This window comes from Aquarana catesbeiana, linkage group LG03, assembly GCF_042186555.1.
Source record: "Aquarana catesbeiana isolate 2022-GZ linkage group LG03, ASM4218655v1, whole genome shotgun sequence".
NCBI classification, from domain to species: domain Eukaryota; kingdom Metazoa; phylum Chordata; class Amphibia; order Anura; family Ranidae; genus Aquarana; species Aquarana catesbeiana.
Window position 1 is genome coordinate 677,517,351 of NC_133326.1, and position 144,179 is coordinate 677,661,529.

Sequence of the window (144,179 nt, forward strand, 5' to 3'; positions counted from 1 at the left end):
TGGGTGTTTAAGAGTGCCCAGCTTAATGACCCTGTACAAGAGTACAGCCAGCTGCTTCCTCTGGCAGCATACCTGGAGTAAAAATGGCATCTGCATATGCGCCGTCGCTTCCAGAATGGTTGCCACGCCTGCACAAACAAGGGAAAAATGGCACCAGCACATGCCGTAAGCCCTTGAGGAGAACCAAGATGATGCCTGCTCATGCTCCCAGGTACTGTGGGTGGCAAGATGGCAAGATAGCACCGGAGCAATGGCAGCTATGCTCTGTGAGGACAGCACAGTGAGGCCTTCCTTTAGAAATATGTGTCAGGCATTCTTAGTGACAAGGCATGATGTGGGAAAGGAAACCAAGGTCCCGAACCACCCACTCTGGTGCCTGTTCCATGTGTGAAAAAGAGGGAGCCAGCAAGTAATTTCAAGTCAGATGTTTCCACTATCCTGGCACTCCAAAAATGTCATGGATAGTCCAGAAATTAGATGTTAAATTGAAAGCCCGTACTGTAGGTCAGCCCTCAAATCTTCCACTCGCCTACTCTCATTTTGCGAGTGGAAAATGAGGGCTGGCGAGCGTGGGCTGTGTAAGATAAACCGGATCTCCACCACTAAAAGGCCAGTGCGGATACATGCTCATGCTCGTGCACATTGCACATGTGCTAATATTTATAAGTGAAAGACCAATGTAGTTTCTGCAGTGCCAGTTCATCGCGCACAGATTTGTGCGCATGCACGAATCCATGCGCGCACGTGCACATACCAATTAGCACTTGGCGCCCAGTGGCCTATTTTAACTCTATCACTGTGAACAGTCGCTGGATGTTCTTCAGCTTGTTCCTGACTTCCCAAGACCTGATCTGCTGTTCCTGTTTGCTTTTGTATGACCTGGCTTGCCTTTGGACTTTGCCTCTGCTTGTGCTCTAGCTCTGTTACCCGGTATCCCGACCTTGGCTTGTTTACTATATCTGATCTACCTGCTGACTTGGTACCGCATTGGTGGGTGGTGCAAAAGAGGCCTTCACCACATTCCAGTCTTCACCAGGTATGTGATAGGCTGCCTGGGAGCGGGGGGGGGGGGCGAGCACTGCCGGCAGGAGGGGTTGAATGGAAGCCGTTCTCCCAGCGATCGCCCCGGGGGAAGAGAGCATGGAGGAAGCATCCCAGCATTGAATGCTGGTCCAATGCTGGGATGTGTTCTGTCTGTCAAAGGCGTCAGGTCAGGAGGCAGGACTGTGTGTGACGTGAGCGGACGGCAATTCTAATGTAAGCTGTTACAGCGGGCTATCCCCGCTCTGTGATCTGGCCAGCTCTTCTCTTCCTCCACGCTCTCTTCCCCTGTGATGATCCGGCAGCCCTCTCTCTTCCTCTGCACAGGTCACCCTGCAATGGTGGGCACAGGTCACCCTGCAATGGTGGGCACAGGTGAGGCTGCAATGGTGGGCACAGGTCATGCTGCAATGATGGACACAGGTGAGGCTGCAATGGTGGGCACAGGTCACGCTTCAATAATGGGCACAGGTCACGCTGCAATGGTGGGCACAGGTCACGCTGCAATGGTGGGCACAGGTGAGGCTGCAATGGTGGGCACAGGTGAGGCTGCAATGGTGGGCACAGGTCACGCTGCAATGGTGGGCACAGGTCACGCTGCAATGGTGGGCACAGGTCACGCTTCAATAATGGGCACAGGTCACGCTTCAATAATGGGCACAGGTCACCTTGCAATGGTGGGCACAGGTGAGGCTGCAATGGTGAGCACAGGTCACGCTGCAATGATGGACACAGGTGAGGCTGCAATGGTGGGCACAGGTCACGCTTCAATAATGGGCACAGGTCATGCTGCAAAGGTGGGCACAGGTCACGCTTCAATAATGGGCACAGGTCATGCTGCAATGGTGGGCACAGGTCACGCTGCAATGGTGGGCACAGGTCACGCTTCAATAATGGGCACAGGTCACGCTGCAATGGTGAGCACAGGTCACGCTGCAATGGTGGGCACGGGTCACGCTGCAATGATGGGCACAGGTCACACTGCAATGATGGGCACAGGCCACGCTGCAATGGTGGGCACAGGTGAGTCTGCAGTGGTGGGCACAGGTCACTCTGCAATGATAGGCACAGGTGAGGATGCATTGGTGGGCACAGGTCAGGCTGCAATGATGGGGACAGGTCAGGCTGCAATGATGGGGACAGGTCACGCTGCATTGATGGGCACTGGCGAGGCTGCACTGATAGGCACTGGTGAGGCTGCACTGATAAAGTTGTTGTTAAAGCGGAAATCCACCCTAAAGTGGAACTTCCACTCATCGGATTCCTCCCCCCCTCCGGTGCCACAATTGGCACCTTTCAGTGGGGAGGGGGGTGCATATACCTGTCTAATAAAGGTATCTGCAGCCAATTCCGGGCTTAGATAGCTGCAGAATATCCGCAGATGCCCGCCCCCCCGTTGTGTTCTGGGAAACACACAGTTCCCAAAACACAACCGGGACCAGTGCAGAGGCGCAGCGTGACTCGCGCATGAGCAATAGGGAACCGGACAGTGAAGCCGCAACGCTTCACTTCCCGATTCCCTGACCGAGGATGGTGGCAGGGGGCAGCCGAGAGCCGAGCGATTGACCCTGGGACAGGTAAGTGTCCATTTATTAAAAGTCAGCAGCTGCAGTATTTGTAGCTGCTGGCTTTTAATATTTTTTTATTAAGGTGGAGCTCCGCTTTAATATTTATTTTTGTAACTTAATTCTGCATAAAACATTTAAGTCTCAGACAAGAGGTATCCCTATACTCAGGAGAATGTGTTTTGGAGTGTAATTTTAAATATGTCTATACTGTGTGCTAGAAGTTTCAAATATAATTAACACGTTTCTGTAAAGAATACATTTTATGTGATCTTGTGAATAACTTTCTCATTTCTGTGGTTTGTAAATCAGTGGTCTTATACACTATGTCTTCCTCTTAATAATTCATGGTAAAATAAGCAGGAAATGAGTCAGAAATTTTAGATAGTGGAGGGGAATGCAACACACTGATAATCTTAAATAAAAAATATATAAAATATGTGCAACCTCTGATGATAATGACGTCTGACAAACCCCAGACTGTGTGGGTAGAATGAGGAAGTGAGGCTGAACACAATGCTACCCTATTTACAACAGACAAAGAAATTGGATTTTAATATTTTTATTTGATAATAATAGTTAAAATTGGGCATACAGTTGCCCCAAAAAAGAGTTATTATTTAAAAAATACCACATTTACACATGCATATACATATTTTGTGTTGTTGACAATGCTTGTTGCTCGACATGTTTCACTTATCTGCTTCTTCAGGAGATGTAAAACCTGTACAGTATCTCACAAAAGTGAGTACACCCGTTACATTTTTGTAAGTATTTTATTCTATCTTTTCATGTGACAACACTGAAGAAATGACACTTTGCTACAATGTAAAGTAGTGAGTGTACAGCTTGTATAACAGTGTAAATTTGCTGTCCACTCAAAATAACTCAACACACAGCCATTAATGTCTAAACTGCTGGCAACAAAAGTGAGTACACCCCTAAGTGAAAATGTTAAAATTGGTCCCAATTAGCCATTTTCCCTCCCCGGTGTCATGTGACTTGTTAGTGTTACAAGGTCTCAGGTGTGAATGGGGAGCAGGTGTGTTAAATTTGGTGTTATCGCTCTCACTCTCTCATACTGGTCACTGGAAGTTCAACATGGCACCTCATGGCAAAGAACTCTCTGAGGATCTGAAAAAAAAGAATTGTTGCTCTACATAAAGATGGCCTAGGCTATAAGAAGATTGCCAAGACCTTGAAAATGAGCTGCAGCACGGTGGCCAAGACCATACAGCGGTTTACCAGGACAGGTTCCACTCAGAACAGGCCTCGCCATGGTCCACCAAAGAAGTTGAGTGCACATGCTCAGCGTCATATCCAGAGGTTGTCTTTGGGAAATAGATGTATGAGTGCTGCCAGCATTGCTGCAGAGGTTGAAGGGGTGGGGGGTCAGCCTGTCAGTGCTCAGACCATACGCCGCACACTGCACCAAATTGGTCTGCATGGCTGTTGTCCCAGAAGGCATGGATTACTGGAACCATGTCCTGTGGTTTGCTAAGACCAAAATAAACTTATTTGGTTCAGATGGTGTCAAGCATGTGTGGCAGCAACCAGGTGAGGAGTACAAAGACAAGTGTGTCATGCCTTTGAGTGGACAGAAAATTTACACAGTTATACAAGCTGTACACTCACTACTTTACATTGTAGAAAAGTGTCATTTCTTCAGTGTTGTCACATGAAAAGATGTAATAATAATATAATATAATAATATATAATAATAATATAATAATATTTAAAAAAAGGCGAGGGGTGTACTCACTTTTGTGAGATACTGTATATATTGCATAACATCTTTATTCACAAAATTCACTCAGAGCACAGCTGAGAGCCAATAAAATTAGCCTAGGGAAGGAGCCAACTCCATTGGTGATTGTAGACCGAAGGGGGAGCAAGTCAGAACCAATTGTTCACTTGAATTGGTGTCCAAAAGTATCCAAGCTAAACAAAAGCATTTAATAGATGGATGGGCCAAAGGAATCCCTCAAGGTTTAAGTGGACTCAGATGTCCTCATACTTTGCGGCGATTTGGTTGCTCTTTTGAATGAGGCCTTATTGGTATACCTATTCTGGTATACTGTACCTATTAAAAATATATTTTTTTTGTCATCTTTTTTTGTTTATAGCGGAAAAAATAAAAAATGCAGAGGTGATCAAATGCCACCAAAAGAAAGCTCTATTTGACTGCGCAATTGTCAGTTAAGGTAATGCAGTGCTGTATCGCAAAAAATGACCTGGTCATGGGGGGGGGGGGGGTTCTTCTAGAGGTTGAGTGGTAAAAAACAAAAAAAAACATTTTAGGCCTGAAGGTTGCACAAACCCCCAAAAAGATTGTATATTTTTTGCAATCGCGCACACTAGAGAATAAAATAGTGGTAGTTCCAATTTCTTATGTCACGCAATATTACCGCAAAGGGGAAAGAAACACTGAAGTGAATTTTATGGCACACAAGATCTGGTGCTAGAAATATTACTCTCACACCAGTGTGCACAGCGATATGTGAAATGTGTGATGCAATCAATGCTTTCATGCACCCCTGACGAGTGCGTTAACGTTTGTAGGTGTGTATATGTGTGGGTGGGGGAGGCCTCAGAAATCTTGGGGGGGTGTTATGTGCTTGGGTGTAACTTTAATTTTTTACTATTTAACCACTTCCCGCCTGCCCTATAGCGGATTGACGTCCAGGAAGTGGTTCCGTTATCCTGACTGAGCGTCATATGACGTCCAGCAGGATAACATGCCGCCGCGCGGCACGCATCGCGGCGATCGGTGGATCGGTGTTTCAGCCTGACACACCGCTACACCGATCTTGGTAAAGAGCCTCCGTGCGGAGGCTCTTTACCACGTGATCAGCCGTGTCCAATCACGGCTGATCACGAAGTCAATAGGAAGAGCTGTTGATCGGCTTTTCCTCACTCGCGTCTGACAGACGCGAGTAAAGGAGAGCCGATCGGCGGCTCTGCTGACAGGGGGGTCTGCGCTGATTGTTTATCAGCGCAGCCCCCCCTCAGATCACCACACTGGACCACCAGGGATCGCCACTAGGACCACCAGGGAAGGGGCAACATGTGGATGGCCAGGTATGTACCCCATGGCCATCCACATGTACCCAATGTGCCCAATCTGTGCCAATCATTGCCCACAAATGGGCACTGATTGGCACCATTATGTTTTAGTTATGCCCAGCAATGCCACCAATAAATTTTATCAGTGCCACCAATCAGTCTCATCAGTGCCACCTGTCATTGCCCATTGGTGCCACCTGTCAGTGCCCATCTGTGCCCATCTGTGCCCACCTATCAGTGCCCATCAGTGGCACTTATCAGTGCCACCCATAAGTACCCATCAGTGCCACCCATATGTACCAATCAATGCCACCTACGAGTGCCCATCAGTACCGCCTATGAGTGCCCATCGGTGCCACCTATGAGTGCCCATCAGTGCCGCATACCAGTGCCACCTATCAGTGCCCATCAGTCCCACCTATCAGTGCCGCCTATCAGTGCCCATCATCAGTGCCCATCAGTGCTACCTCATCAGTGCTACCTCATTGGTGCCACCTCATCGGTGCCCATCAGTGCCGCCGTATCAGTGCCCATCAGTGCCGCCATATCAGTTCCCCGTCAGTGTAGCCATATCAGTGCCCGTCATTGAAGAAGAAAACGTACTTATTTACAAAAAATTTTTAACAGAAACAAAGAAAAACTTGTTTTTTTTTTTTTAAATTCGGTTTTTTTTATTTGTTGCGCAAAAAATAAAAACTGCAGAGGTGATCAAATACCACCAAAAGAAAGCTCTATTTGTGGGAACAAAATGATAAAAAATTTGTTTGGATACAGTGTAGCATGACCGCGCAATTGTCATTCAAATTGCGACAGCGCTGAAAGCTTAAAATTGGTCTGGGCGGGAAGGTGTCTAAGTGCCTAGTATTGAAGTGGCATCCTTTTTTTTTTTTACTTAACTTTTTTTATCACATAGGGGACAAAAGTCCCCTATGTGATGATTTTTTGGTGACAGGTTCTCTTTAATGAGTCATCCTGGTTCTAAAAGACAAAGGATGTCTCCCTTGTGCTCCAATGAATCGAATGCAGTACAGATCGCATTGCATTACATTCTATCCCAGCCATGCTGGCTGGGGAAACTGACAGGGAATCCCAGAAGTGACATCATACAGGTTGCATCTGTGTTAGCAACAGGAAGGGAAGAAGAGTGGATGCATTATATCCGCTCAGCTCCCTCCCCTCTACCCAGCGGCACCTGCCATGTCGGTTCTTGGCCTGAAGATAGGCAAGTGGAATCCGGGATACATGGTGGAGGACGGTGTGTGCAAGGGGGCCGTTACCAAGCAGGGGGTAAGAGGCGACTTGTCAGATACAAAGTATCTCACAAAAGTGAGTACACCCCTCACATTTTTAAAAATATTTTATTCTATCTTTTCATGTGACAACACTGAAGAAATGACACTTTGCTACAATGTAAAGTAGTGAGTGTACAGCTTGTATAACAGTGTAAATTTGCTGTCCCCTCAAAATAACTCAACACACAGCCATTAATGTCTAAACTGCTGGCAACAAATGTGAGTACACCCCTAAGTGAAAATGTTAAAATTGGTCCCAATTAGCCATTTTTCCCTCAACAAAAGTGAGTACACCCTTAGGAGAAAATGTCCAAATTGGGCCCAAAGTGTCAATATTTTGTGTGGCCACCATTATTTTCCAGCACTGCCTTAACCCTCTTGGGCATGGAGTTCATCAGAGCTTCACAGGTTGCCACTGGAGTCCTCTTCCACTCCTCCATGATGACATCACAGAGCTGGTGGATGTTAGAGACCTTGCGCTCCTCCACCATCCATTTGAGGATGCCCCACAGATGTTCAATAGGGTTTAGGTCTGGAGACATGCTTGGCCAGTCCATCATCTTTTCCCTCAGCTTCTTTAGCAAGGCAGTGGTCATCTTGGAGGTGTGTTTGGGGTCGTTATCATGTTGGAATACTGCCCTGCGGCCGAGTCTCCGAAGGTAGGGGATCATGCTCTGCTTCAGTATGTCACAGGTTTAGACATTAATGGCTGTGTGTTGAGTTATTTTGAGGGGACAGCAAATTTACACTGTTATACAAGCTGTACACTCACTACTTTACATTGTAGCAAAGTGTCATTTCTTCAGTGTTGTCACATAAAAAGATATAATAAAATATTTACAAAAATGTGAGGGGTGTACTCACTTCTGTGAGATACTGTGCACACACTGCTGGTGGCTTGTGTAAAACCCCCTGCTGCCAGGTCTGTACTACGTATGAACCTGGCAGCGAAAGGGTTAATGGTGTGTTTAAATCCAGGACCATTTCACACTTGTATGACCTGAAAGTCGTGTGACTTTGCCGTGACTTTGACGCGCCTTGAAGCAATGCCTGCGTAATCTTGAGGTCTATGGACCAAAGTAGTGCAGGGGCTAATTTTTAAGTTGCCGTGACTTGAAGTTACACAGATATGAACGGTACTCATTGGAAATCACGGGTACGACTTGTCATGCAACTTTGCAGTCCCAAGTCACAGGACAAGTCGCACAAGTGTGAAAGGGGCCTCATTCTTGTTTGTAAGGCACACAAACAACACAGGGGATATAACTACACCAATAACTAGTTAAAACAACAAAAACTTTTTAAAGTTTATAATGCCTTTAAAGTGTATGTTAACCTAAATATTTATCTGTTTTCTCTGTTTGTGTTCACATATGTGTATTTTTGAAATCTCAGTCGCTATCATTTTCATGTACAGTGGGCAAAGAAAAGAACCTCTGTGTGGTCATCGTTGCTGTGTGCTTTGGGTCATTGTCATGTTGGAAGGTAAACCTTCTTCCCACTGACAACGTTCTGGCAGAGGGCTGCAGATTTTCCTCAAGAATTTGATGCTATTTTGCTCCATCTTTTCCATCTATCCTGACAAGCGCTCCAGTCCCTGCTGCAGAGAAACACCCCCATAACTGAATATTACTACCTCCATGCTTTACTGTAGGAATGGTGTTATTTGTATGGTGAGCTGTATTGGATTTTCACCAGACATTTTGTTTGGTGTTGAGGCCAAATTCAATTTTAGTCTTATCTGACCATCTTAAAAGCACCTTGAAGATTCAGAGGCCAGAAGGAAAAAAGGTGTTATGGTCAGATGAGACTAAAATTAAATGATTTGGCCTCAACACCAAATGATTTGTCTGGCGAAAGTCATTCATACAGCCTCAGCCCGTCAACCCGGAAGGAAGACCAGGTGGAGAAGGAAGAGCTGGAAGCCTTGACAGTGTGTAGTTAAGTCCATTGTAATATGCTAGTATATGGTGGAATGCTCCTTAAGGAAATGTTATATTCTATTAAGATTTATATCCTATTTATGAACCATGAAAACAACCGAGTGCGCCAGTGTGATCAATGAAAACCACAAGTTGGATCCAGAAATGTATTAGATCTGATAAAGGCCCACCTCAGAGCTAAGAGCAATTGCTAGAGATGGTTGCTAGATGGCCTAGAGCAGTAGTTTCCAAACTGTGGCCCTGGGGTCACCAGTGGTCTCCAAACTGTGACCCTTTGCTTGCCTTTCTCTGGCCCTTGAGGCACTATTCCTCCCAATGACACCAACAATGGGGCATAATTCCTTCCATGGACAACAAAAATGGGGCACTATTCCCCCAGCAACCAGCAACACCAACTATTTCTCCCCCTAATACCAAAGATCAAGCATTGCTTACTCCCACTGGGAACAGCCCCCCCCCCCCCTAAAGTCTGAAGAACAGTAAACTGGCCCTTTCTTTAGAAAGTCTGGAGACCCCTGGCCTAGAGCAAGGCATAGTGACCAGCATGTAATAGGGCATGTACCTATAAACAGATCTATATGGATATTCACAGGGGGAAGAGGATATTATGTCTGGTCTGAAATCTAGAATTGATAAAGGTCATGCCCAGGTAGATACGGCATTCTACCCGTATCTCCGCTATATGGCAAGCAAATAGTCACAATTTCCAAAGGTTTTCACATACCGTACGTGCGCTCTGACCAGTAAATGACTTGCCTTATAGGCTGCCACACCCAACCCATCATCAGGACTGTTGTAGCACTCTACTACATTTATTATTATATTTATTATTTATTATATAATTTTATATATATATATATATATATATATATATATATATATATATATATATATATATATATATAGTATACATGTCAAATCAAATAAAGGAAAAGAGTATTAGGCAAAGTAAAAGATCCTCTTATAAGTTTGCATAATAGTCCACCATGTTCATTGTAAGGATGTTTATTTGTTTTTTGTTTTTCTTGTTTTTTTGTGTTTTTTGTTTTTGTCAATGTGAACAGCTTTGAAGCATTATTCACTATGAAACACCAAACATCTATAAAATGAAATAGGACATAACAAGGAATAACTGGGTTTCAATGAGTTCTTCAGATTATCTGGTTTTGGATAAAGTATTTGGTTTTGGATAAAATGGGAAAGAAGGGGACCTCCGTCAATATTGTATTGCTTTAAAAAGGGGCTAAAGTTTTTGCTTTACAGATGCCTTATATTTGAAAAAAAGAAAATACGTAATATCCAAATAAAAAAAAAATAACCTGACTTTGCTTATGTCTTCAACGTTGTATATGTTTCTTTGGATTACACGGTATTGCTGATACTTCATAATACAAGGGGTGAAGATTTTCGCTATGCCAATACATAAAATGCTGGTTTAATATTTAATTTTGAGCCTACCTGACCCGCACTGGTCTTGAGATTCATAAGGTTTTCCAAGGGAGGCTACTGATTGCATACTAACCTTTCTATGACTGTCCAGGGACATCCTTATGATAATGACCTTGCAGATAATATTTGTTTTCATAGGATTTTTTTTCCAAAACACTTTCTATATTTAAGTGTTTATACACTTTTTAGGGTACTCGTAGAAAATATTTTGTATTTAATAATAAAGAATTGGTATCTTTCATTCAAAATGTATGACTGAGTTACCTTAAAACCACTTCAATAAATGGCTCTTTCCCACCTTCCTGCCCAGGCCAATTTTCAGCTTTCAGCGCTGTCGCTTTTTAAATGACAATTGCGCGATCATGCAACACTGTACCCAAAAACTTTTTTATCATTTTGTTCCCACAAATAGAGCTTTCTTTTGGTGGTATTTGATCACCTCTGGGATTTTTATTTTCTGCTAAACAAATAAAAAAAAGACTGAAATATTTTTTTTAATACTTTTTTTTTTTCGTTTCTGTTACAAAGTTTTGTAAATAAGTAAGTTTTCTCCTTCACTGATGGGCACTGATGAGGCTGCACTGACAAGCACTGATAAGGCGGCACTGATGAGGTGGCACCAATGAGGTGGCACTGATGATGAGCACTAATGGGCACTAATAGGTGGCACTGATATGCAGAACTGATGGGCATTGATAGGCGGCACTAAAGGACATTCATAGGTGGTACTGATAGGCAATGAAAGACAGCACTGATGGGCACTGATAGGCGGCACTGATGGGCACTGATAGGTGGCACTGATGGACACTGATGGGTGACACTGATGTACACTGATAAATGGCACTGATGGGCATCACTGATAAGGAGGCGCTGGCAGGCATTAGCGATGGGCACTGATTAGCATCAACTTTGGGCACCGATTGGTATCCCTGGTATGCCATGGGTGGCATACCTGGTGGTCACAAGTGGTGGGCATCCCTGGTGGTCCTGATGGCGTCCCTGGTGGTCCTGGGTGGGCATCCTCGGGGGGGCTGCACTGATAATCAATCAGTGCAGACCCCCCCCCATCAGAGGAGCATCCTCTACTCGCGTCTGACAGAAGATTGGAGTTGCGGTGTGTCAGACTGACATGCCGCACCAACGATCGCTACGCTGCGCGCCCCCGCTGGCACGCGCCGGCTCGTTATCCTGATCACATGATATGACGTCCGGTCAGGATAACTAAACCACTTTGCTGACGTCATATTGCTATATGGCGGGCGACAAGTGGTTAAAGTGATTGTAGAGGATACATTTTTTTTTCAAACAATTAACATTTTATACTTACCTGCTCTGTGCAATGGTTTTGCTCAGAGCAGCCCAAATCCTTCTCTTCTTGGGTCCTTTACCAGCGATTCTGGCTCCTCCTTTTCTCAGTGTGCCTCCATAGGAAGCCACTTCCTATGATGGCACACCTGTGGGCTTGATCTGCCCGTGTCCGTACTGAGAAAAGTGTATCCATAAAGAAAAGCAGGAGAGGTGACAGGACAACCTCTGCTGCCAGGAAGACACAAAAGAGTTACACGGGGGGACCGATCAAGTCCATCTGTCAGGTTTTTAGGTGGACCTGATTGGACCATCCATTGCCCTCTAAGGAGCGGTAGGTGTCAACGGAGGAGAGTTTCCAATGAGGAAGTGACCGCTCTGGGCTTTAACAAAATACAAGCAATGCTGGTGGCAATTTACAACACTTTCTAATTTTGGTAGTGCAATTATTAATATGCAATGTTGTTAACCACTTCAGCCCCAAAAGATTTGGCTGCTGAATGACCAGGCAATTTTTTGCGATTCGGCACTGCGTCGCTTTAACTGACAATTGTGCAGTCGTGCGGCGTTGCACCCAAACAAAATTGATGTCCTTTTTTTCCCACAAATAGAGCTTTCTTTTGGTGGTATTCTATCGCCTGTGGTTTTTATTTTTTGCGCTATAAACAAAAAAAGAGCGACAATTTTGAAAAAAAAACACAATATTTTGTACTTTTTGCTATAATAAATATCCCCATTTTTTTCTTAAAAAAGCAATTTTTTTCTCAGTTTCGGCCGATATGTATTCTTCTACATATTTTTGGTAAAAAAAAAAAAAAAAAAAATCGCAATAACCGTATATTGATTGGTTTGTGCAAAAGTTATATCGTGTACAAAATAGGGGATAGATTTATAGCATTTTTATTATTATTTTTTTTTTTTTTTTTACTAGTAATGGCGGCGATCTGCGATTTTTATCGGGACTGCAATCTTATGGCGGACACATCGGACACTTTTGACACATTTTTGGGACCATTGTCATTTATACAGCGATCAGTGCTCTAAAAATGCACTGACTACTATAAAAATGTCACTGGCAGGGAAGGGGTTAACACTAGGGGGCGATCAAGGGGTTAACTGTTTTCCCTGCTACATATTTCTAACTGTAGGGGGAGGGGACTGACTAGGGGAAGTGACGGATCGTTGTTTCTCGCTATTAGGAACACACGATCTGTCTCTCTTCACAGAGCAGGACACAGATTTGTGTGTTTACACACACACACACTTCCGTGTTCTGCCTCTCGTGCCCGCGATCGCTCGTGGCCGGCAGTCATGGCGACCGTCAGCCACGAGCATCGGTACCCCCGCAGTGCAGCGGGCGTGGGCCTGCTATCCCGGTCCCACGAGCCGACGTATAGCTACGATGGCTCGCGGGATCGTGCCGACCTGCTGCAGTAAAATGACGGCGGCTGGTCAGCAAGCGGTTATAGAACATTCATTATTATCAAACTGTTATGGATAAAGTTCAGCTTTAATAACGTGTGTAATATTGTTGAATCCTTTCAATTTCACTTACCTGTACGAGTGCAGCAAAGGCCTTTCTAATCCAAGAGCCTGCATCATCCTGTTTGGAGGGGGAGTGCTGAGCCCCCTGAAACGCGTTGGCTGTTACAAAATAAAAATCTTTTTAAAAAGTCTGTACAAAGCTGGTGTGTGGCGCTCCCATCCTTTGAAAACTTTAACAAGTGCAGGAATGCGGCAGTTGCTGTCTTAACCATTTTTCATTCAGTGCGCACATGTCACAAATGGTGCACTAAGCCCCACCCCCATCCACCACCCACCGCCTAAGCTGCCTTCGTACCCCCCATATCACAAATGGAGCCCACCACTAAGATTAGGCTTTTCTTCAGCACTGGCAGGACCTGTGCAATGCATTCCTGATGACTTGAATGGGACCATAAAGTGTGTATAGTTTGGCTTAGGAGAGCTGAAAGAGAGGATTTTGCATTCATTTCTGGGCCATTCACACCATCTAAATGTGGTAACAAGCCTCCATGTACATTAACCACCACCGCAAGAATTTACCCCCTTCCTGACCAGAGCATTTTTTGCGATTTAGCACTGCGTCGCTTTAACTGACAATTGCACGGTCGTGCGACGCTGTACCCAAACAAAATTGATGTCCTTTTTTCCCCACAAATAGAGCTTTCTTTTGGTGGTATTTGATCACCTCTGCAGTTTTTAATTTTTGCGTTATAAACAAAAAAAGAGCGACAATTTTGAAAAAAAAACGCAATATTTTGTACTTTTTGCTATAATAAATATCCCCCAAAAATATATTAAAAAAACATTTGTTTTTCTCAGTTTAGGCCGATATGTATTCTTCTACATATTTTTGGTAAAAAAAAAAATCGCAATAAACTTATATTGATTGGTTTGCGCAAACGTTATAGCGTCTACAAAATAAGGGATAGTATTATGGCATTTTAATAATAATTTTTTTTTATTAGTAATGGCGGCGATCTGCGATTTTCATCGTGACTGCGACATTATGGCAGACACATCGGACACTTTTGACACTATTTTGGGACAATTGTCCTTTATACAGCGATCAGTGCTATAAAAATGCACTGATTACTGTGTAAATGACACTGGCAGGGAAGAGGTAAAACACTAGGGGGCGATCAAGGGGTTAAGTGTGTCCTAGGAAGTGATTCTAACTGTGGGGGGGATGGGCTTCCACTCACATGACAGCGATCACTGCTCCTGATGACAGGGAGCAATGATCTCTGTCATATTACTAGGACGAACGGGGAAATGCCTTGTTTACAAAGGCTTATCCCTGTTCTTCTGCTTCGTGACACCATCACAGGCACCCGGTGGACATCGAGTCCGCGGGACCCACGGACACGGAGCACGCAGCTCGCGCTCTGTCTTAAAAGGGACGTGCCTGTACGCCCTTTTGCCCACCCGTGCCATTATGCCGACGTATATTGGCATGCGGTGGTCGGGAAGGGGTTAAGTACATTGGTGCAATGCACCGCTATTTCTGTAATCGCTTTAGGTGTTTGTATGGACAGGACCAACACACTGAGGTCTAGTTTCCCAACTACTATTTCACAAACTCATGTTTTGGCAAGCTTTTTGTTTTTGCATGTTTTTTAGGTATTTTCACACTACATGCATAGGGAAGCCCATTCATTTCATTGGGCTGCCCTATGCATAACAAATGCACCAAAGTAGCTTATATACCTTTTTGGGTGTTGCGCTTCTCATGTTTTTTTTGTACACATTTTGATGCATTTGTCGCATGTTTTGACAAGCGAGAAAAAATACATCCATTTGCTGCATTTGGTGTACTATTAAAAATGACCCTTCTAAGCTCAGCTCTACACAGATGAACCTAATAGAACACACAGACCAGCACAAGCTGCCTATACATACACATTTATATGGCAATTGTGCCATCCTGTGGCAGGAAAGAGGAACTGACACTTTTGTAGATTGCCCAAAACAGATTGCAGATTTTATTATGCTTCCCTGGATGAATAGTAAATTATAGTCCTGGGCCTGCTGGAATTAAAGGGGTTGTAAAGATAAAAATTTTTTCACCTTAATGCATTCTATGCATTAAGGTGAAAAAACTTTTGACAGTACCGCCGCCCCCAGCCCCCCCGTTTTACTTACCTGACGCCTCGAATCTTCGCTGCTCGTCCTCATTGCAGCTCAGCCTGGTCGCTGATTGGCTGCAGTGGATGGATTGAAAGCAGCGCAGCCATTGGCTCGCGCTGCTGTCAATCACATCCGATGACGCGGCGCGCCGGGGGGCGGGGCCGAGTGATACAGCGAGTGGCTATAGCCGCCGGCTGTATCACGGGAGCGCGCCCGCAAGCACTCACCACCATGCGAGGGAGCTCGCATTAAGGTGGTAAATGCTTGCGGGGAGGAGCTGAAACAGCCGCCGAGGGACCCCAGAAGACCAGGTTCGGGGCCACTCTGTGCAGAACGAGCTGCACAGTGAAGGTAAGTATGATATGTTTGTTATTTTAAAAAAAAAAAAAAAATTACCTTTAGAACCCCTTTAAAGTAGGACTATGGACAAAATTAAAAATTATGTTGTGGTCTGTCAATAGTATTAACACAGCACTCTTATACCCCCCTCCTGCCCAGGCCAATTTTCAGCTTTCAGCGCTGTCACTATTTGAATGACGATTGCGCGGTCATGCAACACTGTACACATATGACATTTTTATCACACAAATTTCTTTTGGTGGTATTTAATCACTGCTGGTTTTTTTTATTTTTTGCTAAAAAAAACTAAAAAAGACAGAAAATCTTGAACAAAAAAAAAAACCTGTTTCATAGTTTGTTATAAAATTTTGAAAACGGGTCATTTTCTCCTTCATTGATGTGCGCTGATGAGGCTGCACTGATGGGCACTGATAAGGTGTCACTGGTGGGCACTGATGAGGCGGCACTGATAGGTGGCACTGATGGGCACTGATGAGGCGGCACTGATAGGTGGCACTGATGGGCACTGAGGGGTGGCACTGATGGGGGGCACTGGTGGACATTGATAGGTGGCACTGGTAGGTGGCACTGGTGGGCACTGATAGGCAGCAGTGATATGCACTGGCAGATGGCACATATGACGCACATCAGGGCATCATATGTCGTCCTTGACATTGAGTGGGGATATCTGAATGATGCTACAGGCATCATTCAAATATCATTTTTTCAAGCCGGCAATTCTGTGCACGATAAGAAGGATCATAGCGGCAATTCCACCGCTTGATCGTTCTTATAGGCGACGGGAGGGGACGCCATCCGGTACTTCTCTGGGCCCTCCCTTGCCATCGGGGGCCCAGAGAAAGAATTGTCCGGCGCCGGTTGACGACGACAGAGATTTCCGGTTACCAGATGGTCACCAGTCATCTCTATGACCGTCGGAGGCCCGGGGTTCCGGGAAGTAAACAAAGCTGCGATCGCGGCTGTCAGCATGAGATCGGTGAATTTTTTTTCTCAATCTCATGCTTTCCAGCCTGGAGGAGAGATGTGGGGTCTTATTGACCCCGCATCTCTCCATAAAGAGGACCTGTCACATAGATTCCTATTACAAGGGATGTTTACATTCCTTGTCATAGGAATAAAAGTGATCAAAAAAAAAAAAAAAAATTTAAAACGCCCCTGTCCCTGGTAGCTCGCGTTCAGAAGCGTCCGCACATGGGAGGTATTGCCGCGTGCGTTAGAGCGTGTGCAACAATTCTAGCACTAGACCTCTATAACTCTAAACTGGTAACCTGTAAAAATTTTCAAAACATCGCCTATGGAGATTTTTTAGTACCGAAGGTTGGCGCCATTCCATGATTGTGCGCAATTTTAAAGCGTGACATGTTAGGTATCTATTTACTCTGCGTAACATCATCTTTCACATTATACAAAAAAATCGGGCTAACTTTACTGTTTTGTTATTTTTTAATTCATAAAACCGTTTTTTTTTTTTTTTTAAAAAAGGAATTTGAAAAATTATTGCGCAAATACCGTGCAAGATAAAAAGTTACAATGACTGCCATTATATTCCCTAGGGTGTCTGCTAAAAAAAACATATAATGTTTGGAGGTTCTGAGTAATTTTCTAGCAAAAAAATGATGATTTTTACATGTAGGAGAGAAGTGCCAGAATAGGCCCGGTATTGAAGTGGTTAAAGTGGCAGTTAGAGTTTTGAGAAAAATAATTTAAGAATGACAGGGGGTGTCAGGAATGGGTTCACCTGCTGGTGACACTGTGGCTCCCAGACCTATAGGTTGTAGTTCTAGTGTCCACCAGCGGTGTCTTCCAGCAGCTCTTAGGAATTAGTCATCACCTGAGGCTGGCTGCTGGGATAATCCTTCTTGTGCTGCTCTCCCTTGCTTTGGTGTTCTGCCCATGGCATTGATCTGTGAACCTTGTACCCAGGGCCGGAGCTACCACTTGGTGAACTAGGCAGGTGCTGGTTTGGTTAATTAAACTGAAACATATAGAGAAAGCGCCTCTAAGTGTAGACTTCACTGTAAAATGTATTACATAAAGTAGGCAACTCACATTAGGCAAGTCATTAACAGGCTCATTGGTAAGAGATGGTGAGAGGTCCACCACTGTCTGGAGGAATAATGTGGTCATGGAGATCCAAGGTAACCAGGAAGCCGGCCAATAAGCGCTCCCGATGCAGAGATGTAGGCTGAAATGCACCGTGCAACGCAACACCAGGCGTGATGACGTCACCAGAAGTAATGCGATGCGTTTCTGAGCATGTGCGGTGTCCAGGAGGAATGCGGCACACTCCTTTCTCAAGCTAAATACATACTGAAAAAGGGGAAATTAGCATTCATGTGGGGGGTGGGAGTGCAGGTAGCTGGTCTTGCCTAGGGTGCAAAATAGTCTAGCACCGGCCCTGCCTGTACCTGTACTCTGTTCCTGATCCTTGTCTGCCCGCTTGTTCCTGTTCCCATGTACCCTCTCTCTACCCTGGCTTGCTCCCTCTGCCTGATCTCCTATGCATGAACCCAGCTCTGACCCTGACTATGCTTTCCACCCATATCCTACAGTCTGTGTATAGTTATTAAGTTGGTTTAGGTAGTTGTTCATTGTTAGCACTTTCTCTCCTTAGATTCACTAGTTTAGGTTTATGGGGTTTTAGTATATTGCAGGTGCATTTATACTACTACTTTATACTATTTATTGTATCTTTAGTCAATCACATGTTTTATACTACACGTGTGCCTGGTGTCCTCTGTGTGTGTCCACACATCTCTGGTCACGCCTGTTTCACAGGAGACCAGCTTTGGATATCTGTGACAGAGGTGCTTACAATGATCAGCTTTTATTCATTTATGTAAAACCTTGATCCCAGAAGGAACAAAATGGTTGCTTTAAATGCTTAAAAAGTGTTAGCTGGAGTTCAGCTTCCATTTGTTAGTCACCTATGTAATGATTGTCCACCTAAATCTACTAGTCTTTCCACCGCTACCATCTCCACTGATTGATGCTGCTGTCCAAGGGTGGCTTCACTGCTCCTCCATAGATACAGTAAAGGAGTGAGAGTAGCCACCCTTATATCCTGTACACACGACCGGTTTTGGCGTCGGAATAAACTCTGAAGGTTTTTCCGACGGAATTCCGCTCAAGCTGTCTTGCATACACACGGTCACACCAAATTCTGACAGTCCAGAACGTGGTGACGTACAACTCAAACGACGGGACTAGAAAAGGGAAGTTCAATAGCCAGTAGCCAATAGCTTCCGTCTTGTACTTGCTTCAGAGCATGCGTCGTTTTTGGTGCGTCGGAACAGCATACAGATGAGCGGTTTTTCTGATAGTAATTTGTTCTGTCGGAAAAATATAGAACATGTTCTCTATCTAAGTCCGTCTGAATTTTCGATGGAAAAAGTCCAATGGGGCATACACACGGTCGGAATATACGATGAAAAGCTCCCATCAGACTCTTTCTGTTGTAAATTCCGCTCGTGTGTACGCGGCATAAGACAGAAAGTGTGTTACTGATAAAGGTAAAAGTGCAGCGCTAAAACATTGAGTGAACAAAGACCATTGGATAGGTCTCACAATAATCAATTCAAACAATGTGGAACTCTAATTGAAGGAATACACAGTGATTTTGCATAAAAGAGAATGAAAGGAAAAAAAAATAAACATAAAGTCCATGAGTGAAATGAAAAACCAAATGCGTGGTGAGACCAAATGACCCTTGAAGGGACATACGCCAAGTGTTCATAACATCATTTAGACATCAACAATATGTGAAGGTGAGTAATCCGCCACCGATAGGATGAAGGCTTACCAGATGGTTTGAACTCAAAAGGACGTACGTCCTATGAGTCAAAGAAGCTTGTGTTGGCAAACGCCAAAGTTGGAAACATCAGATCTGGAGACCTTTGAAGAATAAGCCAAGTCCTCAAGCGGTCCTTAGGGTAGTAGTCTCCATGGAAGGTATTTTTTCATAAAGGAAAGTGGATAGGTTCTCCCATATGTTCACGTGTAAAGTTAAAGAGAGGAGAACAAAAAGGGCCACATAGCGTAATTCCGTATAAAAGGTATAAAATGTAATGAAGTTAAAAAACTCACATTTTGGAAAAATAAACAGCGCTATCGGTAATATGTATGGCGGCAGTGGAGCCCGTCCCGACACGTTTTGTCTACATAGACATCATCTGGGGTACCAGTCCACTGTAGCCATCGTGATTACATATAAAGTTTGACCACAATAATGAAAAACAAACCCGTGGTGTGTCATCAAACTCGGAAGTGCAAATCAGCAATCACTTCCTGTAAAACAAAATGGCGAATCGGCGTGCGTTCCTCGCCTCTCAATTCCCATGTAAACCAAAGAGAGCGTGTGCGTGAAGACGTACGCTCCACACCTCGCTCTGAGGGAAGTAAATGGAAAGACTAGATGCGTAAGACAGAAAGTATGTTACTGGCAGGATCACCAGGTGAAAAAAGGTGAAAAAACTAAAAAAAAGAAAAAAATCAGCCACCACATCTGCAATATGCAAAATATTATATTTATGTTTTTTTAGTTTTAGATACGCTTTAAGTGACCAATTATCATATCAGTGATAAAGAAATCAACAACCTCTGGTTACGATGAATAGCCTTGACAGTTTATTTAGAAGCTACAGAGTAAAAGCTAATAATAAAATAACGCTAAGTAAAGAAATAAGCCGTGGCATCTGCATTACCTGGCATCTTCACAGAAACACAAGCTTTTTAAGACAGTTGCCGTGTAAAACCTCCCTAAAACATTCACTCATAAGAAATTGCACACGCCACACACAAAACAATTATGAGAATTACAAGAGAGGTTCATTTCTGTTATTTTGGAACATCTTATCAGCTTAAAGCCTTTGCGCCTAAGGGTTGAGACCCTGGTCTCTGTGCTGGCGGGACGTCCTGCGGGAGATACACAAATACGCTTCCCCATGGATAAAAGCCCAGTCCAGTGAGGCCGCATATTTACGTACAGTCATCATAAAGGAGGTTAACCCCACATGGCCTGAAATGCCTCACTGTACAATATTAGGAGAGTGATTGTCTATTAGGGGTGCAACGGATCGTCATGGATCCGTGATCCATACGGGTCAACCTCCGTGGATCGGGACACCCGCGATCCGCGGAGCGCTCTGTGGCCTGGGTCATAGGAAAGGCCGCGGCTTCGGCCTAGCTCCGGAGCGGCGGCCATCTTGGTACACCCAGCGGCCGTTTACCACGTGATCGCTCCGTCAAATGAAGGAGCGATCACTTGTAAACAAACCGGCGTCATGTCATAATGCCGATTCCTCTCTCCCCTCTGTGTACTGACCTGTACAGTGGAGGGGAGAGATCGGATGGCAGCAGTGCCAATATTCTGCCATACCCTGCCAATACTCTGCAATACTCTGCCATACCCTGCCAATACTCTTCCATACCCTGCCAATACTCTGCCATACCCTGCCAATACTATGCTATACCCTGCCAATACTCTGCCATACCCTGCCAATACCCTGCCAATACTCTGCCAATACCCTGCCAATACTCTGCCAATACTCTGCAATACTCGCCAATACCCTGCCAATACCCTGCCATACTCTGCCAATACTCTGCCAATACCCTGCCAATACCCTGCCAATACCCTGCAATACTCTGCCATACCCTGCTAATATATTGTTACAGTGGGGGAGATTGTGGATATTACAGTGGGGGAGACTTTTTTTTGTTGACCTGAAAATGATCCGAACCGTGACTCCTGATCCGAGGAACGATCCGAACCGTGAGTTTTTTGATCCGTTGCACCCCTATTGTCTATGCTCTGATTTTAAAAGTAACAGCTGCTGTGAGGGAGAAGAACCCCCACATTGTAATCACAGTTTATAAAGGTGGAGTTACCCTTTAAAGGGTATTTCTAGACAAAATGTTTTTGGATAATTTTGGGTAGAGTAGGGAAGGTTGGAATCCCCTTTCAGTTTATTTTTTTTTTGCTGTATGTTTGTCAGTTGGAGGAGATTTCTAGAAATGAAACTGGAAGTGAGAGGAAATCTCTCCAAAGTGAGTGGAGTTGCCTTCTTATTAAGATGTCACCTGAATAAGTGTCCCTATCAGAAAATATACTACCACCTCCTCTGATGATAACTGTAAAATGTAGAAACTCCTCTCATCTCCTGAGTGAGGGTAATCTACCCAGCATAAAAAAAAAACTTTACAGGGGTTCTAACCCTTTCCTAATCTATCAAAATTAGAAGGCATTTTGGTGATACAGTATCTCACAAAAATGAGTACACCCCTCACATTTTTGTAAATATTTATTCTTTTCATGTGACAACACTGAAGAAATGACACTTTGCTACAATGTAAAGTAGTGAGTGTACAGCTTCTATAACAGTGTAAATTTGCTGTCCCCTCAAAATAACTCAACACACAGCCATTAATGTCTAAACCGCTGGCAACAAAAGTGAGTACACCCCTAAGTGAAAATGTCCAAATTGGGCCCAATTAGCCATTTTCCCTCCCTGGTGTCATGTGACTCGTTAGTGTTACAAGGTCTCAGGTGTGAATGGGGAGCAGGTGTGTTAAATCTGGTGTTATCGCTCTCACTCTCTCATACTGGTCACTGGAAGTTCAACATGGCACCTCATGGCAAAGAACTCTCTGAGGATCTGGAAAAAGAGAATTGTTGTTCTACATAAAGATGGCCTAGGCTATAAGAAGATTGCCAAGACCCTAAAACTGAGCTGCAGCAAGGTGGCTAGGACCATACAGCGGTTTAACAGGACAGGTTCCACTCAGAACAGGCCTCACCATGGTCGACCAAAGAAGATGAGTGCATGTGCTCAGCATCATATCCAGAGGTTGTCTTTGGGAAATAGACATTTGAGTGCTGCCAGAATTGCTGCAGAGGTTGAAGGGGTGGGGGGGTCAGCCTGTCAGTGCACAGACCATACGCCGCACACTGCATCAAATTGGTCTGCATGGCTGTCATCCCAGAAGGAAGCCTCTTCTAAAGATGGTGCACAAGAAAGCCCGCAAACAGTTTGCTGAAGACAAGCAGACTAAGGACATGGATTACTGGAACCATGTTCTGTGGTCTGATGAGACCAAGATAAATGTATTTGGTTCAGATGGTGTCAAGCGTGTGTGGCGGCAACCAGGTGAGGAGTACAAAGACAAGTGTGTCTTGTCTACAATCAAGCATGGTGGTGGGAGTGTCATGGTCTGGGGCTGCATGAGTGCTGCCGGCACTGGGGAGCTACAGTTCATTGAGGGAACCATGAATGCCAACATGTACTGTGACATACTGAAGCAGAGAATGATCCCCTCCCTTCGGAGACTGGGCCGCAGGGCAGTATTTCAACATGATAACGACCCCAAACACACCTCCAGGATGACCACTGACTTGCTAAAGAAGCTGAGGGTAAAGGTGATTGACTGGCCCAAGCATGTCTCCTGACCTAAACCCTATTGAGCATCTGTGGGGCATCCTCAAACGGAAGGTGGAGGAGCACAAGGTCTCTAACATCCACCAGCTCCGTGATGTCGTCATGGAGGAGTAGAAGAGGACTCCAGTGGCAACCTGTGAAGCTCTGGTGAACTCCATGCCCAAGAGGGTTAAGGCAGTGCTGGAAAATAATGGTGGCCACACAAAATATTGACACTTTGGGCCCAATTTGGACATTTTCCCTTAGGGGTGTACTCACTTTTGTTGCCAGCGGTTTAGACATTAATGACTGTGTGTTGAGTTATTTTGAGGGGACAGCAAATTTACACTGTTATACAAGCTGTACACTCACTACTTTACATTGTAGCAAACTGTCATTTCTTCAGTGTTGTCACATGAAAAGATAGAATAAAATATTTACAAACATGTGAGGGGTGTACTCACTTTTGTGAGATACTGTATATACGCTTTAAAGGTGAGCTCCAGGCATTAAAACATTCATTTAAATATAGTCCTCTGTAGCTTAAAAAGAATATAAATCCACTTTTGGTGTTATTGATGGAGGATTAACATTGTGGAACATGTAAACATGCAGACCCATGTCAATTACAATGCCCACTGACCAGCCGAACGAACCGACACGTCTGAACCATCGCAAATATGAATAAATATGGACATGACCATATTTGGTCATTGACATGTGATTGATGGAGGATTTACATTGTGGAACATTTTTTTCAATGAAATGTCTTGTCCAAACATGTGTACTGTGTGTGTTTATTTGCCATTTACTTTTTTTTTGGAACTATGCCCCCCTTACTCATTCACATAGGGGGATACTTATCCAGATTCTGATAAGCCCCCAATAATCCCCCATTTGCAGACCCCCCATAACCACCAGGGTTGAGGAGAAGACAAGGTGCTTTGCCAGAGGGTCCACCTCCATGTTGAGGACATGTGGCCTGGTATGGTTCAGGAAGGGGAGGCATATGCTTGTACCCCCCCCCCCCCCTTTTAACCTGCCCACCCAGGCTGAATGCTCAGATAAGGGTCTGGTATGGATTTTGGAGGGGGTTTCACTTTTTTGGTTTTTTTTTTGCATGAGGTTACCCTTTAAATCCATACCAGACTCAAAGGGTCCGGTATTGAATGGGGCGGGGAGGGGGGTGCCATAATGTCTTTTTTTTTTGTTTCTTTTCATGGGGCCCCCCTTAAAATCCACACCAGACCCCACACCAATTATTTTAACACTATCCCTGCTGTTTGCTTACATTCAACTGTCATTGGGGAATTCCCGTTTGACAGTTGAACGTGTCGGGCAGGGATTAGTCACAGATTGATAAGAAGCTGATTGGTCCCGGCTCCCTAACAACCAGAAAGAAGCTTTCACACTTAGCAGTGGTAATAATACAAACTGCTAAATGTTTGGCTTCGCATGCAGCTGGAGGTTCGTTTGGCCAAACACCCATTTGGTTGGCTGTTCACACAGGAATCTCCATAGACTGCACACAGCACTAATGTCTCCTTCATTTTATTTCCCCTGTTGGCCAAATGTTCTATAGTGTATGGTTATATTCTCTATTGGTGAAATTTAAAGAATATGTAAACCCAGCATTCCTGATATGTGCCTGTTGTCCCATGTACTTGTATGAGAATGTCTCCTCTTCTCTATGTATTGCTTCCTTTATGTGAAATCCCTGGTGTTCCTGCCATTCCCTCTGCTTTCCTATTAAAAACTGACCACACTAAGCAGGAGATCACACTGTGGTCTGTTCTCTAGCTGTGCTGGGAACTCAGCCTGCTCTCCTCCAATGATCAGACTTGTCCTGACATCCCCCCCCCCCCCACTGCACAGTCATTCACTAGGAAGCTCAGTGTACTGCTTTTTCCCCTCCCCTGGCTCTCCGAGCTCCTTATGCAGCTGAGAACAGAGGGAATGTGATCACTTATAAAAAAAGGGAAAAAAAGGTATTTATAATGTTTTTTTTATATCTATACACAAAGGTTTCGCCTTTCATTTCTATTATAAACTGAGTGGGTTGTTTTAGTGTTACTAAACCCAGGACTCTGCATTCACTATATCTGGTCTCCCACAGTACACAGAACACGGAAATGCAATTATTGTATTAAATATAAACTGCTAAATACCTTTTCTCATCAGCAGTATATAACAGTCTTGTGACTTCTGTCAGTGTCTGGTTAAAGCTTGTAGGAGGAGTTTTCATTCTCCTCTAACTGTCTTATAAAGCTTCAGGACCCCTGACCCTCTGTCTGGACAGTGCTGATTGGCCCCATGCTGATCACATGCACCCAGTGCCGGTAAAGTGTCACCTAGAGCCCAGGGCGAACATGCCAAATTGCACTGCCCCAAGATGTATGAGCATTATTTGTCACTGAAAATCCCCCCCCAAAAAAAAAAATAATCAAGCACTAATGTGCATGCTCATCCCCTAAACATAAATTCCCGCTTCTCCCAGTACAAATCTGCTCCCCGCTGAAATCCACCCTCCCAGCACAGATCTCTTGCCCTCCTAAAACAATTCTTACCTCCTGACGCCCCCCCAAATTCCACTTCTCAACCCAAATCCCCCCCTAATCATCATGTGGTTCCCACCCCTTGTCCCCTCCCAACATCAATCCCCCCAAATCACATCTCTCTAAACTAGCCTTCCTAAAACAATTCTTACCCCCTGACGACCCCCAAATTCCACTTCTCAACACAAATCCCCCCTAATCATCTTGTGGTTCCCACCCCTTGTCCCCTCTTAACACCAATCCCCCCAAATCACACCTCCCTAAATTTGCACTCCTTAAACAATTCTTACCCCCTGACGCCTCCCAAATTCCACTTCTCAAAATAAATCCCCCCCCCAAATCTTCTTGTGGTCCCCCCACCTCACGTGATACCACAGTGCCCAGGGCAGCTACCCCACCTCGGCCCTGCATGCACTCTCCCAAAAAAATTTTTTTCTAGCAATACACACCAAACTGAGCATGTGCAGAGTGCCTCCAAGGCTCTGTACTATCAGGAGATCGATTGGGGACAGTGGAAGAAGGGGAGGATCAGAGAAAACAGGATCAAGCAACCTTTTTACACAATGCAGAGGATTAACCCCTTAGGTTCCACAGTGAGTATAACAAGCAAATAGATCCAAACCCAGTTGCTGAAATCTCTGATAATCTTTAAAAGTTTTATATTTGTTCAGAAGTTTTCAGTCTTTTTACATTTGCAGATTTGATTTACATAATCACTGGCTGTCCTGCCATGAAGGTCCTTGTTCAGGCACTTTTTCTGTTATAGAGTGACAACTGTCTCCAAATCTTTCTCTTGCGTTGTCACCCTGTCACCAAGACACTACAAGCATCCACCCTGACACATTGCTCATGCACGGTCCATTGTCATTACTATCTGAAAGCCAGTCGAGGGCAATGATGTTGGAGGGTCTTTGTGAGTAGGAAAAAAGTAGCTGAAAGAGGCTGGAGAAGATTTACAGAACCAAGATGAAAAAAAGGTGAAAAAACATTGCAATTGTTTATAATATACAAGTCCTTAGAAAACTAACGTCATTCAGTTAGGGTTTACATTTGCTATAGGTTACTTGTCACAACAAAATGCATAGAAGTTGTAATGTCTTCTTGGTTACAAAGAGATTCAGGTCTTTATCTTCCTTTTCCAAGAAGGTTCTGACGGGTGTTAAGCTCTGACCTTAGCAGTATAATATAGCATTTTGGGAAGAAGATACAACCAACAATCCCTCCACTGGAGGACAAGATCCCAAACACTTCAACAGCCACCATAAACTTTCCCTGAGTGCTCAGATACGCAGGAATAAACGAGATCCAGACACTCAAAAAGATCAACATAGAGAAGGTGATCCACTTGGCCTCATTAAAACTGTCTGGTAATTGTCTGGCCAAAAACGCCACCAGAAAACTGATGCAAGAAAGGAGCGCCATGTAACCCAACATGCACCAGAGCAAAGTGTCTGAACATTCATTGCATTGAAAGATGATGACTCCAGTTTTGATCGTCATGTTTTTCTCAGGGAAAGGCGGACATTGAACCATCCAATAGATACAAATTAATAACTGGATGAAGGCGCTGATGGAAACCGTTGAGGCTGGAACTTTTGGCCCAAGCCATTTTCTCATGTTGCTTCCAGGCCTGGTTGCCCGAAAAGCAGTGATCACCATAATGGTCTTGGCCAAAACACATGAAACGCTAAGAACAAAGATGACGCCGAAAGCTCCCTGGCGGAATCGGCAGGTGAATTTTTGAGGTTCCCCAATAAAGAGTTGCGTGCACAGGAAGCTCAAAGACAGAGAGACAAGAAGGAGGTAGGTGAGGTTACGGTTGTTGGCTTTGACAATGGCAGTGTCTTTGAACTTGATGAAAATACATAATATGCTGATGGTAGTGAAGGAGCAGAGGATGGCGGTTGAGGTCAAAGTTATTCCTAGCGGTTCCCAATAGGACAAAAACTCAATCACCTTTGGGATACACATGGTGTTATTTTCATTTGGCCACATGTCACTGGGGCATGGAAAGCAGTTTCTGGAATCTGGAAAAGCATGTACAATACAATTATATCATCACACATGTACAGAAATGATCTTCGATAAATTAAGCAAAATGACATTTACCTCCTGCAAGACTTATTTAAAACACCTAGACATTTTCAAAAAGCATTATCAAAAAATATGGGGATTTTGGTAACACCATATATGGTGCTAAGCCCACTTACTGCGACAAAGTACCCCATGATTAGCGGGTCCTACACTATCCATAGATCGGGAGATCCTGCTTCTCTAAACCATGTGAGCAATACACTCCTCTATATGGGAGAACTGTTGTATGGTCTTATGGCTGCACCATCTTTAATGCATCTTTTAGGGTGTGCCCCCCAAATATCTTGTTTGTCTATTGTATGGATTCTGACCAAATCCTTTTGGGTGAGGAGCACCACACTCCCTCATCAAGTGCCTCTCATTAGAGTCCACTTGTGTCATGGGTGGAGACCTCAAGTTCTCCCATATAGAGGAGTGTATTGCTCTCATGGTTCAGAGAAGCAGAATCTCCCAGTCTATGGATAGTGTAGGACCCACTAACCATGGGGTACTTTGTCGCAGTAAATGGACTTAGCACCATATAGCAACATGGTGTGACCAAATCCCCATATTTTTTGATAATGCTTTTTGAAAATGTCTAGGTGTTTTAAATAAGCCTTGCAGGAGGTAAATGTCATTTTGCATGTGTGCGCTGTATTTTTTCATATAAAAAGATGATAGCAATGTGATAGGTTGTGTATCCATAAAATGTCCATCCACAAATGGCAGCCTCTACAAGGGGATTAGAAGCAAAATCCAGAGTATAAAAGAGAAGAGAGGCCCTTAAGTGTAGCAATATGGTTACATTTAATGAAGGTACAACATTTAGCAACTCACATGGTTGATGATTAAATGAGGCACATCTAAGTATGCAGGCATCTGGGGTAAAGCTGTCTACATAGACCATCCTACACACCTCTCACCGCTGTCAGTCAGCAATCGTGACAGGGAAGACTACCCTGCATTAGAGCGATCTATAAGCGAGGCCTGAAGCGCTCATGGAGTACCGTGTGGAAGGGATGACATCAATGGTGGTGGGGAGGATGATCTATGTGGACAGCTTTACTCCGGATGCCTGCATACTTAGATGTGCCTGTTTTAATCATCAACCATGTGAGTTGCATTCATTGAAATGTTGTACCTTCATTAAATGTAACCATATTGCTACACTTAGAGGCACTTCTGTTCTGTTTTATACAAAGTTCTGATTTCGAGGGACTGTCCCTGATTTGGAACAAAGTCCCTCTGTCCCTCTTTCCTCCTCATTTGTCCCTCATTTTTGGTCTGATCTATATAATTGTATATAAAATGCACTATTTATCTTTCAAAAAAATGTTCCCCAGTCCTAAACCTTTCATCCAATTTTCTACATTGCTGCATTTGTAAATTTCAATGGCCAATATAAAGTAATAGTAGTGGTAAAAACCACTTGTGAGTTTAACCTCATTTATAATTCCCCTTTAAGGGGGCATGGAAGGGGGTGTGTCCTATGCCTACATACTTTTGCTAATAGGTGTACCTTAATCCCATCTCAAAAAGTTGGGAGGTATGAGAAGGGGCGGCTGCCCCAGGCACTGCTGTGGTATCATCTAAAATGCAGGGGCACCAAAAGGAGATTGGGAGGGGGGATTTGTGTTGAGAGGGAGAATTGGGGGGGGGGGGCAGGGGGCAAGAATTGTTCTAGGAGGGGAATAATGGGGAAGTGAGCTAGGAGTGGTGATTTGGGGGGAGGATTTGTGTTGAGAGGAGGGAGGGAGGGGGGAAGAGGATTGGTGCTAGGAGCGGGGATTTGTGCTAGTAAAGGTAATATGGTGGGGGGGAGGGGATTTGTGCCAGGAGGAAAACATTTTTTTGGGGAGGGGGATTTGTGCTAGTAGGGATGTGTAGGGGGCATTTGTGCTAGGATGGGGAATCTGGGGAAGGAAGTTTGTGCTGGAAGGGGGATTTGGAGTGGGGGGAGATGATTTGTGCAAGGAGGGGGAGATTTGTGATGAGAGGGGGTATTTATGATTTGTGGGTAAGCATGCAGATTAGTGCTTGATTTTTTTTGTGGGGGGAGGGGATTTTTGCTGACACATAATGCTCATACATCTTGGGGGAGTGCAATTTGGCATGTTTGCTGTGGGCTCTAGGTGACCTTGTCCCGGTACTGCTCCAAGGTCTAAACCTGGCACTGGTGGTGGGACCACTGAGCAAGGAAAAGTCACTGATTGGTGACTAATTGCAAATTGTGCCAACCCCTAGCAGGGTGGCGTAGGCCTGCAAGTGACCAACTGGTGGAAGAAAAGGAAGATTAATTTGCTGATTTTGCCAGAAATCCAGTGTGCTTTTAATTTCCTGTTCGGTCTGACAACACCATTGTCAGCCTTGCCTGGTGGATTACAGAACTCTACCTATCTCTAAAGGCCCGTACACACGACTTTTTGACAACAAACATGCAAATTAGCTGTTTTGGAGCAACATCCGACCGTGTGTACGCTCCATCGGAAAAAATGTTTTCATCAGACTTTATTGGCTGTGCGAACGGACAAACTTTCCGGCAACAAAAGTCAGATGGAGCAAAGTCCGATCGTGTGTACACACAGCCGTCGGACTTTTGTACTAACTAAAGTACCTGCCCGCGAGAATGTTTCCAGCGCAATCCGATGGCGCTGGTTCTCAGCGACAGGGTACTGTACATCTCGCGCTGGCTGCAATAGGAAAAACACATTTTCCTACTGCGGCGAGCGCGAGAGAGAATTCCCCTCTGGGAGCATAACAGGCCCTTAGGTCTGGTATGGATTTCAAGGGAAACCCCCTACGCCAAAAAAACGGCGTGGGGGTCCCCCCCAAAATCTATACCAGACCCTTATCCGAGCACGCAGCCCAGCCGGTCAGGAAAGGGGGTGGGGATGAGTGAGGGCCCCCCCTCCTGAGCCGTACAAGGCCGCATGCCCTCAACATGGGGGGTGGGTGCTTTGGGGGAGGGGGCTCCCTGCGGCCCCCCTCCCCCAAAGCACCTTGTCCCCATGTTGATGAGGACAAGGGCCTCTTCCCGACAACCCTGGCAGTTGGTTGTCGGGGTCTGCGGGCGGGGGCTTATCGGAATCCGGGAGCCCCCTTTAATAAGGGGGCCCCCCACCCTATGTGAATGAGTATGGGGTACATCGTACCCTTACCCATTCACCTAGGTAAAAAAGTGTCAATAAAAAAACACACTACACAGGTTTTTAAAGTAATTTATTAGGCAGCTCCGGGGGTCTTCTTCCGACTCTGGGGGTCTTCTTCCGACTTCGGGGGTCTCTCCGGCGTCTTCTCCCCGTGTCCCAGTTCTTCTGCCGGCTCCTCTGCTATCTTCTGCCGCTCTTTTGCTAGCGGTGGCCCGGAATTCTGCATCGTCTTCTTCCCTCTTCTCTTCTTCTGATGTTGACACAACGCTCTCTCCCGCTGTAATGGTGTGTGATCGCTCCGCAATTACTTATATAGGCGGTGACCACGCCCCCTTATGACGTCACAGTCCCGTGTATGCTGGGACTGTGAGGTCATAAGGGGCGTAGTCATTGGATGACATCACCCGGTGACCCCGCCCCATGCCTATATAAGTCATTACGGAGCGCTTACACAGCATTACATCGAGAGAGAGCGTTGTGTCAACATCAGAAGAAAAGAAGAGGGAAGAAGATGACGCAGAAGTCCGGGCCACCACTAGCAAAAGAGCGGCAGAAGATAGCGGAGGAGCCCAGCAGAAGAACCGGACACCGGGAGAAGAGGCCAGAGAGAGCGGAGAAGAACCGGACACCGGGAGAAGACGCCAGAGAGACCCCTGAAGTCGGAAGAAGACCCCCGAAGTGGGAAGAAGACCCCCGGAGTCGGAAGAAGACCCCCTGAGCTGCCTAATAAATTACTTTAAAAACCTGTGTAGTGTGTTTTTTTATTGACACTTTTTTCCCTAGGTTAATGGGTAGGGGTACGATGTACCCCATACTCATTCACATAGGGTGAGGGGCCGGGATCTGCCTGGCATTGGCGAGGATCCAAGTCGGATCCCCGCACCAGTGTGAACCCGGCTCGCAAGGTGTCAATCTCGCTGATAAAAGTGGCGGGATAGACACAATATCAGACAACAATACAGAGGCTGACCAAAGGGTGGTGGTAAAGAGCTGAAAAACCACGTGATTTGGTGAAAGTTGGCTGGAAAAGTCCTGCCGTCTGTATGCAATACAAACTTATGGCCAACGCCCTTTGTACAAAAATCCAAGGGGAAGTTTGTACAAAGTCCTATCGTGTGTATGGGGCTTTACACTTTCTGTCCACCTCCACATGCAAACATTATTTTTTTCCCAGATAAATACTACTGCTGCCTTGAATTCAAAGGGCCTGCTCAAACACTGTGTGTAAAGAAAGGGCTCTTGGGAGGTGTAGTTCTTGGGGAAAGGGGGTGGCTACATCAATAGAATCGGATGTAGGGCATTTTGCTGTTCCCTCTTTTCACCAGTTGCCCTTGCAGGAATGTCAAAAGCCTGGTGATGGTGTCACAGAGGGCAAAATCATTTTTTTGCTGCTAGAACAGGATAACATAAATAAATGAATTCTGAAACATACGGGGGAAAGTTGAATGTAAATTTAGGTAATGCCCATACAAACCCTTTAGGTCAGGGGTTGTGGGGGGAACTGTGATATGGGGTGCTGTGAAGTGAGAGGGGGGAGCTATGAAATGGGGGGCTGTGAGGGGGAGCTATGATATAGGGGGCTGTGATGTGAGAGGGGGGAGCTGTGGTATGGGGGCTGTGATCAGGGGTGGACGGGTGCCGCCCCCCCTAATCCCTGCCCTATCCATGCGCCCGGCCCCTTTCAGGATGCCGTACGCATTACGCATGGACTCCTATGGCAGCATGGGAGGCTCTAATAGGCTTCATAAAAGGGTGAGCTTAGGGCGCAGAGAGTGTGCCCTGATCCCACCCTGTTGCATGACCATAGCGAATTGATTTTTGCTATTTTTACACCACAGTGCCTCCCCGCCAATCAGGAGGCAGGTCAGTGAGACCTGTTTCCCGATTGGCCAAAGCACCGGGCATCCTATTGGATGCCTGGAGTTTTGGCGGTAGAGACACACATGGGAGGAAGCTGGAGGATCGGACTCCTCCGCCGCCTCTGCAGCCCACACAGACACAGGAGGAGAGGACCCAACAGCCCAGTAAGCGCCGGACCTCCTCCCGCAAGGGCAGTAGTATTGCCGGTGTGCGTGCCCCGTGCCCCGCGGAATGCAGGAGGAGATGCACGGGAACCATGGAGGATGCAGGAGCCGTCGCCAGCCCATTCCACAGCTTGCTGCTGTCACCCTGATGGGGTAAGTGTCTGAGGCAGGTGCGAGGGGGGTCACAGTGGCTGCATTTTATGGGCACAGAAGCTGCATATGGTAGGCACAAAAGTTGCATATAGTGGGCACAAAAGCTGCATATGGTGGGCACAGAAGCTGCATATGGTGGGCACAGAAGCTGCACATGATGGGCACAATAGCTGCATATGATGGGCACCGAAGCTGCATATGGTGGGTACAGAGGCTGCATATGATGGGCACAATGGCTGCATATGATGGGCACAGAGGCTGCATATGATGGGCACAATGGCTGCATATAATGGGCACAGAGGCTGCATATGATGGGCACAGAGGCTGCATATGATGGGCACAGTGGCTGCATATGATGGGCACAGTGGCTGCATATGGTGGGCACAGTGGCTGCATTTTATGGGCACAGTGGCTGCAATTGATGTGAGGCTGCAGTGAGGCTGCAATTGATGTTTTTTCAGTGTTTTTCAGATTTTTTCAGTTTGTTTGCGCCCCCCCCAAAAATTTTGAGCACCAGCCGCCACTGGCTGTGATGTGATATGGGGGGGCTGCGATGTGATATGTGGGGGGTGTGATGTGAGAAGGGGAAGCTGTGATGTGAGAGGGGGCTGCGATGTGATATGTGGGGGGTGTGATGTGAGAAGGGGAAGCTGTGATGTGAGAGGGGGGCTGCGATGTGATATGTGGGGGGTGTGATGTGAGAAGGGGACGCTGTGATGTGAGAGGGGGGCTGTGATGTGATATGGGGGGCTGTGATGTGAGAAGGGGACGCTGTGATATGAGAGGGGGGCTGTGATGTGATATGGGGGGGGTGTGATGTAAGAAGGGGACGCTGTGATATGAGAGGGGGGCTGTGATGTGATATGGGGGGCTGTGATGTGAGAAGGGGAAGCAGTGATGTGATATGGGGGCTGTGATATGATATGTGGGGGGTGTGATGTGAGAAGGGGGAGCTGTGATGCGAGAGGGGGAGCTGTGATATGGGGGCTGTGATGTGAGAGGGGGCTGTGATGTGATGTGGGGGACTGTGATGCAAGAGGGGGAGCTGTGATATGGGGGCTGTGATGTGAGAGGGGGCTGTGATGTGATGTGGGGGACTGTGATGCAAGAGGGGGAGCTGTGATATGAGGGCTGTGATGTGAGAGGGGGGAGCTGTGATGTGAGAGGGGGAGCTGTGATGTGAGAGAGGGGAGCTGTGATATAGGGGGCTGTGATGTGATATAGGGGGCTGTGATGTGAGAAGGGGGAGCTGTGATGTGAGAGAGGAAGCTTTGAGATGGGCGGCTGTGATGTGAGAGGGAGGAGTTGTGATATGGGGAGCTGTGATGTGAGGGGGGAGATATAATATAGGGTGGCCGTGATGTGAGAGGGGGGAGCTGTAATATAAGGGCCTGTGATGTGAAGAAGAGGGCTGTGATTAAAAAGGGACTGTGATGTCAGGAGGGGGGAAGCTGTGATGTGGGGGGTTGTGATTGCAAGGGGGACTGTAATGTAAGTGGGGGTCTGTGATTGCAAGGGGGGCTGTGATGTAAAGAGGGCTGTAATGTTGGGGGGCTCTGATGTGATGTAAGGGTAGCTGTGATGGGAAAGGGGGGACTGAGGACTCTAATGTAAAGGGGGCTGTGATGTGAAAGACCTGAACCATAGAAGAAAAATGAGATTCGGACCTCTGCAGAAAGAAAATGTTACCCACCAGACCTCTGTGAATTTTTATTCAGTACCCCTGCTTTAGGTCATATTGCAGTTTAGATTCAAGTAGTGCTTAAAAGAGTTTGCCAAAAAAAAGTACCTTCTTGGCTGGATATTTGCCCCTCCGCACAGGGAATGCAGTCAAAGCAGCACATGGGCTGCCCTTTCTGTGGTGCTTTCCGAAATCCAGGGGAGCAACTCTCACTGCAGACAGAGTGAGGGATCTAGGGGGAGAATAAACACAATAACTTATTGATCCAACATTTTGTCTGAAGGTTAGATTATGGTGCTTCATATGTTGTTTCCATTACACCTTCATATATTTAACCCCTCCATATCACACTTTCCACCCTACTCATTCCAAAAAAAAAACATTTTTTGAAAAAAAAAAAACCCTTTTTTACTCACATGTCCCCTTATCATGTGCCTCTTGCATGAGTAGAAACTGGTGATCCAGTGCTGCAGTCCAGTTCTGCCGCTCGCTTACCAGTCTTGTTGCCCCTCCTCACTGTCATCACACCACTTAGTCTTCTACAGCCTATTGCCCCGTACACACGGTCGGACTTTCCAACGTAAATTGGCCAATCGGAGCTTGCTGTCGGAAATTCCGACCGTGTGTGGGCTCCATCGGACAGTTTCCATCGGAATTTCCGTCCAACAAAATTTGAGATCTGGTTCTCAAATTTTCCTACAACAAAATCCGTTTGCGCAAATTCCGATCATGTGTACACAATTCCGACGCACAAAGTGCCACGCATGCTCGGAATCAAGCAGAAGAGCAGCACTGGCTATTGAACTTCATTTTTCTCGGCTCGTCGTACGTGTTGTACGTCACCGCGTTCTTGACGTTTGGAATTTTTGACCAACTTTGTGTGACTGTGTGTATGCAAGACAAGTTTGAGCCAACATCCGTCGGAAAAAATCTATGGATTTTGTTGTCAGAATTCCGATCAATGTCCAATCGTGTGTACGCACCATAAGAGGATCCCACCACTGGACAGCCTATGGGAAGTGTCCAGATTATCCGGGAAGCAACGTTGGCACAAGAAGAAGGACCCTCTCATTATGCCGTCCATAAGGGAGAAGATATGGGACTTGCTGTATCATGTAGTACATGCAGGTAAATAAGAAGCTTTTTTTTTATATATTGATTAGTAGGGGAAGGTATGGGTTAGAGCTGAGGGAACAACCTATATAAAAATATGGCAACCACACAATTTATAAGTAGCCTTTGCAGTACGGTGCACACGGGAGGGCTTAGCACATCACATGCAATAGAAAATTTCCCAGCACACTTACCAGCCAGCCTGCAAAAAGACAAAAACACCGTCTAATGCCCCATACACACGATCGGACATTCCGACAACAAAATCCATGGATTTTTTCCAACGGATGTTGGTTCAAACTTATCTTGCATACACACGGTCACACAAATCTTGTCGGAAATTACGATCGCCAAGAACGCGGTGACGTACAACACGTACGACTAGCCGAGAAAAATGAAGTTCAACAGCCAGTGCGGCTATTCTGCTTGATTCCGAGCATGCGTGGAACTTTGTGCGTCGGAATTGTGTACACACGATCGGAATTTACGTTGTCGGAAAATTTGAGATCCAGATCTCAAATTTTGTGTGACGGAAATTCTAATGGAAAATGTCCGTTGGAGCCTAGACACGGTCGGAATTTCCGACAACAAGCTCCCATCGAACATTTTCCGTATGTACGGGGCATAACACTTCATGTTAAAAATGGAGGGTTTACTTGCACGCATTTGCAAATAAATGTGAAAGCCGTATTACCTCGCCAAGGTTCCCCTGTATACTGCAGTCCGAACTCAATCGTTTTGAGAGCATCCAAGTTGGAGCACCAATATCAGTGGATAAATTAAAGGCAGGTTTGTCTAGAGGGTGCCCACTCCTCCTTAAAGGCACAGGGACACATCAAACGCCCAGCAAGAGCACAATGGCAGCTGAAGGAATCCATAGTGTCCCCACATCAAATCCAGCAAACAGGCTATACAAAAAGATGGTAAGCACCCCAATTTATATCTACTGGAAGGAATAGAGGAAAGACCCCTGATGCCACACATCCACAGAGTCCTATGGTAGTATGAGAGAGATAACCTCAGCCTGGGTTTCCGTCACGCCACGCCCCCAACATGTTTCGCTCCATCCCCCGGGAGCTTAGTCATGGGGATCATTGCTGGAACTCCTGCAGTGGACACGACATAACCCACACTACTCCCCAGAGTGATCCAGCCTGAGAGGCACACTAATGCCTCCTTTCCACTGAGCGGATCGGTTCGGTACAGTACGCTATTTTGGGTATTTCCATTATGAAAGCGGCCCATACAACCAATCCGTACCGCTCCATTCAGGGTCCTGCTTCAGATGTGGGGCCATAGAAAATGGAACGGTTCGGTTAGGGCAGAGCTACGATACATTCCACTGATTGGCTGGCAGAAAACCCTCTGCTGTGCTATGCTGAGGTATTTTTTCTAAACCCTGTATGGCCCCTTGTGGTCCCACTTGCAGTGGAAACGCTCACCAGAATAGACCGGACCATTCTAGGCCATTCAAACTGTACCGACCCGAACCGATCCACTCAGTGGAAACGAGGCATAATAAGCCAATTTATATCTTGCCTTTGCAGCAAGGTGCAAATGGAAGGCAATGCATATCAAGAACAAACAAAAAGTTTCCCAGCACACTTATCAGCTAGCCTAAGCCCGAGCTCAACATGCTTAGATTTTGCCTTCCCTGGTCCCTGCTTTCCTCCCTCATTAACATGCTAAAGACATTTTTAAATAAAACTTTCAATTTTTCATACAAACCTTATTTTCATCCCAGTGATGTAATTACTGGGTCTCTCATCTCTCATAGTTGGTGGGAGGGGCCAGGAGGTGCTGTTCTGAAAGCCCCTGCTTCATTCCTCCTCTCAAGAGCCCCCAGCCTTGATGCTACCAGTGGTCTGCTTCTTGAGGTAGGATTTGTAAATGTAGCCAGGTCCTCGACTACAGAAACATGAAGGAGACATTGTCCTCTTTACAGTCAGTTTTACTTTCACTTTCTACTGCTATGCTGGATGTTGAGTTGCATTATTCCCTCCAGCCAGCAGGGGGGGGGGGGGGCTGTAGCCAGGAAACTCTATGGACTTCTATGCAGGACACTGAGGATCATGGGAATTGAAGTCTGGAACATCAACCATAAAATGGGACTCATGGACCCTGACCTAACAGTTTCCAGAGGGCCCTGAAGCAGAGGGGAAGTGGTGGAATAGCTTTTACTGTACTGCTTTCACAGACTGCTTGGCAGTGTGGGAGTCTATGTGAGCACATCAGCCAGTGTTCCCACATCTCTACGGTAGGGTAGAATGGCTGGGACCGGAGCTTGAGACCTGAGAGTGGTGACACAGGGGGCAGCGCTGCATAGACTGGGGCAATCCCATCCATCTCTTCCTTGCTGCAGGGAGACTGGAATATCTTCCTACTCTCCACTCCTTCACTTCTGATCACCAGAGCCATCTGCAAAGAGGCAAGAGGCTCCTTTCCAACAGCGGCAGTGGGACTGGTGAGAGTGCTCACCATTTAAACATTGATACCAGGGACTGAGTTACTGGAAGCAGGATGCTTATCACATAGCACCTATGCTGCATGCTAATTCATGAAGACTGCTGATAAGTGCACCAGTGCTGCGTATGGGCCCCTACTGCAGCCGGAAGAAGAACACAATAAAAGACTGCCCTTATAAAGCCATTCTACTAGCCCCAATCTATTATTCATTTAGTACCCTTGCCCAGTTAGCCTAGTCGCCATTATTGCACTTTGGCAGTATAGTCTCCTGAACACAGTAAAGTCATTCACATTACTGTCCATTGCTGCTTTACAGTGATCTTTCTACTATTTATGCTGATCTTGGTGCATAGTGTTATCCTTTACAATACATACTACTGACTACACCATATGTTGAGTAGTACTATTACTGTTGCTTCTTATATGACACCATCAATTTACGCAGTGCTTTACATCTATATTGTACATTCACATCCTTAAAGGAGCTTACAATCTAAGGTCCCTAACTCACAATTATACATACATATAATAGGGCTAATTTAGACAGGATCCACAATTAACCTACCAACATGTCTTTGGAGTGTAGGAGGAAACCCACACAGGCACAGAAAGAACATGCAAACTCCAAGCAGGTAGTGTAGCGGTTGGGATGTGAACCGATGACCCTAGTGCTTCCATGTGGAAGTGCTAATCACTTGTGTGACGATACAATATGCCTTGCTTTTACTAATTTTTTAGTGTCTGTTTCCTGACCCAGCATTATTATTGTGTACCTGTGTACCCGGTATTGCCTTCAGTGATTTCTGTATTGCAAGGTTCAGTTAACCTAGTGTGTCAGAGGGACTGAAGTCATTGATTAAGGCGAAGCACGGAGGACCCAACCTATCCAGCGGTTCCTGGGGGTTAGCACTACATAAATATCAAAACACTGTGGTGGGTAATTTCAGTCTGAAGGAATGGGGTGCATGAAGACCATCTTAGATAACACCCAAATGCCATGCTGGGCCTCCAAGATTAAAAGACCTGAAATTGAATTGTAACGCGTGGGCCAGAGACAAACAGCCTTAGAGGAAAAGAGTAAGATGATGGTGGAAGGCTCCCAGTCAGTATCTGAGATGGACTCTATTTGACTTTCTGTAGCTTCTAATGTACATTGCGAGCAGCTCACAGCATTTTCAGTGAAATCAAAGTAAGCAGTTTCATAAGAGGAGCTTCTACAACCATGCAAGCTGGAGTTCAGTTTTAAATAGTAGAGTCGGGAGGGAGTTCTCAACCAAAAGCTTTGAACAACATACCTCTGGATGTCCTGTAATCCACTTGATCGCTGTGACATTGATGCTTAGCTCCCTCAGTTGGGTCTCTCGTATACTATACTTGCCGACCTTTACAAAGTCAATGCTGCCGTCAGAGTTCCGGTGCCAGTTCAGGAGATCATAAGTAGTTGGTGAGTTTCCACTGGAATCAAAGTATATTTCTTCACCCATGGGGTTCTTGAAGTGAACTTTTTTCAAATACTGAGTAACCTGTATAGATGAAAATGTTCTATATAATTAATGCATTTGCATCTTCTGAGCTAATCCAAATAAAACAAATCTGATAAACTGAAAGTGTCTAGACAATGCCTTTTATTTTAGCTTTCAGTTGGTGAACCAGCTGAAATTGTTGTCCGCCTTCTGTCTGATATCTCTCAACTGAAAAGTCGAAAGAGCTGAGTGGAAAACCGGTGAACGAACAGTGACTGCATCCAATTAAATGCAGACACTGTTTGGGTATTTTGACAACTGGCCCATTTAGTGGGTGGCCATTCCCCCATCCATGCTGTATTTTCTGCACAGCAAGCAGGCTGAATGGAAAAAAAAATCTTAATGCGTATGGGCAGCTTTAGTGGGTTAGAACCTATGGTCAGGTTCCTTTTGTGGAAATTTCCCACAAATTTCTGTAGAAATCCTCATTGTTACTGAAATAGGTAACTCTACTGAAGAACTTGGCCTCACCTCCTGTTCTTTTGACAACTCTAAAATTTAGAATTTCACTTTCTGTCCCTGTGACAATGATCTCCAGAACAAGTAGAATCTCCCAGATGAGCGCACAGATAGAAATAAAAACTTACAGGGGATCAAATCTTTCTTTTATCTATCCAAAACAAAATCTAGAATGCTTTAGATACACAACTGGAACATTTCTGAAGCCATTTTTGGTTTCATATTCATGTATTCTGCAGCTGTCGGAATACAATGTCCCGGCGGGGGGGTTCCCTCTATCCACATCGGTTGTGTGGATGGAGGAATATGTTTTTTGTTTTTTTTTGTTTTTTTAGCCTATTGGCTAAACAGAAAAAAAAAACAATCATCTATTGCCAACTTTAGGGGCTTTGCCTTTCAAATGTGCCAAGACATGAAAGTGTAGCTTCAAAAGCTTGGACGTCCATCACTCTTGTCCAGTCTGTTGAATAAAGATTTATCAACTGACATCGAGATATCAACTGCAGATGTCTTCACATCCACAGCATTCACTCTAGGGTTTTTTAACCTATCGGAGGACACAGGTGCCTTGTACAGATCTCTGTAGGTTTCCCACTTTCATGGAGAGTACCAGTGGTGCTTCATTTTTAAACGATATGACTGTGGGCTACTAGAGGACCATTTTTTCTATAACCCTTTCTAGTCTCACAAACTACAACTACTCATTTTTTTCTGAGATCCCTTTTGATAAGGCCATATTGCACTTTAGAGCTCAGATATAAAGAGATAGTATTCAGAATTTGGTTTAGTACAGGTTAAGCCCATGCCTGGGGAGGAAAACTTGACTCGTTGATTGGAACATTCATCTTCAGTTAATCTCTTTCCAAGATGTACTTCCTCAACAGGTGACCTTAGTGGACTATGCCATTTGTTCAAAATACCTCAAGGTAAAATGTTACATACAATGCACTGTTTGATAAATAAGAAAGCCATAATTTATTATATTTAGTTCTTTAAAGGTGAACCCGTGCTTTGCCCATGTAGGGTTTACTTTAATACCCTGTTTCCTAATAGCACATGCTCACCTTTACTGCTCTATTCAGCTCCCAGAAACAAACCGTGTTTAAACTTCCAATTGTGTTACACATGTGACAGCACTGGGCCAATCACCAAGCACCCTTGCTGTCACATACCAGGAAGGGGAATGTTGACTGGATGGAGCTGTGGGGAAGGGGAAAATGAGACTTCAAGGATGGGAAGGGGGGCATTATAGTGCCTGCATGTTGTCTGGTTCTTTTTGGGTAACACATGTTTGATTGAAAGTCATAGATCATTTTGTTAGCCCTTCAGGCCAAAATCCAGTAAATTCCCAAGGGTTCACTAGCTTTTGCTCACAACTGTTTTACTTTCTAAAGTTTTGTGAACACAGCACACACAAGACCTGTTTGGTGTCCCATTCTATAGTGTGAATATCTGATTGAGGTAACAACACACAAAATTCTAATTGCTGAACACATAGGTAAACAGATTTTCTGATTGTATATTTATTTAATTTGTTTATTGGGAGAAAAGTGACCGAAGATTAGCGTCAGTCCACAAGCCAACTGGTAAATAACCAGTAAGATGAAAGCCCCCTGAAATGCTTTTAAGGCACAGGCAAACGAAATGTGCAATGGCCTTGGTCAGCAACAGTGTTGGGGAGTGTGAGCTGTTGCAGCTGTCTCTTGGGTACAATAGTTCTTGATGACCAGCCCAATTTCTGCAAGTACAACTGAGATAAACAGGCAGAGTGTCTCCTTGAGCCTAACCAAAAAGTACTATCTCGGGGTTTGCCACCAGTTATGTTGCTCCATTATTACAACAAATCTAAATAGTAGATATACTGTATAAGCTAGATAACAGGATAACCACATAACTAAAGCTCAGATAATGCAATCATAATTTATGAAAATGATTTAAACAGAAAAAGGTTTAGTGTACCTTCCAGGGCAATATGGTTTTTTGAACTTCACATTCTCCTTGTTGAGTGGCATTTTGGCCCAACATACAGTTAAAGATAATGTCATGTAGTGTGTGGGCCACAGCATACACTGCATTATACACCAAATAATGTATTTTAAAATCAAATTCATCATACACATATTGGTTGGTTCTGAAACGAGTCAGTTTCTCCTCCCCAGTACACCACACAGTTCCATTGTTCTCAATTGAACTGGAGTTCGGCCAGCGACACTCCTGAACTACTTCCCAGAAGTTCTTCACATAGATATCTTGAGGAAGGGCAGTTGAAGGACGGATATCAAGAAGGAATTCCTTAAGCCCAGGCATACTCACTTCATGCAAAGACAAACCAAGGGTCCCCATCATCATGCTGCTATACCATTTCGTTTGAAGAATTGGTGAGTTTGCCCATTCTTGAGTAGCCAACCAAATCCGCTTGACATCCTGTCTGCCTAACAGTAACTCAATCAGTGGGTGAATCACAGGGTCTCTGGAAAATATTATAACAACCTTAGCTGATGACCGAACAACAAGATCCGCAATGTTGTTTAATTTTCTTTGGGAAGTCGCTTGGCCAAAAATTTCATGGTAAGCAAGGCAAACTCCCAGTTTTTGGAGCTCCTCTTTGAGAACTTGAGACCCAAGAATACCATAGTCTTCATCATGTGAGAGTAGCCCAACCCAATTCCAACCCATGTATGAAACCAGTTTGGACAGGGCTTGCGCCTGTTTTTCATCACTAGGAATGGTGCGGAAGAATGATGGGTAGAGGAAGCGGTTACTCAAGGATCCTAAAGAAGACACGTAGCTTATCTTCAGTGGAGGATAAAAAAAAAAGTCTATTAAAATCACATTTATACAAAAGACATTAATACATTATACAAAATAATTTTTTTGTGTGTGGATATGTATAAACTAGCAGACAGTCATAAACAAGTCTATTATATCCATGTATGCACTTGGATATAAGATGCATCTTTAAGACATACATTTGTGTTTTAAAGACCTTCTGAGTAGTGAATTCAGAATCAATAACACTAACGTCTTGTAATATCTTTTGTTGTTGTATTGTGCCTCCATGCTATTCTTGGGGGAGCGAGAGGTTATATCTGAGAAGATGACAATGTATGTACTGTACACAGACCACACCAGTATCAAAAGAAGGCATTCTGTCCTGGATCCCCTAACTCTGTTCCTATAACGTCTGCTTTCCCTAACTGACTCTCACTTACAAATAGGCCCATTTGACTTTTGCCCCGTACACACGAGCGGAATTTCCGCCGGAAAAATCTTGGAAGGTTTTTCCGACGGGATTCCGTTCAAGCTTGGCTAGCATACACACGGTCACACCAAAGTTCTCTGAACTTTCGACCGTCAAGAACGCGGTGACGTACAACACTACGACGAGCCGAGGAAATGAAGTTCAATGCTTCCGAGCATGCGTCGAATTGTTTCCGAGCATGCGTGTTTTTTTGCGCGTCCGAATTGCATACAGACGAACGCATTTTCGGATAAGAACTTTTTCCGACCGAAAAATAGAGAACCTGCTCTCAATCTTTTGCTGGCTGGAATTCCGCCAGCAAAAGTCTGATGGAGCATACACACATTTCCCGACCAAAAGCTCTCATCGAAGTTTTGCTGGCGGCATTTCCGATCGTGTGCACGGGGCATTACTCTGCCCAATGCATGGTGGTTTCCTACAATGGAGAAGATTGATGGTGATGATGATGATAATAAAGATGAAGACAATGACCTTATGGCAAAGAGTGAGAGCATCCCCCCCCCCCCCACCCAGTACACAGAAACTACAACTGTGATGAAGGATGGCATGGAGATGTACAGACAGAAAATGCCCAACTCCCAGGCACACAGAAAAAGGCAACCATTTGGTTCCATTAAATCGGTTATAAAATGCAGCTTTAGCTGCTATACTCACCTCCGCCCTGGTGCTGCCCCCTGCATTCAGTCCAATTCTGGGATGAATGATGTCCAGTGTAGTACAGTCCATTTCAATGGACCCAGGGCATCATGGACATGCCCCCTGGTAGTGCATCTTCAGACCCACTGGGTTCACAGTACTGCTGCATAAAATGACACGCGTTCTTTGCAGCAGTGAGGACCACTCACCACTGACCCTGGACAAGTGCTGGCTGAAAGACACTTGAAATTATGGTATATATACCCTATACACTATATTACCAAAAGTATTGCGACGCCTACCTTTACACGCACATGAACTTTAATGGCATCCCATTCTTAGACCGTAGGGTTTAATATTGAGTTGGCCAATCCTTTGCAGCTATAACAGCTTAAACTCTTCTGGGAAGGCTGTCCACAAGGTTTAGGAGTGTGTCTATGGGAATGTTTGACCATTCTTCCAGAAGAGCATTTGTGAGGTCAGACACCAATGTTGGATGAGAAGGCCTGGCGGAGGTGGAGGAACTTGACTGGCCTCACCTCAACCTGATAGAACACCTTTGGGATGAATTAGAGCGGAGACTGTGAACCAGGCCTTCACGTCCAACATCAATGCCTGACTTCACAAATGTGCTTCTGGAAGAATGGTCAAACATTCCCATAGACACACTCCTAAACCTTGAACCATAAAACATGGAGTTGGGCTTTAAATGACCCTTTGACTCTGCTCATCATGGGCAAAGGAAAGGGTAACTTTAAAGCTGAAATCCAGGCATGGCAATTTTTACATAGATACATTGGTTGAGCTTGGATCAATGTAAGTATTTATGTGCCTTTCCTGTGGGGTCCCCCTGTAAGCTGGAAATCACTGTAGTAGGCACCACTACTACAGTGATTGCTGTTAGCTACTGGGTCCCATACCTCTGTGTTTTCTGGTCGGATGAGGTGGAGATTGTGACATCACCACCCAACCTCTCCACCTCATCCAATCAAAGTAATGGCATCCAAAACAACATTGTGAAAACAGGAGCTAACGCCCCCCTGTGTCCACTTTGCAGCCGAGCAGCAGAGCAGCCATTCAGTACAGGACCCAGAAGCTGGTGAAGATCACAGTAGCAGCTTAGTAAATGAGGTGAAGCTCTGCTGACTTCCATCATCCAATCATGTGCATTTATTTTAATTTTGTTTTTCTTTGCATGAGATTGGGTATTGCTTGCAAAGTATAAATGTTACCACATTCACTAAGATCTGGGGATAATTCTCTTGCAAAGCGCAATTTCCCGTGCAAAATTAACAGCCCATTTGCCTTCAGCAAATCAAGCCCACTGTGACTTTACCTGGGGGTACATGTATGTTCCCAACACGGTGGCCATCGCAATGGAGGACGATGACAATGCCTCGCCAATAATAGCCACAGGGATCTTCCGGTTACACTGGTAGTTGAGGATGGGGTGTTCCCTTCCAGTCAGAGTCCAGAATGTCCCCCACAAGGCCTGGGCAGTGTGCGTACATGAATCAAACATCTGGAATCCTAATTTTACGTTTGGTAAGAGTAGATCATCAGCATTTATCTCTTTTATAGTGTATATCATGGTCTGCAACCAGCTGTAATCCATAGGACTTAATCTGGTGGAATAAAAGCAAGACGGTCATTTCAAGTTATGAAAAAAAAAAAAAAAAACAAGCATTAAAGTATAACCATAAAATGAATACAAAAAAAAAGGCTTCTTGGAGAAAACAAGCAAAAGCAGAATTCTGCTTCAGCTGTTTCTTGACCACCTAAGCTTGGCCCCATCATCTCATCAGGCAGGGCTGCCTGGGACTTCCAAGACCATTTTGTACAATTTTGCAGTATTTTCGCCTTGTAATACACACTTTTTTTTTGAAGCTTAATGGCGGTTTAATAGGCGGAACTTTCAAATCCCTGGACCGCCGCACCGGCTGCAGTGGCGGCTAATGACCCACAGGGGTAAGAACATCGGGGGCCAAGGAGGTGGGGGGGAGGGTGTACAGCGTACGTTCACCTTTCCATTTTTTGTGCAAAGGTAAACATATGTAAAAGGGAGCATTAAAAGGTGTAATTAACAATCTAGTAGACATGTGCAATTTGTTTTGTTCCAAATTCGTTTTTTTAACAAATTTCAACAAATTTGTTAATTGGGAAATATCCGCATAAACGAAAAACTGTTGTAAATTAGTAAATTTGAATAATTGAAAATTTGTAAATTTGAAAAATCGTAAATTTGAAAATTTGTAAATTCAAAAATCTGAATTAATAACTAGCTAATAATAACTATTACTAACTATTAAATTATAGGTATTGGAATTTCCTTTTAAATTTGGCTGTTAGTGAATGTAACGAATACGAATTTATCAGAAGTCACGAATTATCCAAAATAACGTATGCCGTATCTAAACGAATGGAACGTAACTAATTAATAATAATAAATAAAAATAATAATAATAATAATAATAAATGTTTATTATTATTATTATTATTATTATTATTATTAATAATAATTCATTCCGTTCCATTTGTTTAGATAGGGCATTTGTTATTTTGCATATTTTGTAAAGTCAGATAAATTTGTATTCGTTACGTTTACTAACAGCCAAATTTGAAAGGAAATTCCAATACCTATAATTTTATAATTAGTTATTATTAGTTAGTTTGTTCGTTATTATTTTGAATTTTTGGATTTTCGTTCTTTAGAATTTTCGGAGTTTCTTTCTTATATTTGGATTTTCGAATTTCAGAATTTTCGAATTTCAGAATTTCCGGATTTTCAAATTTTTTAATTTTTTAATTTTCGAATTTACGAATTTACGAATTTTCGAATTTACCAATTTATGAATTTCGATCATAACGAATGACTCAAAAAACAAAAAACAAAGGGACATCGGCACTGATAATCAGGGCATTGATTATCAGTGTCCTGATTATCCGTGCAATCTTAACAGTTCCCAACAGTGCTGCCAATCAGTGCCCATCAGTGCTGCCAATCAGTGCCTATCACTGCCTACTCATCAGTGTCACCTGTCAGTGCTGCCTGTCAGTGCCTATCAGTGTCACCCATAAGTGCCACCTATCAGTGCTGCCTTTCAGTGCCGCACTATCAGAGTCCATCAGTACCACTTATCAGTGCCCATCAGTGCAACCTCATCAGTGCCCACCAGTGCCACCTATCAGTGCCGCCTCATTAGTGCCCATCAGTGCAGCCTCATCAGCAAACATCAGTGAAGGAGAAAAATTATCTGTTTGCAAAATTTTATAACAAACTATGAAATATGCTACATTTTTTTCAAAATTTTCGGTCTTTTCTCGTTTGTTTTAACAAAAATAAAAACCCAGTGTTGATTAACCGCTTAAGGACTGCCCCATGTAAATTTACTGCGGCAGGGCGGCACTTTAGCGCAAAATTACGTACCTGTAAGTGATTCTTGTCTTCGGCCCTCGGGCATGCGCGTGCGCCACCAGAGCCCCTCCCCCGCTGTGATTGGACCCAGCAGGAGCCAATCAGCGGGTCCAGCCACCACGATGGCCGCCAGGAACCCGCCGATCGTTCGTAGAGAGGCAGAAGGCTGTTCTGCTAGAAAGGAAAATGGAGGTCTCATGTTTCTGCTAAGAAGGAACAGGGATCTCTGTTTTCCTTTAGTCAAAGCAGTTCCCTCTACAGTTAGAAAGCACACATAGGGAACACATTTAGCCCTTTGCTTACCCCTGATGTTAAACCCTTCCCTGCCAGTGTTATTTATACAGTGACAGTGTATATTTTGTGTATATTTTTAGCACTGATCGCTGTATTGGTGTCACTGGTCCCCAAAAAGTGTCACTTAGTGTCAGATTTGTCCGCCGCAATGTCGCAGCCCCGCTAAAAATAGCTGCTCACCACCAATACTAGTAAAAATATAAAAAAATTTTAAAGTCCCTAAATCTATCCCATAGTTTGTGGACGGTATAACTTTTGCTCAAACCAATCAATATACGCTTATTGCGTTTTTTGTGTTTTTTACCAAAAACATGTAGCAGAATACATATTGGCCCAAATTGATGAAGAAATTAGATTTTTTAAATTTTTTTATGGAAAATGTTTTACAGCGGAAAGTAAAAAATATTGTGTTTTTTTTTTTCAAAATTGTTGGCCTTTTTTTGTTTATAGCGAAAAAATAAAAACCGCAGAGGTGATCAAATACCAACTAAAGAAAGTTCTATTTGTGGGGAAAAAAGGACGTCAATTTTATTTGGGTACAGCGTCGCACGACCGCGCAATTGTCAGTTAAAGTAACGCCGTGCCGTGTCTCAAAAAAACTGCATCCTGGTGCCATCTCTTGCCCAGGTAAGCAACGCATATGTACCCTGTCATACATATAATGTAAAAGAAAATGTGATTCATCAGACCAGGCCACCTTTGCCCTGTGCTCCAGTTCTGATGCTCATGTGCCCATTGTAGGTGCTTTTGGCTGTGGATACGGGTCAGCATGGGTACCCCGACCGGTCCGCGGCTACGCAGCCCCATACACAACAAATTGCGAAGCTCATTTTTTCTTGCAACACATGAACTTCAGTTACAACATGTTCACTTGGTCCCTAATATCCCTAATATATCCCACCAACTTTCAGATGAAATAAGATAATTAATGTTATTCACCTAACCTGTCAGTGGTCCTAATGTTATGACCGATCAGCCAGAATTTGCCTGGAAGGCTTCTCTGGAAACTCTGGGGGAGACCCGGAACACACAATGACCAAACTATATCACTCAGCTATGCAAAAAAAGTCTAATGCCCCGTACACACGGTCGGACATTGATCGGACATTCCGACAACAAAATCCGAGGATTTTTTCCGACGGATGTTGGCTCAAACTTGTCTTGCATACACACGGTGACACAAAGTTGTCGGAAAATCCGATCGTTCTGAACGCGGTGACGTAAAACACGTACGTCGGGACTATAAACGGGGCAGTGGCCAATAGCTTTCATCTCTTTATTTATTCTGAGCATGCGTGGCACTTTGTCCGTCGGATTTGTGTACACACGATCGGAATTTCCGATTTTGTTGTCGGAAAATTTTATATCCTGCTCTCCAACTTTGTGTGTCGGAAAATCCGATGGAAAATGTTCGATGGAGCCTACACACGGTCGGAATTTCCGACAACATGCTCCGATCGCACATTTTCCGTCGGAAAGTCCGACCGTGTGTACGGGGCATTAGAAGACTAATGCCGCGTACACACGAGCGGACATTACGGCGGACTTTGCCCGGCGGACTGGATTTCGTCGGACAATTCGATGTGTGTGGGCTCCAGCGGACTTTGTTTTCTCAAAAGTTGGACGGACTTAGATTTGAAACTTGTTTAAAATTTATCCGTTGAAATCGAGTCCGGTCGAAAAGTCCGCCGTCTGTATGCTAGTTCGACTGACAAAAAGCCATGCTAGGGCAGCTATTGGCTACTGGCTAGGAACTTCCTTGTTTTAGTCCGGTCGTACGTCATCACGTACGAATTCGACGGACTTTGGTGGATTGTGTGTAGGCAAGTCCGTTCATTCAGAAAGTCCGTCGGAAAGTACATAGAAAAGTCCGCCGGGCAAAGTCCGCCGTAATGTCCGCTCGTGTGTACGCGGCATAAGAGGACTCATGATGATGATGGTGATAATGACAAATAAAATGTTAAAAGATGGAACAAGAACAAAAGTTAGATTATTTTATTATTATTTATAACAGTTTATGATTTTATTCTGATTTATTTTTTTATTATTATTACTATTATTATTATTATATTTTTGTTTATTTATTTATTGGGAATTGCATGAGTGGTACTAAAAATAAAAAATAGCTAAAACATATTAAAGTATAACTAAAGGCAAAACTTTTTTGTGTTTGTTTTGGGTAGAGTGGAGAGGGATTAGAACCCCTGTCAGTTTGTAGTACTCTCTGTGCCCCCATTAGGGAAATTCCCTCTCTCTATTTGTCCTGTTTACCATTATTATTGAAAGTGAAAGTAAAAGAAAATCCCAAATTTTGGGCTATCCAGAGAAAAGTAATAGAGGGGAAATCTTCCCCTCTTGTTCTTGTTTACACTTGTTCTGGTGAGCTGAGGATCCCCAAGGAATTCCCCTAACCGCTTCAGCCCCAGAAGATTTTACCCCCTTCCTGACCAGAGCGTTTTTTGCGATTCAGCACTGCGCCACTTTAACTGAAAATTGCACGGTCGTACGACGTGGCTCCTAAACAAAAGTGACGTCCTTTTTTTCCCACAAATAGAGCTTTCTTTTGGTGGTATTTGATCGCCTCTGCGGTTTTTATTTTTTGCGCTATAAACAAAAAAAGAGCAACTATTTTGAAAAAACGCATTATTTTTTACTTTACTTTACTTATTTGCTATAATAAATATCCCCCAAAAATATATAAAAAAACAAATTTTTTCCTCAGTTTAGGCCGATATTTATTCTTCTACATATTTTTGGTAAAAAAAAAAAATCACAATAAGCGTATATTGATTGGTTTGCGCAAAAGTTATAGCGTCTACAAAATAGAGAATAGATTTATGGCATTTTTATTATTATTTTTTTTTTTTACTAGTAATGGCGGCGATCAGCGATTTTATCTGGACTGCGACATTATGGTGGACACATCGGACAATTTTGACACATTTTTGGGACCATTGGCATTTATACAGCGATCAGTGCTATAAAAATGCACTAATTACTGTAAAAATGTCACTGGCAGGGAAGGGGTTAACCACTAGGGGGCAGTGAAGGGGTTAACTGTGTTCCCTCAGTGTGTGTTCTAACTGAAGGGGGGAGGGGACTGTGCAGGGAAGATAACAGATCGCTGTTCAAACTCTGTATGAACAGACGATCTCTCACTTCTCCCCTCAGAGAACCGGAAACTGTGTGTTTACACACACACAGATCCCGGTTCTCCGTGTCTCAGCGGCAATCGCGGGAGCCCAGCGGGGATCGTGACCGCTGGGCACTCGCATCGGCTTGGGGGGCATGCGCGCCCCTAGTGGCCACAGGGCGAAGCGACGTAACATAACATCGCTTCGCCCAGCCGTGCCATTCTGCCGCAGTACAACTGCAGCGGCTGGTCGGCAAGTGGTTAAAGAGGAACTGCAGTCTGTAGTAATTTGTAATAAAAACATCTTTGCCATTCTGAAGCTTCCCTCCAACCACTTTGCATATTATTTTATATATACTGTGATTCTGTACTTGCCAAATATGCTGCAGAAATCTTCTTCGACTGAGTCTGGCTGCAGCCAATTTAACTGTGCAGCCCTGCAGCTCTCATTGGCCCTCTTATGACTCATCACCCCTCCCTTCCTGGCAAACTCTCACAAGAGGGAGAGAGAGCTGTGCATGATGTCATAAGCCTAGGCTTTTTACCAGACAAGAAACAGGAAGTGGGCTGTATAAGGTATTTACTGGTAGAAGAAAAATATTTTACTATGCAAAGTTAAAACAACAACAACAAGGCCTTAGAAGATTTAATAGATGGAAAGTTGAAAAAAACGACTGAAGTTCCGCTTTAAGGACCAAGCCTATTTTTGACACTTGTTGCTTACAAGTTAAAATCAGTATTTTTTGCTAGAAAATTACTTAGAACCCCCAAACATTATATATTTTTTTAGCAAAGACTCTGGAGAATAAAATGGCGGTTGTTTCAATATTTTATGTCGCAGTATATTTGCGCAGCAGTCTTTCAAAAACTAAATTTTTTGGGAATGAATGCACTTTGAATTCTTTTGTGTAATGTGAAAGATGATGTTACGCAGAGTAAATAGATACCTAATATGTTTTAAAATTGCGCACGCTCGTGGAATGGCGACGAATTACGGCACTTAAAAATCTCCATAAGTGACACTTTAAAAAAAAATGTAACGGTTACCAGATTAGAGTTACAGAGGAGGTCTTGTGCTAGCATTATTGCTCTCGCTCTGACGATCACGGCAATACCTCACATGTGTGCTTTGAACACCGTTTACGGGCACAACCTACGTATGCGTTTTCTTTGGAGCACGAGCACACGGGGATGGGGGCACTTTAAAAAAAAAAAAATTTTTCTTATTTATTTTATTTATTTAGTTTTACACTGTCTCTTTAAAAATAATCTGATCACTTTTATTGCTATCACAAGGAAGGTAAACATCCCCATTGACAGTAATAGGCGATGACAGGTACTCTTTATGGAGGGATCAGGGGATCTCCCCTTTGCACATAAAAGTATTCAAAACACCAAAATCGGCATTTCTGAATACTGTCGATTTTTTGAAAATCTGCGCCATTGGCAGCCGTGTAAACTGTTAGTGACGTAGTAGGGTTTTTACATCGGAGACCCGATCTAAGCCAATTCCGCCATCGTCCAGCTCTCTGGCCAGCCGGCGGACGTGCCGGCTGGTGACTCGGGTCTCCCGGGAGGACCAGCGCAAGGCGGAAGGAGGGGGGGGTGTCCTCTCCCGCTGCCTGTGATAATGGGCAAGCTGCAGCTGAGCCGCATTGGCCATTGTCACCAGATAGCCGACTGCCCGCTCTTAAGAACAGTACCAGGGTGAAGCCGCACACCCATTTCCTCAAACCAACGTCGGTTTGCGGGAAGTGGTTAATTTGCCGGGATTTCTTCTCACTTCCTGTTTGGCCATAGGACAGGAAGTGAAGGGAAATCTCTGCAATGGGACACAGATGGCAAAAAAAGAAAGCTGACAAAGGTTTTAACCCTCCTTTACTCTACCCAAATTGAAAAAAAAAGTTTTGCCTATCGTTCTACTTTAATGCTAACCTTCTACAATCCAAATTGAAAATACAGAAGAGGTATACTCACGCAGTGCAGGTTACGGGCTGGTCTTGTTCTCTGAATGAATAGTTCTGTTCTATCCATGATGTCCATATAGGGATAAAGCCCCCAATCAAGATATCTCCATCTTGGAAATATCCGATCTCAGAAGGACTTCGAAGCATGCAAGAAAGAGGCTGACCAAAGGAAATACATAAGGACAAGGTGAAGAAATAGATGAAGAACCCAATAAGCATTCTGCATGAAGAAGAACAAAGTGAAAAGACACATGAGATGGGCCGACAAATAAAGGGAAGTATAACAGATGGATGTAGAGCTATCGATCTAAAAAGGTACAAAAAGACTTTGGCGATAAACAGCTTTATTAAACAGAAGGTTGGGGCATTGTGGGATATATGGAAGTTGCTGGATTTCTTATTTATTTATTGAATTGTTTTCCCATCCCTCTTCTTAGACCAGTGATGGTGAACCTTGGCACCTCAGATGTTTTGGAAATACATTTCCCATGATGATCATGAGCTCTGCAGTGTAGTTGAGCATCATGAAAAATGTAGTTCCAAAACATCTGAGGTGCCAAGGTCCACCATCACTGTCCTAGACCACCTACATTTACATTGGCTGAACCAAAATATTATGTGATCATTTTGAAGTAAGAGTTAATGAAATAAAACGGTGTTGTATAGATATTGTTCGATGTCTGCCTCGTTCTTCTGACCTTTAGCATTTAATAAATATACTGAACTGGGGACCCACCACACCTTACATTTCTCTAGTCGTTGAGAAGAATTAGCCCTATGACATTGAGCTATTGGAAGTAGTCCATTTATGGCCCCATCATGGAAAGCAATTGAAAGGATAAGTAGAGAAAAAGTATATTGAATACTGGTATGGTGTTTGGAGGTGCCATCATCACAATATGTAAGATGTTTGGAAAAGACTCTTTTTGTGGGACTATGCGATATAGAGGATGGGCTAAAGTCCAGTAGTCTTCAAACTGTGGCCCGGGGGCCGGATGCGGCCCTTTGCTTGCTTTTATCTGGCCCTTGGGGCATTAATACCCCCACTGTTGCTGACAGTTTCTGCCACTGACACCAAAAATGGGGCATTATTCCTTGCACTCACACCAATGATGGCATACTACTATTCCTCCCATTGACACCAATGATGGGGCATTCATCCCATTGACACCAATGATGGGGGCACTAATCCTCCCATTGACACCAATGATGGGGCATTATTCTTCCCTCTGATACCAATCATGGAGCATTGTTTACTCCCACTGATGCTAGGACATTTACTTTTACTTTACTCCTACTGGCCGCAGTCCAGCCCCCCTAAACTTTGAAGGACAGTAAACTGGCACTTTGTTTAGAAAGTTTGGAGACCCCTGGGCTAAACCGCTCAATCTCAATATTTGCTGATGATACAAAGCTAAGCAGGGCAATCACTTCCCGGGAAGATGTGGAAACCTTACAACAAGACCTAAATTAAAAAAACTCATTTATTCAGGGAAGCCTATCCCACACCCACATAACTGTCCCTGAGCCACCCCCATCACATCATTCTTTGCAGCTATTACCTTTTGTACCACCACCCCCTCCCTTTAGAATGTAAGCTCTACGAGCCGGGCCCTCCTGTACCTTTTGTATTGAACTGTACTGTAATTGTGTTGTCCCCCCTTATACATTGTAAAGCGCTGCGTAAACTGTTGGCGCTATATAAATCTCGTATAATAATAATAATAGATAAAATAATGGGGTGGCCAGCTATATGGCAAATGAGGTTTAAGGTCGATAAATGTAAAGTAATGCATTTGGGTGCTAAAAACACGAACGCAAGTTACTCACAAGAGGGAGAACCTCTGGGGGAATCCAAGATGGAAAAAGATCTGGGGGTCCTAGTAGATGACAGGCTCAGCAATGGCATGCAATGTCAAGCTGCTGCAAGCAAAGCCAACAGAATATTAGAATGCATCAAAAAGGGGGTTCACTTCAGAGATAGAACGATAATTCTCCCGCTCTACAAGACTGGTCTGGCCCCATATTGAGTATGCCGTCCAGTTCTGCGGACCAGTCCTCGGGAAGGATGTGCTGGAACTGGAGAGAGTCCAGAGAAAGGCAACAAAGCTAATAAAGGGACTGAAGGACCTCAGTTATGGGGAAAGACTACAAGCATTAAACTTATTCTCTCTGGTGAAGAGACACTTGAGAGCAGATATTATAATGATATTCAACTACCTTACTGGTGGTAATCCTAGCATACGGAAAGAACTATGCAGTGGGAGGGAGTTTAAAAAGACACACAGCCATTCACTGAAATTGGAAGAGAAGCAGTTTAACCTTAAACTGTGTAGAGGGTTCTTTACTGTCAGAGCAGTAAGGATGTGGAATTCTCTTCCACATGCAGTGGTATCAGCAGGGAGCATCAATAGTTTAAAAAAACTATTAGATGGGCATCTTAACAATCATAACAGGGATTTACAATGTACTATTGGTATAACACATACACACAAACACACACATACCACAGTTTGAACTGGATGGATTGGTGTCTTTATTCAACCTTACTGACTATGTAACTGTAAATGGTATGTAAATGGGGATTTAAAGCGGAGTTCCACTCAGAAGTGGAATTTCCACTTATCTGTCTCCTCCCCCCCTCCTGTGCCACATTTGGTACCTTTCAGGGGGGAGAAGGGGGAACGGGTACCTGTTTTTGACAGGTACCGTTCCCCACTTCCAGGAGACGGGGCCGCGGCCCGGTCTCTCTGAAATTTGGCCCCCTCCCCCTTCCTCCGCTGCTGGATCAATTAAAAAAGCACAGTGGGCTTCGTGCATGCACAGTAGGGAAACGTCTGTGAAGCCGAAAGGCTTCAGCGTCAGGTTCCCCTTCAACAGGAATGGCGGCGGCTGCACCCGACATCCGATACAAAGATCGTCTGGGGTGCCGACATCGCGGGCTGCCTGGACAGGTACAGTGCCTTGAAAAAGTATTCATACCCCTTGAAATTTTCCACATTTTGTCATGTTACAACTAAAAACATAAATGTATTTTATTGGGATTTTATGTGATAGACCAACACAAAGTTGCACATGATTGTGAAGTGGAAGGAAAATGATAAATGGTTTTCAAAACTTTTACAAATAAATATGTGACAGGCTGGGCAAGGAGAGCATTCATCAGAGAAGCAGCCAAGAGGCCCATGTTAACTCTGGAGGAGCTGCAGAGATCCACAGCTCAGGTGGGAGAATCTGTCCACAGGACAACTATTAGTCGTGCACTCCACAAATCTGGACTTTATGGAAGAGTGACAAAAAGAAAGACATTGTTGAAAGAAAGCCATAAGAAGTCCTGTTTGCAGTTTGCGAGAAGCCATGTGGGGGACACAGCAAACATGTGGAAGAAGGTGCTCTGGTCAGATGAGACCAAAAATTAAACTTGTTGGCCTAAAAGCAGAACTCTATGTGTGGCAGAAAACTAACAGTGCTCAGCATAAGCTATGAGTAAGCACTCCTCGTGAGTGTGAAACGCGTCAGCTGTTTTTGTACGCTTCTAATGTAGTGTTTTGTGTTTCTTTATGATTTAGCTTTTTAAATAAAGCATTCATCATTACACCGGTGTGCGGCTTCCAGCTTTCCTCGATTTTCCTGCTAACACTGCTCATCACCCTGAATACACCATCCCCACTGTGAAACATGGTGGTGGCAGCATCATGTTGCGGGGATGCTTTTCTTCAGCAGGGACAGGGAAGCTGGTCAGAGTTGATGGGAAGATGGATGGAGCCAAATACAGGGCAACCTTAGAAGAAAACCTGTTAGAGTCTGCAAAAGACTTGAGACTGGGGAGGAGGTTCACCTTCCAGCAGGACAACAACCCTAAACATACAGCCAGAGCTACAATGGAATGGTTTAGATCAAAGCATATCCATGTGTTAGAATGGCCCAGTCAAAGTCTAGACCTGAATCCAATTGAGAGTCTGTGGCAAGACGTGAAAACTGCTGTTCACAGACATTCTCCATCCAATCTGACAGAGCTTGAGCTATTTGGCAAAGAAGAATGGGCAAAAATGTCCCTCTCTAGATGTACAAATCTGGTAGAGACATCCCCAATAAGACTTGCAGCTGTAATTGCAGTGAAAGGAGGTTCTACAAAGTATTGACTCAGGGGGGCTGAATACAAATGTACCCCACACTTTTCAGATATTTATTTGTAAAAATTAAAAAAACATTTATCATTTTCCTTCCACTTCACAATTATGTGCCACTTTGTGTTGGTCTATCTCATAAAATCCCAATAAAACACATTTACGTTTTTGGTTGTAACACGACAAAATGTGAAAAATGTCAAGGGGTATGAATACTTTTTTTAAGGCACTGTATATTGTACTGTGCACTGTGTCCATATATTAAAAGTCAGCAGCTGCAGTTTTTGTAGCTGCTGACTTTTATTTTTTAGTGGGGGGGCTGGAGCTCCTCTTTAAGGTACATCTCTTATCGATGGGCTGTTCTCAGTCAGACTTAGACTTCTCCTGAAGAAGAGAAGCAATCTTTAAAATGCGTCAGTTGTCTCCCCCATCATTTTTTGGACTTTAAATCCCCATTTGTATTTTATATCAAGATATTTAGTAATCTTACATTTTAAGCTACATTGTCTATTTATACATTCTTGTTTTTAATACTCATGTATAAATAAAATGTGTTTACTTTTTCTTTTTTAAAAACAATTATCTTAAAGCCTGTGCCTGTATAGTTCCACAAAAAGAGGGCCTTTCCAAAGATAGAGAGAAAAAGTAGAAGAAAAGAGAGGTAAAAAAAAAAGAAAGAAGGAAAAGTAGAGGGTAGGAAAGAAAAGGAGAGAGGAGGAGATGAGAGGTGAGGGTAGAAAGAAAAGAGGAGGGGAGAAGAGTGGAAGAGAAAGTGGGTGAAAGCAGAGAAAGAAAAGGAGAGCAGAGAAAAAGACATAAAGAATCGCAGAGGAGAGGAAAGAAAGAAAAGAAGAGGAGAAGAGAGGAGAAGAGAGGAGAGGAGAGAAAGAAGAGGAGAGGAGGAAGTGGAGAGAAGAAAAGAGAGGTGAGGAGAAAAGAGGCGAGGACAGGAGAGGAGAGAAGAGAAGAGTATTCCCTTAGTTTTTATTTATTTATATTTTATTTCTTACTTTTTTGAATTGGCACAGAATTTGATATGGCCAGATATGTCACATACTATGTGGCGTATAGTCCAACAATGACTCATGGGGGTTGATTTACTGAAACTGGAGAAGAGAGAAAGAAGAGCAGAGGAGAGGATTGGAGAAAAAGATAAGGAAAGGAGTAGAGAGGAAAGCAGAGAAGAGGAGAGGAATGGAGAGAAAAGCAGAGGAGAGGAGAAGAGAAGAGAGGAGAGGAGAGGAGAGAGGAGGAAGTGGAGAGAAGAGAGGAAAGGCGAGGAGAGTAAAGAGAAGAGAGGAGAGGAAAGTAGAGGAGAGGACAGGAGAGGAGAGGCGAGGAGACGAGAGAAGAGAGGAGAGGAGGAAGTGGGGAGAAGAGAGGAGAGGCGAGGAGAGTAAAGAGAAGAGAGGAAAGTAGAGGAGAGGACAGGAGAGGAGAAGAGAGGAGAGGAGAAGAGAAGAGAGGAGAGGTGAGGAGACGAGAGAAGAGAGGAGATGAGGAAGTGGAGAGAGGAGAGGCGAGGAGAGTAAAGAGAAGAGAGGAGAGGAAAGCAGAGGAGAGGAGAGGAGAGGAGAGGAGGAAGTGGAGAGAAGAGAGGAGAGTAAAGAGAAGAGAGGAGAGGAAAGCAGAGGAGAGGACAGGAGAGGAGAAGAGAAGAGAGGAGAGGTGAGGAGAGGAGAGAAGAAAGGAGAGGAGGAAGTGGAGAGAAGAGAGGGGAGGCGAGGAGAGTAAAGAGAAGACAGGAGAGGAAAGCAGAGGAGAGGACAGGAGAGGAGAAGAGAGGAGAGGAGAGGAGAGAAAGAAGAGGAAAGGAGGAAGTGGAGAGAAGAGAGGAGAGAAAGAGGAGGAGAGGAGAGGATTCCCTTATTTTTTATTTATTTACATTTTATTTCCTACTTGTTTTTAATTGGCAAAGAATTTGATATAGCCAGATATCTCACATACTATGTGGCTTATAGTCCAACAACGAGACTCATGGGGGTTGATTTACTAAAACTGGAGAGTGCACAGTCTGGTGTGGCTCTGCATAGAAACCAATCAGATTCCATTTTTTTTGTCAAAGTTTAATTGAACAAACTGAAGTTAGAGGCTGATTGGCTACCATGCACAGCTACACCAGATTTTGCACTCTCCAGTTTTAGTAATTCAGCCCCATTGTACTCTTGTTTTCAACAACCTCTTGTGGATGAAAACATCAAATCATGCACTGTTGGGCCCAATTCACTAAGCTGTGATGGCACATAACTCATAATAAAGTGGCATCTCATGCAATGTTGCTTAAATGGACACAATTACATACTTTAAGTGCTAGCAAAACTTGAATTGGACCCTTTGAATGCTATGTTATCTTTTGTTTTTGTTTAATACAGTAGATGTATTACTCATGACAGTATTTCAATTTCCTGTACTATGGGATTTTTTTTTTAAATGCAGTTAAAAAATATGCATAGCACAAGAAATAGATAATAGATGATAGACAGACATGGGCATGCATGAGAATGGAGTAGAGGTGATAGTGGAGACAATCTGAGCTACATAAATAAGATAAACTCGGAGAATGATATTGATAATACAGTATACTGTATAGTGTCCCTGCTTACCTTTCATTAACAGCCTTCTAGGTTCAGATGAGTGAGTGTTCGTCGGGTGACCTGTCACTCTTCATCTCAGGGATTGGTTTTTGGAGTAGTATATATTGAATTCCACATTCTTCTCTGATTGGTTTAAGACACCTCAATGGAATATGCCAATTTCTAATTGTCTTAATTGACTTCTGTCATTATGTTAATCAGAGATGATGGCCTAATTACATGCAAAAATAATTATTCCACAGCTGGATACACCATGTTTTTTTGTTAATTTTAAAAGTTTAGTTGTGCATCTCAGCCAAGAAAAAAAAAAAATCTGACTTAGGGTTGGGTGTTTATAGCCAAAATGGCCTACAATATACTTCTACTTCTCAACTACAGGAGACCCAGCTATGGCCAAAAATTGGCCAACAAATGTGACTAATTCTGACAGATACTGCAGATTATGTATGGGTACCAAACTAAATGTAATACAGAGTTCTACTTTACAGTCCAGCTAACTACATACATTGCTGTGAAAAAGTATTTGCCCCTTTCCTGATTTCTTATTTTTTTTGCATATTTTTCTTATTTACACTTAAATGATTTAGATCATTAAAAAAATGAATAATACACAAAGATAATCTGAGTAAATCCAAAATGCATTTTTTAAATGATGATTTCATTTTTTTAAGGGAAAAAAGTTGTCCACACCTGCTTGCCCCTATGTGAAAAAGTAATTGCCCCCTAAACCTAATAACTGGTTGTGCCACCCTTGGCGGCAACAACTACAATCAAGCATTTGCAAAAACTGGCAATGAGTCTTTCACATCACTGGGAAGGAACTCTTCTTTGCAGAATTGTTTTAATTCTGCCACATTGGAAGGTTTTCCAGCATGAACAGCCTGTTTAAGGTCATGCCACAGCATCTCAACAGGATTTACATTTGCACTTTGACTAGGCCGCTCCAAAACCTCAATTTTGTTTTGTTTTTTTGAGCCATTCAGAGGTGGACTTGCTGGCATGTTTCAGGTCGTTGTTGTCCTGCTGAATAAGTGCTCTTGAGCTTGAAGTCAGAAACTGATGGCCAGACATTCTCCTTCAGGGTTTTCTGGTAGAGTGCAGAACAGCTGCATGATTTTGGGGATTATTGCCATGCCATGTACTGACTACTGACTGAGGGTCAATCAGGAGGTGTCACTCACTTGTTATCAGTCTTCCTAGATGTGGGTGTATACAGCTGTATACATTACAATTTGTGAGTACATCTGTCCTGTGTAGTGTATACAGCTACAGTATCTCACAAAAGTGAGTACACCCCTCACATTTTTGTAAATATTTTATTCTATCTTTTCATGTGACAACACTGAAAAAATTACACTTTGCTACAATGTAAAGTAGTGAGTGTACAGCTTGTATAACAGTGTAAATTTTCTGTCCCCTCAAAATAACTCAACACACAGCCATTAATGTCTACACCGCTGGCAACAAAAGTGAGTACACCCATAAGTGAAAATGTCCAAATTGGGCCCAAAGTGTCAATATTTTGTGCGGCCACCATTATTTTCCAGCACTGCCTTAACCCTCTTGGGCATGGAGTTCACCAGAGCTTCACAGGTTACCACTGGAGTCCTCTTCTACTCCTCCATGACGATCACAGAGCTGGTGGATGTTAGAGACCTTGCGCTCCTCCACCTTCCGTTTGAGGATGCCCCACAGATGCTCAATAGCAGTGGTCATCAACCCTGTCCTCAGGGTCCACTAACAGGTCAGGTTTGCAAGATAACTGAAATACATCACAGGTGATATCATTTGCTGCTCAGTGATTGCAGTATTCTAGTCTGCATATCCCCAAGGTAATACATAAAACCTGGCCTGTTAGTTTGCCCTGAGGACAGGGTTGATGACCACTGCTCAATAGGGTTTAGGTCTGGAGACATGCTTGGCCAGTCCATCACCTTAACCTCAGCTTCTTTAGCAATGCAGTGATTGTCTTGAATGTGTGTTTAGGGTCGTTAGCATGTTGGAATACAGAGAGTCACGGAGCCAGGGGGGACCCTAAGCGCAGGGACGGCATGACAGTGCTGGACTGCACATCTGCCTGTCCCTGAAAGGGTTACACTTCTCCTTTTTGGAGAGGGGGAGGAGCTGCAGGAAGTTTTAGTTAGAAGAGTTAGGAAGGGGAAGTGACGTCAGTTTGAGAGCGGTGGTGGACGAGATTCCCACCCACCCTCCCAATGGTTGGCAGTAGTTGTTTGTTCCTGGAATAGGATAATGTTCTGTTACAAGTTGTAACATGTGTACCCATCCAAGGATGGGGGGTTGTTTGATTGTACCCATCCAGATGATGGGAGTTTTGCTGGTACCCATACATGGAAGGATGGGGATTGTAGTTGGTACCTTCAGGCCCTAAGGGTTAACCTGCAGGAGTTAATATGCTAGGTCACTGGGGTATGTGGTTATAATGCCGTGTCCGGGGTTTCCGACTGGCAGGTTTTAAATTAACGAGGTTGTACCAGTGACCTAGTTCATAGTCACAGTTCTTACTGAGTAAGTTACCTTAACAAGTTAGTTAAGGAAATACAGTTATTTATATATTTATGTTAATTTATATGTTTTAAATAAAAGGCCGCAAGGCCATTTTACTCCAAAAACTAGTCCGAGTCATCCCTGATGTTTTTGGAGGGAGGGTATGTATGGGTAGGATGGTATTAAGTAAATGGGCTTAAGTCCTACAATGTCATGCCCTGCAGTCCACTCTCCAAAGGGAGGGGATCATGCTCTGCTTCAGTATGTCACAGTACATATATACAGTGGGGCAAAAAAGTATTTAGTCAGCCACCAATTGTGCAAGTTCTACCACTTAAAAAGATGAGAGAGGCCTGTAATTGTCATCATAGGTATACCTCAACTATGAGAGACAAAATGTGGAAACAAATCCAGATAATCACATTGTCTGATTTTTGAAAGAATTTATTTGCAAATTATGGCGGAAATTAAGTATTTGGTCAATAGCAAAAGTTCATCTCAATACTTTGTTATATATCCTTTGTTGGCAATGACAGAGGTCAAACGTTTTCTGTAAGTCTTCACAAGGTTGTCACACACTGTTGCTGGTATGTTGGCTCATTCCTCCATGCAGATCCCCTCTAGAGCAGTGATGTTTTGGGGCTGTCACTGGCCAACATGGACTTTCAACTCCCTCCAAAGGTTTTCTATGGGGTTGAGATCTGGAGACTGGCTAGGCCACTCCAGGACCTTGAAATGCTTCTTATGAAGCCACTCCTTCCTTGCCCGGGCGGTGTGTTTGGGATCATTGTCATGCTGAAAGACCCAGCCACGTTTCATCTTCAATGCCCTTGCTAATGGGAGGAGGTTTGCACTCAAAATCTCACAATACATGGCCCCATACATTCTTTCATGTACACGGATCAGTCGTCCTGTTCCCTTTGCAGAGAAACAGCCCCAAAGCATGATGTTGCCACCCCCATGCTTCACAGTAGGTATGGTGTTCTTTGGTTGCAACTCAGCATTCTCTCTCCTCCAAACACCACGAGTTGTGTTTTTACCAAACAGTTCTACTTTGGTTTCATCTGACCATATGACATTCTCCCAATCCTCTTCTGGATCATCTAAATGCTCTCTAGCAAACCTCAGACGGACCCGGACATGTACTGGCTTAAGCAGGGAGATACGTCTGGCACTGCAGGATCTGAGTCCCTGGCGGCGTAGTGTGTTACTGATGGTAGCCTTTGTTACGTGGTCCCAGCTCTCTGCAGGTCATTCACTAGATCCCCCCTGTGGTTCTGGGATTTTTGCTCACCGTTCTTGTGATCATTTTGACCCCACGGGGTGAGATCTTGCGTGGAGCTCCAGATCGAGGGAGATTATCAGTGGTCTTGTATGTCTTCCATTTTCTAATTATTGCTCCCACAGTTGATTTATTCACACCAAGCTGCTTGCCTATTGCAGATTCAGTCTTCCCAGCCTGGTGCAGGTCTACAATTTTGTTTCTGGTGTCCTTCGACAGTTCTTTGGTCTTCACCATAGTGAAGTTTGGAGTGTGACTGTTTGAGGTTATGGACAGGTGTCTTTTATACTGATAATGAGTTCAAACAGGTGCCATTAATACAGGTAATGAGTGGAGGACAGAGGAGCCTCTTAAAGTAGAAGATACAGGTCTGTGAGAGCCAGAAATCTTGCTTGTTTTTAGGTGACCAAATACTTATTTTCCACCATAATTTGCAAATAAATTTTTTCAAAAATCAGACAATGTGATTTATGGAAGAGCCCTGGGGCCATCATAAAAAAAATACCGAATTATGAGTTTGAAAAAAAACATTTTTTTTTTTTTTTTACAGAATTATGAGTTTGAAAGTCAGAATTCTGAGATTCAAAGTCAGAATTCTGACTTTGAAAGTCAGAATTCTGAGATTCAAAGTCAGAATCGTGAGTTTAAAAAAAATTTCTACAGAATTCTGAGATTCAAAGTCAGAATTCTGAGATTCAAAGTCAGAATTCTGAGTTTCAAAGTCAGAATTCTGAGATCCTCTACTGTATTAAATAGTTCCTCAGTGCTCATAACCTTTCTTCATAACTAATAGCCTCCAGTCCCTTTATTAGTTTTGTTGCCCTTCTCTGGACTCGCTCCATTTCCAGCACATCCTTCCTGAGGACTGGTGCCCAGAACTGGACAGCATACTCCAGATGCAGCCGGACCAGAGTCTTGTAGAGTGGGACAATTATCGTTTTATCTCTGGAGTTGATCCCCCTTTTAATGCATGCCAATATTCTGTTTGCTTTGTTTGCAGCAGCTTGGCATTGCATGCCATTGCTGAGCCTATCATCTACTAGGACCCCCAGGTCCTTTTCCATCCTTGATTCCCCCAGAGGTTCTCCCCCCAGTGTATAGATTGCATTCATATTTTTGTCACCCAAATGCATTATTTTACATTTTTCCACATTAAACCTCATTTGCCATGTAGTTGCCCATCCCATTACTTTGTTCAGATCTTCTTGCAAGGTTTCCACATCCTGCGGAGAAGTTATTGCCCTGCTTAGCTTAGTTTCATCTGCAAATACAGAGATTTAACTGTTTATCCCATCCTCCAGGATGTTTATGAATAAATTAAATAGGATTGGTCCCAGGACAGAACCCTGGGGGACCTCGCTTTCCACCCAGACCATTCCGAGTATTCCCCATTTATCACTACCCTCTAAACTCGCCCCTGTAGCCAGTTTTCAATCCATGTACTCACCCTATGGTCCATGCCAATGGACCTTACTTTGTACAGTAAACTTTTATGGGGAGCTGTGTCAAATGCTTTTGCAAAATCCAGATACACCACCTCTACGAGCCTCCCTTTAGATGGCAGCTTACCTCCTCACAGAAGGTTAATAGATTAGTTTGGCAAGAATGATTCTTCATGAATCCATGCTGATTACTGCTAAAATCTTGTATATAGTCCCTTATCATCCCCTCCAAGAGCTTGCATACTATTGATGTTAGGCTAACTGGTCTGTAATTCCCAGGGATGTATTTTGGCCCTTTTTTAAATATTGGTGCTACATTGGCTTTTCTCCAATCAGCTGGTGCTATTCCAGTCAGTAGACTGTCAGTAAAAATTAGGAACAATGGTCTGGCAATTAAGGACCCTCGGGTGCAGGCCATCTGGTCCCGGTTATTTATTAATGTTAAGTTTCTCAAGTCTAATTTTAATTCTGTCCTCTGTTAACCATGGAGGTGCTTCCTGTAATGTGTCATGAGGATAAACACTGCAGTTTTGGTTACTGAAGCCACCCTGATTCCCTCGTGAAGACTGAGGAGAAGAATACATTTAATACCTTTGCCACCTCACCATCCTTTGTAACCAGAATCCCATCCTCATTCTTTATGGGGCCAATATGGTCTGTCCCCCCTCTTTTACTGTTTACAGTATATACAGTGCCTTGCAAAAGTATTCATCCCCCTTGCCATTTTTCGTGTTTTATTGCCTCACAACCTGGAATGGACATGGATTGTTTGAGAATTTGCATCATTTAATTTACAGAACATGCACACAACTTTGAAGATAGCCACCTTTTGCGGCTATCACAGCTCCAAGTCGCTTTGGATAAGTCTCCATGAGCTTACCACATCTTACCACTGGGATTTTTACCCATTCCTCCCTGCAAAACTACTCCAGCTCCTTCAAGTTGGATGGTTTGTGCTTGTGAACAGCAATCTTTAAGTCTGACCACAGATTTTCTATTGGATTGAGGTCTGGGCTTTGACTAGGCCATTCCAACACATTTACATGTTTCCCCTTAAATCACTCAAGTGTTGCTTTAGCAGTGTGTTTGGGGTCATTGTCCTGCTGGAAGGTGAACCTCCGTCCTAGCCTCAAATCACATAAGAGTGGTACAGGTTTTGCTGAAGAATATCCCTGTATTTAGCACCATCCATCTTTCCCTCGACTCTGACCAGTTTCCCAGTCCCGACTGCTGAAAATCATCCCCACAGCATGATGCTGCCATCACCATGTTTCACTGTGGGGATGGTGTTCTTTGGGTTATGTGATGTGTTGGGTTTGCGCCAGACATAGCGTTATCTTTGATGGCCAAAAAGTTCAATTTTAGTCTCATCAGATCAGAGCACCTTCCTCCATACATTTTGGGAGTCTCCCACATGCCTTTTCGCAAACTCAAAACGTGCCACTCTGCCATAAAGCCCAACTCTTTGGAGAGTACGGCTTATTGTCGTCCTATGTACAGATACTCTAGTCTCTGCTGTGGAACTCTGCAGCTCCTCCAGGGTTACCTTAGCTCTCTGTGCTGCCTCTCTGATTAATGCCCTCCTTACCTGGTCCATGAGTTTTGGTGTGCGGCCGTTTCTTGGCAGGTTTGCTGTTGTGCCATGTTCTTTCCATTTGGTTATGATAGATTTGATGGTAAAGTAAAAAGTGTACTAAAGCACTGATATGAACTAGTAAATAAATAAATAAGTGACAAATACTAGAATATGACCAAATAATATAGCTGCAATTATTGTGTATGTGAACTGATATGTTTTGTGTGATATCAGTTCACACACACAATATATTTAATGGTGCTCCTAGGGATCATCAAAGATTTGGATATTTTTTTATAACCTAACACTGACTTGTACTTCTCAACAACATTGTCCCTTACTTGTTTGTAGAGGCCCTTGGTCTTCATGGCAGTGTTTGGTTAGTGGTGCCTCTTGCTTAGGTGTTACAGCCTCTGGGGCCTTTCAAAAAGGTGTTTCTATGTAATGACAGATCATGTGACATTTAGATTGCACACAGGTGGACATCATTTCACTAATTATGTGACTTCTGAAGATAATTAGTTGCACCAGAGCTTTTTATGGGCTTCATAACAAAGGGGGTGAATACATACGCACATGCCAATTATCATTTTTTTATTTCTGAAAAATTGTTTTATTTCTAATTTTACTTCACTAGACTATTGTGTTCTGATCCATCACATATAATTCAGATTAAAAAAAACATTGAACTGGGGGCGTGTGAGCGGAGACAGATGTTAGAGACAGGAGCTGCAGGAATCCTGATCTAAATCCTTAGCCATCCGAGCACTAAAACGCCTGAATCCAGCTAATTTACCTGCCAGCCTGCCCCTCTACTTACCCCGCTGCAGCCTGTGTCTGTATTGGGCAGAATCCGTCCGTGACCGGCCAGAGAGACACGGATCCCGCACACCCACGGCCGCCGCCATCTTCCCAGCCTACATCCTGATGGAGGGAGCTGTTGCCCGCCTGGAGGTGAGGTAATGGACTCCCCCCGTCATCCAGCCAGCCCTCTAGTGTACCTGGTGGGGTCCAGTGATCCGCGGGGCCACCAAAATCGCCCGTCGCGGCCTGGTCAAGCCTGGTGCAGCCTAGTCCGGCCTAGAGAAGCCTGCCGCCCACCGCATTTTCCTACGCTACCGGCCCACGGAGGAGTGCCGCGGCTGGCCTGGCCTGTAATACAGGGTGTGGACGCTGTGGCCCTCAGCTAAAACATTATATTCAAGATGGTGCAGCATATATATACCTGCTTGGTGCTTCATGGCTACAATATGCAAGGAGCCGGATGCTCTCTCTGCAAAGAGTACTCACAGAAGGCGCGTCGTGCCAGTACTCACCCTGTTGACATTTTTGTTCCTTCCTAAGGGACATATGGAATAACTCTATAAGACAATATTCCATTTTTGGTTTTTTTTTGGTTTTGGGGATCAAGTCTGCTGGCTGATGCGGGGTTTGTGTTGTTGGTTTTTTTTTTCTGTTTTCTGTCCCATTTTTTTTAAGCTGGCAGGACAGGGAATTGTTCTGGAGTGAAGTTTTTGTTAATGTTTTTTCTTATGTTTTTTTTTGTATCTGCTCCACCTTTTTGGTGGTCGTGTGTTTGTGGTGTCACCCTCGGTACTACACGGTTGGCAGACTGGGGGACACTCGGAAACAGGCTCCACCAAAACGTAATGTTTGTAGCTGGGTAAATGGTTTTCTTCAGTATACTGTGTGGCTCTGTGTGCCTCTGGACTTCACCTGTGCTGCTAGGTCTCCATCTTGTGGCAAATTTCTGAATTACAGTCATGTCCTTCAATATTAGAATCATCTCCTGGAATGTCAGGCGTTTGAATTCAAAATACTAGAGAGCAGTGGCGGAACTACTACATCTGCAATGCTGGGGGGGTCTGCACTAGGGGGGTGCCTGTACAAAGGGGGGTGTCTGCACTGCTAGGGGGTGTCTGTACTGAGGGGTGTTTGCACTGAGGGGGAGTATGTAATGCTGGGGGGGTGTCTGTACTGAGGGGGGTGGTTTGCACTGGGGGGTGTCTATACTGCTGGGGGAGGTCCTGCACTGAAGGGGGTGTCTGCACTGAGGGGGGTCTGTAATGCTGGGGGGTTTGCACTAGGGGGGTGTCTGTACTAAGGGGGGGTGTCTGCACTGCTGGGGGGTGTCTGTACTGAGGGGGGGTCTGCAGTGGGGGGGGGTTTCTGCACTGAGGGGGGTCTGTAATGCTGGGGGGGTCTGCACTGGGGGGGTGTCTGTACTGCTGGGGGGGGTCCTGCACTGAGGGGGTGTCTGCACTGAGGGGGATGTCTGTACTGCTGGGGGGGGTCCTGCACTGAGGGGGGTGTCTGCACTGAGGGGGATGTCTGTACTGCTGGTGGGGGGTCCTGCACTGAGGGGGGTCTGCACTAGGGGGTGTCTGTACCAAGGGGCTTGTCTGCACTGCTGGGGGTTGTCTGTACTGAGGGGGGTCTGTACTACTGAGGGGGGTCTGCACTGAGGGGGGGGGGTCTGCAGTGAGGGGGGTGTCTGCACTGAGGGGGGTCTGTAATGCTGGGGGGTGTCTGTACTGGGGGGATGTCTGCACTGAGGGGGGTCTGTAATGCTGGGGGGTCTGCAGTGAGGGGGGTGTCTGCACTGAGGGGGATCTGTAATGCTGGGGGGGTCTGCACTGGGGGGATGTCTGTACTGCTGAGGGGAGTGTCTGCACTGAGGGGGGTCTGTAATGCTGGGGTGTCTGTACTAAGGGGGGTGTTTGCACTGCTGGGGTGTGTCTGTACTGAGGGGGGTCTGTACTACTGAGGGGGGTCTGCACTGAGGGGGGGTCTGCAGTGAGGGGGGTGTCTGCACTGAGAGGGGGTCTGTAATGCTGGGGGGTGTCTGTACTGAGGGGGGTGTCTGTACTGCCTATGGGGATCCTGCACTGAGGGGGGTGTCTGCACTGAGGGGGGTCTGTAATGCTGGGGTGTCTACACTAGGGGGGTGTCTGTACTAAGGGGGTGTCTGTACTAAGGGGGTCTGCAGTGAGGGGGGTGTCTGCACTGAGGGGGGTCTGTAATGCTGGGGGGGTCTGCACTGGGAGGTGTCTGTACTGAGGGGGGTGGTCTGCACTGGGGGGTGTCTGTACTGCTGAGGGGGGTGTCTGCACTGAGCGGGGGTTTCTGCACTGCTGGGGGGGTGTCTGTACTGAGGGGGGTCTGCAATGCTGGGGGGGTCTGCACAAGGGGGGTGCCTGTACAAAGGGGGGTGTTTGCACTGCTGGGGGGTGTCTGTACTGAGGGTTGTTTGCACTGAGGGGGAGTCTGTAATGCTGGGGGGGTGTCTGGATTGAGGGGGGTGGTTTGCACTGGGGGGTGTCTATACTGCTGGGGGAGGTCCTGCACTGAAGGGGGTGTCTGCACTGAGGGGGATCTGTAATACTGGGGGGTCTGCACTAGGGGGGTGTCTGTACTAAGGGGGGTGTCTGCACTGCTGGGGGGTGCCTGTACTGAGGGGGGGTCTGCAGTGAGGGGGGTGTCTGCACTGAGGGGGGTCTGTAATGCTGGGGGGTCTGCACCGGGGGGTGTCTGTACTGCTGGGGGGTCCTGCACTGAGGGGGGTGTCTGCACTGAGGGGGTGTCTGTACTGCTGGGGGGGTCCTGCACTGAGGGGGGTGTCTGCACTGAGAGGGTGTCTGTACTGCTGGGGGGTCCTGCACTGAGGGGGGTCTGCACTAGGGGGGTGTCTGTACCAAGGGGGGTGTCTGCACTGCTGGGGGTTGTCTGTACTGAGGGGGGTCTGTACTACGGAGGGGTCTGCACTGAGGGGGGTCTGCAGTAAGGGGGTGTCTGCACTGAGGGGGGTCTGTAATGCTGGGGGTGTCTGTACTGGGGGGTGTCTGCACCGAGGGGGGTCTGTAATGCTGGGGGGTCTGCAGTGAGGGGGTGTCTGCACTGAGGGGGGTCTGTAATGCTGGGGGGGTCTGCACTGGGGGGTGTCTGTACTGAGGGGGGTGTCTGCACTGGGGGGATGTCTGTACTGCTGAGGGGAGTGTCTGCACTGAGGGGGGTCTGTAATGCTGGGGTGTCTGTACTAAGGGGGGTGTCTGCACTGCTGGGGTGTGTCTGTACTGAGGGTGGTCTGTACTACTGAGGGGGGGTCTGCACTGAGGGGGGTCTGCAGTGAGCGGGGGGGTCTGCACTGAGAGGGGGTCTGTAATGCTGGGGGGTGTCTGTACTGAGGGGGGTGTCTGTACTGCCTATGGGGGTCCTGCACTGAGGGGGGTGTCTGCACTGAGGGGGGTGTCTGCACTGAGGGGGGTCTGTAATGCTGGGGTGTCTGCACTGGGGGGTGTCTGTACTAAGGGGGGTGTCTGTACTGAGGGGGGTCTGCAGTGAGGGGGGTGTCTGCACTGAGGGGGGTCTGTAATGCTGGAGGGTCTGCACTGGGGGGTGTCTGTACTGAGGGGGGTGGTCTGCACTGGGGGGTGTCTGTACTGCTGAGGGGGGGTGTCTGCACTGAGGGGGTCTGTAATGCTGGGGGGTCTGCACTAGGGGGGGTGTCTGTACTAAGGGGGGGTTTCTGCACTGCTAGGGGGTGTCTGTACTGAGGGGGGTCTGCAATGCTGGGGGGGTCTGCACTAGGGGGGTGCCTGTACAAAGGGGGGTGTCTGCACTGCTGGGGGTGTCTGTACTGAGGGGTGTTTGCACTGAGGGGGAGTCTGTAATGATGGGGGGTATCTGTACTGAGGGGGGTGGTTTGCACTGGGGGGTGTCTATACTGCTGGGGGAGGTTCTGCACTGAAGGGGGTGTCTGCACCGAGGGGGGTCTGTAATGCTGGGGGGTCTGCACTAGGGGGGTGTCTGTACTAAGGGGGGGTGTCTGCACTGCTGGGGGGTGTCTGTACTGAGGGGGGGTCTGCAGTGAGGGGGGTATCTGCACTGAGGGGGTCTGTAATGCTGGGGGGGTCTGCACCGGGGGGTGTCTGTACTGAGGGGGGTCTGTACTACGGAGGGGGGTCTGCACTGAGCGGGGGTCTGCAGTGAGGGGGGTGTCTGCACTGAGGGGGGGTCTGTAATGCTGGGGGGTGTCTGTACTGGGGGGTGTCTGCACTGAGAGGAGGTCTGTAATGCTGGGGGGTGTCTGTACTGAGGGGGGTGTCTGTACTGCCTATGGGGGTCCTGCACTGAGGGGGGTGTCTGCACTGAGGGGGGTCTTTAATGCTGGGGTGTCTGCACTAGGGGGGGTGTCTGTACTAAGGGGGGTGTCTGTACTGAGGGGGGTCTGCAGTGAGGGGGGTGTCTGCACTGAGGGGGGTCTGTAATGCTGGGGGGGTCTGCACTGGGGGGTGTCTGTACTGAGGGGGGGTGGTCTGCACTGAGGGGTGTCTGTACTGCTGAAGGGGGTGTCTGCACTGAGGGGGGTCTGTAATGCTGGGGGGTCTGCACTAGGGGGGATGTCTGTACTAAGGGGGGTGTCTGCACTGCTGAGGGGTGTCTGTACTGCTGGGGGGTCTGCACTAAGGTAGGGGGTGTCTGTACAGTATACTGCATATTTTGTTGTTCGAAATTAATATAAGCTGTTGCCTGGGTACTGTGCTAAATGGGTGTAGTAATCTGTTGTTCAATGGCATTAGTTCATTTTTTTTTTGGGGGGGCATACAACATTTTGCTATGGGGCCCTGTGATTTCTAGTTACGCCCCTGCTAGAGAGCTTTGGTGCTGAAATTTTTGCAGGCCCAACATCCCCACATAATGTTTTTACAGGAAACTCATTTACTAGGCAACAAAATTCTGGCCATGAAACGTCCCTGGATGCACAGAGCCATACATGCCACTTATTCTTCTTATGCTAGAGGTGTGTCTATCTTGTTGCATAAGTCCTTGCTCTGCTCCATAGAAATGGTGATTACAGGGCGTGGCCTGACGCGGACCGTGATGGATGCCTAAAGCCTGAGCTCCGCGCCGCTGACGGGATCTACCGCTACTCTCCGCCACCATCCGACCCCCATTCCGATCCCACGGAGGGAGGAAGGTAGCAGGACCATCCCGGGCATGTCTAGGAGGCGGAATAAGCCGCCAGCACCTCGCCGCCTCACAGATTATTATCCCCCTGCAGCTATGAACGAGGCCCAAGATGGCGCCGGCGCCGGGAGCTCCACCTCAGAAGCGTCCCGCGCTGCACACGCTGAGACACAGCTGACCGCTTCTCCTCACAAGGATCTCCTCTCCCAACCGCTGGATCGCTCATACAGGGAGGACATGGACACTCTCCCATCGCCAGACGTCTCCTCCTCACACATAGGAACAGACAGAGGTAAGAGACTGGCCTCCTCCCCAGCCATCTCCCCCAGCAAAGAGTCACAGTACAAACGGCATCAATGGGCTGACAGTGAGCTTGACACTGCACACACCCCAGCTCTAGCAACCATCCCTGTCTCTGATAGCCCTGTGACAGAATCAATGATGAAAGCTATGCTTCTTACCCTGCAGAGAGACCTCCACAGAGAACTGCAACTCTCTGTCTCTCAGATACATGGCAGAGTAGATCACCTAGCAGAAAGAACAACTGTGCTTGAGGATAACATGCAGGATCATGTCAGGGCCCACAATGAATTGCTAGACGCACACGAACACCATGCGTCTGAAATACACCACATGAAGCTGAAATTAGCAGATTTGGAAGACCGTTCCAGAAGGAACAATATAAAATTCAGAGGTGTCCCCGAATCTGTTAAGCCAAATGAGATCACGCCCTACCTGCGAGAAATGTTCTCCAGCTTACTACCCCGCCTAAACGCACGAGACATCATGATTGATAGAGCACACAGAATCGACAAGCCAGCACACCTCCCCCCTGACACCCCCAGGGACATACTAGCGAGAGTGCATTACTTTCAAGTTAAAGAGCAGATCCTACAAATTGCCAAAACCACTAAACCGCTGCCAGCACCTTATACTAATGTCCTCATGTTTAGTGACCTATCCAAGGCCACGATGGAGATGAGAAGGGCACTCACCCCTGTAACCTCCGTGCTACAGGAGAAGAAAATTACATACAAATGGGGTTTCCCTACCAAGCTACTGGTCACATACCAGCAACAGATAATTCCCATCCTTACTCCCAAAGATGGATATAAAAAGCTGACCAACTGGGGATTTCTGCCCGTGTCTGCCAACCAAAAAGATCACAGGGGCTCCTATTCATGTCCTCCGTCTGCAAGGAATGGGATACACGATCCCGGCGAGGCCCGAAACAACAAACAGGCCCCTGGTCCTCCGCACCACCACTAAGATCCCTGATGGGCGCAGTTACTGAAACACATCCACTCCCAAGGTTATAGTGTGCTAAGCACACTGTTCTAATTGTTCTATTTACTTTTTGTTCCTAAAGTGATCTTTTCTCTTTGTATTCTTATTTTTTTCCGTTTGGTTCTCCTAACAGTGTTTAAGCATTCATACCAAACGTATACTATATTTAACATTTGACCTACTTATATAACAGACGTACTCTGTATAGATACCTACTCTATTGTTTGATTCATATTTAGTCAGGGCGAACAGAAGAGGCGTGGAATCTCGCTCCTTTCATTCCTAACCCAGGTCATCCCCCACTATCATGGCCCTCAAAATCACCTCCTTAAATGTAAAGGGATTGAACTCCCCATTCAAACGCAACCTCCTCTGGAAAGAGGCACTGTCCCAACACGCTGACGTGTTTTGCGTACAAGAGACGCATTTCGCTAAAAATAACTCCCCAAAATGCTCGCATACGCGATACCCACACTGCTTCTTTGCCAGTGCCCCCACCAAAAAAAGGGGAGTAATGATTGCGGTTAGTTCCTCTGTCTCCTTTCAATTACACCACTGTGAAGCTGATGAAGACGGCAGATACCTGATTCTCTCCGCCACGATTGCAAACCAACGCCTCACCCTAGTAAACCTATACGCCCCTAATACTGGCCAAAAGAAATTTTTCAACACATTGATCTCCAAACTGACACCCTATAGATGCAATCCAGTTATACTATGTGGAGACTTTAACGAAATCATTGACACAACCCTAGACACATCCAATCCCACTAAACGTAGGCCCTCTGCCTTGTCCTCCCTCCTACAGAAAGAAGATCTTTATGACCCGTGGAGATGTACCCATGATATAGAGCGAGATTACACCTTCTTCTCCAGCCCCCAGCAGTCTTACTCTCGGATCGACATGTTCCTCACAGACAAATTTCTCCTCCAATCAATCGCTGAAGCACGCATAGGTACAATCACATGGTCGGACCTCGCACCCATATCCATCACATTATTTAATTGCAAAAAGACTACTAGTCATACTATTTGGAGACTAAACACATCCCTCCTCACCAACCCATCCTTTGAGAATGAGCTTCGATCCGAGATTGAGACATACTTTGACATTAATGTACAATCTACTGCTGACCAATCCATGGTTTGGCATGCGCATAAAGCTTTCTCACGGGGCCTCCTCATTAAATACGGAGCACAAACTAAACGACAACAAACGGCCACCACGGAAACACTACTAAAACAGATCAGAGCCTTAGAACTTGCCAATAAACAAACTCCATCTACCAAATTATCCCTAGAACTCAAAAACCTACGATACGACCTTAGTGAACATCTCCACAAAAGATTCGACTATTACGTAAAACGCCTTAAGCTACAATATTACTCCTCAGCCAACAGGTCAGGTGCGTTCCTGGCCAAGCAACTCCAAAAACACCGGGCCAATAATAAGATACAATACTTATCCGGCTCCCAAGGTAAAAAACTTCATAATCCTCTAGATATAGCAAATGAATTCAGTGCCTTTTACGCCAAACTTTACAATCTCAATGACTTAAATAATGAAACAAAGCCAAAATTAGCAGACATAGATGAGTTTCTCTCCTCAATTCACCTCCCCTCAATATCCACTGAGCAACTAGACTCCATCTCTATGCCTTTTTCCCCTGAGGAAATCCGCACAGCTATCAAACGTTTACCCCTAAACAAGGCCCCAGGGCCCGATAGATTCCCGAACGAGTATTACAAACACTTCTCGGACGTGCTCACCCCGCACTTATGCACTACCTTTAACCAATAGACTCATACAGGCAAAATCCCCACAGAAGCCCTGGAGGCCCTCATTGTCACCATACCCAAACCAGGCAAATCTCCCGATAACCCAGCCAATTACCGCCTGATCTCACTCCTAAATACTGATACCAAGCTATATGCAAAAATATTAGCCCAACGATTGTCCAAAGTAACCCCCCTTATCATCCACCCAGACCAGGTCGGCTTCGTGCCTGGTAGGCAGGCCTCCGACTGTACCAGGCGCCTTATTGACTTGATCCAATGGGTGGAACACAGTCAAACGCCTTCTCTCTTCCTCTCCCTGGATGCAGAGAAGGCGTTTGACAGGGTGCACTGGAAATACATGGAAAAGGTCATGCTCAAGTTCGGACTGACAGGGACTATCCTCCAGGCTATACTCAACCTTTACTCCTTCCCCAGCGCCCGAGTTTGGACCTCAGGCATAATATCAGACCCCTTTCGCATCACTAATGGCACTAGGCAGGGGTGCCCACTTTCCCCCCTGATTTTTGCCATGGTGATGGAACCACTTGCACAAGCCATTAGATCCACACCAGCAATATCGGGCATTACTGTGGGGACGGTTGAACATAAAATCGGTCTCTACGCGGATGACGTTATCATTACCCTCACAAATCCCAGATCTTCCCTAACCAATATCCAAAAAACATTGGAAAAATTTAGTTCAATCTCTCTTTATAAAATAAACCACAGCAAATCCACCATGCTGAACCTAGGGATAGACCCTCAAACTTCACATCACATCTCGACAACCACTCCGTTCACTTGGGCTACAAATTCCTCGCTCCCATACCTGGGTATCCAACTAACCTTCCCCAGTAAATCTATGCTTCCACTAAACTATGCTGCCCTACAGGAAAAGCTTCTGCGCATCTCCAAAAATATGTGTAACCACACTGTCTCTTGGGCGGGTAGAATAGCTCAAGTCAAAATGTTTTTACTGCCACATATTCTGTATATGTTTCGCACAATCCCGATACCTATGATACCCCAGCAACTGGCACAGCTACAAAACATACTTAATACATATTTGGCAATATAAACATCCCAGACTCAAAAAAGAAATCCTCTTGTCTCCTGTACAAAATGGAGGAATGGGAGCCCCCAACGTCCACGCATACTACAAGGCAGTCATACTAGATCAACTACGGGAATGGTGGGCACCCACCTTGACCAAGACCTGGACACAAATTGAAACCATGGCCCTCAATGCGAATCCACAACACACACTAATGGCTGCACTACTCGGCTTGCAACCACATCGACACTACCTGCTTACGGCAACCGCAGCCATCCGAGTGTGGTCAGCCACTGCAAAAACAGTCATGGGCATTCCCAAAGCTATCCTTTCCAAAATACACCTCCAAGCACTAGAGTTGATCTCTCCTAATTTACCCTTTCGGATATGGATACAAAAAGGACTTACCAACTTGTGACAACTCTTATCCACATCTGGACCCCACCCTTTCCCACATCTACAACAATCTTTTGATCTACCTGCTAATACATCTTTTTTGTATATGAGACTCCGCTCTATCATCGATAAACTTGATCTCACAGCAAGTGAATCCCAAATAGCTGACATCCTGAATTTTTACAATACCCCGAACCCAGCAGTTAAAGGCATTGCATGGATTTACAAGGTGTTAACAAGGCTCTCTGAAGACCACACCTCTTCATCCATCACATTCTGGTCCACATTCACAAGCTCGCCACCGAAGCCCCCATTGTGGCACAAAGCCCTGACCATCCCTCTTAAAGCTTCAAAATGCATATCTCACTGGGAATCGTCGCAAAAACTGTTCCACAAGTGGTACTACACCCCAGCCAGATTAGCAAATATTTACCCGGCTACCTCCTCTCAATGCTGGAGAAACTGCTCAGGCAAAGGCACCCTAAGCCACATTTGGTGGGATTGTCCTAACATCCGCCCATACTGGAAAGAGGTCTCCGACCTCCTCTCACAGCTCTGCAAAATCCCCTTGCCGCTATCCCCACTGGACCTCCTCCTGGGTCTCAACATCCCCAACTGGCCCAAAAATATCAGAGTCCTGGCGACACATATACTCATTGCAGCCCGTTTAGCTCTAACGAAAAAATGGAAAGCCTCACAAGCCCCCTCTGGATCGGAACTCATCACTCTACTAAACAACCATTTCCTAATGGAATTCTCCTTTGCTAAGGCCAACATGTATACCGCAACATTTCGTCTCTGGGAACCCTGGATCACTGACCCGAGGAGTACAACATTACCCTGATTGCCTTCTTCTTTTACGTCGCAACATATCTCAGATTCTTCATCTCTACCCCCGTAGTCTGCCACAACCTCGCATATCTAACATGCACAGAAAGTAGGAACCCCCTGGCCATGCTCCGCCCCGCCTGGGGGCACTTCTCTCAGTTACTACTTAGCGTGGGACATGCACTCATGTCCTACACTCATAACAAGTAGGCTCGCAAGTTACCTTTGCTCTACAGTTATTTTTTTTTTGGTTTTTGTTCCTTTCTTTTCTTTTCTTTTTCTTTTTAAGCTTTCGTATCTAGAATGTTAATAGTTCTACAAGTTACCCAGCTTTGTCAGGTAGATGATTGGTGGCGCTACCTCTAGTCTCATGGCACAGTAAGAACCCAGATGGGGTTCCGGGGATTGGAGATGGTGCCTCCACTCATCGAACTTCAACCTTACTCACTAGGTACTCGCTATATGCATTTGTTACAAAACAACACTGGTTATTGCACCATGTACTAATCCATGTAACTTTGTTATTACATCAACTGTCTGTACTGATACCCTGTGGAAAACTCAATAAACATATTGTTAAAAAAATAAATGGTGATTACAGATCCTGGGGGCAGATACTTAGTAGTAATAATTGAAGTTTATTCCCGCAGGTTGGCCCTGGTAAATGTATATATTCCCCCTCCTTTTACAGAGAATATCCTGTACGAGGTGTTGGAGAAATTGGCATCTCATGCTCCATTCCAGTTACTGGTGGCTGGGGATTTCAATAATATTCTTAACTATACGTTGGACACGCCCAATCCACACAGGGCTCCAAACCACGACTTGTCACATTGGGCGGAAGCTGCGGGTCTCGCAGAGACCTGGCGGTGGAAGCATCCCATGGACAGATGTTACTCATATTTGTCTTCGGTACATGCTTCGTCCTCCAGAATAGACCTGGCGTTCGCCAATGGGACATTATTGCCACTGGTGGCTGGGGCGTCCTATCCCGGGGGGGCGTATCGGATCACACCCCACTTCAGAATACCTTGCAATTAGGCTCCCAGAGCTCAAGGAGAGTTTGGCGTTTGTCTCCTAGATGGATTGAGGAACCCACTGTGGAGGAGATGCTGAAACCGCACATTGATAAATTTTGGCAGATTAACGAAGGATCAGCTACGGTACACACTGAGTGGGAGGCCTTCAAGGCCACCACTTGGAGGGTATACATATCAGCCATAAAAGCACTGAGAACAGAGCAGAATAGTGTGAAACAACAACTCCAGGACAAGGAACAAGAATGCGCTAAGGCACATGCTGATTCACCTTCTCCTGACACGTTGACTCAGTTGCAGTTCGCAAGGAGGAATTTGTCTCTACATTATCAGGATATGACTACTTGCCAGCTGCAAAGGAGTGCAGTGAGAGTTTTTGAAAAAGGAGATAAAAATGGAAAACTATTAGCTCTCCTGACGGCAGGGGACACGTCCCCGACAGTAGTTCCCTGCATACTGTCTCCGTCCGGACAACTATTCAGAGACGGGGAGGACATACCCTGTTTCCCCGAAAATAAGACCTAGCGTGATTGTCGGTGATGGCTGCAATATAAGCCCTACCCCCCAAATAAGCCCTACCCTGTTTCCCCGAAAATAAGCCCTAACCTGAAAATAAGACCTACAAGAACTTTAACTAGGGCTTCTTTGGGGGGTAGGGCTTATATTGCAGCCATCACCGACCATCACGCTAGGTCTTATTTTTGGGGAAACAGGGTAGTACGGGAGTTTGTATCTTTCTATAGGTCTCTGTACTCCCCAATAGATTCATATGACACTGGTGACCTTAGGGACATGTTAGGGAACCTAAAACAGCTGCCAGAGGAATGTAGCAGTTTTCTGGATGCTGCGTTCAGGGAGGAGGAGGTAGTCTCTGCAATAGGGTCATTTTCTAGTGATAAGACTCCTGGACCCGATGGTCTGCCAATTGAGTGGTACCGCCATTTCTCAGAGACCCTGGCACCCAGACTGCTGCAATTATACACAGACTGTTTTCAGAAGGGAATCCTCCCCCTCTCCTTTTATGAGGATCATATTGTATTATTGGCTAAGCCAGATAAAGACCCACTGCAGTGTTCGTCATATAGGCCTATCTCTTTATTAAATATGGGCTTCAAAATACTGACCAAACTGTTAGCTACTAGACGTATGTTGGTCCTGCAGCAGATTATTTCCCCCGACCAAACAAGTTTTATGCCCAAAAAGGCCACGGATATTAATTTGTGCAGGGTTTTCACCCACACTCAGTTGGGCCCAGATATTTCTAGCGGTGGAATACTGGTCTTTCTAGATCTGGAAAAGGCCTTTGATTCCATGGATTGGAATTACATGAGGGTGGTACTGGAGGTATTAGGTTTCGGTCCTCAGTTCCGGAAGTGGATCAACATTCTATATCATTGCCCCACAGCAGCCATAAAGTTAAACAATATGTTATCCGAAATTTTTCCAATATATATAGGGGCATTCGCCAAGGTCTTTTCTCTATCATGATCGAATTCTTGGCTGTGGCCTTGCAAACCTCTGAGGAGGTACAACAGATAACGGTGGGTAGCTTGACCGAAAAAACGGCACTGTATGTGGATGATATGGTTCTTTTTTTTGCGAGACTCCAAGAATTCCCTGTCGGCAGCTTTAGACATCCTAAATTCCTTTGCTCACTTTTCGGGTCTGAGAGTCAACTGGGGAAAATCCCAGATTCTCTCACTCAGGACGCCATCCCCCAGATGTGACATTCCCGCAGATTGTCCCTTGCAGAGGGTAGAGGTGATCAAATACCCGGGGTTACATATCTCCAAATCCGTATCAGACTTTATTGCTTTGAATGTTGATCCACTTTTGACTAAACTAAAATCCACACTACAGGCATGGCAGAATCTACCTCTGACACTCATAGGTAGGGTGAACTTAGTGAAAATGAAATTTTTACCTCTGTTTTTATATATATTTCGGAATTCCCCTGTTTGGATACCGAGATATATATTCAAAAGAATAGATCAGCTCATAACGACTTTCCTGTGGCAGGGGCAACACCCCCGAATTAAACTCCGGGTGTTACAACTGCTGTGGAAACAAAGGGGGATTGGCGGTCCTGGACTTTCACAGATTTTTCTTAGCGGGTCAGCTAGTATTCGTACATAGGTGGTTTACTATACCTGAGGGTGACACTGCCAATACATTAGAGGCGGCTGTTGTTGGTTCGTATGAGGCACTGACACATCTCCCGTATCGGGGTGTCAGGGCTCCGTATAGACTCACGATATCCATGCGTGCAACCAGTAGGGCATGGGTAGCAGCGACCAAGATGGGTAGCGCTTCTGAGATTTCTCCTCACACACCACTTTGGAAGAATCCTAAATTAACACACTTCTACGAGCACCCTGATCCAATCATCTGGACTAAATTTGGTATTAAGACGCTGCAAGACATAGTGGGTGGTGAGAAACTTCTACAGTTTGACGCCCTGAAAACTAAGTTTAATCTTCCCAACACTCACTTGTTCCGTTATCTTCAGCTCAGACATACATACAATGCCCAATTTGGAGATATTGGTATTACCCTGAAAATGAGTGATGTTGAGTCTTTACTGAGGGAGGACACTTTGGACAAGGCACTGTCTACAATATATAAACAACTGTTCAGTGAGGGAGGAGATCTCCTTGCAAAGTGTAGGGCGGTGTGGGGTGAGGTGTTCCCTCAGATGGATGGGGATGACTGGGACGATGTATGGGACATTCATTTTACTAGATTGGTCTCTGCTAGAGACCAACTCATTCAATTTAAATTCCTGCATCGCATATATCTTACTCCAGCTAGATTGGCTAAGATGTTCCCTACCCGGTCGCCTGGTTGCTTGTAGTGCAGTTCCCTCACTGCCGATTTCATGCATATCTTTTGGAATTACTCGAACATTCAAGTATTTTGGAAGGGGGTCACAGAATGTATAGCAGAAGTAACAGCCAGTCCTATACAGCCCACAATAGAGGTGTGCCTTTTGGGACTGGTGGACAATCTAGCCCCAAAAAGAGTAACTCATACTTTGCTGATGATCCTAATCTATTACGCTAGGAAAATGATAGTGTTATCATGGAAAAAGCCTAATCCTCCATCTGTATCAGCGTGGAAGGGTGTGGTTAATAGGGCTGCACCTTTATACAAGGCTACATACATTAGCAGGGTCATACCACAAAAATTTGATAAAGTGTGGGGCAGTTGGATGAATAGTAAAACAATGGTGGCGGATTGAGTGATACCTAATAGAATGCACCTGTAGTGGGTTTTAACATGTATGTAACTATCTGACATATCTAACTGTACCATTGACTGTTATTGAGAAAAGGTGGCCTTATTATTTTGATTTTCTCACTGAGCGAGGGTATGGAAGGAGGAGGAGAGAGTCAATGCTGAAGAAATGTAAATAGTTTCTTTTTGTGTGTGGCCCGTTGGGTCTTATATATACCTGTTATGTTAAAAGTAATAAATAAAACTTAAAAAAAAAAAAAAACGAAAAAACATTGAACTAAAGGCTGTAATGTAACAAAATAGGTAAAAAGCCAAGGGGGGGTGAATACTTTTGCAAGGCACTGTACTAATGTAATGTTGCCATTCATGGTTCCCTCAATGAACTGTAGCTCCCCAGTTTCAGGAGCACTCACGCAGCCCCAGACCATGACACTCCCACCATCATGCTTGACTGTAGGTAAGACACACTTGTTTTTGTACTCCTCACCTGGTTGACACACGCTTGACACCATCTGAACCAAATAAGTTTATCTTGGTTTCATCAGACCACAGGACATGGTTCCAGTAATCCATGTCCTTAGACTGCTTGTCTTCAGCAAACTGTTTTCAGGCTTTCTTGTGCATCTTTAGAAGATGCTTCCTTCTGGGATGACAGCCATGCAGACCAATTTTATGCAGTGTGCAGCGTATGGTCTGAGCACTGACAGGCTGACCCCCCACCCCTTCAACCTCTGCAGCAATGCTGGCAGCACTCATACGTCTATTTCCCAAAGTCAACCTCTGGATATGACGCTGAGCACGTGCACTCAACTTCTTTGGTCGACAATGGCAAGGCCAGGTCTGAGTGGAACCTGTCCTGTTAAACCACTGTATTATCTTGGCCACTATGCTGCAGCTCAGTTTCAGGGCCTTGGCAATCTTCTTATAGCCTAGGTCATCTTTATGTAGAGCAACAATTCTTTTTTTCAGATCCTCAGAGAGTTCTTTGCCATGAGGTGCCATGTTGAATTTCCAGTGACCAGTATGAGAGAGTGAGAGCAATAACAACAAATTTAACACACCTGCTCCCCATTCACACCTAAGACCTTGTAACACTAACAAGTCACATGACACCGGGGAGGAAAAAGGGCTAATTGGGCCCAATTTGGACATTTTCACTTAGGGGTGTACTCACTTTTGTTGCCAGCGGTTAAGACATTAATGGCTGTGTGTTGAGTTATTTTGAGGGGACAGCAAATTTACACTGTTATACAAGCTGTACACTCACTACTTTACATTGTAGCAAAGTGTCATTTCTTAAGTGTTGTCACATGAAAAGATATAATAAAATATTTACAAAAATGTGAGGGGTGTACTCACTTTTGTGAGATACTGTAGCTGTATACACTACACAGATATACACAAATTGTGGTTACATCTCTCCTGTGTAGTGTATACAGCGATATACACCCACCTTTCTTCCTGTATGTAGAGACCTTCCTCCATCATCACTGATTGCAGATATACATCATCTGTCCTGTTACTGTATATATAGCTGTATACAGCACAGATGATGTATATCTGCAGTCAGTGATGATGGAGGAAGGTCTCTAAATACAGGAAGAAAGGTGGGTGTATATAGCGGTAAAGCACTGCCCCCAATCTGCCACCGCCGCCCGCCTGCCATCTCTCACTGCAGAGCCAGGATCGTACCCTGATTTGTAAGGCTGAGCATTATACCCTGATCTTTAATGCTAAGCTACAGTGGGGAGATCAAGTATTTGATACACTGCCAATTTTGCAGGTTTTCCTACTTACAAGGCTTGTAAAGGTCTGTAATTTTTATCACAGGTACTCTTCAACTGTGAGAGACGAAATCTAAAACAAAAATCCAGAAAATCACATTGTATGGTTTTTATGTAATTAATTTGCATTTTATTGCATGACATAAGTATTTGATACATCAGAAAAGCAGAACTTAATATTTAGTTTCTGACCAGGTTTGCACACACTGAAGCAGGGATTTTGACCCACTCCTCCATACAGACCTTCTCCAGATCCTTCAGGTTTCGGGGCTGTTGCTGGGCAATACGGATTTTCTATTGGGTTCAGGTCTGGAGACTGGCTAGGCCACTCCAGGACCTTGAGATGCTTCTTACGGTGCCAATCCTTAGTTGCTATGACTATGTGTTTTGGGTCGTTGTCATGCTGGAAGACCCAGCCACGACCCATCTTCAATACTCTTACTGAGAGAAGGAGGTTGTTGGCCAAGAGCTCGCGATACATGGCCCCATCCATCCTCCCCTCAATACAGTGCAGTTGTCCTGCACCTTTGCAGAAAAGCAGCCCCAAAGAATGATGTTTCCACCTCCATGCTTCACGGTTGGGATGGTGTAATTGGGGTTGTACTCATTCTTCTTCTTCCTCCAAACACGGCGAGTGGAATTTAGACCAAAAAGCTCTATTTTTGTCTCATCAGACCACATGACCTTCTCCCATTCCTTCTCTGTATCAACCAGATGGTCATTGGCAAACTTCAGACGGGCCTGGACATGCGTTGGCTTGAGCAGAGGGGCATTGCGTGCGCTGCAGGATTTTAATCCAGTGTGTTACTAATGGTTTTCTTTGAGACTGTGGTCCCAGCTCTCTTCAGGTCAATCATCAGGTCCTGCCGTGTAGTTCTGGGCTGATCCTTCACCTTCCTCGTGATCATTGATGCCCCACGAGGTGAGATCTTGTATCATCCCAGCCCAGCCTTGTGCAGGTCTACAATTTTATCCCTGATGTCCTTACACAGCTCTCTGGTCTTGGCCATTGTGGAGAGGTTGGAGTCTGATTGAGTGTGTGGACAGGTGTCTTATATACATATTTATACAGGTAACTAGTTCAAATAGGTGCAGTTAATACTGATAATGAGTGGAGAACAGGAGGGCGTCTTAAAGAATAATAACAGGTCTGTGAGAGCTGGAATTATTACTGGTTGGTAGGTTATCAAATACTTATGTCATGCAATAAAATGCAAATTAATTTTTTTAAAAATCATGCAATGTGATTTTCTGGATTTTTGTTTTAGATTCAGTCTCTCACAGTTGAAGAGTACCTATGATAAAAATTACAGACCTCTACATGCTTTGTAAGTCGGAGAACCTGCAAAATTGGCGGTGTATCAAATACTTGTTCTCCCCACTGTATATACCCTGATCTGTGAGGCTGATCTACATACCCGGATCTGTAATGCTGAGCTATACACCCTGATCTGTGAGGCTGAGCTATATACCCTGCTCTGTAATGCTGAGCTGTATGCCCTCATCTGTGAGGCTGAGATATATACCCTGATCTGTAATGCTGAGCTGTATACCCTGATCTGTAATGCTGAGATATATACACTGATGTGTAATGCTGAACTGTATACCCTGATCTGTAATGCTGAACTATATACACTGATGTGTAATGCTGAGCTGTATACCCTGATCTGTGAGGCTGAGCTGTATACCCTGATCTGTGAGGCTGAGCTATATACCTTAATCTGTGAGGCTTAGCTATATACTCTGATCTGTAATGCTGAGCTATATACCTGTCACGTACCTGATTGTAGAGCCCGGTATGCAGGGAAAGGCCTCTCTTACACCTCTGACTTGAGAACCCCTGATAGAGCAGACAGGGAGCTTGTGAGTGCAGAATGGCACAAGTGCCTGGCAGGATCGCTGATGCAGGGACTAGTCAAAACTTCCAATGAGGCTGTGAAGAGACTCTGAGCAAGGAGGATGGCTGGAACAGCAGGCAGGCTGGAGACAGGATCAGACTAGAAGCAGGACTCAGACACAGACAGGTACAGGCACACTAGGTCATACACTAGTGGACAGATCAGGAACAAGTGCGGTAGCTGGAGCAGAGTCAAGGTACAGGCCAAGTTGGTAACAGGGGGGCAGCAAGGAGACCAAGGGAGAGACAGGAGCGAAGTCAGGATCAGAAACCGGGATCAGAGGCAGGCAGAAGGCAGGAGTAGTCAGGAACAAGCCAAAAGTCTACTGGAACAGGTATTCAAGATCAATGGGTAGCAGGGGTCACAGGGAACACTGTAGACCAGACAGCATTGTACCTGGGCATCAGTCTCCTTTAAATAGCGCATCTGGCGCCAAGAACTGTCACAACATGCATGCGTTCCTGTGCGCGCACGCGCACTGTCATTCGTGCATCTGCGCATGGTTATGTGCCGTGCGGCTCTTCTTACTGGGAACCCATGCACAGATGTTCTTCTGACATTTTGGTTACTGGCTTGCCCTTCCTGACAATACCCTGATCTGTGAAGCGGAACCATATACCCTGATCTGTAATGCTGAGCTATATACCCTGATCTGTAATGCTGAGCTATATACCCTGATCTGTGAGGCTAAGCTACATACCCTGATCTGTATTGCTGAGCTATATACCATGATCTGTGAGGCTGAGCTATATATCCTGATCTGTAATGCTGAGCTATATACCCTGATCTGTAAGGCTGAGCTATATAACCTGATCTGTAATGCTGATCTATATACCCTGATCTGTGAGGCTGAGCTATATACTCTAATCTTTGAGGCTGAGCTATATGCCCTGATCTTTGAGGCTGAGCTATATGCCCTGATTTGTAATGCTAAGCTATATACCCTGATCTGTAATGCTAATGAGAAGTGGGGGAGGGGGTCAAAATGGAAGGGCGGGGTCTGGCGCCCCACCATCCTAAAACTTCACCAGCCATCACTAGTGCAGAATTCATGGTTCCATCAAGTATCCTGAAGGTCCTGGTCCTGAAGCTGCAAAACAGCCCCAGGCCATCACACTACAACCACCATGTGTGACTGTTGGTATTATGTTCTTTTTATGAAATGCTGTGTTAGTTTTATGCCAGATGTAACGGGATGCACACCTTCCAAAAAGTTCAAAAAAATCAGTCCACAGAATATTTGCCCAAAAGTCTTAGGGATAATCAACATTTTTTGGGCAAATGTGAGAGGAGCCTTTGTGTTCTTTTTGGTCAGCAGTGGCTTTGGCTTCTGAACTCTCCTATGGACGCCATATTTGCCCAGTCTCTTTCTCATTGTTGAATCATGAACACTGACCTTAACTGAGGCAAGTGAGGCCTGTAGTTCTTTAGATGTTGTTCTGGGTTCTTTTATGACCTCCTGGATGAGTCGTCGTTGTGCTCTTGGAGTAATTTTAGTAGGCAATATACCTCCTCACTGCCTGTCAAATGCTGTCTGATAAACAATCCAAGTGCTGACTGCCCTTCAGAGAGCAAAGCACATGTTAACGAGTTCTTAATTTTTTAAAATTATTTGTAAGAACTTTATTTTATTTTTTACTTTTTTTTCCTGATATTTGTTGATTTATTATATTTTTAACTGCCCTGTGGGGGCTTTGGTGAAATATCAGTGGTCTAAAAAGACCTCTGATGTCTCACATTTGAAATTGAGAAGGACTTAGATTTATCCCTTTCTCTTTAGCCTCAGCTGCACAGATAATCGAATAGGAAGCATTCAGAAGCTTCTTGTTCATTCACAAACAGAAACATAGTAAACGTAGTTCACTGTGCTTCAGTGATGAATGGACACAGGAGCGATCAGCACTGATCGTTCACTGTGTTCTTTCAAGAAAGGAATGGGCTGGTAAATATGATTCTTTTGACTGTCGTATACCTATGGCTTGCAGAGGCTTTAAGCGGGGAACCCATAAGGTATTTAAACTAATTTGAAATAGGATTATAGGGTGGTAGCACTTTCAGTCTTTGTTCTGATTAGCATTGCATCTGGTGGTGGAGAGCAGACATGGCCTTCTGGGAAAATAGTGGCTGGGTACTTTTCACTGTGGTACTACATAGGCTATAAAGTGGTGGAGAGGACCAACTCCACCAGCTGAAATGGAAGCAGCTGTAAAGTCAGCAGTGTTGCCAAGCTGACACTAATGCCCTGTACACACGGGCGGACTTTTTGGCAACAAAGGTCCAACAGTCTTTCTGACGGACTATCGACGGACTTTTGACAGACTTCTGATGGACTTTCTAAGGAAGTTGATAGCCAGTAGCCAATAGCTGCTCTAGCAACGGTTCTTGTTCGTCGGACTAGCATACAGACGAGCAGATTTTTTGACTGGACTCGAGTCCGTCGGATAAATTTGAAACATGTTCCAAATCTAAAGTCCGTCAGATTTTCGACCGAAAAAATCAGCTGCAGGTCTGATGGAGCCAGTGGCGGAACTACCGCCATAGCAACCCATGCAAACACTATGGGGCCCACAGGCGCTATGGGGCCCGGTGAGGATGACAGCACCGATGTGCCCATACAGCGTGACATGTGCACACCGCAGCCAGGGGAAGAAAGAGGAGAGGAAGAGGTGAGCTGTCCATATCAGCAGAGTGTGATTGCTCGCTGTAAGAGCTTTCATTAGAACTTCCAATGTTCCCGGGGCTCACGTCACATAGCTCCACCTCTTGGCCCGGCGCCTTTGATAGACAGAACGCCGGTCCAATGCGGGACATGTGACGTCATCAAAGGCGTCAGGCCAAGAGGTGGGGCTATGTGAGGATTAGCCCCGGGAAGACGGGAAATTCAAATGAAGGCAATTACAGCGGCTGTATGGGGCACAGATGAGGCTGTATGAGACACAGGTGAGGCTGTATGGGGCACAGGTGAGGCTGTATGGGGCACAGGTGAGGCTGTATGGGACACAGGTGAGGCTGTATGGGACACAGGTGAGGCTGTATGGGGCACAGGTGAGGCTGTATGGGGCACAGGTGAGGCTGTATGGGGCACAGGTGAGGCTGTATGGGGCACAGGTGAGGCTGTATGGGACACAGGTGAGGCTGTATGGGGCACAGGTGAGGTTGTATGGGGCACAGGTGAGGCTGTATGGGGCACAGGTGAGGCTGTATGGGACACAGGTGAGGCTGTATGGGGCACAGGTGAGGCTGTATGGGACACAGGTGAGGCTGTATGGGGCACAGGTGAGGCTGTATGGGGCACAGGTGAGGCTGTATGGGACACAGGTGAGGCTGTATGGGGCACAGGTGAGGCTGTATGGGACACAGGTGAGGCTGTATGGGGCACAGGTGAGGCTGTATGGGGCACAGGTGAGGCTGTATTGGGTAGACATGTGCATTAGTTTTCATCCGAATGCATTTTTGTCCGAATTTCAGGCATTTTCGTTAAAACGATAACGAAAGTGCAGAATCCGAAAAACAAAAGATCCGACATAAACAAATGCTTTATTTTCATTTTCATTGCTACAACAGTTCGATATAGATAGGAGATTCGACATGATGATGACAATAACAATCTGTGTCCATCAAACCTGTGGTCGAATGTGCCTAACCTTAACTCTATTAGTCCAAGATTATTCTACATAGAGAGAAAAGATTCGACATAGAGAGAAAAGATTCGACGTAGGGGAGGAAAGATTCGAAGTAGGGGAGAAAAGATTCGACGTAGGGGAGAAAAGATAAATAAAAATAATGATGATGATGAATGTTATTGGCTGATTGTACCCAAAGAGGATGAGCAGTAAAATAGCTAGAACTAAGTACACACGTACTTTGGCTTATGGTGTCTGTTGAAAGTTCTAAGAAGATTCGACGGAGCAGGTAAACTATACGGCGTCGTACAGTTTAGCTGCTCCGTCGAATCTTTGAACATTCGACAGACACCATAAGCCTTCAATGACAGATTCAACCTTAATTTGGATTTTCGGACGAATGCAATTTTTAACGAAAAATGAAATAAATAAACAGGAATTTCGGGAGTAACTAAATAAATTTATTTTTCGGACGAAAACGAAATTCCGAAACGAAATATTCCAGTCTGCACATGTCTAGTATTGGGCACAGGTCACGCTGTATGGGGCACAGGTCACGCTGTATGGGGCACAGGTCACGCTGCATTGGGCACAGGTCACGCTGTATGGGGCACAGGTCACGCTGCATTGGGCACAGGTCACGCTGTATGGGGCACAGGTCACGCTGTATGGGGCACAGGTCATGCTTCATTGGGCACAGGTCGCGCTGCATAGGGCACAGGTCACGCTGTATGGGGCACAGGTCACGCTGCATTGATACTAGGGTGGCTGGGGGGGCTGTTTGCAGGGGGGGCCCATACAACATTTTGCTATGCGGTCCTGTGATTTCTAGTTAAGACCCTGGATGGAGCCCACACACACACACGGTCGGATTGTCCGCCGGATTTGGTCTGTCGGACCAGTCCGGTCAAAAAGTCTGCTCGTGTGTACACGGCATAAGATGCCGGGCATGGGGGTGATTAGGGGACATTTTTTTCTTTCAGTCCTGCAGCTGAAGAAGAGACACCTGCCTGGTTAAGGATGTTGCTGGAGATGGCGATGAAGGTATTTATTCATTTTCATTTTCAAAGCAAAATAGGGCGCACTGCATACAACTTTAGTATTTCGTAACTACATGTTTATGTGTGTTGTATGAGTGTATGCATTGTTTTATTTGTTTTTTTGGTTTTTTTTATATATTTTTTTTTATTTTACTATTTTAACTTCATGACAGTATGGATGCCTCTTCTGTGTCTGGTCAATGGCTACACAGGAAATGAGAAGAATATTCCCAATGGGGACCCAGACAGCAATGGAAAAAAACGTATTACGATTTTATGACCACTATCTCCAAAGCAGATTTTTTGTTCACATATCTATTTTCTGATGGTAAAAGTGTAAGAACAAGTGCGCTACTCTGTGTTTGAGAACTAGACATGTGCACACTGAAATATTACGTTTCGGAATTTCGTTTTCGTCCGAAAAATAAATTAGTTATTTAGTTACTCCCGAAATTCGTTTTTATTTATTTTGTTTTTCGTTAAAAATTGCATTCGTCTGAAAATCCAAATTAAGGTAGAATCTGTCATTGAAGGCTTATGGTGTCTGTCGAATGTTCAAAGAAGATTCGACGGAGCAGCTAAACTGTACGACGCCGTATAGCTTACCTGCTCCGTCGAATCTTCTTAGAACTTTCAACAGACACCATAAGCCAAAGTATGTGTGTACTTAGTTCTAGCTATTTTACTGCTCCTCCTCTTTGGTTACAATCAGCCAATAACATTCATCATCATCATTATTTTTATTTATCTTTTCTCCCCTACGTCGAATCTTTTCTCCCCTACGTCGAATCTTTTCTCCCCTACGTCGAATCTTTTCTCCCCTACGTCGAATCTTTTCTCCCCTACGTCAAATCTTTTCTCCCCTACGTCGAATCTTTTCTCTCTATGTAGAATCTTTTCTCTCTATGTAGAATCTTTTCTCTCTATGTAGAATCTTTTCTCTCTATGTAGAATCTTTTCTCTCTATGTAGAATAATCTTGGACTAATAGAGTTAAGGTTAGGCACATTCGACCACAGGTTCGATAGACACAGATTGTTATTGTCATCATCATGTCGAATCTCCTATCTATATCGAACTGTTGTAGCAACGAAAATGAAAATAAAGCATTTGTTTATGTCGGATCTTTCGTTTTTCGGATTCTGCACTTTCGTTATCGCTTGTTAAAACGATAACGAAAATACCTGAAATTCGCACGAAAATGCATTCGGACGAAAACAAATGCACGTGTCTACTGAGAACACATGAATCAATAATAAAGAGAAGCTATTGCACAAGTGTATCTATTCCAGGGGTAGGCAACCCCCGGCACTGGTGCCACAAGCGGCATGCAAAGCCTCTTTTGCCGGCACTCGACTCCCTCCTCATCAACAGAGCAGTGCAGGGAAGTGTCAGTGAGACATTAATACATTCCAATTTCAGATTTCCCCACACCGCACTGAGGGAGAGACACTGTGCCCCCACACATTGTAAAAGATGAGAAACATTGTTTGGTTCTCTAACTTTGCTGTAGCTGCGATCATCAGCTTTTGTGATGGGAAAGAGATTGGGTGCGGTTCTGCTGGGGGGGGGGGGGGGGCAGTCCCTGTTTCCAAGAGGAGGAGGACTGTCATTGGCCACTGCTAAAGCCAATCACAGTCCTGCCAGCCCCGCCCACCAGCTGGAGGAAGATGACTCCCTTGGTTGCCACTACCAATCTGAGAAAGAAGGGATTTCACTGTGATTGAGAAAACCCCAATCAGGTGACAGTTTGAGGAATTACTGTTGAGCTTCTGGGAACTTTGTTGAAATTATTCCTGAACCTTTGTGTCACTTACTACTGAACCCCAGAACTCTGTGTCCCTTTAAGCCACAGCCAGAATTCAGCGCAATTAAAATTGCACCCAACCACTTTTCCTTAGCTCCGGGGGCCCAACTTATGACCTTACACACACACAATGCCCCTGACCTGAGCTCATCAATGCGCATCCATTCCAGATGCTTGTATGTGATATCACATTTATGATTTATCATATTCACATTTTCACATATAAGTTTATTGGTTAGCGCTACATCATTTATCACTTTGTGATATCACATACATCCCAAACATCACATACATCCCATACATCACATACATCACATACATCACATACAAGCACTGGGCTGGATGTGAGAGGTGGATCAGCAGGATGAGTGTGCCAGGACAGATAGATGTGTCTCATCTCTGCTTCCTTTCACCACTCTGCACATCACACATATCATAGATGAGAAGAGGGTACAGCGGTGGGGCAGATGTACAGGGAGGTACAGTGGTGGAAGAGATGAGAAGGGGGATCAGCAGTGGGACAGATGAGCAGGGGGGTTCAGTGTTGGGCCAGATGAGCAGGGGGTTCAGTGTTGGGGCAGAAAGCAGGGGGATAGAGCAATGAGGCAGATGTGAAAGAAGATGTATTGGTGGGGTAGATCAGATGGGCAGGGGGTTACAGTGGTGAGGCAGGAGAGCAGGGGGAACAGTGGTAGGGGAGGAGAGCAGGGGGGTACAGAGGTGAGACAGATGTGCAAGAGGTACATTGGTGGGGCACATGAGAAAGCGGGTTACAGTGGTGGTGCAAATGAGCAGATGGGTTCAGTGTTAGTACAGATGAGAAGGCAATTTAGTAGTGAGACAGAAGAGCATGGAGATACGGCACTGGAGCAGAGTGCTGGGAGGTACAGTGGTGGGGCAGATGTTAAAAGGGGTACATTGATAGGGCAGATTAACAGGATGGTGGGACACACAGTGGTGGGACAGAAGAGCAAGGGGGTGCAGTGGTGGAGCAGATGTGCAGGAGGTACTGTGGTGGGAGGGATGAGAAGGGGGTTCAGCGGTGGAACACGTGAGCAGGGGGTTACAGTGGTGGGGCAGAAGAGCAGGGGAAACAGAGGTGGGGCAGATGTGCAGGGGGGTACAGTGGTGGGAAAGATGAGCAAGGGGGGTTCAGTGTTGGGGAAGAGGAGAAAGGAGGTACATTGGTGGGGCAGATGAGCAGGGGGTTACAGCGGTGGGGCAGAGGAGCAGGGCGGGTATAGAGGTAGGGCAGATGTGCAGAGGGATGCAGAGGAGAAAGGAGGTACATCGGTGGAACACATAAGCAGGGGGTTACAGAGGTGGAGCAGAAGAGCAGGGTGAACAGAGGTGGGACAGATGTGCAGGAGGTACAGTGGTAGGGCAAATGATAAAGGGGGTTACACATGATAAAGGGGGTTACAGTAGTAGGGCAGATGTGCAGGGGGTTACAGTGGTGGGGCAGATGGGAAAGGGGGTACATTGATGGGGCAGATGAGAAAGGGGGTACATTGGTGGGGCAGATGAGAAGGGTGGTACAGTGGTGGGGCAGATGAGAAAGGGGGAACATCGGTGGGGCAGATGAGAAAGGGGGAACATCGGTGGGGCAGATGAGAAGGGGGTTACAGTGGTGGGACAGAAGAGCAGGGTGGTACAGTGGTGGGGCAGATGTACTGGGGGTTACAGTGGTGGGACAGATTAGCAGCGGGGTACAGAGGTGGGGCAGATGTGCAGGGGATACATTGGTGGGGCAGATGTACAGGGGGTTACAGTGGTGGGGAAGATGAGCAGGGGGGTACAGTGGTGGGGCAGTAGTGCAGGGTAGTATAGTGGTGGGGCAGATGTACAGTGGTGTGGCAGATGTGCAGGGGGTTATAGTGGTGGGGCACATGTCAGTGACACAACGTGTCGAGAGGAGCTAGGTGATGTCACTTCCGGTTATTTAATCTCTTCATTTTATTTAATCTGTGGTTTTGGACTTTGTTTGGTCTATTCCCTGGGGATTTTTGCTGCCTCAGATATAATTTAATATTATTCAAAAGGTTTGGGTCCTCTTTTTTGTTGATAGCAAATACTTGTTGCCCTCCTTTTGGCATTCATTTTTTCATTGATTCACAGATCGGAGCCCATTCCTTCTATTAGCATCACACATTGGTGTACATTTACACACATGCTCCCTGTCTCTCCATCGGACCCTGTTCCACAGCTTCCAGACCAGGCATTCTCCATGGCCCATGCTCTCTGGCAGTGCGCGCTCCACGCTCAGCAGAACTTGTGAGTTTTGAAGGGATGGTTCACATTACCTTCCCTTCATCTACTATTATATAGTTTTTATTTTTGGTTTATTACTGGTCTACTTTGATACAATTATGTCTCTTTGTAGATTCAGTATGCATCCGCCCCTGAAGATTGGACATATTCCATGAAACGCGTCAGACTTACACATATGCACTACGTTCTATTCATATGTTCTTTTTAATTAGGCTGTTTTTCCAATAATACTTATTTTCAGTCATTTTTTATTATTGAGGATATTTACTCTTTCCATGTACAACAGTTCTGGTTTTTAACATGCTACTTATTCATCTACATGATTTGGAACATTATGTATTTCTGTTATGCATGTACTGTTTGTGATGTACCTACTCAATCATGACAAACCAAAATTTATTAACAAATACATGTTTTTAAATCTGACCCACGCTGAGTAGCCACAATATATACCTAATTTAAAGTCCCAACCCTCTTTTTGTTGTCCAGCAAGATCTGAGACCATGGGGTCACACACAGACTGAAGGGTGACAAATTCCAAACTTCTGGTCTCTGTCAAGTGATGTCAACCAGCTCCTCCCGACATGTTGTGTCACTGACATTTGACTTTATTAAAGGCTGGTTTGCAACCCTTGATAAAGTCACGTGTCAGTGATGCAACCAGTTGGGGGGGGGAGTTAGGTGACGTCACTTCCGGTCACGGCCCAGACCAGAAGTTTGGATTTTGTCAGTGTTCAGCCTGTGTGTGACCCCATGGTCTCAGATTTTGCTGGAGAGAGAATAATGTGGTCATGATGTGATTTTGTACCTGAATTAGGGATAGAAATGCATGTTTACATGCGTTTCCTTTTAGCACTGCCATTTAGAACTGTGCTTTCTTGACACTTTTTTTTTTTTTTACTTTATAAAAACATCAGGTTTATTGTACGAATGTTAAAACACATATAACATTATAGGGTTCACAAATCTTTTCCATTTAACAATCCACATGTGGCAGAGCTGTCTTTAACATAGGGCAAAAGGGGTAGCTGCCCCGGGCCCAGTCATTGTTGTGGGCTTTCTTGACACTTTTTTTGCACTTGACTATTATTTATCACATATTTAAAGTCACCTTTGATCATTATTTGGCACTTTATTTGTGTTGCATTTTCCTTTACTGGATCTTCGTTTATTTATTGTTTATGGTGATCACTTATGAGTGATGTTTTCCACTTTGATATTATGTTTGTTTATTTTCATTATATTTCTATATGTGAGCGCTATTTTCTGATACTGTTTACCTCTTTTTTTAGGAACCTTTTGCTGGATAACTTTTATTTATGAATACACTTATTCCTCATATGGTAAGAGGTTAAAATCTTTCCAAAATTACATCTTAAAGAAGTAATTTGCATGTCACCACTCATTTTATTAAATGTGAACTAACTCCCTTTTTTGAGGTTTGGGTTGACATACGTACCATCTCTTTTCAAGAAGGCAATGATGAACTGTAGATATGGCATAAAACAGGTGCATTTCCACAGATGGACACAAGATGGCGCAATGCACTGACCATACTCTGATATCAACGATTCCTCTCATTTCCTTCCGCGCTGTAAACAACGCAATTATGCAATACCATAAAATGAATAATAAGAAAAGACAAGTTCCTTATTCTGAAGAAAATAAAACATTGTCTGAGATATTTACAGATTCCCAAAGACATGTGTCTGTCATGCTGACTGTGGATTTACCCTTAATGACCGCATTTATGGGAAACATAATTCATGTATAAATGTGATTGTTACATTTAAAGGATAGCTTTAGGTCAGGGGTAGGCAACCCCCGGAACTCGTAGCCTCTTTTGCCGGCACCCGACTCCCTCCCCATCAGCAGAGCAGCGCAGGGAAGTGTCAATGAGACACTAATGTATTCCAATTTCAGAATTCCCCGCACCTGCACTGAGGGGGAGGCACTGCGCCCCCACACATTGTAAAAAATGGGAAACATTGCTTGGGATCACGCGCGTGCGTGCCCGCACAGCAGCACGTTTCGATGCGCTCGTGTCACCCGAACACGGTGCATCTCATATCGGCAGACGGGCTCTGTGATTGGCCCTCCTGATCACTTGATGGCTGTGTCCAATCACAGCCGTCATGTGATGTAAATAGAGAGCAGGTTGCTAGGCGATCAGCTCTCTTCTCCTCTCACAGAAGTTGTCAGTGAGGAGAGGAGAGCAGGTCCCTGCAGCCGGCCGGTGATCAGTGAGTATGAGCTGTTTTTTACAGCTTTTTACACACTGATCACCGGCCCAGTGTCCCCACACAATGTTTCCAAAATAGTGTCCCCACAACACTGTCACCACACACATGTCCCATAGCTCCCAACTGTCCCTGATTTCAAACAATGTCCCTCTGTCCCTCTTTCCTACTCATTTGTCCCTCATTTTGGTCTGATCTATATAGTTGTATATAAAATGCACTTTTTATCTTTCAAAAAGTGTTTCCCAGTGCTAAACCTTTCATTCAATTTCTAAATTGCTGCATTTGCAAATTTTAAAAGCCAATATAGAGGAATAATAGTGGCAAAAAAAATCCCTTGTGGATTTAATTAACCTTTTGTTTTTAGTTTATTCGCAGGGGGGTGTGTCCCTCATTCTCATCTCAAGCTGTTGGGAGGTATGATGTCCACATACAGTAAAAACACCTGCCCCCCACATATGTCCCAGTAAAATTATATGTCCCAATGATCATCTGCACACATATGTCTGTGATCATCTGCGCACATCTGTACATGATCATCTGCGCACATCTGTACATGATCATCTGCGTACATATGTCTGTGATCAGACAAACCACTTATTATACACTTAACAGGATTTTTTTTTTACCAAAGACATGTAGCAGAATACATGTTGGGCCACCCTAAAATAGAAAATAGCATGAAAAATCTTTAAAAAAATAAAAAAAAAACATTTGAAAAAAATAAAATGTTAAACTTACCTGAACCCTTGTTGCTAGGCAGTCTTCCTAATCTGCCTCTTCCTATTCCGCGGCGTGTTCTGCTCCTAGCTGAGTGGCCCCACTGCCTTCTGGGAACTGTGTGTGTTCCCAGAAAACCACGGGGCCATTCACAGAGCGCCGCGCCGCTCGTGCGTGCGCAGTAGGAAACTGGCAGCGAAGCCGCAAGGCTCCACTGCCTGTTTCCCTAACTTAGGATGGCGGTGCCGGGACCCGAGAGCCGAGGGGCGGGTCGGCCTCGGGCGGCCGACATCGCGGGCACCCAGGACAGGTAAGTCTACTTATTGAAAGTCAGCAGCTACAGTGTTTGTAGCTGCTGACTTTAAAAAAAAAATTATAGTGGTCGGAATCCCACTTTAAATTTATGACAAAATTAGATTTTATTGGATTTCTTTTAAAATAGAAGGTAGAAAATATTGTTGTTGTTTTTTTTTCAAAAATTTTGCTCTTTTTTTCGCTTATATCACAAAAAATAAAATGAATAAAGTGAATAAATACCAGCAAAATAAGGCTCTATTTGTGTGAACAAAATGTTATAAATTTCATCTGGGTACAGTGTTGCATGACCGCACAATAAGAATTGAAAGTGTGAGAGCGCTGAAAGCTGAAAATTGACCTGGGAAGGAAAAGAGTGAAAGTGCCCGGTATTAAAGTGGTTAAGTCACAGCCAGTATTCAGTGCAATGAAAATCACACCCAACTTTTGCTGCGGCGCAGGGCGCTGCACTTTTTCCCAGCCCAACATATGATCCTACACACAGGCCCACTGCTTTCAGAAAATACCCCTGACCTGAGCTCATCATTGCACATCTATTTCAGATGCTTGTATGTGACATCACATACATCACATATATCCCATACATCCCATACATCCCATACATCATATACATCACATACATCCCATACATCTCATACATCACATAGAAGCATGTGGGCTGGATGCGAGAGGTGGATCAGCAGGATGAGTGTGCCAGGACAGGTAGATGTGTCTCATCTCTGCTTCCTTTTACCACTCTGCATATCACACATATCATAGATGAGAAGAGGGTACAGCGGTGGGGCAGATGAGCAGAAGGGGTTCAGAGGTGGAACAGAAGAGTTGGAGGGTACAGCGGTGGGGCAGATGTACAGGGAGGTACAGTGGTGAAAGAGATGAGAAGGGGCTTCAGCAGTGGGACAGAAGAGCAGGGGGGTACAGTGTTGGGGCAGATGAGCAAGGGGTTCAGTGGTGGGACAGAAAAGCAGGGGGGGTAGAGCAGTGGGGCAGAAGTGATCGGAGGTGTATTGGGGAGAACAGAGGTGGGGCAGGAGAGCAGGGGGAACAGAGGTGGGGCAGGAGAGCAGGGGGAACAGAGGTGGGGCAGGAGATCAGGGGGAACAGAGGTAGGGTAGAAGAACAGGGGGGTACAGAGGTGAGACAAATGTGCAGGAGGTACATTGGTGGGACAGATGAGAAAGGGGGTTACAGTGGTGGGGCAGATGAGCAGATGGGTTCAGTGTTAGGACAGATGAGAAGGTGATTCAGTAGTGAGACAGAAGAGCATGGGGATACGTTGGTGGAACAGATGTGCAGGGAGGTACAGTGGTGGGGCAGATGAGAAAAGAGGTACATTGATGGAGCAGATGAGTAGCGGGGTTACAGTGGTGGGACAGAAGAGCAGGAGGTACAGTAGTGGGAGGGATGAGAAGGGGGTTCAGCGGTGGGACAGATGAGCAGGGGGGGGTTCAATGTTGGGGCAGATGATAAGGGGGTTCAGCGGTGACACAGAAGAGCAGGGGGGGTACAGCGGTGGGGCATATGTGAAAAGAAGGTGCATTGGTGGGACAGATGAGCATGGGGTTACAGAAGTTGGGCAGAAGAGCAGGGGGTACAGAGATGGGGCAGAGGAGAAAGAAGGTACATTGGTGGGACAGATGAGCAGGGGGAACAGAGGTGGGACAGATGTGCAGGAGGTACAGTGGTGGGGCAGATGAGAAAGGGGGTTACAGTGGTGGGGCAGATGAGCAGATAAGTTCAGTGTTAAGACAGATGAGAAGGTGGTTCAGTGGTGAGACAGAAGAGCATGGGGGTATAACGATGGGGCAGATGTGCATGGAGGTACAGTGGCAGGGCAGATGAGAAAGGGGGAACATTGGTGGGGCAGATGAGCAGGGGGTTACAGTGGTGGGACAGAAGAGCAGGTTGATACAGTGGTGGGGCAGATGAGAAAGGGGGTATAGAGGTGGAACAGATGAGCAGGGGGTACCGAGGTGGGGCAGATGTGCAGGGGGTTACAGTGGTGGGGCAGATGTGCAGGGGGTTACAGTGGTGGGGCAGATGTGCAGGGGGTTACAGTGGTGGGGCAGATGTGCAGGGGGGTACAGTGGTGAAACAGATTTGCAGGGGGGGGCAGTGATCTGAGGTGTGAAGGTGCATGAAATGGGGCTGATCTGAGGTGTGGAGGTGCAGGAATTGGGGCTGATCTGAGGCAGGAGAGTGCAGGATGTTAATTTCTCACTTCTAAAGTAGTTTACAGCATTTACTTTATAAAAAGTCCTTTTCGTGATTGAGAGTGTGAAGTTTACATGTTTTTGCTATAAAATCGGCACTCTCAATTTCTTTGAAAATACTTTTTGGCACACTGTGCTCAAAAGGTTGTCTACCCCTGCTTTAGGTCATATTTACAACTTTATAAGCTGATCTTTTATGCATATAAAAACTTTATTTGACAAATAAATAAATGACCTATCAAATAAAACGCGAATTTAAATGTATAGGCAGTCCCTGGGTTACAAACAAGATCGGGTCTGTAGGTTTGTTCTTAAGTCGAATTTGTTTTTAAGTCGGAACAGATACATTTTTTAAGTGTAGCTCCAGCCAAAACAATTATTTTTTCGGGGTTTTTTTGGATAGCATAGGGAAGGGTTAACACCCCTTTAACATTTGTTTTGCTGCCTGTGTCCCTTTTAAGAAGATTTCACCTCATTTTCTGTTCCTGTGACAATTGGATTTTGAAATGTTTAGGTTGTTGTGGAAACAAGGTTTGGTGATCAAGCTTCCGTGGAGACACCTTTTTCCCATGATAACTCTTACAGGAGAGAATTTCCCTTCCTAGGGGTAGATTTCCTCTCACTTCCTGTTGTCTCTCTCCGTTTGTAAGTAGGAGTTGTTCGTAAGTCAGATGTTGGTAACCCGGGGACCGCCTGTACCAGTAAGTAGTGATGAGCCAAACTGCCCTGGATTCACTGACCAGTCACCGCAATTTTTAAACCTTTTTTCTGTTTGCTGCAGCTTTTATTTTATGCATCATTTGTCTAAGTGCGTTGTTTTTTTAACAATAAATACCTTAAAAAGGTTCTACACATCGGAAGCCCCTTGTTTGTTTTTTGGGTATTGCTGGGTTGCCATGATGATCTAATTTTATTGAGGGAGGAACTGCTGGAGAGACGTATACTGCCTGCACTATATCTTTATGGATGGCTAACAGCTGATATATCCGAATGCGCCTTTGACCTTCCGTAATAGAGGGTCCATTTTGTGGGGTAAGAGTACTTCCTGACTTTATGTTGGTGAAGTCACATGGTGGAGGATATCGTTGGATACATCTTGCACAAAGCACTTTAAATCAGTACTCTTTGCTGTATCTTCACACTTGATCTTTTGGACTACTTAGATCGCTGTTTGGACTTATTGTATATCAGTGATTATAGAGTGCAACTTTTTCATTTTTTCCATCCACCTAAACTGACAGGCCGGGCAAGGAGAGCATTAATCAGAAAAGAAGCCAAGAGGTCCATGGTAACTCTGGAGGAGCAGCAGAGATCCACAGCTCAGGTGGGAGAAACTATCCACAGGACAACTAGAAGACCTCATACACACTATTAGATCTTCTGCAGATTTTTGTCTTCAGATTTACCAAAACCATGTAGTGCAAGGGCCTGCCTGATTACATACAAATTGAAACTCTTAAGGTTTGACCTCATATTATATGGTTTTGGTAAATCTGAATACAAAAATCTGCAGAAAATCTAATAGTGTGTATGATTAGTCATTCATTTCACAAATCTGGCCTTTATGGCAAGAAGAAAGCCATTGTTGAAAGAAAGCCATAAGAAGTCCCATTTGCAATTTGGGAGAAGCCATGTGGGGGACACAGCAAACATGTGGAAGAAGGTGCTCTGGTCAGATGAGACTAAAATTTAAGTTTTTGACCTAAAAGCAAAACGCTATGTGCGGAGAAAAACTAACACTGTACATTACCCTGAATACATCATTCCCACCCAGTCAAAGGCCAGACCTAAATCCAATTGAGAATCTGTGGCAAGACTTGAAAATTGCTATTCACAGACGCTCTCCATCCAATCTGACAGAGCTTGAGATATTTTGCAAAGAAGAATGGGCAAAAATCTCACTCTCTAGATGAGCAAAGCTGGTAGAGACACCCCCAAAAAGACTTGCAGCTGTAATTGCAGCAAAAGGTGGTTCTGAAAAGTATTGGGGGGCTGAATACAAATGTACGCCACACTTTTCAGATATGTATTTGTAAAAAAAACTTTGAAAACCATTTATCATTCTCCTTCCACTTCACAATTATGTACCACTTTGTGTTGGTCTATCACATAAAATCCCAATAAAATACAATACATTTTTTGGTTGTAACATGACAAAATGTGGAAAATTTCAAGTGGTATGAATATTTTTTCAAGGCACTGTATACTTTAAAGATTTTTTTTTTTGTTTGTTTTTTTGTTTGTTTTGGATAATGGGTTAAAAGTTTTTGTTAGGTTTTTATATCTGCCCTGATCCCATTGTCCTCACTGTGACCTAGTTCTACTTAGTTGGAAACAGCTGTTTCTAGATAATTACAGACAGAGAGACAAATCAGTTCCTGGCCTTACTTATTGTACAGCAGGTGATTGTGTATTCTATACAAACCTCTGATAATCAGGTTTAATTATATACACACGCACCAAACAGGGAGAGAAAGGTGATTATTATAGCCAACATGCAGATAATTTCTCTGTCTCACATAGTGCTACATAGGAACAAAGAGGTTATCCATTCTGTAATAAAGGCATTTATAATATGTTTATGTAATGTGTGGGAAGGAACAGAGTGATTTTGGCATAATTGATTTTACCAAAAAAAAAAAAAAAAATTAACCAATTACTGTACACCAAAGCAGAAACTTATTTTTGATCACTTTTGCTAAGGCAAAGTTAGCTCGAAAAAAGTTCTACCCGTTATTTTTTCTTCATTTAATTTTTTTAGGTAGTTTAATTTACTTAATTGACTCTTTTTTGCATTTGAGTTATATTTTTTTTTATTTATTTGAATGTTATTTGTCTACATTCACTATAGTCATTTTATGTTCCTTTTATTCACTGTCCATTTTTACTTCTTGTTGAAAAAATGTGAAATTATGAGGCTAACGAGGAGCCAAGAACAGTTCCTGGACATGCTGAGAAACGTCCGTAACGCTGAGTATTCATTTAAAGGATAACTCTACTTTCATGGAAAAAAATATAGCAAAAAAAAATTGAGTAGTCATCCCTAGGTAAATTTAGTTTGGCTCCCCTGCAGTCGGAGAAAGTGGGGGGTTGATAGGTTTGGGTTGCTCAGTGTTTTACAGGCTGCTGCTCCGTTGCTTCTCACGGTCTTCTAGAGCAGGGGTCTCCAAACTACAACCCTTTACTTGCTTTTATCTGGTCCTTGAGGCACTATTCCTTCTACTGACACCAACAATGGGTGCATAATTCTTGCCACTGACACCAATGATGGGGCACTATTACTCCCACTGGTACCACCAAAAGGGGCTTAATTCCTTCCACTCACACCAACAATGGGGCACTATTCTTCCCGCTGACACCAGTAATGGGGCACTGTTCCTTCCACTGACACCAATGACGAGGCACTATCCCTTCCACTGACAACAGTGATGGGGCACTATTTCTCCCACTGACACCAATGATGGGGCACACTGTTCCTCCCACTGATACCAATGATGGGTTAGTATTCCTCCCACTGACACCACCAATAGGGGCATTATTCCTGCCACTGACACCAACAATGGGGCACAATTCCTTCCACCGACACTAATAATGGGGCACGATTCCTTCCACTGACAACAGTGATGGGGCACTATTCCACCCACTGACACCAATGATGGGGCACTATTCCTCCCACTAGCAACAATGATGGGACACTAATTCTCCCACTGAAACTAATGATGGGGCACTATTCCTCCCACTAAAGCTTTGTTTTCTCACACTGACACTGGGCCATTTTCTACTCCCACTGGCCAAAGTCCAGTCCCCCTAAAGTCTGAAGGACAGTAAACTTGTGCTTTGTTTAGAAAGTTTGGTGACCCCTGTTCTAGAGGATTCTAGAAGTATAATGGGAGGAAGGACAGGGCATGCAGCCTGGATATTTGTGGTACTCCAGCCAATCCCTGGTGAGGTGTGCCCAGTAGGTGGTGAGATAGCCCATAAATAGTCTGAGGCCTGGGCAGCAGTGTGCAGTGTTCCTGGGTCCAGTCCTGCAGGAGGAGGCCCCTGTGCAGGGGCTCTGCCCCTGAGGCAGAAGTCTGGGAGGAAGCCTTTAGGAAGACACCAAGGTTGCAGCTAGGCTTAGCAGGGGAGCCTATTCACTAGATCAAGTCCAGGTATGAAGTCGGGTCTGGGGAAGCTTACTGGAGAGAGCCAGGAGCACGTTGGTGGGAAAGATTCCACCTGTCCTATAGTGGTATGAGTCTACCTATCCCTCATTAAGAAGAGCCTGGTGGATATCAGCAGGAGGCAACGGTTGATCCTGTAAGTAGATAACCCCAACTCTGCAAAATAGTGACTATGTGTAGCTTTTAACTCTGGAAGGAGTACAGGTCACCATCACCATAGAGATCCTGTGGGACATTCCTTGTTCTGTGCTGTGCAGCCAGAAGTGAGGAGTCCCCAAGTTGTTCAGTTCTACACTTTTCTGTGGTATGTCATGCCCCCTACCCCTATACATGTTCCTCATTCCCAATAAAACCAAAAAAGAAGCCCCTAGACCGTGGCTCTTATGGGGGTGCAATACATAATATAGCATATGCAATTACTGGAAAACCCATATTGTAATTGAATGTGTAGCACACCACCGTAGGGACTGCTGATGAACTTGGATCCCCCACTCCTGTACAGCCAGGCACACTGAATTTTCACAAGCACCCAGACTCAGAGAACAGTCTGTGGTTTTGTTTTTCGTTATTGATTTGAGGGTTAATATCTTGGATAGGGATGGGAGGTTATGGGATGCCCAGTTGACTTCAGCAGAACTCCAACTAACTACAGGGACATCCTCCTATATACAGCTATGTACGGTCTCCTCAACTTTACTCCTACGCACATTTGCTTGCTTACTCCAGCTGAATCACTGCAGAATAATTTGGCAGTCATATTTTAGTAATAGCCTTTTAGAGGCAGGAACTCGTAGCCCCTTTTTGGGTAGCACAGTGTAGTGAAACAGCTTGTAACTTTTCCTCTGTGGCCACTGATCCCAGCACCACCTCTTCAGGCACTGCCAACCCACCTGGCGGCAGCTTGCCCTTTCACTATCCCTCCAGGCTAATGCTCCACACCAGTCCATCTGATTGACTCTTCGCCAGCCCACCCGGCTAACTCTCAGGAGATCTCTCAGAGAAGGATGAAGACTTAAGCACACTGCTGTCTTCAGGGAGAGTGGCTATATGAGGCAGTCTCCTCTCTTGTTAGTCCCCAACAGTGCTGATTACTCACTCTGTCCTCTCTCTTGCTCCCGTGCCTCCAGGAAAGCCTCCTCCCATGTGTTATGGCAGGATCCTTCCAGCACCAGAGCCCGGCCCAAGGCAGGACACCACTCCAGACTAGGGGACACCATTGAGGGCCACTGACAGCCTACTCAACACGATATCTCCATCTTCCACCCGACTGCCCTGCTGGCATGTCTATTTATGGAGTGGTCTCAGCCCCCTGCCAGCCTACCTCTGAGGATTGGCTGAGGCTCCATAAATATTCAAGGCAGCTCCTCCTAACTTCCACCCACTAATTCTAGAAGATTCTCCAACCTTCTAGACCAAGGAGAGATAGCAAACAGCTGCCAGGATAAATCACCCAGCTATGAACCTTAGTAAACCCTGACCCAGATTTCATAGCTCAGGCTTAACCCTGAGCTAAACTAAATTTTTCGACTCTACTTCTAGCACACACTAGAGGGTGCTGCAAATGTTAGTAATCAGTGCATTTTTATAGCACTGATCACTGTATAAATGCCAATGGTCCCAAAAAAGTGTCAAAAGTCTCCGATCTGTCTGTCGCAATGTTGCAGTACCTCTAAAAATCGCAGATCACCGCCATTACTATTATAAAAATAATAATAAAAATGCCATAAAAATGCCATAAATCTTTTCCATAGTTTGCAGACGCTATAACTTTTGCGCAAACCATTCAATATACACTTATTGCAAATTTTTTTACAAAAAATATGTAGAAGAATATATATCGGCCTAAAGTGATGAAGAATTTTTTTTTCTTTTTTAAATTTGGGGGATATTTATTATAGCAAAAAGTAAAAAATATTGTTTGTTTTTTTTTCAAAATTGTCGCTCTTCTTTTGTTTATAGCGCAAAAAATAAAAACCGCAGAGATGATCAAATACCACCAAAAGAAAGCTCTATTTGTAGTAAAAAAAGCATGCTAATTTCATTTGGGTACAACATCGAACGACTGCGCAATTATCAGTTAAAACAACGCAGTGCCAAATTGTAAAAAGTGCTCTGGTCCGGAAGGGGGTAAAATCTTCCGGGGCAGCAGCAGTTAAAAATTACCCTTCTTTTTAATCTGCAACCGTTATAATTTTTTGTAAAATAAAATGTAATTTACTACTTGTGTGATTGGGTCACTGATTTTGCCAGAAGTCTGCACCAGGGGCAGCCTGTTCATTAAGGGCGCACAGGCGCCACCCCATCTATCCCCGCCACCCCCCTATATGCATAATAGATAGATTCATGCATTGCATGAATCTATCCATGGCCCCCCGCTGCCACCCCCTATTCAGGTATCTGACCCCTTTTCGGACGCCTGAATTAAAGCGGCTCGAATCGCAGAGCATTGCGCTTGGAGTCCACCCAGATGTGTTAGAAAAGCAAATAAATAGTTGCTTTTCTAACACCGAATCGCCTCTCTGCAAATCAGGAAGCGCGGGTCTGTTACCCGTTTCCCGATTGGCTAAAAGGTTAGGTGATCCTGATATAGATAGATGTCTTGCAAGCTACCAATGAAGAGTCTCCAAAGAATGTTTTAAACGTAAGAGAACCAATCCACAGCCGCTAAGCATATTCACACTCCCATAATCTACATACAGTATACAGTATTCAGAATCGCCGAAAACGATGAATACTTTGAAGTGCAAAGGAGGGATCGGGGGTCGTTTAGACCCCCGATCCCTCCATAAAGAGTACCTGTCACCACCTATTACCGTCATGTTTACATTCTTTGTGACAGCAATAAAAGTGATCAAATTTTTTTTTTTAAAGCGCCCCCGTCCCCGCGAGCTCGCGCAGCAAAGAAAACGCATACGGAAGTCGCGCCCGCATATGTAAATGGTGTTCAAATCACACATGTGAGGTATCACCACGATCGTCAGAGCGAGAGCAATAATTCTAGCACTAGACCTCCTCTGTAACTCTAACCTGGTAACCGTAAATACAATTTAAAACGCCTCCTATGGAAATTCTTAGGTACTGTAGTTTGTCGCCATTCCATGAGTGATTGCAATTATAAAGCGTGACATGTTTGGTATCTATTTACTCGACGTAACATCATCTTTCACATTATACAAAAAAATTGGGCTAACTTTACTGTTTCGTTTTTTTTAAATTCATGAAAGTGTCCCTTTTCCCAAAAAGTTGCGTTTAAAACACCGCTGCACAAATACCGTGTGACATAAAATATTGCAACAATCGCCATTTTATTCTCTAGATTCTCTCCTAAAAAATATATATAATGCTTGGGGGCTCTAAGTAATTTTCTAGCAAAAAATACGGATTTTAACTTGTAAACACCAAATGTCAGAAATAGGCTTAGTCATGATAGGGATAAAATATTAAAAATAAACAAATGCAGCGCTATGTGATATATCACTCACTCAGGTGAAAAAATATATATATAATTGCTATGGGCAATGTGCGAGCGAATGTTGGAGCAACTTGAATTCCCAAACAAAGAATATAAATGGTAAAAAATATATGAATAAAATACTTGTTGTCAAGCAAGTGCACAGTGAAGGAAATGTGAAAAAAAAATTGAAACATGCTTCCTGATTGGCGGAGAGGAAATTCAGTGTGAAGATAGGGAATATTCATTCGCTATTCTCACACACCTGGGTGGGCTGAGAGTGCATTCTCTGCGTCCTGAGCCCACCCTATTTTGAAGCCTATTAGAGCCTCTGGCTCTAATCGGTGCTTCAAAAAACCACCCATCCCACATTGAACACCATGCACCCGGCGTCCTGCGCAGTTTGGCATAGTCACCCTGGGCTCTAGATGACCTTGTCCCAGCACTGGATGGACGGATAGATAAGATAGATAAGATAGATAAGATAGATAAGATAGATAGATAAGATAGATAGATAAGATAGATAAGATAGATAAGATAAGATAGATAAGATAGATAAGATAGATAGATAGATAAGATAGATAAGATAGATAGATAGATAGATAAGATAGATAAGATAGATAAGATAGATAGATAAGATAGATAGATAAGATAGATAAGATAGATAGATTTATATAGCGCCGACAGTTTACGCAGCGCTTTACAACGACATTAGGGCAGACAGTACAAGTACAATACAATTCAATACAGGAGGAATCAGAGGGCCCTGCTCGTTAGAGCTTACAATCTAGGAGGGAGGGTCAAGTTATACAAAAGGGTAATAGCTGTGGGGGATGAGCTAATGGAGAAAATAATGCAGTTGTTAGATGGAGGCAGGATAGGCTTCTCTGAAGAGGAAAGTCTTCAGGGATCGCCTAAAAGTGGATAAATTTGGAGACAGTCTGACAGATTGGGGTAGGGAATTCCAGAGGATGGGCGAGGCTCGGGAGAAGTCCTGGAGGCGGATATGGGAGGAGGTGATGAGGGAGCTAGAGAGCAGGAGATCTTGGGAGGAACGGAGATGGCGTTTAGGTTGGTATTTTGAGACTAGGTTAGTGATGTAGCTGGGGGCACAGTTGTGGATGGCTTTGTAACTTATTGTTAGTATTTTGAATTTAATTCGTTGGGCGAGTGGCAGCCAATGGAGGGATTGGCAGAGAGGGGTAGCAGACACTGATCGGTTTGTAAGGTGGATGAGTCTGGCAGCAGCATTCATGATGGACTGAAGGGGGGATAGTCTATTTAAAGGTAAGCCAATGAGGAGTGAGTTGCAGTAGTCAAGGCGAGAGATAACCAGGGAGTGAATCAGGAGCTTTGTAGTTTCACTGGTTAGAAAGGGACGTAGTTTAGAGATGTTGCGGAGGTTGAGGCGGCAAGCTTTGGAAAGTGATTGGATGTGGGGCTGAAAGGAGAGTTCAGAATCTAGGATAACACCTAGCACCCTGACATGTGGGGACGGGTGGATGGTTTTGCCATTGCTCTTCACAGAGAAGTCAGGGGAAGAGGCACGCGGGGGAGGAAATATTATAAGCTCGGTTTTGGACAAGTTGAGTTTGAGGAAGTGGTGTGACATCCATACAGATATGTCGGTTAGTAAGTTAGTGATGCGTGAGGAGACTGATGGAGTGAGTTGAGGAGTGGAGAGATAGATTTGTGTGTCATCAGCATAGAAATGATATTGAAAGCCATGAGAGGCTATCAGCTGACCCAGGGAAGAGGTGTAGATTGAAAATAAAAGAGGTCCAAGAACGGAACCTTGGGGGACCCCGACAGAGAAGGGAAGAGGAGTGGAGGAAGTAGAATTGTAAGTGACACTGAAGGTGCGTTGGGATAGGTAGGATGAGAGCCACTGAAGAGCACAGTCACGGAGACCGATGGAGTGAAGTTTTTTGAGGAGGAGGGGGTGGTCAACCGTGTCAAAGGCAGCTGAAAGATCCAGAAGTAGGAGTACAGAATAGTGTCCGTTGGTTTTTGCAGTTAGTAGGTCATTTGTGAGTTTTAAAAGAGCAGTTTCTGTGGAGTGTTGAGGGCGAAATCCAGATTGAAGGGGATCAAGAAGGTTGTTTTTAATGAGGTGGTCACTCAGTTGGTTGTAAACCAGGCGTTCAAGGAGTTTAGAGGAAAAGGGGAGCAAGGAGATAGGGCGTAGGTTGTTAAGATTGGTAGGGTCCAAGGATGGTTTTTTGAGTATGGGAGTGACCAGTGCATGTTTTAGAGCATCGGGGAAGACGCCAGAGGTGAGGGAGAGATTGAAGATGTGGGTTAGAGAGTGTAGGATGGGGTCAGAGGGTGACCGTAGCATTTGAGAGGGAACAGGGTCCAGGGGACAGGTAGTTAGGTGGGCGATAGAAAGGAGTTTAGCAACTTCGTCTGGAGTAGTAGTTTTGAATAGAGGTAGTGTCAGTTGTATCTGTTGACATGGGGTCTTAGCTGGGGGAGATACCTGTAGAGTGGAGATTTCATCACGGATTGTATCAATCTTGTTTTTGAAGTGATTAGCGATTTCCTGGGCAGTGAGTAAATCAGTGGGGGGAGGCGGTGGAGGACAAAGTAGAGAGTTGAAGGTAGAGAAGAGTTTACGGGGATTGGATGAGAAGGTATTAATAAGAGTTGTAAAATAGGTTTGCTTGGCAGTGTGGAGGAAAGAATAGTATTTTTGGAGGGCAGATTTGTATTGGTTGAAGTCTTTGAGAGACTTAGTCTTGTGCCACAGACGCTCAAGAGCGCGACTACGTTTTTTGAGAATTTTAGTGTCATCTGTTTGCCAGGGTTGTAGGGGTCGAGGCCTGATTCTGCGTGTAGTAAGGGGTGCGAGCTTGTCCAGGGTGGAGGACAGAGATTTATTGTAGATGAATATGGCTTGGTTGGGGCAGGACAGGGGGGAGATTTTGTCATAGAGGTGGTCGGTAGCAGAGTAGAGGAGAGAGGAGTTGAAGTTGCGAAAGTTTCTACGGGTGACGGTTAGGCGATTGGAGGGAAAGGTGGTGGAAGACAGGGGGAGAGAGAAACTAATAAGGTGGTGGTCGGAGAGAGGAAAAGGATTGTTTGAGAAGTTGCATGGAGTGCATAGGTAAGAGAATACAAGGTCAAGGGTGTTGCCATCAGAGTGAGTAGAAGCCTGTACCCATTGCTTCAGGTCAAATGAAGAGGTTAGACTAAGAAGTTTAGAAGTAGCAGGAATGTTTGTATTAGCAGGGATGTTGAAATCACCGAGAAGGATTGTGGGAATTTCCGAAGAGAGAAAGTAGGGTAGCCAGGCAGAAAACTCATCAAGGAAAGTCGATAATGGTCCAGGGGGCCGGTAGATCACAGCAATTCTTAGGGAAGTGGGAGAGAATAGACGTATACAGTGGGCTTCGAATGATGAGAGTGAAAAAGAGGGAGGAGGGTGAATAACCTGGAAGGTGCTCTGGGGGGATAGGAGGAATCCCACTCCACCTCCCTTGCGTCCATTAGGCCTGGGGGAGTGAGTCCAGTGAAGGCCACCCTGGGAGAGGGAAGCAGGAGAAGGGGTGTCATATTCGTGGAGCCAGGTTTCTGTGAGAGCAAGTAGATTAAAGGAATTAGTGACAAAGAGGTCATGAACAGCAGTGAGTTTGTTGCAGACAGAGCGGGCGTTCCAGAGGGCGCAGGAGAGAGTGAGGCTGGTGTTGGCAAGAAGAGGAATGGAGACTAGATTGTGTAGATTGCGACTACTGCCAGAGGGTGTAGGGTGATGGTGATGGGTGTGTTGGGCACAGTTAAATAAAGTGGGCCCAGGGTTTGGGGAAATATCTCCAGCGATTAGGAGAAGCAGAAGAGTGAGGGAGGTAATATGAGAATATGATTTGTATGAGGGGACATGCTTCAGTATCCTGGGGGGTATGTTAGCAAGTGGGCTTAGAGTTAGAAAGAGGTGATGAGTGCAGTAATAGGGGGAGGGGAGAAGTGAGGGTGATATGTACAGGTCGTGGGGTGGAGCAGAGGGATGTAGAAAAGAGAGTTTGAGGAGAGAGGCAACAATTGTGAAAAGGAGGAGAGGTAAAGAGTGCATGTTTCAGAGAGGAAGATGATAAGATTAGGAAATGGGGTCACCTTCAGTCTTTTATAGTTTGCTTTGTGCAAATCGCTGAAGTGCAAGAGCGGAAGTGCCACTTATTTTAAGAACGCCACTTCTTTGGAAGAACCCCCTGTATGTGCAGCCCCCTGTATGTGTTCCCCGGTAAGGAAGGCCTTGTTTTTATACTGTGTGTTGGGTGTGGGTTGAATCTGGCAATTAATCAATTAGGAGGGCATATTAGCAACACAGCTAGCAGGGCATAACTTTCACACCACAATCAAACTGCAAGGGGACTAAAAGGCCAAAATTGTAAAGATAAGGCAACCCATAATTTAGGTAAGACTTAATGGCTAAATAAACATTGAAATAATGTGAGCATGGCTACAGATGGAGTTGAAACAGTGGTGACAAACAGATTTACCCAATAAGCTTTTTTGCAGTCATGCAATGTTCAGTTTTAAGGTATGTGGAGATATAAACGCAGGTTTACCCAATAAGCTTTTTTGCAGTCATGCAATGTTCAGTTTTAAGGTATGTGGAGATATAAACGCAGGTTTACCCAATAAGCTTTTTTGCAGTCATGCAATGTTCAGTTTTAAGGTATGTGGAGATATAAACGCAGGTTTACTCAATAAGCTTTTTTGCAGTCATGCAATGTTCAGTTTTAAGGTATGTGGAGATATAAACGCAGGTTTACCTGTGAAGAGAGAACAAAATGATCAGATGGATGGAGCAAGAGCGGAAGTGCCACTTATTTTAAGAACGCCACTTCTTTGGAAGAACCCCCTGTATGTGCAGCCCCCTGTATGTGTTCCCCCGTAAGGAAGGCCTTGTTTTTATACTGTGTGTTGGGTGTGGGTTGAATCTGGCAATTAATCAATTAGGAGGGCATATTAGCAACACAGCTAGCAGGGCATAACTTTCACACCACAATCAAACTGCAAGGGGACTAAAAGGCCAAAATTGTAAAGATAAGGCAACCCATAATTTAGGTAAGACTTAATGGCTAAATAAACATTGAAATAATGTGAGCATGGCTACAGATGGAGTTGAAACAGTGGTGACAAACAGATTTACCCAATAAGCTTTTTTGCAGTCATGCAATGTTCAGTTTTAAGGTATGTGGAGATATAAACGCAGGTTTACCCAATAAGCTTTTTTGCAGTCATGCAATGTTCAGTTTTAAGGTATGTGGAGATATAAACGCAGGTTTACCCAATAAGCTTTTTTGCAGTCATGCAATGTTCAGTTTTAAGGTATGTGGAGATATAAACGCAGGTTTACCCAATAAGCTTTTTTGCAGTCATGCAATGTTCAGTTTTAAAGGTATGTGGAGATATAAACGCAGGTTTACCCAATAAGCTTTTTTGCAGTCATGCAATGTTCAGTTTTAAGGTATGTGGAGATATAAACGCAGGTTTACCTGTGAAGAGAGAACAAAATGATCAGATGGATGGAGCAAGAGCGGAAGTGCCACTTATTTTAAGAACGCCACTTCTTTGGAAGAACCCCCTGTATGTGCAGCCCCCTGTATAGATAAGATAGATAGATAAGATAGATAAGATAGATAAGATAGATAAGATAGATAAGATAGATAAGATAGATAAGATAGATAGATAAGATAGATAGATAGATAGATAGATAGATAGATAGATAGATAGATAGATAGATAGATAGATAGATAGATAGATAGATAGATAGATAGATAGTAAGACAGGTGGATGGATGGATAAAGATTTTATTTACTAGATTTGATTACAATTGATTTGAATATTTATTAATAATGGAGTTACGATGAGGTAATGACACGTGCTCCTGATGAGGATATGTGGGGATTAGCAGGGAGAAGTATCTGGGGAATGCGGGTGTCAGGCTACAACTTGTCCTACAAAATAAAATAATTGCTGAGCTGATCCTTCTCCATCTCCTCCACACCTCTCCTCACACACATTATAAATTCCCCCGGCTATTAAGGAAATGACATAACACATTTACTAGTCTGATCTCCCCCCGGAAAAGAACTCATCCCAACCTGATCCTCAGACTTAACCTGTTCTTCACCAGCCATGGTGACATATCATCTTGAGGGAATACTTCACACATCTGCAACACATTGACATACTTTAAACTGTGTTTATGCTCTATGGTCCCCTGATGTAGGCCTGTTAAATAAAAATAAAAAGACCTTCTAATAATCATAAACATTTTTTTAAAATTGTGATTCTCATTTATGGTAGAATCCTGTGATATTATTCTCAGAGCTCTAACTTCCCAATAGATAAAATACATAATAAATGACCTTTAGAGTTTTAATTGGGCACAATAGGATGACTTGGGATTAGAGGACATTCCATACATACCATAAATCTGTGTCTAATTATTACTGGGGATGAGCTTCAGGTTTGGGTTGGTGAAAAAGTCAACCTAAACACTAGTTTTTTGGAGGTTCATTAAATGCGTGAACTAATGGTCAGGTTTGGCATGTTGGTCCTCTTATATCATTACTGCCACTAAAAAAAATGACTTCCCATGCCAAACTCCAGCTTGTTTCACAAAAGTTAAAAGGCCAGCTGGTATCTTGGGTAACGTCATTGATCAAATATGTTTATAACCATATGTGTCAGTCAGCATCCCCAGTGAACTGTCATTCAGAAAGGTAAGAGTCCATCAGGAGCAAGGCCATCATGTTTGTGGAAGAGGGTCTTTGGGGAATCATTCATGGTGTTTGATGATGAATCTACATTGTTGGATGATATGACTGATGATTGACTTACAACACAAGACTTTTTTTTTTGTTTAAAATTTTTTAATAAAGGAATTTGTATTTGTGTCGGCGTATTCATTTCCATTTTTTTTTTTTAATGAATAACTATGTACCTATAGCACACCCCATAAGGAGCCGCAAGTAGAATGGGATTCCCCAACCTGCACAATCAGGCACACCAGATCTTCACAGTCACCTCAGAGTCAGAAAACAATCCAGTACTTATTATTTATTATTTATTGAGGGATTAGAACTTGGATAGGGATTGGAAAATAATTATAGGATTCCCACTTGTCTTCAAACAAACTTCAGGGACAACTTCTCCTATATACAGTCTACAGTGGGGACGGAAAGTATTCAGACCCCCTTAAATGTTTCACTCTTTGTTATATTGCAGTCAATTGCTAAAATCATTTAAGTTCATTTTTTTCCTCATTAATGTACACACAGCACCCCATATTGACAGAAAAACACAGAATTGTTGACATTTTTGCAGATTTATTAAAAAAAGAAAAACTGAAATATCACATGGTCCTAAGTATTCAGACCCTTTGCTCTGTATTTAGTAGAAGCACCCTTTTGATCTAATACAGCCATGAGTCTTTTTGGGAAAGATGCAACAAGTTTTTCACACCTGGATTGGGGGTCCTCTGCCATTCCTCCTTGCAGATCCCCTTCAGTTCTGTCAGGTTGGATGGTAAACGTTGGTGGACAGCCATTTTTAGCTCTCTCCAGAGATGCTCAATTGGGTTTAAGTCAGGGCTCTGGCTGGGCCATTCAAGAACTGTCATGGAGTTGTTGTGAAGCCACTCCTTCATTATTTTAGTTGTGTGCTTAGGGTCATTGTCTTGTTGGAAGGTGAACCTTCAGCCCAGTCTGTGGTCCTAAGCACTCTGGAGAAGGTTTTGGTCCAAATATCCCTGTATTTGGCCACATTCATCTTTCCCTCGATTGCAACCAGTCGTCCTGTCCCTGCAGCTGAAAAACACACCCACAGCAAGATGCTGCCACCACCATGCTTCACTGTTGGGACTGTATTGGACAGGTGATGAGCAGTGCCTGGTTTTCTCCACACATACCGCTTAGAATTAAGGCCAAAAAGTTCTATCTTGGTCTCATCAGACCAAAGAATCTTATTTCTCACCATCTTGGATTCTTTCAGGTGTTTTTTTAGCAAACTCCATGCAGGCTTTCATGTGTCTTGCACTGAGGAGAGGGTTCTGCCGGGCCACTCTGCCATAAACCCGACTGGTTAAGGGCTGCAGTGATGGTTGACTTTCTACAACTTTCTCCCATCTCCCAACTGCATCTCTGGAGCTCAGCCACAGTGATCTTTGGGTTCTTCTTTACCTCTCTCACCAAGGCTCTTCTCCCCCCGATAGCTCAGTTTGGCCGGACGGCCAGCTCTAGGAAGGGTTCTTCCATTTAAGGATTATGGAGGTCACTGTGCTCTTAGGAACCTTAAGTGCAGCACAAATGTTTTTGTAACCTTGGCCAGATCTGTGCCTTGCCACAATTCTGTTTTTGAGCTCTTCAGGCAGTTCCTTTGACCTCATGATTCTCATTTGCTCTGACATGCACTGTGAGCTGTAAGGTCTTATATAGACAGGTGTGTGGCTTTCCTAATCCAGTTCAATCAGTATAATCAAACACAGCTGGACTCAAATGAAGGTGTAGAACCATCTCAAGGATGATCAGAAGAAGTGGACAGCGCCTGAGTTAAATATATGAGTGTCACAGCAAAGGGCCTGAATACGTAGGACCATGAGATATTTCAGTTTTTCTTTTTAAATAAATCTGAAAAAATGTCAACAATTCTCTGTTTTTCTGTCAATATGGGGTGCTGTGTGTACATTAATGAGGAAAAAAAATGAACTTAAATGATTTTAGCAAATGGCTGCAATATTACAAAGAGTGAAAAATTTAAGGGGGTCTGAATACTTTCCGTCCCCACTGTATATACACTCTATGGGTTCCTCCAGCAGTCACCCGCTTGCAGATCTCCAGCTGTGTCACCTTGTTGAAATTTGGTAGCTGGGGCCCATTACAGACAGGGACTCACAGCCCCTATACTTGAAGATAGGTTGACACCGCTAACACATTTCCAGCACTTCCTCCTGTGGTCACTGAGCCCAGCACCACCTCTTCAGGCACTGCCAGCCCAACTGGCTGCAGCTGTCTCTCTCACTAGCCCCCCTGGCCAACCTCTCCAAAGTCCTCCCAGGCTGAAATTTCTCTACAGTTGGCCCGTTGGGAGGAGGATGTCGTCTATGCCCTTGACCCCCCAGAGCTGGCTCTCTGGGCTAGGTATATAGACGACATCCTCCTCCTGTGGAGAGGGAGTGTTGAGTCTTTGCATACCTTCCTGTCCACTCTCAACGATAATGATATTGGGATTGAATTAAAATATGAGGTGAGCTCTTCTGCAATCCATTTTTTGGATCTAGAGATATTAGTAGTTGACAACCATTTGGTAACTAAGACGTTTTTTAAATCCACCGACCGGAATGGTTACATTCCGGTCGATAGTTGCCATCACGCTACCTGGCTCAAATCAGTTCCATGTAGCCAGTTCACACGGATCCGACGCAACTGCACTAATTTGTCAGATTTTTTTCTTCAGACACAAATCTTGAAATCTCGGTTTGTTGATAAAGGGTACGATCCGATTGATATTGATAATGAAATTAAGAATATTGCCCAGATCAGTAGAGAATCTCTGCTGGTTAGACAACCTAAAAGAGTTCAGGACAATAAACATAAATGGTCCCTGCTGACAAACTTCTCTGTACAACACAAACAAGTTAAAGAGATCATATCAAGACACTGGAGGGTCCTTAAAAACGATCCAGTATTGGGCCCTGTTCTCCCAGAACGAAGCGGGGTTATTTATAGAGGGGCCCCATCAATTAAAAGTCAGGTCGCTCCTAACATTATTGACCCCCCTATGATTCGATCTTTCTTTCACAATATGAAAGGGTTTTTTCCTTGTCGCCGCTGTAATGTGTGCTTACATAATGTTTGTGAAAGGAGAAAAGCCGAGACGTTTGTTTCCACCTCTACAGGGAGGGAATTAAAAATTAAACATTTCCTGACTTGCGAAACCAGATTTGTGGTCTATCTGATCACGTGTCCATGTAAAAAACAGTACGTGGGCCGCACTATACGTACGTTCTCTGTGAGAGGGAATGAACATATAGCTAATATAAAAAAGGGCCTTACAAATCATAGTGTCCCCAGGCATTTTTTACACTGCCACAACCAGAACCCGAACGGAACCCAGTTCCAGGTTATTGATAAATTTATTCCTAACTGGAGGGGCGACTCCTTGAAAAGGGGCGTATCCAAATTGGAGACGTTCTGGAATCACCAATTAAAAAGTTATTCGCCTTTCGGCCTCAATATTAATTGGGACATAAATGCCTTTATCAATCAGTCTTAATTTAGCTGTTCGTTTTTTGTTTCTCACATATGGTCTAGTCCATGATTATTGGTTGGGTTCATAATATTATCATTGTTGATACTCTCTCAGCAGCTCATTAAATAGTATGTAAGCTACAGAGGGGATAGGAGATATTTTGTTGTCATGCCCCCTTCTATATAATATCCCCTCCTTTTTTCTCATATAAGAAGTAGTCTTGCCATGAATATACACAGATCAATGTTTTCATCTGGTCACTTTTATTAGAAAGGAATTCTATTTAATATTGACTGTTTTCTCTATGTTTTTTTAAATATATGTTTGCGCCATATTAGTATACACAATTAGCCTTTTTATCATTTCCCCATCGTGTGGATTGAACCACACTTGCGTTCCAACCTAGGTTTTGGGTCTTCCTGGTTTGCTTCCATCGGCAGCATTGTGACCGAGGCTTGGCCCGCATATGCGTTCCATACGCCACACTCGTTCTTTCGTCACTTCCGGTTGTTGCCGGAATGACGTCACACGTTTTTTGCGTGATTTCTTATTGGCTACCGTGCGTCAGCCCTATCCAGTCTGGGACCGGCCATGGGGCGTGCCACATCCTAACAAGAGCGGCGATATTTGACCTGCCGTCTGATTGGCTGAGTATCTCCAGCTGACTTTAACATTGTTGAATTTAGAATGACGCAACTTCTGACAGCTCCGTGGTTGGACAGTCAGACTGAGGCTTGGTTATGGGCCACTTCTATTGATTTTATGATTGGCTCATTGTGGATGCTGACGCCATCTTTCGGCTACCCGGAAGTGGCGCGATATATGGCGCAAACAGGTGTAATTATTTGGTCATTTTAAGAATTGTGATATATACAGGCATAATGTGGCAGACAGGCATATACCCCAGTTGAAGTCCCATAGGACGAAACGCGTCGGGTCGTTTTGCCTGTCTTGCCACCATTTGATTCAAGCGCTTTTTATACTTGGCTCCCTTTCATGGAATCAGAGCTTGTTTTTACTGTCGTGTTTTTAATAAAAGCTCATAATTAGCCGATTCACACTATGGGGAGCTCTTTTTTTCTTAATCCCTACCATATTTGAGGATTTACCTCCAACATATGAAGCTGGACCCTTGTGAGCAGTTCCCCTTCCATGCCATGGATATCGGTTACTGATAAGACCAGAGAAGTTTGTTTGGTGAGTGCTGCAGCCCTCCTCCATTGTTCGCTGCCATGGATAGCGGGCCACCTCTTCAGCTGTACTGCAAGCCTGTTTGACTCCCAAGCCGCTGGCTAGTGAGTCCACCACTGTCGGTAAGGGTGCATTTGCCTATTCCATTTACACATCTGTTTTACCTCAGACCGTGTGTATGCCCTTCCTGGGTTCAAGGACCCCACACCATTCATCCTGGTCGTTGCCGGTCGTTCCAGCTATAGACCCATCTGTGGTCTTATATTCACGTTGGACTTGTGGCCTTATCAGCAGTACACAATTTATGTCAGGCGTATTGTTTCACTGAGATTTTGAGTGTTGACAATTTTCACTTTTTCAGTTATTCACCATCACTTTATTGTCACCATTATTGTACTCACTTATTTATTCTGTTATCCTTACATTTTTGTCTCACACATTTAACAGTGGGTTATTATTCTGTTATGAATACTGGTTTATGAGAAAGTGACATACATGCAACCTTTCTCCACTTTTTATGTATTTTCACTATTTATTATACAAACACTTTATATGTTTTTTGTGTTTTCAGCTAGTCACTTTAGGACACAACTTCCTATATTTAATAAAAAGAAAGGAAAATAATTTTTTCTGTTAGGGCCAACTAACAGTCTTTATACCAATTTTTTGTGTTTCATTAATTTGGTTCATTTCGCATACTGCCTTCCAGATTGACATTCTGTTTGGTTCTGCCTAATGAAGTACACGTAGAGTATTATTCACTTAGCGCCACACTTTGTTACACTATATTACTTTGCAATTTGTCTGATTGTTGTGTTGGCTGCTTCTTAATTTTTGGTTGGCGCATTATTATTATTATTTTTTTATTTTTTCTCTACAGTCCTCCCAGACTGGACACTGACCAGACCACCCAGTTGACTCTTTAGGAGATCTCAAGGATATGCTGATTTGGTCCTGCTGTTATCCCACTTCCTCCCGTGCCTCCAGGAAAGGATTCCTCCATGTGTTGTAGAGGGTCCTTCAAGCACCCGAAGTCACCCCCCCCACAGACTAGGGGGCACACTCAAGAGCCACTGACAGCCTTCTCCGCACTCCATCTCCATCTTTCACCCGACTGCCCCTGCCAGCATGACTCATGGCCATTTATGATGTGGCTGGGCTCCTGCCAGACTCTTTTTAATGGGGATTGGTTGAATATCTCATAAATATGCCAAGCAGCTCCTCCTAGCCTCCACCCACTACATTTGGAAGCTTCTGAAGGGTTCCAGAAAACAGGGGGAGGCACCAGAGATGCTGCTTGCTGGGTCATCCAGCCTCTCTGAGTCACTCAACCCTGACCCAGATTCAGCCCATGCCTGGTCTCAGCCAAACCAATTTTTTACCTACACTATCAGTTAACTATATACACTAGCACACAAGCTAAAGGGTGCTACATACTCCTTATTCATTCACATGGAGGGGGAAGATATTTTTTGGCCCCATATTTCATAGGAGGCTTCCTGATTCTAATAAATTCCACCCCCCCATCCCCTTGTTGCACATTTACACATCCACCGGGTCAGGGATGTGGAAATGGTGCCCTTGTCCCAATCAACATGGTGACAAAGTGCCATGAGAGGGAGCCCATCATGTTAAGGGCATGTGGCTAGGTATTGTTTAGGGTGTGGGGGGCATGCTTGCTGCCCCTCCCTTTCCTGGCCAGCCAGGCTGTATGCTTGGATAAGGGTTTGTTATGGATTTTGGGGTTACCCATGTGTGTTTTTTATTTTATTTTGCGTTGTTTTTCATAGCCCACCTCCTAAAATATACCAACTTACATCCCCTTTAGTAGGGTAAGTAAGGAATTATGCACATCCTTCCTCCTAAACTAGTCAAGGCCACATGGTCTCAACACAGGGAGGGTACCTGGTGACAAAGTGCCATGACAGGGAGCCCATCATAGTTACATAGTTACATAGTAGGTGAGGTTGAAAAAAGACCATCAAGTCCAACCTATGTGTGTGATTATGTGTCAGTATTACATTACATATCCCTGTATATTGCGGTCATTCAGGTGGTTATCTAATAGTTTCTTGAAGCTATCAATGCTCCCCGCTGAGACCACCGCCTGTGGAAGGGAATTCCACATCCTTGCCGCTCTTACAGTAAAGAACCCTCTACGTAGTTTAAGGTTAAACCTCTTTTCTTCTAATTGTAATGAGTGGCCACAAGTCTTATTAAACTCTCTTCTGTGAAAAGTTTTATCCCTATTGTGGGGTCACCAGTACAGTATTTGTAAATTGAAATCATATCCCCTCTCAAGCGTCTCTTCTCCAGAGAGAATAAGTTCAGTGCTCGCAACCTTTCCTCATAACTAAGATCCTCCAGACCCTTTATTAGCTTTGTTGCCCTTCTTTGTACTCGCTCCATTTCCAGTACGTCCCTCCTGAGGACTGGTGCCCAGAACTGGACAGCATACTCCAGGTGCGGGCGGACCAGAGTCTTGTAGAGCGGGAGAATTATCGTTTTATCTCTGCAGTTGATCCCCCTTTTAATGCATGCCAATATTCTGTTTGCTTTATTAGCAGCAGCTTGGCATTGCATGCCATTGCTGAGCCTATCGTCCACTAGGACCCCCAGGTCCTTTTCCATCCTAGATTCCCCCAGAGGTTCTCCCCCCAGTGTATAGATTGCATTCATATTTTTGCCACCCAAATGCATTATTTTACATTTTTCTACATTGAACCTCATTTGCCATGTAGTCGCCCACCCCATTAATTTGTTCAGGTCTTTTTGCAAGATTTCCACATCCTGCTGAGAAGTTATTGCCCTGCTTAGCTTAGTATCGTCTGCAAATACAGAGATTGAACTGTTTATCCCATCCTCCAGGTCGTTTATGAACAAATTAAATAGGATTGGTCCCAGCACAGAACCCTGGGGAACCCCACTACCCACCCCTGACCATTCCGAGTACTCCCCATTTATCACCACCCTCTGAACACGCCCTTGTAGCCAGTTTTCAATCCATGTACTCACCCTATGGTCCATGCCAACGCACCTTATTTTGTACAGTAAACATTTATGGGGAACTGTGTCAAATGCTTTTGCAAAATCCAGATACACCACGTCTACGGGCCTTCCTTTATCTAGATGGCAACTCACCTCCTCATAGAAGGTTAATAGAAGAATCATGTTAACAGCACGTGGCTTAGTATTGTTCAGGGTGTGGGGGCATGCTTGCTGCCCCTCCCTTTCCTGGCCAGCCAGGCTGTATGCTTGGATAAGGGTTTGTTATGGATTTTGGGGGTACCCACAAGTGTTTTTTATTTCATTTTGGTTTGTTTTTCATAGCCCACCTCATAAAACATACCAACTTACATTTACATTTACTTTACTTCAGTATGGTAAGTAAGTATGCACCTCCTTCCTCCTGAACTAGTCAAGGCCAGTGGCGGAACTACCGCCATAGTGACACATGCGGGCGCTATGGGGCCCGCAGCCGAGTGGGGCCCGGTGAGTGGCGTTGCAAGGCGGTGCGGGCCGCACCGGGTGACGCCCGCGGCCCGCCAGAGGGGTGACAGTCACCCTTGGGTAGCAGCAGCCGCACCGCTTGCTGCCCTGATTAGCTGTGCCTGGCGCTGCTGTGTCCCTCAGCGGAGCGGACCGAAGACGCCCCCCTCCTCTCTGTTTACATCCACAGAGGAGGAGGATCCTGCTCTCAAGGGACACACACCACTGTGTGTATCTGGAGATTGGAGACTGTCAGCGCGGTTGAAGTATGTAAGGAGGGAGGGGCGTCTGCACTGAGGGGAAGTCTGTAATGCTGGGGGTGTCTGTACTAAGGGGGGTGTCTGCACTGCTGGGGGGGTCTGCACTAGGGGGTGCCTGTACAAAGGGGGGTGTGTACACTGCTGGGGGGTGTCTGTACTGAGGGGCGTTTGCACTAAGGGGCAGTCTGTAATGCTGGGGGGGTGTCTGTACTGAGGGGGGAGGTCCTGCACTGAAGGGGGTGTCTACACTGAGGGGGGTCTGTAATGCTGGGGGGTCTGCACTAGGGGGGTGTCTGTACTAAGGGGGGTGTCTGCACTGCTCGGGGGTGTCTGTACTGAGGGGGGGTCTGCAGTGAGGAGGGTGTCTGCACTGAAGGGGGTCTGTAATGCTGGGGGGGTCTGCACTGGGGGGATGTCTGTACTGCTGGGGGAGTCCTGCACTGAGGGGGATGTCTGCACTGAGGGGGGTGTCTGTACTGCTGGGGGAGGTCCTGCACTGAGGGGGGTGTCTGCACTGAGGGGGGTGTCTGTACTGCTGGGGGGGTCCTGCACTGAGGGGGGTCGGCACTAGGGGGGGTGTCTGTACCAAGGGGGGTGTCTGCACTGCTGGGGGGTGTCTGTACTGAGCGGGGTCTGTACTACTGAGGGGGGTCTGCACTGAGGAGGGGGGTCTGCATTGAGGGGGGTGTCTGCACTGAGAGTGGGTCTATAATGCTGGGGGATGTCTGGACTGGGGGGGGTGTCTGCACTGAGGGGGGTCTGTAATGCTGGGGGGTCTGCAGGGAGGGGGGTGTCTGCACTGAGGGGGGTCTGTAATGCTGGGGGGGTCTGCACTGGGGGGTGTCTGTACTGAGGGGGTGTCTGCACTGGGGGGGTGTCTGTACTGCTGAGGGGAGTGTCTGCACTGAGGGGGGTCTGTAATGCTGGGGTGTCTGTACTAAGGGGGGTGTCTGCACTGCTGGGGTGTGTCTGTACTGAGGGGGGTCTGCACTGAGGGGGGGTCTGCAGTGAGGGGGGTGTCTGCACTGAGAGGGGGTCTGTAATGCTGGGGGGGTGTCTGTACTGAGGGGGGTGTCTATACTGCCTATGGGGGTCCTGCACTGAGGGTGGTGTCTGCACTTAGGGGGGTGTCTGCACTGAGGGGGGTGTGTAATGCTGGGGTGTCTGCACTAGGGGGGTGTCTGTACTAAGGGGGGTGTCTGTACTGAGGGGGGTCTGCAGTGAGGGGGGTGTCTGCACTGAGAGGGGTCTGTAATGCTGGGGGGGTCTGCACTGGGGAATGTCTGTACTGAGGGGGGTGGTCTGCACTGGGGGGGTGTCTGTACTGCTGAGGGGGGTGTCTGCACTGAGGGGGGGTCTGTAATGCTGGGGGGTCTGCACTGAGGTAGGGGGTGTCTGTACAGTATACTGCATATTTTGTTGTTCGAAATTAATATAAGCTGTTGCCTGGGTACTGTGCTACATGGGTGTAGTAATCTGTTGTTCAATGGCATTAGTTAATTTTTTTGTGGGGGGGGGGGGGCATACAACATTTTGCTATGGGGCCCTGTGATTTCTAGTTACGCCCCTGGTCAAGGCCACATGGTCTCAACACAGGGAGGGTACCTTGACAGTGGGAACCCTTTTGGCAAAGGCACCTTGCCCCCATGTTATTGAGGAAAAAGGTTCTTATCCCCAAAACTCTGGCCTGGTGGATGTGGGGGTTCTTTAATTAAAAAAAAAAAGAAAAAAAAGAAAAAAAACAGTACCATGTTGTACATTGAACGTCAATTACATCAATCCATGAATGAATGTATATACTCAGTATTATTATATGGTGTTACCATTATCGATCTATACCTGGTATTATTATACAGTGTAGTGTGATCATTCCTAGTCTGTACCCAATATTTTTACAGTGATAGAGTACCATGTAATTATCAGTGTATCTCTTATTACTCTACAAACCATACATTATGGCCATATTATTCACACAGTGTGGTTGCATATGTTGTCAGAGAACAGTTGGTATCATTATACAGCGAGGTGTAATTACTGTACATTAGAGATCGGCTTTTACATTGTGATGTCACCATTATCTGCCGAGTCCCAAGCTGGCCTCTGTCTCCCGCTAGAAACCAATTTTTCAATTACCAGTAAATTGCTCCTAAATTGGCTTGCCTCCGAGCTTAATTAACTGAAAGAGATCGGGAGCCATTCTGCCATTCTCTCTCCCAGATCGCAACTCCCTCAGTGCCAAAGGCACTTTCCAATTGTGGCGCTTCTGTGTCTTTTTTAAAAGTAGTTTATTTATATCGTAATTTGCCTGCTAATTGTGCTTCCATATGCTTCATACTGTCACATATTGGCAGTATTATACAATATTTCTGTACTGAGCAAAATGAGTAAGAAAAAAAACAAGAAAATTATAAGATCCACATTCTGATAAACATATGGACAAAAAATATAGGAAAGTTATACAAAAGGACTTCAAAAACTAAAATAATGTCATCTTTTTTGTGGTGGGTTGCCACAAAATACATATTACGATAGGGGTCGTGACTCCTTAGCTTCCTTGTTGCCAGGGTATTTTGTGGAGCCAGGTATCCAATTAGGCCAGTCATGTTACCCTAGGGGTCATGATGTCTTAGCTGTCAAGTTGCAGATGTATTGTATGAAACTAGGCCCATCATTAACCCAGCCATGTTACCCCAGGGGTCATGATGTCTTAGCTGCCAAGTTACAGATGTATTGTATGGAACTAGGTCCCTCATTAGGCCAGCCATGTTACCCTAGGGGTCATGATGTCTTAGCTGCCAGGTTGTCAATGTATTGTATGGAACTAGGTCCCTCGTTAGGCCAGCCATGTTACCCTAGGGGTCATGAATGATGTCTTAGCTGCCAAGTTACCGATGTATTGTGTGCAACTAGGCCCTTCATTAGGCTATGCTATGTTAAAGTAGGTGTTATGTTGGCTTAACTGCCATGTTTTCAGGGTATTGTATGGAAACAGGTTCATGCCATTATATTTTAGGCGTCATAATGTCTTAGCTTCTATGTTACCAGGCTATTTTATTCCCTCCCTAGGCCATGTTATCATAGGAATCATAACGTCTTAGCTTCTATGTTGCCAGGCTATTGGGTTGAGCAAGGTTCCCCCTTGGACATGCCACATTATTATAGGGGGTCACAATGTCTTGGCTGCCATGTTGCCATTCCATCGTATGAAGCCAGGTCCTTCATTAGGCCATGCCATTAAATTGTAGTCGTCATAATGCCTTCTATGTTGCCAGGCTGTTGTGTGAAGCCAGGTTCCCCAATTATGTCATGCTGAGTGTTGTAGTCCATCTGTCATCCTGCCCAGCCAGGCACACACTTTTCAGGCACTCCTTAGACAGAAAGCAGTCCTTGCACTTGTTTTTATGTTTTTATTGAGGGGAATAAACTTGGATGGGGATAGGGAAAATTATGAGATGCCCTGATGATTGAAAGTCAATGTTGGGACAGAACTATATACACTCCTGGTATACACAATCTCCTCTCTTCCTCCAGGCACACACTTTTCAGTCACTCCTTAGACAGAAAGCAGTCCTTGCACTTGTTTTTATGTTTTTATTGAGGGGAATAAACTTGGATGGGGATAGGGAAAATTATGAGATGCCCTGATGATTGAAAGTCAATGTTGGGACAGAACTATATACACTCCTGGTATACACAATCTCCTCTCTTCCTCCAGCACAACACTTGCTTGCAGACTATCTCTTCTTAACACCTCCAGCACATCACTTGCTTATACTCTCTGGACCAGCTAGCACAGATAGATAGGCCTGACACTGACTCAGCCAGGCCTTAGCAAATGCTGCAAGCAGGGACCGCGGGCCCCTATAGTGTAGCAGAAAATATGGTAGTCCTTAGTGCTAGCTGTCCACGTGGCTACTGAGCCCAGTACCACATCATCAGGCCCCTCCAGCCCTCCTGGCTGAGGCTGCTTCTCTCTCCACTGCCCATAACACCACAGTCCATCCCACTGTTCTGTACCCATCTCAGACTGCAATCTCCCAGTCCTCTCAGGCATGCCTCCCCACTCCTGAGTGTGTGTGTCACTCACCGGCTGTGACTTGTGGTTCCTCCCTGGAGACTTGCCCGGCAGTGCTTTACCCACTGTCCTCTCTTACTTCTCCTGTGCCTCCTGGCCAGGACATCATGTTCTCAGAGGGCCCCATCCGCACCTGAGCCCAGGCCCAAGGTCACCCCCCCAGACTGGGGAGCTCCCTCAAAGGCCACAACAGCCTGGCACTCCATCTCCAGCTTCCACCCGATACAACTCCTCCCCAGCTGGGCTGACCCTGGGTATTTAAGGAGGCCTGCCCCCTGCCAATCCAAGTTAGGGATTGGTCAGGGCTCCTCAGAATACCCCAGGCAGCTCCACCTTTCTTCTCCTCCTTTCTTTCCAGAAGACACCAGGATATTCTGGAAAGAAGTGGGAGGTATTGGTGATGCTGCCTGAGAGTCACCCAGCTCTGCCCTGAGTCACTCCCAACCCAGGTCAAAACACACACACCCAGACTTGGTTGCCAGCCAAGCCTGAAAATTTACCAAAAAACCACAGAAAGCCTAAACACTATCACTTCTAGCACACTAGAGGGTGCTACACCATATCACATATGGAGTCTTCATGTCTTAGTTTCCCTGCTGTTATTATGTGGAGCTAGGTTCCCCATTAGGCCATGCTATGTTATCATAGGGGGAATAATGTTTCCTGGGTATTGCGTAGAACCAGGTTCTCTGTTAGGCCATGCCATTTTACTGGAGGGGTGATGATGGAGGGGTGATGATGCCTTAGCTGCTATATTGCCAGGGAATAGTTACATAGTTAGTCAGGTTGATCTGAAGTTCATCTAGTTCAACCAAAAAAAAATGAAAAAATTAATACAATCCCATATACACAATCCTTCACCCACAGTTGATCCAGAGGAAGGTGAAATACACCAGCAAAGCATGCTCCAATTTGCTACAGCAGGGGAAAATATTCCTTCCTGATCCCCTGAGAGGCAAGCGGATTTTCCTTAGATCAACTTTACCTATAAATGTCAGTACCCAGTTATATTATGTACATTTATGAAAGAATCCAGGCCTTTTTTAAAGCAATTCACTGAGCTGGCCAGAACCACCTCTGGAGGGAGTCTATGCCACATTTTCACAGCTCTTACTGTGAAGAAACCTTTCCGTATTAGGAGATGAAATCTTTTTTCTTCTAGACATAAAGCGGGTCCCCTTGTCCTCTGTGATGACCTTAAAGTGAATAACTCAACACCAAGTTCAAAATATGGACCAGTTATGTATTTGTACATGTTGATCATATCCCCCATTAATCTCCTCTTATCAAGAGGGAATAGATTCAGTTCCTCTAATCTTTCCTCAGAGCTGAGCTCCTCCATGCCTCTTATTAGCTTGGTTGCTCTTCTCTGCACTTTCTCCAGTTCCCGATATCCTTTTGAGAACTAGTACCCAAAACTGAACTGCATATTCCAAATGAGGTCTTACTAATGATTTGTACAGGGGCAAAATGATATCTCTCTCGCTGGAGTCCATACCTTTCTTAAAGCGGAGTTCCACCCAGAAATGGAACTTCCGCTGATCTGGTTCCTCCCCCCTCCGGTGTCACATTTGGCACCTTTCAGGGGGGAGGGGGGAGCAGATACCTGTCTAATCCAGGTGTTAGCTCCCACTTCTGGCGAAAGAGGGCCGAAGAATCTGTGGCGAACTACGCCATGTCCGGCCCCTCCTTCGTTCCCCCACTGTCTTCTGGGAGACACGCTGGTCCCAGAAGACAGCAGGGACCATTCAAAATGCGCAGCACGACTTGCGCAGTAAAGATGCAAGGCTTTACTTCCTGATTCCCTTACTGAAGATGCCGGCGCCTCCACCCGGAGCCAAGGGACGGATCGGCTTCAGGTGAGGACATTGCGGGCACCCTGGACAGGTAAGTGTCCTTATTTGAAAAGTCAGCAGCTGCAGTATTTGTAGGCAGAACTCCACTTTAATACAAGAAAGGACTTTGCTCACTTTGGAAACCTCAGCTTGGCGTTGCATGCTATTATTGAGCTTATGATCTACCAAAACCCCCAGATCCTTCTCCACTATGGATCCCCCCAATTGTACTCCCCCTAGTATGTATGGTGCATGTATATTCTTAGCCCCCAAGTGCATAACTTTACATTTATCAACATTAAACCTCATCTGCCACATAGTTGCCCAATTAGACAGTGCATTGAGGTCAGCTTGTAAATTGGAGACATCCTGTAAGGACGTTATTCCACTGAATAGTTTGGTGTCATCTGCAAAGACAGATTAGTATGATGCAAGGTACCCCATTAGGCCAACCATAGAGGTCATGATGTCTTAGCTGCCATACTGCTGGTGTATTGTATAGAACCAAGTCCCACATTAGGCCATTCTGTTATCATAGAAGTCATACTGGCTTAACTGCCATATTTCTAGGGTATCGTATGGAGTCACGTCACTCATTAGGCCATGACATTATATTTTAGGGGTCATAATGCCTTTTGTGTTGCTAAGCTATTGTATGTAGCTAAGTTCCTTATTAGGCAATGCCATATTACAGATGGAGTCTTAATGTCTTATCTGCCATGTTGCCATTGTGTGGAGCTAGATCCCTCATTAGGTCATGCTGAGTTATCTGAGGGGAATAATGTTTCCAGGGTATTGTATAGAGCCAGGTTCCCCATTAGACCATACCATATTACTGTAGGAATTATGATTCCTTAGCTGTCATATTGCCAGGGACTGTGTAGAGCCAGGTTCTCCATTAGGGCAATGCCATATTACTTTAGGGTTGATCATTCCTTAGCTGCCATGTTGCCAGGGTGTTGTGCCATCGGGTTTCTCATTATCCCATGCTATTATACAGGGCCGTCTTTAATATTGATTGGACCCTGGGCAAAACTTTTCTTGGGGCCCCCCCCATGCAGTTTTGCTCTCCACCTGCTCTGGTAGACATACAATAAATAGCAGCTAGACTCAAAATCAGTTTACTGAATAAGATCAGACAGCTATTGCGATTGGTTGCCAGAGGTTACAGTATATCATTACCGCTCACTGACTGGTTGTTAGAGGTTACAGCACACATTATGGCTCACTGATTAGTTGCTAGAGGTTACAGCACATGATTTCTGCTTGTTGATTGGTTGCTAAAGATTACTGTGGATATGACCTCAGGGGGGCATGATACACATATTAATGCCGCTGGCTGCCGCTATTTACATATGAATGCCACCACTATTTACATATGAATGCCGTTAATTTACATGTAAACACAGTGTCTGCAGGTGAGTCATCTGTACACGACAATAGGGCAGAGCTGGGCAGCATTAGTAGCAGCATTTCACACTGAGATATTGGGACACAGCACGGGACTAAAACCTCAAGGGACGAGGTAATTTAAACCAGGATAGTTGGCAAGTATGAGGCAGCTGCTTTGGGCCCCACAACAATGACAGGGCCCAGGGCAGCTGCCCCTTTTGCCCTGCCTTAAAAACGGCCCTGCTATTATACCATGGGGACTTGGTGTGCAAGAAGGAAAAACATCAAAAAGAGAACATATAAAGTCCAGATTTAATTTCATGCAGGTTCTTGTATCTCAAAAACCTAACGTGTTTTGGGGGAATAAAGGGTCTCCCTTCAGCGAGGCTTAGTACTATTGAGCAAAGTGTCTTTATGATACAAAAGACTGGATAAAATTAAACCTGGACTTATATGTTCTGTTTTTGGCTCTTTTCCTCAATGCACACCCAGTCCCAGCTCAAGGAAAAAGCCAACCTTCGAATGCCACTCACGGGAGAGCTGCCTAAGCAGAATACCCAATCGGAAACACCTACTGCTTTAAGAGATACAGAACCTACACCTTACTTCCCATATTACCAGTGGGGTCATAATGTCTCAGCTTCCATGTTGCCAGAATATTGTGGGGAGCAAAGTTTGACATAATAGGCCATTTCATATTACCATGTACTAGCTGCCATGTTGCTGGGGTATTGTGCAAGGTCAGGTTCTCCATTTGGTCATTGCATATTACCATAAGGGTCATTGTGTCTTAGCTGCCATATTTCCAGGGTATTGTAAGGAGTCAAGTTCCACATTTGGCCACTCCATATTACTATGTGGGTCATAATGCCTTACCTGCTATGTTGCCAGGGTATTGTGTGGGATCAGCTTCCCCATTAGGCCATGCCATATTACAGTAGGGGTCATGATGCCTTATCTGCCATTTTATTTCGCAGATCTGGGTTTCCCATTAGGCCAGACATGTTACCATGAAAGTTTTATAGCCTTACCAGCCATATTGCCAGGGGTGTTGTGTGAAACCAGGTCCCCTCTAAGGAAAGTTTTGTACCTATGGACTCTTCTAGGGCTTATGACAAGATGAAAACATTTAAGAGCTTACAAAGGATTAATGACCTTCTCCCCTCTCTCATGTGATAGCGCTTGGGCCTGGAGATTGTCACACAGGTCCGAACACTGCTTCTTGGGAGGAGGGTCACAGCTGAAATTATTTTCTTAAAATACCTTAAGTGGGAAAATACCAAATTATGGCCACTAGATGGAGGTGACGTTCACAGGAAAGGCTAGAGCATTTTTTCTTTATAAACAGACCCTCTCATTGTTACATAACCCAGAATACTAGGGTCTATTGTGAGTGCAGGTTGTCATGAGACCACCACAGCTCCCTGCTTTCACTGTGTAATGGGGCCATCAACAATTGGGCACAAAAAAAAAGTACTGGGCCTCTCCTCTTTTGTAGCATACCACACTTAAGTAGATCTGAACCAGGAAAGAAAACAAATCTTCTTCTGTACGCAGTAGTAACTTCCCCCTATTATTCATAAAGCAGTAGAAGGCATACATACAACGTAGAAGAGGGTATCAGACATGGAGCTGCATTTTGGCTTATAATGCTATTCAGGTGTATACAGGTTGTAGTTAAATGTATGGTCCCATCCAGTGTTTCCAGTAAAATCATTTCACCTGGCAAATGTTGTGTGTCAAGTTCATGTCTGCACCTTGGCACACAACAATGACTGTAATTTAATCAGAATAACACTTATTGGATGAAGCACATGGACGTTAGTCAAGTAGTTTTTACTTCAAAGAAACTTCCTCTTCTGTTTTCCTAAGAAGTCTTCTTCGGGAATTACTTGGAAGAGGCTCTTCTTGTTAAAGCGGAGTTCCACCCGTTTTTTAGTTTATTAAAAGCTGCTGATTTTTAATAAAAAGACACTTACCTGTCCCACAGTCCAGCGATGTGGGCGCCTGGACCCTCGCTCCTCTCCCCCTCCTCTCCGCTGCGTCGTCATAGCAACTGTGGGCACCCGGCCATGACAGCTTGAGGCTTCGCGGCCGGGCGCACACTGTGCTCTGCTATTGGCCAGGCAATCTTCTGGGACCTGTGACGTGTCCCAGAAGATTGCTGGCAGGGAGGGGCCGCCTAGGGAGATAGGAGGAGTCACCTAGGCGGGTGTGAAGAGGAAAGAGGAAATGGGACAGGAAGTCCCACTAAAAAGACAAGACACCCACTCCCCCCCCCCCCCCCAAAAAAAAAAAATTACATGCCAAATGTGGCATGTAAGGGGACGAGGACTGCTTAAAGCAGAAATTCCAACTTTTGGGTGGAACTCCGCTTTAATGCCAGCACACCTTGCAAAAAGAAAAAAAAACAAAAACTAATACCAGGCACTTGGAAGCTGACACTTGAAAGTCTACTGATAACTTTTTCTTAAAGAAGTAGAGTTTATGTTTTACAGAATGTTCTACTAAATAAAGAAGAATTTTGTTTAAATAAAGGTCATGCCATAAATGAATGTAGCCCCCTCCTAATTGGGTGCTAGGATGCTAGATTAATTTAGTTATTTGGGCTCTTCTGTAATCAGTGGAGCAGTTGCTGATTGTTCTGGACTGATCAGGGTCTCCCAGGCTGCAGGCTTGATTGCTTCTCACTTCTTTCTGTAAGGCTCCAGAGCATAGGGGTGAAGCAGGTCAAATGAGTAGCCTGAATGTTTATGGGTTAGATATATGTAGAGGCTGCGCTTAGGACAGTGATTAGGTATGCCGCCCCCCTAAATGGAGCTCCCCTAGGGGTTCTCCAGAAGGTTACAGACAAAGATAAATAATGGGGTAATGGCGCTCCCTGTAATTAGTTATATTGGGCATAAGCAGATGTATTATGGGGGGGGAGAAAGGGGAGGATGGGGAACCGAGGGTGCTGACCCAACAGTGGGGATACCCCATCTCAATACCGATGGTATGTATAAATATATACTACTACACATATAATCCCCCTCCGGTAATGATTACCAATAATACAGGTACCTGTGTATAAAAAGCTAAAAAATGTGTAGTGTAAATAGTAAGATCCCAACTTAATTAAACTCTGTATGTATTGGAGTGTACCATAGGTAATATACACATAAGATGTGCCATAAAGTACCTCTCAAAGGTGTTGGATAAACAGTGTGAAAAAAAGTGCAATAACCAAAATAACGATGGTGATACTCCTAGCGGTTAGCTAGTGGTATACCTTCATATACTAGAGATAAACCAAAAGCTGCAATCAACATTAAAGATAATGCCCATAGGTGTACATAGATCAACATTTATAACTGGCTTAAGTAAGCCGTTTGATAGACCATAATCTGCGGCCAAGTCAGAAAGTCCATAGGCATTATAGGTAAACAAAAAACCATATAGTGTTCATATAGCAGTCCATAAATTGTACATAAGTTTTCTTCAAAAATTGTGAAAAAGAATTTTTAAAAAGGTGACTTGAGTGCTCTCAGTATCCTTGGTGACTTTGTGCTCCCCCTCAAGGGTCCCCACTCACCAGATCCAGTCACCCCAAAGGGGCAATGCGCATGTAGATATAGCCTCTGCGGTCTCCTCACCAACGTGATCGATAGAGCTCCAAGGGTGGTCCTCAGTTTTCATGAAAATAGTTTTATCATGGTAGGTCCCTTGTAAATCTTGTAAAACAGGAAACTGTGCAAGATCCTCATCCTCTGTCTTCACCATTAAGGATTACTAATTCCAGCAACATGCACGCTCCCTCGCGGTGCCTCTCTCGTAGAGAGAGGGAGAGAGAAGAGAGGCACCGCAAGGGAGCATGCATGTTGCTGGAATTAGTAATCCTTAATGGTGAAGACAGAGGATGAGGATCTTGCACAGTTTCCTGTTTTACAAGATTTACAAGGGACCTACCATGATAAAACTATTTTCATGAAAGCTGAGGACCACCCTTGGAGCTCTATCGATCACGTTGGTGAGGAGACCGCAGAGGCTATATCTACATGCGCATTGCCCCTTTGGGGTGACTGGATCTGGTGAGTGGGGACCCTTGAGGGGGGAGCACAAAGTCACCAAGGTGGGGTATCCCCACTGTTGGGTCAGCACGTCGGCTCCCCATCCTCCCCTTTCTCCCCCCCATAATACATCTGCTTATGCCCAATATAACTAATTACAGGGAGCGCCATTACCCCATTATTTATCTTTGTCTGAATGTTTATGGGGTCTTGGCCAATCTCTAGGGAGGTGTGCCCAGTAGATGGCTGCAGAGCACATAAATAGGGGTCTGGAGCAGTCTTGTCCTTGTCCAGGAGGAGAAGGTCCCAGCCTGAAGGGCTACTCTCCTTCCAGGCAGCCCAGCTGAAATTCTATTCTATGCTAACACTGGGGAACCTGTTTGCTGAGAATCTCTGAAGTTAAAGTGTAGCTGCTGACTTGTGATGCCTTCTCTGCATTTCTTGGCTGGTGGCTGCACTCCCCTGCATCCCCATTGTCTGCGTATTGACTGCCACCTGCCCTGACCTCTGTCTGTCCTAGGATTATACCAATGACTGGCGCCAGTCCCGATCTCAGTCTTGCGCCGTATTTCACTACCCACTGGGCTTTAGTCTTCAGTTCTGCGATGGTCATCTAACATTCTTAGCTGCCTTTAATCTCTCCTTGCTCTCCTTGGCTTTATTTAGGCCAGTGGTTCTCAACCTTTCTAGTGCCGTGACCCCTTGCTAAAATTTCCCAAGTTATGGGGACCCCTAACAGTAAAATTATTTTTGTAGCGTGGGTTGTCAGCACGCAAGGCAAGTAATTTGCACCCCTAACCCACTGAAATTTAGCGCTCCCTGAGTCCCTTCCACTCAGACAGTATTAAAACCCCTTATGGTACATTTTGGGATGCACCACTCTTTCTCTTTGTTCTCCTTTCTTATCCTTTTATCTCTCTCTATCCTAATTTCTTGTTTTTTCCCCCCATCCCTCTCTCTAGCTGTCTTTCTTGTTCTTTCTCTTATTCTTTCTCTCCCTTTTTCTTTGTTCCTCCCCCTCTTTTCCTCTCCCTTCCATGTATTCTCTATTTTTATTCCTTCTCTTACTCCTTGGTGAGGGGAATGGGATGAGTGGCAGTGCTGGCGGGGAGTTGGGATGAGTGACAATGCTGGTGGGGGGTGGGATGAGTGGCAGTGCTGGCGGGGAGTTGGGATGAGTGGCAATGCTGGTGGGGGGTGGGATGAGTGGCAGTGCTGGCGGGGAGTTGGGATGAGTGGCAATGCTGGTGGGGGGTGGGATGAGTGGCAGTGCTGGCGGGGAGTTGGGATGAGTGGCAGTGCTGGTGGGGGGTGGGATGAGTGGCAGTGCTGGGGGGGAGTTGGGATCAGTGGCAGTGCTGGTGGGGAGTTGGGATGAGTGGCAATGCTGGTGGGGGGTGGGATGAGTGGCAGTGCTGGCGGGGAGTTGGAATGAGTGGCAGTGCTGGTGGGGGGTGGGATGAGTGGCAGTGCTGGTGGGGAGTTGGGATGAATGGCAGTGCTGGGGGGAGTTCTGATCAGTCGACTTAGGTGACTAAGTCGACTGAGACTCTTGATCAAGGTCATCTGCTGATCTGAAAACTGTAGTGGGGACTTTTAATGGCAACTATAATCACAGGTAGTATTATTCACTGCGTCTCTGGCTTCACTGTGTCTCCGGCTTCGTGGTGTCTTGTAGCAGTGACACCTATGCTGAAATCAGGAGATAGGGTCTCCTCCAGCCCCTCCCACTTCACATTCCTCACCAGTCAGCTGACCGCTAGTCTCTGTCCCCCAGCCATGCCGTGAACTGAGTGGGTGGCGGCGGGCTCCAGGGACAGCCCTGCTGGGCGGGCTTCAGGAACAGCCCAGGATTCGGTGACCCCTGGCAAATCGTCAATCGACCCCCGAGAGGGTCCAGACCCCCAGGTTGAGAACTACTGATTTAGGCTGTGTGTGTGCTAGAAGCTAACAAATGGCCAGGAGACTTAAAGGAATTGTTTGCATATTTTTAATAACTATCTTGAAGCATGCATTTAATAAAGTGCCAAAATTCTATTTTATTGTTTTAATAGGCTAAGGAATTTAAAAGAGTAAGGAATAGTTAGAACATCTGTCAGGCCTTTTTTTGTGCTATGTCCCACTGGGGAGATTATTTTCTTTCACCCGCCTCTCACAGCTAAAACATATCCCAATAGGAAGTTTTCCCCTCACCTCCTGTTCTTGTGACCATTGGAAAAGTTTGGATTTCCCATCATGTCCTGTCCAGGTGGCAATGTTCAGAACAAACAACAAACAAGAAAACTGACAGATGCTCTTGCCTTCTGTACTCAAAAGCTAAAACAACGTTTTGCTTATAGACATACCTAAAGCAAAACTCAAGCCAATAATAACAAGATAAACATTTTTAGCCCGGTAAAAGATCAAATAAAACCAGCTTTTGTTGCAATATTTACCTTCAATTCTAAGATTTCCCCCACAGACTTTTTTCTGCCATTAGATGTCCTTAGTCTGATGGCAAGCATCATTCACCCCACTTTCTCTGAGGCCAGGCCATCCCGGACGAGCCCCCAACATATGACAGACAGCGAAATGAGAAGCAACGTAGTGATGAGCTGATCTCTCTGTCATTATGCTCTATCCTCCTATCAGCATTCTTCTTGTCAGCACATAAAATGATTGGCTCCTTGTGCTGCTTCTTCCTCTCACATTCCAGCCCTGCTATACAGGGGATGCAAGAGGCTGATACCTGGTTACATTTAGGTACTTGCACTGCTTGCATTTAAAAGAATACAATTATTTTATATATTAATGTGTGCCTTTTATATCTGCCCAGAGTTCAACTGTAAAGCATAAATGTATTTAAAAAAAACATTTGCTGTCCATTCTCTGCACATTTGCTTCTCAGATTAGTCACCATAGTTATAAAGCACAATTGCCATTAATGCATTGCATCCCATTTGCAGTTTTTTCTTCAATCCATTTCCTAAATCCAGTTCTTAAAAACATTGACCATATGTTGGGGAGATTTCCCCTTACTTCCTGTCTTAGTGAGGAGGGGAAATCTCCACAAGAACTGCAAAAAAGCCGATTCTAACCCGATTCCACTCTATCTAGAAATTGGTTGGAATTCCACTTTAACCGCTTACCGACTGGCTCACGCCGATATACATTGGCAGAAGGGCACGTGCAGGCAGATTAACGTACCTGTATGTTGCCCTTAAAGAAGCGGTTAGCCGGCACGCGTGCGCGCCCACCTCAACTTCTGTGAGTGTTATCGCGGGTCCCGCGGACTCTATGTCCGCAGGGATACCCGCGATCGTCTCACGGAGAGGAAGAACGGGGAAATGCTGATGTAAACAAGCATTTCCCCATTCTGCCTAGTGACACTGATCACAGCAACCTGTAATCGGGAGCGGTGATCAGTGTCGTGTCACTTATAGCCCCTCCCCCCCACAGTTAGAATCACTCCCTAGGACACACTTAACCCCTTCACTGCCCCCTAGTGGTTAACCCCTTCACTGCCAGTCACATTTACACAGTAATCAATGCATTTCTAATTGCACTGATCGCCGTATAAATGTGAATGGTCCCAAAATCGTGCCAAAAGTTTCCGATCTGTCCGCCATAATGTCGCAGTCACGATAAAAATCGCTGATCGCCACCAATAATAGTAAAAAAAAAAAAAATTAATAAAAATGCCATAAAACTATCCCCTATTTTGTAGACGCTATAACTTTTGCGCAAAACCAATCAGTAATCGCTTATTGCATATATTAATATATAGAATATGTATCGGCCTAAACTGAGGGAAAAAATGTTTTTTTATATATTTTTGGGGGATATTTATTATAGCAAAAAGAAAAAAAAATGCGTTTTTTTCAAAATTGTCGCTATTTTTTTGTTTATAGCGCAAAAAATAAAAACCGCAGAGGTGATCAAATACCACCAAAAGAAAGCTTTATTTATGGGGAAAAAGGGACATCAATTTTATTTGGGAGCCACGTCGCACGACCGCGCAATTGTCAGTTAAAACGAAGCAGTGCCGAATCGCAAAAAGTGCTCCGGTCTTTGGGACGCCAAATGGTCCGGGGCTGAAGTGGTTAGGCAGCAAAGACCAGAAACAACTTGGAAATCCTTCAACCCTTTCAATCAATATCCCCCGTCTGTGATAAATGTGTTGCATCCATTAACAGACAGTTTCCCACACAGTGTGCGTCAGAATCAGTTTGATGATAGATCTGTGTCCGGGAACTATAACAAAGCAAAGCTGACCATATTAGTAACAAAAGAAAGAATCGGTATTAAAACCGTCTGCCTGAATTTTTCCCTGGGGTTGACTTTCCCGTAATACCGCCAACATAACCAGCTGCATTTCGCAATGGTAGGAACGGTCTAAAAACCGCAGCAGTCTTCTTCTCCAAATAGTTCTTACACTTATGCCTGAAAGTGAACGGAGTTTGGAAAGATACCAAACCAGCTGGGAAAATAAAGTGGGGAAGTGATGGCCCTATGACGCCTGTTTAGAAAAACAAAAGAAAAAGGGATTTTTCTTAGTCCAGTCGCATGCACTGTCATCATTTCAAAAGTTTATAATATTTGCATACATAAAATATATATATATATATATATAAAAATATATATATATATATATATATATATATATATATATATATATATATATATATATATATATATATATATATATATATATAATATATATATATATATATATATATATATATATATATATATATATATATATATATATATATAAAAATAAATAAATATATATATATATATATATATATATATATATATATATATATATATGTGTGTGCAAATAACAATTAAAAAATATATATATATATATATATATACACACACACACACAGTATATATATTATAGAAATAAATATTTATATATACAGTATATATGTGTGTGTATGCATACACACTGATCAGCAATAACTTAATGACCACTGACAGGTGAGGTGAATAACATTGTGTTATTTCATTTTAATGGTATCTGAAAGTCAGTGAGATATAGAAGGCAGCAAGTGAACATGTTGTCCCTGAAGTTGATGCATTGAAAGCAGAAAAAAATGTGCATCCCAGTTAGTTTGGTGTATGGGGCTGCGTAGGCACAGACTGGTCAGGGTGCCCATGCTGACCCGTGTTCACAGCCAAAAGCCCCTACAATGGGCACGTGAGCATCAGAACTGCACCATGAAGCAATGGAAAAAGGTGGCCTGGTCTGATGAATCACGATTTTATTTACATCATGCGGATGGCCGGGTGCGTGTTCGTCTCCTATGTGGGGTAGAGATGGCACCAGGATGCAGTAAAGGAAGAAGGCCAGCTGGTGGAGGCAGTGTGATACTTTGGGCAATGTTCTGCTGGGAAACCTTGAGTCTTGCCTTTCATGTGGATATTACTTGACACCAGGGGCATTGCTAGGTGGCAAAAAGACCAGGGGCTTCAGCCCGAAGTCCAAGGCAGGCACGGGGGGGGCCTCTAGTGGAGCTGGGTTCTTTTGGTTGGGCGGAGGGGTTGTGTGGTTGTGTGACGGGGGTAGGCTAACTTGCTGGTTGCTGCCTGGCTTACCAGTGCTCATCAATGCTGACCACTAAACTGACCTATCTACCTGACATACACTGACCTACCTGACCCACACTGACCTACATACACTGACCTACCTGACCCACACTGACCTATCTGACCCACACTGACCTACCTGACCTACACTGACCTACCTGACCTACACTGACCTACCTGACCCACACTGACCTACCTGACCCACACTGACCTACCTGACATACACTGACTTACCTGACCTACACTGACCTACCTGACCCACACTGACCTACCTGACCTAAACTGTCCTACCTGACATACACTGACCTACCTGACCCACACTGACCTACATACACTGACCTACCTGACCCACACTGACCTACCTGACCCACACTGACCTACCTGACCTACACTGACTTGCATACACTGACCCACCCACACTGACCTACCTGACCCACACTGACCTACCTGACATACACTAACCTACCTGACCCACACTGACCTACCTGACATACACTGACCTACCTGATATACATACACTGACCTGGTACCTGACATACACACACTGACTGACCTACCTGACCAGAAGGAGACAGACTTCATGTGTCCAGGTCCTGCAGCAGCAGCTCAGCCGTGGTGCTGGTGTGTGAGGCAGCCAGAGGAGAGGAGGAGAGCCGCCCGCCCGAGCGCCGATCAATGTCGCACGGCGGCCAAATTGTAATTCCCGCCTTCTTTCTGTTCCAGTCACAGCGCTCTGGGAGAGGACTGATAGGTGGAGTGCAGGCTCTAGGAGACGCTGGGTATGCTGCTCAGGATGGCGGTGTTTTCTCTCTCTCCCTCCTGGGCTCTTCCCGGCTGCCCAGGTATCCCCATTCCTGCAGCTCTGCACTCCACAGCGCCACCAGAGGGACGCTCCAATCCAGAAGTCGCAGGCCCCATGAGCACTAGTGCGGAGGAGGAGGAGGTGCAGGAGGAGGAGGGGGCAAATCCTTCTGGTCCTTAGGTGGTTAAACCCAAAAGCAAACTATTATTTCGCAGCTTACCAATTCTTGGATGTGATGGCTGCATTGGTTTTCCTTTTTAGGCTTTCTTTCTTCTATTTTTATCTGGCGATCTGGCCACTTAGTCTGTTGTTTTTCAAAAGAACAAGCTGTCTTGCAGGTGAATAAGTTACAGGGATGAGGAAAAAAAAAACATTAATGACTGGCATGGGGTGCCTACAAGTGTCAGCTTTTATTGAAAGCCTTTATCTAATAAAAAAAAACAAAAAACTGCTGGAACTGCTTATAAAGCGTGAGCTGAAGTTTGTCTTGTGTGTTACTGGCCAAATCATCGAGTGAAAACAGAGGGGAAAAAAAAGAAAACGAATGCATCCACATCTAATAATCGGTAAGCTGCAATATATGGCGTTTTTGATTTTGGGGTTAATACCGCTTTAATTACCTGTTGAAGATCTTTTTCCTCCACTGTGCTGATTTTTCTTTTAAAAAAAAAAGTGACTCTGGATCTCCAAGTCTACGGGTAAAATAAATGACTAGGAGGAAGATGAAAGACAGGAGGAGCTGGACCATAAAAGATTTTCTTTCCATCATGGAGAGATGGATGAACTGTTAAAAGACGTGGGGAAGAGGTCTCTGTCAGTGGAGGTGATGGATCGTGGAGTAGAAGAACCTAAGGGCAGGATATTTATTGTTTATTGTGTATCTAAAGCCAAAATTTTTTCGAGTATTGGATAGAATGGAGAAGGATTAGGACTTTTCTAAAACTTTCTGGGGCTCCATTATTAGAGATTTATCCTCACTTCTTGTCTAGTGAGGCAAATCTGCAATAGTCACCCATATACTGTGTGTTGTATATATGTATATGTATATATGTATATATATATATATATATATATATATATATATATATATATATATATATATATATATATATACATACACAGTGCCTTAAAAAGTATTCATACCCCTTGAAATCTTCCACATTTTGTCATGTTACAACCGAACACGTAAATGTATTTTATTGGGATTTTATGTGATAGACCAACACAAAGTGGCACATAATTGTGAAGTGGAAGGAAAATGATAAATGGTTTTCAACATTTTTTTACAAATAAATATCTGAAAAGTGACCCTCTGATTAGTAAACAGAGCCCCCCCATGTGTGTAATTTAATCTCAGTATAATTGCAGCTGTTCTGTGAAGACCTCAGAGGGTTGTTATGCCGCGTACACACGGTCGGACTTTTCGTCTACAAAAGTCCGACGGACGCCGACGGACCAAAGCCGGCGGACAATCCGATCGTGTGTGGGCTTTCCCGGACTTTCAGCGGACTTTTCCAGCCGCAAATTTGATGGACTTTAGATTTGAAACGTGCTTCAAATCTTTACGTCATAACTACGCCGGACCCAGAAATCCGCTCGTCTGTATGCTAGTCCGACGGACAAAAACCCACGCTAGGGCAGCTATTGGCTACTGGCTATCAACTTCCTTTATTTAGTCCGGTGTACGTCATCACGTACAAATCCGTCCTACTTTTGTGTGATCGTATGTAGGCAAGTCAGTTCGTTATAAAGTCTGCCGCAAGTCCACCAAAAGTCCGCCAAAAGTCCGTCGAAAGTCTGTCGGACGGGCTGTCGGACTTTTGTAGCCGAAAAGTCCGACCGTGTGTACGCGGCATTAGAGAACCTTAGTGAACAAACAGCATCATGATGGCCAAGGAACACACCAGACAGGTCAGGGATAAAGTTGTGGAGAAGTATAAAGCAGTGTTAGGTTATAAAAAAAAATATCCCAAGCTTTGAACATCTCACGGAGCACTGTTCAATCCATCGTCTGAAAATGGAAAGAGTATGGCACAACTGCAAACCTACCAAGACATGGCCGTCCACCTAAACTGACAGGCCGGGCAAGGAGAACATTAATCAGAGAAGCAGCCAAGAGGCCCATGGTAACTCTGGAGGAGTTGCAGAGATCCACAGCTCAGGTGGGAGAATCTGTCCACAGGACAACTATTAGTCGTGCACTCCACAAATCTGGCCTTTATGGAAGAGTGGTAAGAAGAAAGCCATTGTTGAAAGAAAGCCATAAAAAGTCCAGTTTTTAGTTTGTGTGAAGCCATGTGGGGTGCACGGCAAACATGTGGTAGAAGGTGCTCTGGTCAGATGAGACCAAATTTGAACTTTTTGGCCTAAAAGCAAAACGCTATGTGTGGCCAAAAACAAACAGTGTACATCACCCTGAACACACCATCCCTACCGTGAAACATGGTGGTGGCAGCATCATGTTGTGGGGATGCTTTTCTTCCGCAGGGACAGGGAAGCTGGTCAGAGTTGATGGGAAGATGGATGGAGCCAAATACAGGGCAATCTTAGAAGAAAACCTGTTAGAGTCTGCAAAATACTTGAGACTGGGGAGGAGGTTCACCTTCCAGCAGGACAACGACCCTAAACATACAGCCAGAGCTACAATGGAGTGGTTTAGATCAAAGCATATTCATGTGTTAGAATGGCCCAGTCAAAGTCCAGACCTAAATCCAATTGAGAATCTGTGGCAAGACTTGAAAATTGCTGTTCACAGATGCTCTCCATCCAATCTGATAGAGCTTGAGCTATTTTGCAAAGAAGAATGAGCTGCAGAGAAAGGCCCTTGTTCTCTGTGTGGAAACAGTGGTCTCTCTGCAGAGGTCTGACAGGCCCCCTGCTGAGTCAGAGCTCATGCTCTCTAATCAATACGGAGCATGAGATTTACAGAATGGAGGACTGTGTCAGCAGGGGGTGTGTCAACTGAACTCAGAAGTGGATGTAATACACGCAGCTTCCACATTGATTCTAGCTAGAGGAGATCAGCAAATAAATGTTCGCTGTCCAGTGACACCTGCAATGAGAGTCCCAGAATCCGCTGTCCCATATGGGAGCCTGGTACCCCATTGGCAGGTGTTGATGGGTAGAGGGTAGGGAGACCACCGATCATTCATTCACAGATCTTCCCTAGCTGGCATGAATATAAAACATGGCTGAGGCATGGTGCGGGGAAGCGGGGTTGGAGGCACCTCACTGCCGGGGTCTGTGGAAGCGACTGAGTAGCAGTACAACCACTGGATTGCTTTCACCTGACAGCGGACAGTCGGTTTGTCAGATTTGCAGATTGTCTGTAAAACCCACCAGTGCTGCTGATGTATGGCATACACTATATTGCTAAAAGTATTGAGGCTTTTGCACACACATGAACTTTAATGGTCCGTAGGGTTCAATATTGAGTTGGTCCACCCTTTGCAGCTATAACAGCTTCAACTCTTATGGGAATGTTTGACCATTCTTCTAGAAACGCATTTGTGAGGTCAGGCACTAATGTTGGACAAGAAGGCCTGGCTTGCAATCATCCCAAATGTGTTCTATTGGGTTGAGGTCAGGACTCTGTGCAGGCCAGTTAAGTTCCTCCACCCCAAA

General features: G+C 45.0%; 1 protein-coding gene across 1 annotated transcript; it reads right to left on the reverse strand.

Moving 5' to 3' along the window:
• Positions 1 to 26,764: 26,764 nt before the first annotated feature.
• LOC141134105 (extracellular calcium-sensing receptor-like) lies at positions 26,765 to 72,800 on the reverse strand. The gene is made up of 7 exons (XM_073623690.1): positions 72,673 to 72,800; positions 52,998 to 53,207; positions 45,515 to 45,803; positions 42,240 to 43,073; positions 39,594 to 39,821; positions 34,828 to 34,951; positions 26,765 to 27,666 (listed from the first exon to the last, which is right to left on the reverse strand). Exons 1-7 carry the CDS (start codon positions 72,798 to 72,800, stop codon positions 26,765 to 26,767), a joined length of 2,715 nt encoding a protein of 904 aa, XP_073479791.1.
• Between the last annotated feature and the right edge of the window lie 71,379 nt (positions 72,801 to 144,179).

Bases quoted from the DNA above. Each gene is read 5' to 3' on its own strand.
- LOC141134105 (XM_073623690.1), bottom strand. From the start codon at position 72,800: ATGGCTGGGGAGGAGGCCAGTCTCTTACCTCTGTCTGTTCCTATGTGT. The intron at 53,208-72,672 runs GTGAGGAGAAGC...TTCTTCATGCAG, and splicing joins GGTTGGGAGAGGAGATCCTT to AATGCTTATTGGGTTCTTCA. The intron at 34,952-39,593 runs GTATGTTGTTCA...TTCTCCCCCTAG, and splicing joins GGATTACAGGACATCCAGAG to ATCCCTCACTCTGTCTGCAG.